This window comes from Euleptes europaea, chromosome 1 (assembly GCF_029931775.1).
Source record: "Euleptes europaea isolate rEulEur1 chromosome 1, rEulEur1.hap1, whole genome shotgun sequence".
Lineage (NCBI taxonomy): Eukaryota > Metazoa > Chordata > Lepidosauria > Squamata > Sphaerodactylidae > Euleptes > Euleptes europaea.
In genome coordinates this window covers 18932937-19077115 of record NC_079312.1, presented here as the reverse complement: position 1 = coordinate 19077115, position 144179 = coordinate 18932937, and the positions used below count along the sequence as shown (strand labels likewise).

At 45.6% G+C, this 144179-nt stretch overlaps 2 protein-coding genes and 2 pseudogenes across 2 annotated transcripts; 2 read left to right on the top strand and 2 right to left on the bottom strand.

Annotated features, from left to right (window-relative positions):
- Positions 1-74100: 74100 nt before the first annotated feature.
- LOC130472974 (tripartite motif-containing protein 12A-like) lies at positions 74101-80841 on the top strand. Its single transcript, XM_056844483.1, has 6 exons — positions 74101-74484; positions 75639-75734; positions 76835-77065; positions 77787-77809; positions 78927-79045; positions 80759-80841. Exons 1-6 carry the CDS (start codon positions 74101-74103, stop codon positions 80839-80841), a joined length of 936 nt encoding a protein of 311 aa, XP_056700461.1.
- Positions 80842-83962: 3121 nt separating this feature from the next.
- Positions 83963-95165, top strand: LOC130472963 (tripartite motif-containing protein 12A-like; annotated as a pseudogene).
- Positions 95166-95180: 15 nt separating this feature from the next.
- Positions 95181-106873, bottom strand: LOC130474294 (E3 ubiquitin-protein ligase TRIM7-like). The gene is made up of 7 exons (XM_056845848.1): positions 106457-106873; positions 104573-104668; positions 103834-104064; positions 102704-102726; positions 101794-101912; positions 98841-98873; positions 95181-95698 (listed from the first exon to the last, which is right to left on the bottom strand). Exons 1-7 carry the CDS (start codon positions 106871-106873, stop codon positions 95181-95183), a joined length of 1437 nt encoding a protein of 478 aa, XP_056701826.1.
- Positions 106874-117446: 10573 nt separating this feature from the next.
- LOC130472952 (gastrula zinc finger protein XlCGF7.1-like) lies at positions 117447-124733 on the bottom strand (annotated as a pseudogene).
- Positions 124734-144179: the final 19446 nt, after the last annotated feature.

The window sequence follows — 144179 nt, the reverse complement described above, 5'->3', positions numbered from 1 at the left end:
ACTGGCTTCATCATGCAGATCTTTGAAAAAGCCCCCAGCTGCCACGGCTGCCTCAAAATAAGGAAGACAAAATAAAAGTTGGGTTTTGTTTTCTCTCATTTCAGAAAGCAGCTGGGTGTGTCTCTTACTGGAAATGACTCAACTCTGCTGAGGTTAAATCAACAGGATATCACTTGTTAACAAAGTACTGGAACCGCCTCTAGAGAATGAAAACTTTTAAAAACATGTTTTAAAAAAGAATGTTTACAGGTCTTGTTTTTACTGCATTTTGGACCAGGGACCAGCATATGCCCCCTTGAAGGGCAGAGCCCTGTGCATGTGAGGGTGCATGATGTGTGGTGGTACGAGCCTTATTTTGGGAGTTAGATTGTTTAAATTGTCATTGATATTTGTGGTTGGATTCTGGAACTAGGAAATGCAAATAAGGAACTGGGAACCCACTGGGAACTAGCAACCAACTTCAGCCACACTGAGATTCCTGTGTTTTATGCTGGGGAATGGGCAAGTAGCATGGAGTTATTTTTTGAGAGGATCCTGGAAAGTATTTTGGGAAGCAGCTTCCATTTAATATAGTTTTACAACCCTCTGGTTGTGTTAGGCTGTCAGCCCTTGGCCCACAGAACCAGAAATCACCACAAAGTCATATAGAGTCCAAACAAATGGCTTTTACTGGTCAAATAGGCATACAGTGCAAACGAATAAAATGACAGCTATGAGAGACTCACTAGCTGGGAGATATTATAAGGCAGGAAAGGCGGGAGATTACACGCATAGGCTGAATACAGTTTCCCAGGAGCTGAGTTCCCAGGCCTAGGTATGCGACCTTGGGGGGCAGACAATACAGCGCAGAGACAGAGGCAATAACGAAACCGAGATAGCAGCCTGACATTCTGCTCCCCTTAAGGCCCCCTCCCAGTTCGCAAGGGGGCTGGCCTATCCGGGTAAGCAATGTGAAAGGCGTCGACGAGGTCGGGGGCGGAGACATCCCGTGCGCGCACCCATTCGTCATAGGCAGGGGGGAAATGTTTCCAACGGACTAAATATTGCAGGTTGCCATGGTGAACACGGGAGTCAAGGATCTTGGAGACTTCGAAGTGTTCCTCCCCCCCCACCATGATGGGTTGCGCAGGAGGTGGGTCCGGATGCCACTGTGGAGAAGCAACATGGGGTTTGAGGAGGCTAATGTGGAAGACAGGATGCACACGCCTCAAGGATTTGGGGAGAGCCAGTTCCACCGTGACAGGGTTTATGACCCGGGTGATGGGGAAAGGGCCAATGAATTTAGCACTGAGCTTATGGCACGGTTGGGTGGAACGGAGATTTTTGGTGGAAAGGTAAACCAAAGCACCCACTTGCAGATCACCCCCGGGGGAGCGATGTTTGTCAGCTTGCGCTTTGTATTTACGTTTGGCCCGGTCGAGGTTGCTAACGAGCCAGGGCCAAGTGGTACGGAGGGCGTGTGCCCAGGAGGCAATGTCGGGGTTCCCCTCCCCCTCCACATCATCTGCAGGAGCGATGGGACTGAAATCTTGCCCATACACAGCAAAGAATGGGCTAAAACCTGTGGATTGATGCATGGCATTATTGTAGGCATATTCTGCTAAAGGTAACAGTTCCACCCAGTTATCCTGGTGGTAGTTAACATAACAGCGTAAATAACATTCAAGTACAGCATTGACACGTTCAGTTTGACCATCAGTTTGAGGATGGTATGCACTAGACAACCCTTGTTCCACTCCCACCAACTTGAGGAAAGCTTTCCAAAACTTAGAAACGAAACCACTTCCGCGGTCACAAATTATCTTACGCGGAAACGAATGTAAACGAAAGATATGCGTCACGAAGAGGCAGGCCAGTTTCTGAGCAGAGGGGATCCCTGCGCATGGAATCAAATGTATTTGCTTAGAAAACAAATCAGTAACAACCCACAACACAGTTTTACCCCCACTGAGAGGGAGATCAGTCATGAAGTCCATAGCAATCACTTCCCAAGGTTTGCTGGGCGTTTCAAGAGGTTGTAGCAGTCCCGGGGGTTTGCCCTGCGATCGTTTCGCAGCGGCACAAACGGGACAGCTGCGGATGAAGGAGTCAATGTCGGAACGCATTCCCCCCCACCAGAACTGTCTGCGCAATAAGTGAAGGGTTTTCAGAAACCCAAAGTGCCCAGCTGTTTTGGCTCCATGGGCTAAATGTAAAACGTCCTTCCGGAGAGCCTTGGGGACATACAATTTCGAGTCCTTGTACCAGGATCCTCCTTGTTCCAAAACACCAGGAGGTAGGGTATGAGCGGAACGTTCTAAAAGGCACTGGTCCCGAAGGACAGTTAAAAAGGACTCGGAGATGGGGATTTTGGAGGGGGCCCCCCCGTCGGCCGTGGAGCTCTTAGAAACAGTTATGGGGCTAGTGCTTACGTGCGGCGGCGCGCAGACTGCAGGCGGCTGGGCGGTCGGAGGGGTAGGAAGGGCGGGAACTCCGGTTTGTTGCGGTGGCGGCTGGGCAGCCGGTTGGGCTGGCGGAGCTTGTAAGTTGGGTAAGGTGTGCTGATGCTGGGATCGAGTTTGCACAGCCAGCATAGGTAGGGCCCCACGTTGCATAGGGGTGAACAGAGAGTTGGTGGGTCTCTCGAGTTTTACCGGATATTGTGGTAAACGGGAGAGGGCATCCGCGAGAACGTTCTGCTTCCCAGGGACGTGCTTTAGGGTGAAACGGAACTGAGCAAAGAACTCCGCCCACCGTTGTTGTTTCGCCGATAGCTTATGGGACCCCGTGAGGGCAGCTAGATTTTTGTGATCGGTCCAAACCTCAAAGGGGACTTTAGACCCTTCCAAGAATTGTCGCCATAGAGTCAGTGCATGATGAACTGCTGAGGCCTCTTTCTCCCAGATGGGCCAGTTTAATTGAGCGTGCGCAAATTTTTTTGAAAAGTAAGCGCAAGGGTGAAGAAGACCATCCGGTCCTTGCTGGAGGAGAGCCCCTCCCATGGCTACATCGGAAGCATCGACTTGCACAATGAACATTTGATTTGGGTCTGGGTGCTGTAGCACCGGCTCCGAAGTGAAGAGGCGTTTGAGGGCCAGAAAGGCGGCTTGGCATTGCTCAGTCCATAGGATTTTTGCGGAGGGCAAGGCAGCCGAGCTTACTTTTCCCTTAGTTTTCAGTAGGTCCGTAATGGGTAGAGCCACCTGGGCGAAGTTAGGGATGAATCCTCGATAGAAGTTTGCAAATCCCAGAAATTGCTGTACTTGCTTACGGTTGGTGGGGGGAGTCCAATCGAGGACGGCTTGGACTTTGGCGGGGTCCATGCGAAGACCTTGGTGGGAGATGATGTATCCCAAAAACGTGAGTTTGCTTTGGTGAAATTCGCACTTAGCTAGTTTTGCGAAAAGTTGATGGTTACGCAGGCGTTGCAGAACTTCCCTGACCAGAGCCACATGCTCGTCCATAGTTTTCGAATAAATGAGAATGTCATCTAAGTAGACCACCACCCCACGATATAGAAGGTCATGTAGGATTTCATTGATGAGTTGCATGAAGACCCCCGGGGCCCCTTTTAATCCGAACGGCATCACAAGGAATTCATACATTCCGAAACAGCTAGAGAAGGCAGTGAGGTGCTCATCCCCTTCGCGGATACGGACTCGGTAGTAAGCTTCCACCAAGTCTAATTTAGAGAACACACGGCCTTCCTGTAATTGTCCCAAAATATCTGATATTAATGGGATAGGATAGGCGTTGGTCTGGGTAACCGCATTGAGCTTTCTGAAGTCAATGCACAGGCGAAGGTCGCCCTCTTTTTTCCGGACGAAAAACGCGGGGGCCGAGTTTGGGGCATTCGAAGGGCGAATGAACCCTCTGGCAAGGTTTTTGTCCAAAAAGTCCCGGAGGACAGTGCGCTCGGAAGCGCTCATAGGGTAAATCTTACTCTTGGTCAATGTGCAGTCCTTTACCACTTCAATCGCACAGTCTGAGGCCCGGTGGGGGGGTAAGGCATCACATTCCCTAAGGTCGAAGACATCTCCAAAGTCCCGGTATACAGCGGGTAGAGCCGGTGGTGTTGGGGCGGTAGAGGTTAATGCTGGAACGGGCGGATATAGCAGAGCAAAGTTTTGCCGATGCTGGTCGCAGGTGGGACTAGCGAAGGAGATAGTGTTTGTTTCCCAATCAATACTGGGACTATGTCCTTTAATCCAGTTAATTCCCAAGACCACTTCAAATCGGATAGGGGCTATAGTGAAGTCTATTTGTTCCCAGTGGGAACCAATTCCCATTGCCACCCCTATGGTGCGGTGATCAACTGGACCCCCCTGGAAATGGCTTCCGTCCATTTGGGCAAATTGGACGGGGGCGGGTAAAGCCTCAGAGTCGGCTCTGAGTGCAGCAAAAGTGGCTTCGCTTATGAGAGTGCGACAGCAACCGGAGTCAATTAGTGCTTTGACGGGGATTTGTGGGCCACCGTTAAGTTGTTGTAAAACTGCATCCACGTAGACGGTGGAGTCCACTTCTTTGATTTTGGTAGGAGCATTCGGTTTGGTAGGAAGATCCTGAGAGGTCTGTGGAGACGCTCCATTCACCACAGACCGGAGCCGTTTTTTGACAAGTCGAGGGGAGATTCCAGGTTTAAGGCTGGAGAAATCCAAGGATTTTCCTCATCCGAAGAGGGAAAGTTGTCCCCCAATGGGGCACTTGTAATCCGAGACCCGGCGGGGTCGTTGGTAGTAGGCAGGGAGGCTGGGTCCCCGGCATGGAGTGCAGAGGGTGTGGGTCTTCCCGGAGCTGCGCTGCGGGTGGCCGCGGTGCCTCTGCGTGGTGGACGACCTCGGGCGCGGGTTGTCGTGCTGGGACGAAATAATTCCTGGCGGCGCGGGCAAACGGCTGCAAAGTGGCCCATTTCTCCGCAAGTAAGACAGGCACCCCTCTGAAATCGGGCTTCACGTTCCTGGGGCGGACGTGGGGGATTTCGTGGGATGAGCAGTGGTGCCTTGGGTTGAGGCTTTTGGGTGCCTTTTTCCTTGTGCTTTTGACGGACGAGAGAAATAAAGCGTCGGCGGCTTTCCACTTCCTCGGCTAATAGGATCCAGTCTTCGAGGGTATCGGGATCGCCCCGCATGTAAGACCAGTTCAGAATGTCAGGATGCAAGGCTTCCCTGAAATGATGGATCAGGGTGGTCTCGGGCCAACCTACAATTTTACTTGCCAGTCGTTGAAATTCATCGGCAAATTCTCGTACTGTAGAAGACCCTTGTTTTAATTGTAAGAGTTCCGTTTTGGCTCTTTCTCCCAGGAAGGGGTCCTCAAACCTTCTTCTCAGGGCAGTCATGAAGTTGTTGAGGGAACGAATAGCACGAGAGCGGGTGTCAAACTGGAGGACCATCCAGTCAGCCGCTTTACCTGTCAGAAGGGAAGCTACGTAACGCACCCGGCTATCTTCCGTGGGGAAAAGTTGTCCTTGTTCTCGCATATAACTGTCCACTTGATGCAAAAAACAAGGCAAAGTCTCGAGAGATCCGTCATACGTAGTCCTCAATTTGAGTTGCTTCCAAGGGCCGGGCGCAGGTTGACCCGGTTGCACGGGTGGTCCGGGCGGAGGGACAACAGGAGCTCCAGGAGGCAAGGGTGGAGCAGGCACATTAGCGGGTGGTTGCACGGGTGGTCCGGGCGGAGGAGCAACAGGAGCTCCAGGAGGCAAGGGTGGAGCAGGCACATTAGCGGGTGGCTGTACGGGTACCCCCTGACCCGGTATCGGAACGGGCTGTCTCTGAGCTATCAGGGTTTGTTGTAATTGCCTGTTCTCCTGAAGCATACGTTCCATTACTTCCTGGAGTTGATCAACACGGTCGGAGAGCTCCCGATTCTGGGCTCGTAAGAGATGAACCTCCTCACTTGGGCCACCAGTAAGATGAGGCTTACTGGTCCGGAAGCTTGTGGCCCATTGAGAGCTATCCCCATATAAATCCTCGTCTTCAGACTCTCCTGAGTCTCGACGTCGGTCAGCCAAACGGCGTGCGCGTTGGGTCGCGCGCGACGGGACAAACGCCGGGGAAAAGGACAGACCTGATAGCCCTAGTACATTGCCCTTAGGGCGCGTGTCCACGTTCGCCTGATTCCTAATCCTTGCTGCAGCCGCCCTGGCTGCTTCCGCAGCCTCTCTCTCTCTTGCGACCTTAGCCGCTTCGGCGGCTTGCTGATCCGCAAGAACTTTGGCGTTCTCAAGTCTCAGGGCAGTCTCTGCCGTAATGCGCGGCAAAAGTTCTGTCTCCAGGAGTGAGAGTATGGGGTCGGGTTCCCCGCCCAGCAGAGGTTGTACTCGAACCGCCAGTGCGGGTGCCTCGGCTCCAAAGGTCGAGGTCAAAACTTGAGCCAAGGTGGCTACCGGGGTGTCCTTTGTACATTCCACAAGGAGAAGAGCGGTGCTAATAGCGACTCGCTTGGCCTCAGCCTGACAGCTGGCTGCATCCGGGATCAGGGAAAAACCCTCCGGTGGGGCTCCCGCCATGGTAGAAAGAGTTTCTCGAGAAATAAGATTATCCAAAAGTCCAGTTAATATTTGTAAATCCTCAGTCGCCAATCGGGCATCGTCCAGTAATTGATCCAAGTCCTGAAGATCTAAACGAGCATCAGTATCCTCCGACGTTAACATCCAGAGACGTCCTGCAAGAGATTGCCACTGTTCCTGTACCAGTCCCCTCAAGCGGCAAACCTCTCGGGTCGTCCGGAAAAGTTCAGCGATTACGTCTTGTAACAGAGTAGGATCCTCAGAGAAGGGCTCCAGGGTAGTAGATCACCTGGAGAGCTGCACAGCTCCCATCCAAGTGGCAGGCGAACCCCCCTGGGCTCCAGCCTGGCTAGTAGAATGGTGAAGAGAGTTAGCTGTCATAATGTCAGCCCTTGGCCCACAGAACCAGAAATCACCACAAAGTCATATAGAGTCCAAACAAATGGCTTTTACTGGTCAAATAGGCATACAGTGCAAACGAATAAAATGACAGCTATGAGAGACTCACTAGCTGGGAGATATTATAAGGCAGGAAAGGCGGGAGATTACACGCATAGGCTGAATACAGTTTCCCAGGAGCTGAGTTCCCAGGCCTAGGTATGCGACCTTGGGGGGCAGACAATACAGCGCAGAGACAGAGGCAATAACGAAACCGAGATAGCAGCCTGACATAGGCCATGGAAATGTATTACCACTCGGTGGTATGTTTTAGCATGGTAACCTGTGAGATTACCCAGTATGTTCTGATGACGGCCCCTGGTTCTTTAGGACAGGGATGAGTGCTCCCGCCAGTGGAATTAATGGTCCCTAGAAACAGAATGTGTTCTGAGACTGGAATGGCTCCCAAGAACCATCATTCCACTCTGGGGGCTGTCATTCTAGTTCTAAAGCACTCCTTCTATCCCCAAGGGCTGTCATTCCACTGTTGGGGTTGCCATTCCAGAGTCAGAGAGGCAAAAAAATAAAAAGGTATCTCCCCCATACAACTTCCTTATTTTCCAGAGATTAGGAAATTACTTTCATTGCCCTGCAGACTTTCTTGTTTCTCCCCATGTCTAGCAAACACATAATATATTATGCAAAGTAAGAGAAATAGGATGATCGGCATTATGTATATGAGTCATAGACTGCAAGTGTTCTTGGGGAAGAAGCTGACTCAAGGAGTCTGAAGTTGGTTCCCAGTTGGTTCCCAGTTCCTTATTCACATTTCCTAGTTCTTGAATGATATTGAGGACAATTTAACAGCTCTGCACCCCAAAAGACAGATTGGACCGCCACATATCATACAACCCCACATTCAGGGGACTGTGCCCTCTGATGGAGCACATGCTGGGACTTTTGTTGTCTTGTTAAAGAAATGAAACAAACCTGCATATGTAGCCAGTTTGGGATAAGTTATTTTTTAAAACACACACAGTAATCAAAGCGGTTGCAAAGTAGCAGTAGCCAGACTTATTCCTTCGTCTCTACCCTTTCTAAATCCCCAGCCATTCAGTAACTTTTGTAAGCTGGAAGAGCAAACCACATTATTTCAAATGGCTAATGTGGAAAGTTGGACAGCTAGCCTCAGCAGTATTTTTTCAGGGTACCTAGCAAGTACCAGAAAGTCCTTGGCACAAATCATTTGTAGTTTTGGGGGTTGGCTGTCATCAACACAATGATGATACTCAGCTTTATTTATCCGTATCCAAATCTGTTGATGTGGTAGAGGTCCTGAATCGCTGCCTGGCTACTGCGGTTAACTGGCTAAAAGTGAACAAATTCAAACTAAACCCTGAAAAGACAGAGGTAATGTTGGTTGGGATGGCAAAAGAAGTATATTGTGCTCTCCACTTTGGTTGGGAGTTTAGCTGACCACTGCTAACTCGGTTAAGAGCCATGGGGTTAACTGGACCCAACGTTATTGCTGGAGAAGCAAGTTAATGCAGCTACAAAAAGGCTTTCTAACAACTCACCCTAGCCTTTAAGATGGCTCCTTACCTTGATATGGCTGATCTGGTCACCTGGATCCACGCCACAGTAACTTTAAGACTAAATGACTGTAATGCACTGTGCATTGGTCTCCCCTCTAAATCAGTTCAGAAACTGGAATGCTGAAGCTCGGCTATTTTGGGGAGCTAGATGGAGCATTCATATTACTCCCATTCTCGTCACTCAACTGGTTGCCCATTTGTTACCGGGCCCAATTTAAGTTATTGGCTATCACATACAAAACCCTTCATGGTCCCTCTTATTTCCAAGACTGCCTCTCCCTCTATGTTCTACCACGGCTGCTTCACTCTTCTGTAGGTACCAAGCTGCAGATGGGCCAAATCAATAACTGCCCATGCACATGCTTTCTCTGTTGTGGCTCCCACCGTATGGAATGGCCTGCCCAAGAAGGTCAGGAAAGCTCTCATCTCCTGGCTTTCCACAAAGTATGCAAAACTGAATTATTCAAGAGAACTTTTCTGCACAGATAATAGGGTTGCACTGTACAAAATGGTTCACAAACTTACTTGGATAAATGACTAGGTGGGGACTGTGGTCCATACTGCTGGGTATAGCTTACTGTAAGTAGGATCCTGTTGTGTGTGATTTTTGCACTCCTTAATGTGCTGTGCTTAACTTCTATCTTCTAGGTATCTGGCTGGTTGCAGCCTTCTACAGTCCTGATCTCCCATTTTGTGAAGTATACTGACTATATGTATTCCACCTTGAAACCCTGTGAAAAAGGCAGACTATAAATAAATAATTGTTTTGAAAGTCCAAGTATACAATATCTACCCAGTCACCAGTATCTGAGGAAGGAAACATTGATACTTGAAAGCTTATTCCCCCCTCCCCAAACTCAAAGGTGCTTCTGCATTTGAATCTACAAGATCACTGTTATCTATAGGCTGGTTCACTTACACAACTAAACCCAAAACATTTCAGCTACTGTCGAAGGCTTTCACGGTCAGAGTTCATTGGTTCTTGTAGGTTATCCGGGCTGTGTGACCGTGGTCTTGGAATTTTCTTTCCTGACGTTTCGCCAGCAGCTGTGGCAGGCATCTTCAGAGAGAAGGCTTTCACGGTCAGAGTTCATTGGTTCTTGTAGGTTATCCGGGCTGTGTGACCGTGGTCTTGGTATTTTCTTTCCTGACGTTTCGCCAGCAGCTGTGGCCGGCATCTTCAGAGGAGTAACACTGAAGAACAGTGTCTCTGAAGATGCCTGCCACAGCTGCTGGCGAAACGTCAGGAAAGAAAATTCCAAGACCACGGTCACACAGCCCGGATAACCTACAAGAACCAATTTTAGCTACTGCTACCCAAATGGCTTACATGCGAGTGTCCCCAGACAGTAGGAGCACCCCCCTTTTGAGTGTCAAGCACGGTCACACACAAGTATCCTGGGCAATTTTTATTTGGATTCACTGCCAGGTGTATACCAGTGTCCTGGATGTGGACAGCACTTTGTATAAGGGGGAAAAACGCAAATAGACAGGAAAAGACTTTAAATGAATGTAATGGTTTATTGGAAGATAAAGATGACCAGGAATGGAAATGACCCTGTCCCGGGACGGGCCTACCGGCCGGCTCCCTACCCGTTGTCTCCCCGCCTCCGACCCCCCGGGCCCAGGGATACTCACGGGGTCGGCGGAAGGGGGGTAGGCGGAAGGGGGCTCGCCGGATCACCCCCCCCCCAGGGAGAATCGGGGGGCAACGACGCCGGCTCCCTTCTTCCCCCAGGCAGCCGGCTGGACGGGGCGCGGCCGCCCAGGGACAACGCAGCCAGGCCCGGAATGAGGCGGGGCCCGACGCAGCCGGAATGACGCGGGTCCCGGCCCGACGCAGCCGGAATGACGCGGCCCGCGGGGCTCCGCCCCCCTCCACAGCTGATGGTCGGGAGGGCGCGGGCGGGGCCAGGAGGGCCGGCGCAGCGGCCGGAGAGGCCGAGAGAGCCGCCACGCACGGGGAAGGGGGCGGGGCCTCTCTGGCCGGGGAGGGCTAAAAGGCGAGCCGAGGCCAGGGAGGAAGCCGGAAGGGGTTGCGTGCGGCCTAGTCGGTAACCTGGCAACGTCCGAGGGAGGAGAAAGTGCTGCCTCCCCCTCGGGCTGGTCTGAGGCCGAGGAGGCTCCCCCGCCCTCACCCCTCTCCAGGGCAGAGACCCCGGGGGTCGCCGACGTCCAGGCGCGGCGCGACAGACCCGCACACAAAACGTATCAAAATCTATTTAATACCTAAATGAACGCCTGAGGGAGTTGCTAGTGATACGGTAAACAAGGGTTCGTGAGGGGAGAGAGAGACCTGAGATCATTATTCAAGAAAACAGTTTATTTGCAGCTGCTGACTCAGAGGCCCTAATGGGCAGAAATCTCTGAGCCCCGATCGTACTGAGGAAGGGATATTTATCCAAATTCAAGCTATGACAACCCATCAACATTCAGGGTAGCGCTGATAACACTCCAGACATCGAGGCGGCAGTAGAGTAACAGTAGAATAACAGTTTCACCCAGTTCTTGTTATGGTTTACTCTAACCCTCCATGACTCTTGCCCCAATTCCTTAGCACACAGACATACAGAGATATTCTGCCCAGCAACAAGCTATTCCCTGGCTGCCCTAATACATTTTACAGAAAGGAAAAGAGATTATTACAAATTGCTAAATCAGTGGATCTTCCATAGTCAGGGGAAGTCTACATTGCCGTCGCACTAGAAAGGAGTGAGATAACATACAAGCCTGGTGTGACGGACCAAAGGGAGGCTTTAATTTTTCAGGGAAATTAGGTCTGTCAGAAATTTGATGGCACATGGAGGCTGGGGGTAAAAGTTCAAAACAACAGGGATTTATTTATAACAGAAAGGCAGACTGAGGGTTTAGGCAGGTAAACATGGATTTCAGAAAGCTATGGGGATATTCCAAAAACAAACAGAGTAGGCACTTCATAATAATATACATTTACACCAGAGAGGTTTGGTTCTTCTGGAGGGTATGGCTAAATTCACCTCTGGATGCTAGATCTTTGTTTTCACTGAGTGGCTTGTTTTTGTTTCACAGTGGGCAGCCGTGTTAGTCTGTCTGCAATAGTAGAAAAGGGCAAGAGTCCAGTAGCACCTTAAAGACTAACACGAATATTTTCTGGTAGGGTAGGAGCTTTCGTGAGCCACAGCTCGCTTCTTCAGATACCTTAAAGACTAACAAAATATTTTCTGGTAGGGTATGAGCTTTCGTGAGCCACAGCTCGCTTCTTCAGATACCTTAAAGACTAACAAAATATTTTCTGGTAGGGTAGGAGCTTTCATGAGCCACAGCTCACTTCTTCAGATACCTTAAAGACTAACAAAATATTTTCTGGTAGGGTAGGAGCTTTCGTGAGCCACAGCTTACTTCTTCAGATACCTTAAAGACTAACAAAAAAATTTCTGGTAGGGTATGAGCTTTCGTGAGCCACAGCTCACTTCTTCAGATACCTTAAAGACTAACAAAATATTTTCTGGTAGGGTAGGAGCTTTCGTGAGCCACAGCTCACTTCTTCAGATACCTTAAAGACTAACAAAATATTTTCTGGTAGGGTAGGAGCTTTTGTGAGCCACAGCTCACTTCTTCAGATACCTTAAAGACTAACAAAATATTTTCTGGTAGGGTAGGAGCTTTCGTGAGCCACAGCTCACTTCTTCAGATACCTTAAAGACTAACAAAATATTTTCTGGTAGGGTAGGAGCTTTCGTGAGCCACAGCTCACTTCTTCAGATACCTTAAAGACTAACAAAATATTTTCTGGTAGGGTAGGAGCTTTCATGAGCCACAGCTCACTTCTTCAGATACCTTAAAGACTAACAAAATATTTTCTGGTAGGGTAGGAGCTTTCGTGAGCCACAGCTCACTTCTTCAGATACCTGAAGAAGTGAGCTGTGGCTCACGAAAGCTCCTACCCTACCAGAAAATATTTTTGTTAGTCTTTAAGGTGCTACTGAACTCTTGTTTTTGTTTGTCAGTTTCGTGTTTAGATTTCACTTGAGCTGACTTTAAAACACACTCTGGTTTCAGTTTCTGGAGGAAGGAGCTACATGACACAGTTCACCAGTTTAACAGCTAAACTTGACTGGGATTATTCAGGACTCTAGAGACTAATTCTCCTTAGGGATCCCTCAGTACACCTGAGATGACTTCCCTCTCCCTGTTTTTTGAGAACTCTCTTTTTTCCTCAGAGCTAACTCCCAACGTCAAAACCCAGAAGTCCTCTATTAACAGAGTTAACATCCTTATGACCCAGTTGCTGATTCGGTATTAATCAAACAACTTAAAATCCATTTCTACTTAAAGTCTCTAAATTATTTTAAGTATAAAGCAGCTTTCATCCATTACCTATTGGAGGCTCTGGGATCAGGATAGCATGAAAGGACCTCCTGCATCCCAACATGTGACTAATCCTCCCTTAGGTAGTTTTTCGACCTTTCATTGTATCAGGATAGTTCTGCACCAGCAACCCACTCCTCAGGGCTGGGATGGAGCCATAGACACAATTTTCCCACCGGGTTTATTGATCTGTCTCCTAACAGGGCAAATTTTTTGTTCTAAGAATGTTTTCCATGTCTTCCAGAAAAAGTGTACCACATGTAGCACCCCTTATAACTTGGATCAATTCTTGGGACTGTTGACCCAAGGCTTGAACCTTGAAAAGATGCTGGGGTGGGGTGGGGTACGAAGATCACCACTCTTTGCAGCTTTTTTAAACAGTCCATGTTATCTCTAAAATGGTGTTGTCATCCATGAGTCCAACCCATGGATGTCATGATGTCTCATTTGGCAGTATGAGTGAGTTTTCTGACAGTCATGTTGGAGCTTGGCTTTCTTGCTAATGAAGGAGGGAGTGGTATGGTTACTTCTCCCTCAGAGCCTCCAGTGAAGAAGAAGAAGGAGGAGGAGGAGGAGGAGTTGGTTTTTATATGACGACTTTCTCTGCCACTTAAGGAAGAATCAAACTGGCTTACAATCACCTTCCCTTCCCCTCCCCATAACAGACACCCTGTGAGGTAGGTGAGGCTGAGAGAGCTGTGACTAGCCTAAGGTCACCCAGCTGGCTTTGTGTGTAGGAGTGGGGCAACAAATCCAGATTAGCCTCCACGCTCATGTGGAGGAGTGGGGAATCAAACCCGGTTCTCCAGATCAGACTTCACTGCTCCATACCACCATTCTTAACCACTGCACCATGCTGGAAGAATGTTAGAAGGAGGAAACTATCTGATGACCTAGAGACAAAGAGAGGAGTCAAGAGAAAATATATTATTCTTGATTCTGTTGCTAAGATATATTCCCCCCCTCTCAATGTCCCAAGGAGGTGCAGTTGCCTATTTTTCCAACACCTATTTCTTCTGGACAATGTGGTGGATGCGCTTGATGTGTGAGAGCAGTGCTGCAGTCCCCACAATGCCACAACCTCCTATTTTTCCAGTTTTCACATCCACTCCACAGAGGTTGCAAGTAGCGATGAACTTCGATGTGGAATGCTTTGTGAAATAGTGCCAGGCAATGAATGTCCGTCAACGTTTGGTGGAAGGTCTCGCTTCTGCTGGAGGTGATGAGGCAAGATGATGGCGAGTCACTGCACAGGTAGCGGGATAGCAGCTGACACATTTCTGCTGGGTCTCTCAATGGTGGAATCTTAGACACGGTGGATCTTAGACACGGCTGCAGACAATACAGATAGGGTCACCTTCCCCTGGGAGATCTCATGTTTGTGCTTAAGGTGTGAGAGCAAAGGTGCAGTCCTCACAATGCCAAAACCTCCTGTTCTGCCAGTTTTCACTTCCACTCCACAAAGCTTGCAAGTAGCAATGAACTTGGATGAGGGATGCTTTGTGAAATAGTGCCAGGCAATGGATCTCCGTCGACGTTTGGTGGGACGCCTCATTTTTGCCTGGGATGATGAATCAAGATGACTGAGAGTCACTGGAGAGGCAGTGGGACAAGTTGAAGCAACTGATTTGGTTCTGCTGGGTCTCTCAATGGTGGAAGGTTTTTCGGTATCACTGATCTTAGGCAGGGCTGCAGGCAATACAGATGGGGCCACCTTCTCCTGGGAGATCTCGTGTTTGCGCTTAAGGTGTGAGAGCAGAACTGCAGTCCCCACATTGCCACACCCTCCTATTTTTCCAGTTTGCACAACTACTCCACAGATGTTGCAGGTAGCAAAGAACTTGGATGTGGGATGTTCTGTGAAATAGTTCCAGGCGATGGATGTCCGTCGATGTTTGGCAGGAGGCCTCACTTCTGTGGAGGGTGAAGAGGCAAAACGATGGAGAGTCACTGTACAGGGAGTGGTACAGGCCAAAGCAGCTGATACATTCCTGCTGGGGGTCTCAACGATGGAAGGTCTTTCCGTATCACGGATCTTAGACACAGCTGCAGACAATACAGATGGAGCCACCTTCCCCTGGGAGATCTCATGTTTGCGCTTAAGGTGTGAGAGCAGCGCTGCAGTCCCCACAATGCCACAACCTCCTATTTTTCCAGTTTTCACATCCACTCTACAAAGGTTGCAAGTAGCTATGAACTTGGATGTGGGATGCTCTGTGAAATAACGCCATGCAATGGATGTCTGTCGACGTTTGGTAGGAGGCCTCATTTTTGCCTGGGACGATGCACCAAGATGACTGAGAGTCACTGGAGAGGCAGTGGTACAAGTTGAAGCAATTGATTTGGTTCTGCTGGGTCTCTCAGTGGTGGAAGGTTTTTCTGTATCACGGATTTTAGACACGGCTGCAGGCAATACAGATGGGGCCGCCTTCTCCTGGGAGATCTCATGTTTGCGCTTAAGGTGTGAGAGCAGAGCTGCAGTCCCCACAATGCCACAACCTCCTATTTTTCCAGTTTTCACATCCACTCTACAAAGGTTGCAAGTAGCTATGAACTTGGATGTGGGATGCTCTGTGAAATAACGCCATGCAATGGATGTCCGTCGACGTTTGGTAGGAGGCCTCCCTTCTGTGGAGGGTGATGAGGCAAGATGACCAAGAGGCCCAGCAGAGGTGGTGGTATGGGTTGAAGCACTGTTGCTGGATCTTGTGTTGGTGGGATGTTTTCTGGACAACTGTGTAGCTCTCACAGGTGCTTCCTTCTGCGCTGCAGCTGTGAGCTGAGCGGTCTGTGGAAGGGTGCTCGTCGCAGGTTGTGGCTCTGGCATATATGCTTGAGGTGATGCTCCCGAGAAAGTGTTCTTCTGCTGATCAGATTCCTTAGCCTCTGTTTGATCTTCTCCACTCTCAGAGAACCTCCCCTGAGACCATACAGCAGCAATTATTGGTAGGCCTGTCTCCTCTTTGCTTCTCAAAGACTGTGGTTCTGTCTCATATTCTGGAGCAATCAGAGGCGATGCTCTAGAGAAGGTTTCCTCCTGCTGATCAGATTGCTCAGCCTCTGTATGAGCTGTCTCACTCTCAGAGGTCCTCTCCTGGAACCACGCATCAGCCAGCATTTGGAGGGCCTTCTCCTCGGTCTCAAAGTACACCGGGGTGCTGGATGCAGTTCTGAACTCTTCTGATGCTGATGGAGTAGCTAGTTCAGTTGTTGCACCCCCAGTAGAGCTTGGTGAATGAGAAGCATCCAATAACATTTGACAACAGCTGAAGGAAGATGAAGACGCTGCAGGCGCTGCCCTGAGAACACACTGTGATGCTGATATAATTGAGTTCTGCAATGAAAATGATTTAGGGATTAATTAAAGATACACTGCAAGAAATCTGTAGCAAGAACCGGAAACAGTTGCAACAACAATCTATTTTTCTGTTTTTTCTAATTTGAAATTTGAAATCTATTTGAGATATTTTTCTTTTTATGAATACCAAAGGAACATCTTGTGAGAGAAAATGGAAGGGCCAGTGGGTAAGAATGCCCATCTAGAGCCAGTGTGGTGTAGTGGTTAAATGCGTGCAATGGTTTGGAGCAGTGGAGTCTGGTCTGGAGAACCGGGTTTGATTCCCCACTCCTCCACATGAGCAGCAGACACTAATCTGGTGAACTGGATTTGTTTCCCCACTCCTACATACGAAGCCAGCTGGGTGACCTTGGGCTAGTTACGCTCTCTCAGCCCCACCTAACTCACAGGGTGTCTGTTGTGGGGCGGGGAAGGGAAGGTGATTGTAAGCTGTTTTGATTGTGCCTTAAGTGGTAGAGAAAGTCAGCATATAAAAACCAACTCTTCTTCTTCTAGATGATGGTGGAAAGTGATGTCAAGTCACAGCTGATTTATGGAGACCCCTCATGTGGTTTACAAAGCCAGGAAATGAGAAGAGGCTGCAGAGCAACCCTGGACTTCCTTGGTGGTTTCTCATCCAAGTATTAATCAGGGCTGAGCCTGCTTAGCTTCCAAGATCCGATGAGATTGGGCTAGCCTAGGCCATCCAGTTCAGAGCACCCATCTAGATCGGTGACTGAAAAATAGCAAGGCAGCATAGACTATAGGGGAGGAGAGGGCAGAAAATAGTGGCAAACAAGTCAAAAGATGACATGGGCTCATGTTCAGATAGATGCACATTCAGACCAAGAGTTAAGATTGTTCATCTTTGTTCCTGCCTATAGATGGCAAGTCTTTCCTTAACTCCAAGGCCTAACGTTGCTTACATTCACATTTCCATTGGCAGCAAAGTAGTTGCTTTGTATTTTTTTAAAGTTTTTTAATCTCAGTCAGAAGGGACCACCAGGGTCATCTAGTCCAACCCTATACATTGCAGGAATGATAGGTATAATTTCCCCCCAAAATATGTATCCAGTAATTATTTATAATTCTTTATCCTCCAAGGACAAATGCGTTATTTTTAAGTCCCTGCTGAGGCTCATTCAGAGCCTTCTTGCCCTTTTGAAAGGTTCCAAGAAGACAGAACATACCCCGCTAAGTGGATTAAGTTCCAGTGACCGTTCTAACATGAAGTACAGATGCCTGTTAATTGCAAAGCAAGTGGTGTGCTAATCAGCAATATTAATTGCAAATCTGCCAATCTACCTATTAGCGACTTACACTTCTAGCTATTTCCTCTTTGACTCTGACAACTCTGATTTAAAGGATAACCTGGGCTTTGAAGAATTGTTTTTATTAACTGTAGGCTAAGGTCTACCAAAGTTTGTTTGTTATGCAGGGTTGTTGTGGGATTTAAGTGGCTGCCCATAATGGATAGGGCTATTCATGGCTACTAGTTAAAATGGCTACTAGTCATGATGTAGGCTGAATATATTAGGTGCTGTGGAACACAGGCAGGATAATGCTGCTGCAGTCGTCTTGTTTGTGGGCTTCCTGGAGGCACCTGGTTGGCCACTGTGTGAACAGACTGCCGCACTTGATGGGCCTTGGTCTGATCGAGCATGGCTTTTCTGGTGTACTTAAGCTACAGAGTGCTCAAAGCACACGGTACAGCGGAATTACCTAGCATGTGTGTGTGCTGCTGGGGAAATAAAGTTAACACGAGCCTCTTTATCTTAGCTAACTAGTATGAGCCCTCTGTCCTATTCCAGATAGGATGGAGTAGAGATAGGATTCTAATCTAGTGTAACTAGGATGGATGAAGATGCAGGAAGCATGTCCTACTTTTGTGGTTGCAAGATGAAGAAGAGAGAAAGGGAAGGTTCGAGCCTGAAGGAAGGGTGTTTCCCTAACAGTAACCATCGACAAATCAAAGGGATAGCAGCAGAGAAGTAGAAAGGAAGGATGCTCAGGTTCCTGGCCTAGCTATCTATAGTTCCGCTCTGAAGTCTGAGGCTCAAAGACAATACAAAGTCTTTCACTTTCAACACCCATCTAGCCTCAGCTGGTGGGGGCACTCAATTTAGGGCCCTTGAAGATGATCAGAGTGGATGGGTAAGTTCATATTGTAAAATGAACACGTTTGTGAAACATGTACACGTTTGGTAACGATTCTGTAACAATATGAGTTTGGGCTACGTTGACTAGCGATTCTCGAACCTTATCAACCTTGTGGACTTTGATGTTGATTTTTTTTTAAAAAAATTGTGGACTCCCCAACTCCCTCCTTACCCAGGATTATAAGCCGCATACCAGGCAGCCCCTGTTCTCATCCCATAGCTTAGTCCGTAGTCTTGATGGACTGCTTTGGTAGATCCTAGACCAGCTCGGGATGTTTTCTATATCTTTGGAAGCTTTAAAACTTTTTAAAAACATCGTACAATCCAGTTGGGAGAGAAGGCAGCCTGGTATAGCCCAGTCTCATCAGATCTCAGAAGCTAAGCAGGGTCATTGCTTGAAAGGAGACCACCAAGGAAGACTCTGCAGAGGAAGGCCATGGCAAACCACCTCTGCTTCTCGCTTGCCGTGAAAGCCCCTTGTTGAGGTCACCATACATCAGCTGAGTTTTGACAGAACTTTACACACACACATAATCAATCCAGTTCTTATTGCACTGTTTGTTGACTTTCACTATGTAATCTACCCTCAGTCTCAATGAGAAAGGCAGACTGTAAATGACATGAATAAATAAATAAGGATGTGCTGCACTGTTCCTGTTGCATTGTTCTTAATAGCATAATCTGCCTTGAGTGTCAGGGAGAAAAGGAGACTGTAAACTAAATAAATAAATAAAAATTAAATAGCATTGTTATTTTTACAGGCGCTTTGTATCCCCATTAGGGACAAAAACAGTATAAGCAATGCCCTAAATAAATAAATACTTCAGGGCAGTATAGTATTCTACTTAGAAGCTGTTCAAAGTAATTAACCATATTTTTTCCTTTCAGATTTCTCTGGCAGACCAACAAGTCTAAGACAGTATATCTCGTTCTCCTCATTGTCAGTTTTTTTGTATTGAGGGTTTAACAATCAGCATTTACTTACTTAGATACTTATTTCATTTATATCCCATTTTTCTCCACAGCAGGAACCCAAAAGGGCTTTTTACAACATTCTCCTCTCCTCCATTTTACTTTCACAGCAATCCTGTGAGGGAGTCTAGGCTGAGAATGGCCCACAGTCACCCAGCCAGCCTCCATGGCAGATTGGAAAGGCCAGCCGGGTCTCCCAGATCCTAGTTCTACACTCTGACCACTACACCACACTGGGTCACTCTGTCTTTGCATTTGACTTACTGTTTGTTGGGTTTCCCGAGCTCTGTCTTCCAAATAGGACAATCGGGATTCGACTGCACCAACCCACTGATGTATTTCGTTTATTGAGTCCATCTCAGAAAGGAGGTGATTTTGCCTGTCTTGGAGCTGTCTGATATCCTCTGATATGTCTCTTAAGAGCTGTAGAATCACTTCTGTGTCTGATGACTCTGTTCTTGGATTTCCTGGTGGTTGTTCTCCATGTATAGGTTCTTCAGGTACTTCAAGTGGAGGCTGTCTCGGACCCTGCAGGGTAGGAGATGATTGTGTGACCTCGGGGCTGGCAGACAGGCTTTCCTGGACTCTCTTCTTAAGCCATGACAACATGTCTGAATTGTAGTCAAAAGATGTCCTGTTTTTTTAAAGGTTTTTCTTTAGGTGTGTAGTCTTATTTGTTGATCGCTGGGCTGGACGGCAAGGGATTCCCTCTCAGGCCAACAGGAGTAGAGCAAAGTACAGCTGATTGTGGGGCTGGCTTTGCTGGATACTCAAGAACCTGTGCAGCAACAAAAGTTGGAAAGAAGGTTAGGACTGGTGAGTACCCGCTGCCAAGCCAACAACACCACATCCAAGAATCATTTCTATTGAGGGACCCTCAACCCAAGAGTCCCTTGGTGGTGGTGGGGGGGGGCAGGTGAAGCAAAAAAAACCCCAAATAGCTGAAGTACGCTTCAGATGTAGTGCTACCACCAGGCCCTTTTCTACCCAGCCAGCCAGAGACCAAGGGACAAAGCCTCTAGCCCTCCTGCAACTAAGATCAAGGAAATCACTCTTGCAAGGTAGGACGCTTTCAAGTTGAGCTTCAGAAAACAATAAATCTGGTAGCTGTAGCCAATAATGCCTCCTGAATTTAACCCCCCCACGCACAGAATATCATTAAAGTGATTTATTAAAACTGTGCAACAATGTTGAATAGAACAGTGAAGATAAAAATAATGAAGCTAAAAGTCTAAAGTAAGCATGTTGATAAGAATTAGTTCACTATCCAGATGTTACAAAAAAAACCCTGAAACCAATAAAATTTCAAAGTCCACGACAAGGGTGGCCAGCCAGTATGACCCACCCAAATCAAGAAGTGTCCACAGAGTCCAATTACCAAAGCGGCCATTTTCTCCAGGTGAAGTGATCTCTATCGGCTATAGATCACTGTTATAGCAGGAGATCTCCAGCTAGTACCTGGAGGCTGGCAACCCTAACAGAGGCAGGCAATGGCAAACCATCTCTGAACATTTCTTGCTTGGAAAACCTGCTGGGTTGCCATAAGTCAGCTGTAACTTGCTGGCACTTTACACACAAGTCCTCACTTGATGGGAGGGGAAATATTTCTGAGGGGTGGCGATAAACTCTGAGAACAGACATTATAGGAAAAGTCTGAAAAAAGTTTATACTTTGCAAGTCAAAATATAAAATATACAGCATTTCTGACCAAGCTATCAAACGCACATAAGTAGGGGCAAGTGAGTGAATCCAAGCTCTATGGTATGTATATCCACATTCAGGAAACAAGATGTAACAAACAGTTCCCATTGCTGTCACATACTTATATTAGGAAGTGAGAGGATGGAAGATAATCCACTCATGAACAATGACTGTCACACTACTAGAGAAGCTGCACCATCCCTCGCAGAGTCTGCAATCCTAGTAAACACACTTACTAGTGTGTAAGCCCCATTGAGCTCAGTTGGACTTCTGAGTCAGCAACATCCATAGGACAGCACGGCAAATCTCTCTACCTTTCCCCCATTAGACTGCCTGAGAGACTTTCTCTCCCCAACTCCACTCTTTCTATTTGCTTTTTAACATCTAGACTAGGGATGTGCATTTGGATTTAGAAATATTTGGAATTCACTGGATAATGCCATATTCGGATAGTTCCGAATGTATCTGAATCTGAATTTGATACTTCCGAATATCTGTTATCGTTCCTAGTAGTCAAGAGTCCCATTTACTCCTATAGATAGCAAAAGGCTAGGTTGCTGCTTGCTAGAAGAAGGAAGTGAAACATTTCTCAGGCTTCCTTGAGAAATGAAACTTAGATACTCTGGCACAAAGGAAGTGGGGGCAGAGAACTCAGTGTCCCCTGGTAGGTGTTGCCATGGGTTTCCCAAGGGAGGGGGGCTGGGATGACAGCAAAGCCTGTGAATGATGTCTGTCTGCACCAATGAAATCTGGAAGCAGGGAGACACCAGGAGGTATTTTCACATTGGTTCTTTTCAAGTGAAAGGTGGGCATAGCTACTTATAAATTTCCTGACCACTGGCTGTTGAGACATGCTCCGTCTGGTGCAAGCCTGCAGGAGTTTTCTCTCTCTGTGTGTGATTTTCATTGGGGTGGTCTGTGTTCTGCTGTAGCAGAATCAGATGCTGATCTTTTTTGGGGTAGAGTCTGCTGGCAGTGTGAACAGTGGGTGTGGCAGAAGAAGGCATTTGGCGAAGGCTTTTTTAGCTGAAGTACTGAGTGGGGGGGGAAGGGGAGGAGGATGGAGACAAGAGAGAAACACAGGGGGCAGAAAACCTCACACAGGGAAAGGGAAGGATGAGAAAGGAAGGAAACAGCAAGAAAAAAAAATTAAGTAATGGGTGGAAGGGAAGCAAGAAAGGGAATGCAAGGTAAGGGGGTGGGGAGTGCCAGGCAAGGAGAATGCAGACAATGGAGCAGCCACAAGGGAACACACAAACTGCACATTCACAAAAGGCAGCCCTGTAAACTACTTCATAGCCCACTGGGAAACATCACCCAAGTGCTTATAGAAAAAAATCTACAGCCAGCCAGCAAAAAGAGCTATTCCTCATCAAAGCACATTTGCTTATTTCCTACCTTGTCTTCTTGGAAAGCTTCCCCCAGAGAAATCACCTTTTGTGCTCCTTAGATCTTCCACAGTCCACACAGATGAGGTTTTAGTCCTCCTTGAAAAAGAGGAGATTCTTTCCTTTCCTTCCGCTCCCTTTGTTTCTGGTTCCTTTCCTCTCGGTTGACTGAATTTCTTGGCTATTTCTACATTTGCCAGCTGCCAATTTGGCCTGTGGTTCCTTGGCTGAGCTGTTTCTCAGCACTGAGGGAAAGAAGCTCTGGTGACTACCTTCTTCCAGCTTTGAAGCATGCTCGGCAGAAATTGTGCCCACACTCTGTGATGGTCACTGGATCCTTGAAATACTCCAGGCAGATGGGACAACTGGCTTCATCATGCAGATCTTTGACAAAGCCCCCAGCTGCCACTGGCTGCCTCAAAATAAGGAAGACAAAATAGAAGTTTGTTTTCTGTTCTCTTGTTTCAAGAAGCAGCTGGGTGTGTCCCTCTCTAGAAATGACTCAGCTCTGCTGAGGTTAAATCAACAGGATGTCAATTTTTAACAGAGTACTGGAACAGGCTCTAGAGAATGAAAACGTTTGAAAACTTGTTTAAAAGAAGAATGTTTACTGTTAAAGTTTACTTTGTGTACTATCTTGTTCTTACTGCATTTTGGACCAGGAACCAGCATATGTCCCCTTGGAGGGCAGAGTCTCCTGAATGTGAGGTTGCATGATGTGTGGTGGTAGGAGCCTTATTTTGGGGTTAGATCTTGTAAATTGTCCTTAATATTTGTGTTTGGATTGTGGAACTAGAAAATGCAAAACAAGAACCAACTGGGAACTAGAATCAACTTCCGCTTCAATGAAATTCCTGTGTTTTATGCTGGGGGGGGGGCAAGTATCATGGAGTTACTTCTCGAGAGGATCCTGGAAAGTATTTTGGGAAGTAACTCCTATTTAATACAGTTATATGACCCTCTGATTATGTTAGTCCATGGAAATATATCACTACTCAGTGGTATGTTTTAGCGTGGCAACTTGTGAGCCTACCCAGTATGTTCTGAATATGGTCCCTGGTTCTTTAGGACAGGGTTAGAGCTCCCCCACCCCACCCCCGTGGAATTAATCATCCCTAGAAACAGAAATGGTAAATGAGATTCAATGTGAGCAAGTGTAAAGTGATGCATGTTGGGGCAAAATATCCCAACTTCACATATACACTGATGGGATCTGTGCTGGCAGTGACAGACTGAGAAAGGGCTCTTGGGGTGGTAGTGGATAGCTCCATGAAGATGTCAACCCAGTGTGTGGCTGCTGTGAAAAACGGAAAATTCCATGCTGGCCATAATTAGGCAAGGAATAAAGAATAAAACTGCTGCTATCCTACTGCCCTTGTACAAATCTATGGTGAGACCACACTTGGAATACTGTGTACAGTTCTGTCAACACTAAAAAGGATATTGCAGAGCTTGAGAAGGTACAGAAAAGAGCAACTAAAATGATCAGGGGACTAGAGCAACTGTCCTATGAGGAGTGGTTAAAATGATTGGGACTGTTTAGCTTGGAAAGAAGGCGGTTAAGGGGAGACATGATAGAGCTCTATAAAATTATGCATGGTATGGTCTCGTCAGATCTCAGAAGCTAAGCAGGGTTGGCCCTGGTTAGTATTTGGATGGGAGACCACCAAGGAATACCAGGGTTGCTGTGCAGAGGAAGTCACTGGCAAACCACCTCTGTTAGTCTCTTGCCATGAAAACCCCAAAAAAGGGGTCACCATAAGTCGGCTGCGACTTGAAGGCACTCTACACACACACATGGAGAGAGTGGACAGGAAGAAGCTTTTCTCCCTCTCTCATAATACTAGAATACAGGGTCATCTGCTGAAGCTGGAGGGTGAGAGATTCAAAACAGATTAAAAGGAAGTATATTTTCACACAACTCATAGTTAAATTGTGGAATTCCCTGCCCCAGGATGTGGTGATGGCTGCCAACATGGAAGGCTTTAAGAGGGGAGTGGACATGGTCATGGAGTATAGGGCTATCCATGACTACTTTGGGGAGGGGCTGTGACTCAGCGTGGTGTAGCATGGTGTAGTGGTTAAGAGCGGTGGTTTGGAGTGGTGGACTCTGATCTGGAGAACCGGGTTTGATTCCCCACTCCTCCACATGAGCAGCAGAGGCTAATCTGGTATACTGGATTTGATTCCCCTCTCCTACACACGAAGCCAGCTGGGTGACCTTGGGCCAGCCACACTCTTTCAGCCTCACCTACCTCACAGGGTGTTGTGGGGAGGGGAAGGGAAGGTGATTGTGAGTCTCCCTTAAGTGGTAGAGAAAGTCAGCATATAAAAACCAACTCTTCTCCTCCTCCTCCAAACCTGGGGACACCAGTGAGGTCCTGAATCATTGCCTGGCTGCTGTGGTTAACTGGCTAAAAGTGAACAAATTCAAACTGGTCTGAAGATGAGTTGAATCTGGTGAACTGCTGAAGAAGCAGTTGTAAAAGAAAGGCACGGTCTCACACCCACTCAAAATCTCTGCGAGGATTCCTGTGTAGCATCACAGGGGCAATGGGTTGTGTGTATGTGGATCTGCTATGAGTTTCCCGTGGGATCAGGGCTATTCTTATACCATTTGATGCTGAATGTTCCCTCTTAGATCAGATTTAGGTTCGAGGAGGAAAATAAACTAAATTATATTGAAGCCGTTTGGTGTGATTACAAAAACAGAGGGGAAAAGAGGGAGAGGAATTTTAAAAATCTCATTCTAGTACACTGATGTGTTCACATCCCAGTGATAAATGTCAGGCAGATCAGGACAGGGATGGAGGCATGGACACAATTTCCCCACAGAACAATTTTGTGCTCTGAGAACATTTGCTGTGTCCTCCAGAAGAAGTGCACCCCATGTGGCACCCCTTATAACTTGGATCAGTTTCTGGGGACTGTTGTTGTTATGCCATGTCTGACTGTCTTGTTTCTCAGGGTTGCTTCGGCCATCTGGAGCTTTCTCTTGCAGGGCTCACCCTTCCCACAGCCTCCTATTTCCCCCATTCTCTCCTCCTGGACATAGCAGGGAGCTTGGATGTGGGATGCTTTGTGAAATGGATCTAGGCACTGGCATTTCTTCTGCAGGAGGTATGAAAATCAAGAGTCCCTGCAGAGGCAGGGCTACAGGTCGAAGAAGGTGACACAGTTCTGCTGGGTCTATCAATGGTGGATCATCTTTCAATATTGCTGACTGCAAATATGGCCTGTTGTAGGAACGTATATGTGGTTCGAGGCTTCGTTAGAGCCTGATCAGCCAAGCAATTTGCCCAGCGGCACATGCAGCTATTTCACAGCATTTGGCTTAAGGAAAAACAATTGGAGACAAGAGGCAGTGTAACAAGATTGCATTCTTATCCTTTTAAAGGTACTGTGACAATTTTGTGAGACTTGTTCTCTTTAGCTAAGTGGCCTCAGATACCCCATAAGATCTCTGACAAATAAAAGCCGCTGATAGGGGATTTATCTTTATAGTACAATAAAATGAAGGGTTTGAGCTTTTAAACCTTGTAGGGTCTGTCTAGGCCTATAAGGTATAGGGTATAGGGTTTTGGCCTAACTGGTTGCTGGCACACCACCCAGTACGTGACGTAGAAAACTACGTCGCCCAGGCCTTGAGGAGGCAGTCTGGGGCTTGGCTGGCACACCACCGCTCATAAAGGCTGCCTTTGTGTTAAGCTAGCAATTGATAGAGTTCCTTTGTCTTAAGCAAATGATACAGCAAAGGTTTCAGCTTCTTCAGTAGAAATGTATCAAACATACTATGCTTGAACTCTTGGCAAGGCTCATAGTGTTCTAGTGAACGATTCGCTTACTGTCTCTAACCTTTGATTAGGTTGCTGTGGTTACGCAGCTCTGTTGAGCTTTCACTCACTGCTCTGCTGATGCTAAGTGTTACATTCTTGCATCTGGTATAAAATAAACCACCGCTGCCCCCTGGGCAGGTCCGCTTCTGGGATTGAACTCTTGTCTCAAGTTTTTCCAACCCCCACAAAACCTTTTCCAGGAAACCAAGCAGAAGCTTGCACTGAGTTAATGGCCTTTATTGAAGTAAGACATAACTCTTTCTATTAGGCAAGAACTTGAAAGGCAAATCCACTGCTAGAAACTGCATGCAAGGAAAATAAAATCTGACATTTCTCAAACATAAATGAATACATGAGGTTTAAAGAACAAAAGGTTTCAGCGGGCAGTAACAGAATGTTTTACAAAGTTTTTGGAAGCCCCATAGGCAAATATAGAAATATCTCACCTAGACCTTCTTTGACAATCCCATCAAGAGAACCCTGATTGGACTCACCCATGGCACTTTTTATAGGAAAATTGACATTTACGAAGTAGGATGATTTTTTTCTAACTGTAACATGTGGTTGTCCTCCAGATAACGTGAGTGGTCCCTTAATGTGCAGGTGCCCCTTGGAATACATCTTGATAATGCTCATTAATTTCTCAAACAAGATTAAAAGGCTAAATTTTGACTATTTTTTTGCAACTGAAAGAGTAATGTGGTGCGAGAGCTAGCGTGGTATAGTGGTTAAGAGCAGTGGTCTGGAGCGGTGGACTCTGATCTGGGGAACAGAGTTTGATTCCCCACTCCTCCACATGAGCGATGGAGGCTAATCTGGTGAACTGGATTTGTTTCCTCGCTCCTACAAATGAAGCCAGCTGGGTGACCTTGGGCTAGTCACAGCTCTCTTAGAGGTCTCTCAGACCCACCTACCTCACAGGGTGTCTGTTGTAGGGAGGGGAAGAGAAGGTGATTGTAAGCCAGTTTGATTCTCCCTTAACAGGTAGAGAAAGTCAGCAAATAAAAACCAACTCTTCTTCTAATGTCTATCATTTCTTCAGCTACTTTAATTGTCAGGACAAAATAAATCCAATACTTTCCTCCTGATTGTTACAGTAGGAAGGGAGGAACAGTGTCTTTCCTTGCTGGGAAACTCCCTCAGACCAAGGGTTCCTGGAAAGCACTCTGGTAATCCACTGCCACCACTCAGGTTCTCCTGAGACCATTTAGAGTGACCCACTGAGAAGGTATCCTTCACGCGCAGTAGTGGAACAATAACAAAGTGACAGGGTAGAAACCCCAGAAAACAACTTATAACAAACCTTATAAGTGTAATACCCGTGCAGTCTAGCACATATGAAACAGATTAAGAGAGATATCCCAGAGAAATGAATTGTACTAAGTGAAGCAAAAAAAAAAAGGTCCATATAAAAAGGTTTATTATAAAAGAGAGAAAAAAAGGGGAAAGGGTTGTTGGATTAAAAAATGTGGTGGAGAAAGTGCAAAAACATGGATTATAAAATTTATGCCTCAATTTTATCATCTAGAATTAAAAATTGTATTATGGACCTTATACATGAAGATCAAGCAGGTTTCCTCCCAGGAAGACAAATTAAGGACAATGTGAGAGTACTCTTGGATGCCATGGAGTATTATGAACATAATATTCAAAATAAGGCAGCTTTTGTTTTCCTGGATGCAGAAAAAGCTTTTGATATGGTCTCTTGGGATTATATGAAAAAAACTTTGAAAGCAATGAACTTTGGGGGAAAGTTTAGGAGAGGTATAGATGCTATAGATACTATGCAACATGCAAAAATATTAGTAAATGAATCCATGTCGGGAGAATGTATTGTACAAAAGGGGACTAGGCAGGGCTGTCCTCTCTCCCCATTGCTTTTTATTTTGGTTTTAGAACCCCTATTCTGTAAGATTCGCGACTCGGAGGATGTATGTGGTTTGAATATAAGAAAACAGGAATTTAAATTGAGAGCATTTGCTGATGATTTGTTATTAATTTTGGATAATCCTGCCCAATCAGCAACCAAGCTGAGAGAGATATTGGACTTGTATAGTAAAGTTTCAGGATTTAAAATTAATCAAGAGAAAACACAGATTATTTTTAAAAATGTTACTGGTTTGGAACAACAATTTGTTATGAATGTGACAGGCTAGCAGAAAACTAAGAAAGTGAAATACTTGGGAATTTGGATTTCTTCTAAAAATGCGGAACTGGTTGTAAATAATTATGGTAAATTATGGGAAGAAATAAAAAAAGACATGATGGTTTGGAATACCAAGAATCTATCTTTACTAGGCCGCATTTCAACGACACAAATGAATATACTTCAGAGACTACTATTTTTGTATCAAAATTTATCTATTATTTCCCAAGTAAAGTACTTTGATACCTGGAGGACAGATTTATTGAACTTTGTTTGGCAAGGTAAAAAACCGAGAATTGCGTACAAATACTTGACAGACTTGAAAGAGAGGAGTAGACTTGCATTACCTAATTTTAAACTTTATGCTGAAGCAGCGGCTTTGGTATGGCTAAGAGATTGGATGGATTTAAAAAATACAAGACTGCTGGATCTTGAGGGTTATGACAACATAAGTGGATGGCACGGCTATTTGTGGTATGACAAAATTAAAACACATGCATCATTTCAGCAACACATGGTTAAATCTTCCCTTTTTAAGATATGGATCAGATATAAACACCTGCTGGAAATAAAAACTCCACTGTGGATTTCATCTCAAGAAATGTTAACTTTGTGCCCACTGAGACCAGATCAATGTATAACTTATCAACATCTTTTGAAATGGGATGGTATGAAATGTTCACTTAAAGAATATGAAGAAGTTAAAGACTTATCATCACAGTTTCAATATCTTCAAATTAACTCGGTTTATCTACAAGACTTGAAAACAGGTTTTTTAAAGATAAAATCAACTTTGCAAAAACTCTTGTTGGATACAAATGACCATTTAATATCTAAAATGTATAAACTATTGCTTGAACTTGATTGTGAACAAGACCGAATTAAACCTACTATGATCAGTTGGGCACAAATGTTGGGACATGATATAAACTTGCAAAATGGGAGAAATTGTGGACAAAAGACTTGAAACTGTTATCTTCACAACTATTAAGAGAAAACATATATAAAATGATGTACAAATGGTACCTAACACCTAAGAAATTAGCAATGTCATCTCCCACAATGTCACCAAACTGTTGGAAATGCAGAAAGGAAATTGGTTCGTTTTATCATGCTTGGTGGACTTGTGAAAAAGCTAAAAGATTTTGGGAAATGATATATAATGAAATAAGGGTGGTTTTACAACAGAATATACCTAAAACACCTGAAATGATGCTTCTTAGTATGGTGCCAGACCAAATCTTTACTTATAGAACATTTTTTATATATGCCACAACAGCGGCTAGACTGATATATGCAGCTAAATGGAAGACTGATGAGATACCAGAAAAAAAAGAATGGATAAGTAAAATGTTGGAAATTATGGAGATGGCTAAACTTACAGCTTTTATTAATGAAAGTGATAATGAACAATTTTGGGGGGAGTAGGAGGTGTGGAGAATATACTGTGAAAATTATTTCTCAATAGGTCAATTTAAAGGATATTCCTTAATATAATCCCTAATTTGAATTTCTTATTACAGATATTTTAGAATATTATATGAACTGGATTTGATAAAATAAGATAAATATAATGTAAATCTACAAATGAGGATTACATGTTAGCAAAAGTATATACAAATTAAATGCTAGACAGAATAGAGTGGAGGGGAAGTCTTTCTTTTTGTAATAGATAATTGTTTTTGTTATTCTATTCTGTTTTAATTTATAAGAATTATATGATGGAAACTGATTTAGTTTGTAATAAATGAGAAAATAATAAAAAAATTATTAAAAAAAGAGAAAGGGCAAAAACAAAACAAAAAAACAGGGAAAAGGCACAATGCTTAAAGCACAGAGATGTTCAAATAAAAAGCAATACAGATGAACTGACTAAGCTAAACCCATGTTACCTAAGCTTTAGTAGATTCCTCAAAGCATGAGAACACATGAACACACGAAGCTGCCTTATATTGAATCAGACTCTTGGTCCATCAAAGTCAGTATTGTCTCCTCAGACTGGCAGTGTCTCTCCAGCGTCTCAGGCAGAGGTCTTTCACATCACATACTTGCCTGGTCCCTTTAATTGGAGAGGCTGGGGATTGAACCTGAGACCTTCTGCATGCCAAGCAGTTGCTCTACCACTGAGCCACAGCCCCTGCCCAGATGTGCTTCTTACAAGAAACCTGTGGACTCAGTTTCCACTGAAGACTGAAAACTGAAGACGTGAACATTCCAAAGGTTTTGATATTTATTGTCACTAGAATTGGACCTATACCAGCCTCCTTTCTAAGAGTGATAAACTTTTTAAATATAATTTTTATTATTTTTCAAGAATTATTAATCACATAGTTTAACAATTGACATAGTTTAACATAGTTTAACAATTGACATAAAAAATAAAAAGTAAAAACAAATAGGAAACATTGTTAAAGATATTTGTGTATAATAAAAAATTTTTTAACTTCCCCTAAACCTCCCTCCATCTTGTGACAAATTAGTAATCTCTTTTGCATAAAATTCTAATCCTGATATTGTTGCTAATACTTATTAGTATTTAGTACTATCATATAAAAGAAAGAAAAAAGGGAAAATAAAATAAAAAGAAGGAAAATATAGTGAATCTCACTAATAATAAATGGATTAGTATAGTAAAAAACAGTTAATTACTTCCATTAAAAATTAATTATTTTGTAAGTCCTCCATTTCTCCCTAACACTCATTTAATACATTTTATATTTCTAGTAAATTAATATCATATATGGTTCTATTTCCATTATAGCCAATCCTTTTAACCGATTCCTTTTTAATCTCATCCAAAAGAGAAACTAGACTCTTTTAAATTAGTCCCTTTGTCCAGAATTTCCAGCGTTTCCTTCTTTTCGTCATTAACAGTAAACGTCGAAGAGCGTCCTTGGAAATTATTGGTAAAATCTCTTCTGCAGATAGATGATCTCCATGGTAAATCCACATTGCAATATCTTGCATCTCAAATTCAAAGAAAAGGATGCTGACGGCTCCAGTATTTCTACTCATTAAGTCCTCCAAGCAGATGTTGAAAAGTTCATCAGGCAGATTGAAGAGACAGAGGTCAAAGTCACTCACATTCAAATCCGTTGTTGTCAGCTGGGCTATTGCAGTTTGTTTATTGTAGTTCTCGATTTCCTTTGCAGGATTCTTCTGTTCTTCATCTTTCTTGTCAACTAGAGGGCCCTCTAGTATCACCTCTGACCTCATTGTGATAATTGGGGTTTTATGTTTTTTAAAATAATCTAAGATAATATTAGATAATATTAGATGGTGATAGGGGAGAGCGAAGCCTAATTCCAAAGAGACGTCTGCGGCGATTTACAACCTCTCAGCCAGGCGGGACTGCTACTGAATCTCTGAAGTCTTGAAACTCAGAGAATTCAGGAGTCAAACCGCTCTTCGTCGGCAGCAGGAGATTTCCTGACACCCGTTCCACTATTTAGGAATTGGGAGGGGCGCATTAGCACCCCTATTTAAGACATTTCTTGGTTCCTCACCGGGAGCCCCCGGGGAGATGCGTGCTTCACTCAGCAGTCCTAGCGGAAGTTCTCTAAGAGTGATAAACTGATGTAGTGAATGGCACACAAAGTCCCATCTCTGATGACAGAGTCTACTCTTCCTAATCAGAGCCCTACAAATTATAGTCTGGACCTCTGTCAAGCACCAGATAATGGCTTTGAACTTCCATGACAAATAGGTTGTCTGGTTCAAAAGGAATTAAGTCTGGCAGGATGGTCCAACGTAGAATGGAAATGAATGGGCCATTCTTATGTAAAGCCCAAGGGTCCAAGATCCTAGACAGTCTAGTTGAGCCCTAATGAAGTTTTAGGGTTTCTATCACACTGACCACCTGCGGAACTTATACTGAGGTCATAAAACTACATGAGAACACATATGATTGACCTGAGTATCTGTGGTTTAATCAGACATATGTGACAGCAGGATAAAGATAAAAAAGAAAACTTTACTTGATTGGGTAATATTCCATGTCCATCAGGGGAAAAATCTAGCTACATACTATTTGCTACAAATGGTTCCTAAAGCAGGCTATGAGTGTAGGCCAAACTAGATGTTATGGCAGCCACAGGTCCAGCCTGTATATGCTGTTTCTATTCTAGAGCATTTTTAAATACTGTGAGGGCCTCATCCTGATCTGACCCACAGCACAGCATGACTAGGCAATCTCACACACCCCATGCCTTTTTAAAGGCTGAAACTGTTCTGTCTGGGTGATTGAGCACTTGAAAAGATGCTGGGTTTGGGTGGGGGGAGAAGATCACCACACCTTGTGACATTTTTAAATGGGCCATGTTCATCTGTAAAATGGTGTTGTAATTCATGGGTCCAACCCATGGATGCCATAATGTCTAGTTTGGCTGTATGTGTGAGTTTTCTGGCAGGCATGTTGGAGCTTGCCTGTCCTGCTCATGAAGAAGAGAGAAGTACAGATGCTTCTCCCTCAGAGCCTCCAGAGAAGAAGGACAGAGACAGGAAGGAAGAATGTTAGAAGGAGGAAACTATCTGATGACCTAGACAATGAGAGGAGTTAAGAGAAAATATATTATTTCTGATTCTATTGCCAAGATAAACATATTTTCCCAGCTCAATGTACCAAGAAGGTGGAGTTGCCCCTTTTTCCAACACCTATTTCTTCAGGCCAGGGTGGAAGCGAGTAAAGTGTTGGATCAGAATTGCAGTGCCCAACCTGGTGCCTTCTTTCCCAATTTTCACAAGCTTTTTACAGTGGTTGCAAGTAGCACGGTACGGGAATGTGGGATCCTTTGTGAAATGCTTCCAGACAAAGGATGATAGCTTTTGATGTTTATTGGGAGGCCTCACGTTAGGGGTGGGTGATGAGACAGACCTAGCACAGGCAGTGGTATGGGTTGAAGACGGGCTGCCTGATATCTCGTTGGTGGGACATCTTCTGGACAACTGTGTAACTCCCACTGGTGCTTCCTCCTGCATTGCAGCTGGAGCTGTGAGCTGTGGGGTCTCTGGAAGGGTGCTCGTTGAAGGCTGTGGCTCTGTGCCATGCAGTAACGATAGCTATAATATCACCAACAAATAAATATCTGGTCATTAAACAAATAAATATCTGGTCATTAAACAAATAAACAATAAATATCTGGCTACCTGGACTCTTGCGCTTTTCTACTGCGATTGACAGACTAACACGGCTACCCAACGTGATCGCTCAGTATGAATCTGGGTTATGCTGATTAATGATTCTCAAGCCTTAGCAACTTTGTGGACCTTGAGGATGATTTAAAAAAAATTGTGGAACCCCAGCCCCCTCCTTACCAGGCACCATATGCCGCACACCAGACAGTTCCTTTTTTCGGCCCCTAGCTTACAGCCTGTAGTCTTGAACCTCGATCAGCTTCAGATGTTTCGTATATCTTCGGATGCTTTAAACGTGTTTTTTTAAACATTGTACAATCCAGTTGGAAGGGAAGGCAGCATAGTATAGCCCAATCTCGTCAGATCTCGGAAGCTGAGCAGGGTCAGGGCTTGGAAGGGAGGCCTCCAACTCTGCAGAGGAAGGCCATGGCAAACCACCTCTGTTTCTCGCTTGCCTTAAACGCCCCTTGCTCGGGTCACCATGTTAGCTGTGACTTCACAAGAACAAAGTGGCCTCAGCCAACTGGCCTCAGCACAAAGAAATGAATTGCCAAACAAAGGATGATAAAAAATGTTATTGTTGCCACTTTATTCTTATCATTTGTTGCTGTGTAACCCTTTTGCTGTTTAGCTGTGACTTGACAGCACTTTACACACACACAATACAGTTCTTATTGCACTGTTTGTTGACTTTCACTAAGTAATCTGCCTGCAGTCCCGATGAGAAGGCGGAATGTAAATGACACGAATAAATTAATAAAGATGTGCTGCACTGTTCATGTTGCAGTTCGTTCTTAATAGCGTAATCTGACTTGTGTGTCAGGGAGAAAAGTAGACTATAAGCTAAATAAATAGATAATGATTAAACAGCATTGTTTTTGTTTTTGTTTTACAGCTGCTTTGAGTCCGCACTAGGGGGGAAAAACAGTATAAGGAATGCCCTAAATAAATAAATAGTCCTCAGGGATGTTTAGTATTTTACTTAGAGGATGTTCTAAGAAATTAACCATATTTTTTCCTTTCAGATTTCTCTGGCAGACCAACAAATTTAAGACAGCATATTTCGTTCTCCTCACTGTCAATTCTTTTGTATTGAAGGTTTGACGATCTTTATTTACTTACTTAGATAGTTACTTCATTTATATCCCATCTTTCTCCACAACAAGGACCCAAAAGGGCTTACAATGTTCTCCTCTCCTCCATTTTACCTTCACAACAACCCTGTGAGATAGCCTCGGCTGAGAATGTGTGACTGGCCCACGGTCACCCAGCCAGTCTCCATGGCAGATTGGAGAATCCAACCCAGGTCTCCCAGATCCTAGCCCAATACTCTAACCACTACAACACACCATCTCACTCTGCATTTAACTTACCGTTTGTTGGGTTTCATGAGGTCTGTCTTCCAAAGAAGCTAGGAGCTGTCTGACATTCTGATGTATGTCTCTTAAGACCTGTGGAAGTTTTATGACTGTTCTTGGATTTCCTGGTGGTTGTTCTCTATGTATAGATTCTTCAGGTACTTCAAGTGGAGGCTGTCTAGGGCCCTGCATGGTTGGAGATGATTGTGTGACCTCCATGGAGAGGTCCAACCCGGGTCTCCCAGATCCTAGTTCTAAACTCTGACCAATACACCACACTGGGTCACTCTGCCTTTGCATTTGACTTTCAGTTTGTTGGGTTTCACGAGCTCTTTCTTCCAAACAGGACAATCGGGATTCAACTGCACCAGCCCACTGATGTATTTTGCTTATTGAGCCCATCTCAGAAAGGAGGTGATTTTGCCTGTCTCGGAGCTGTCTGATATCCTCTGATATGTCTCTTAAGAGCTGTAGGATCACTTCTGTGTATGATGACTCTGTTCTTGGATTTCCTGGTGGTTGTTCTCCATGTATAGGTTCTTCAGGTACTTCAAGTGGAGGCTGTCTAGGACCCTGCAGGGTAGGAGATGATTGTGTGACCTCGGGGCCGGCAGACCAGCTTTCCTGGACTCTATTATCTTCCTGGACTCTCTTCTTAAGCCATGACAACATGTCTGAATTGTAGTCAAAACATGTCCTGTTTTTTTTAAAGGTTTTTCTTTAGATGTGTAGTCTTATTTGTTGATCGCTGGCCTAGACGGCAAGGGATTCCCTCTCGGGCCAACAGGAGTAGAGCAAAGTACAGCTGTGGGGCTGGCTTTGCTGTATACTCAAGAACCTGCGCAGCAACAAAAGTTGGAAAGAAGGTTAAGACTGGTGACTACTCGCTGCCAAGCCAACAACACCACACCCAAGAATCATTTCTGTTGAGGGACCCTCAACCCAAGAGTCCCTTGGTGGTGGTGGGGGGGGGGGCAGGTGAAGCAAAACAAAACCCAAACAGCTGAAGTATGCTTCAGAAGTAGTGCTACCACCAGGTAGCACTACTTCTGAAGCATACTTCAGCTGTTTTCTACCCAGCCAGCCAGAGACCAAGGGACAAAGCCTTTAGCCCTCCTGCAACTAAGATCAAGGAAATCACTCTTGCAAGGTAGGACACTTTCAAGTTGAGCTTCAGAAAACAATAAATCTGGTAGCTGTAGCCAATAATGCCTCCTGAATTTAACCCCCCCACACACACAGAATATCATTAAAGCGATTTATTAAAATTGTGCAACAATGCTGAATAGAAGAACAGTGAAGATAAAAATAATGAAGCTGAAAGTCTAAACTAAGCATGTTGATAAGCAGTCTTATTTTTTGATCGCTGGGCTGGACAGCAAGGGATTCCCTCTCAGGCCAACAGGAGCCGAGCAAAGTACAGCTGATTGTGGGGCTGGCTTTGCTGTATACTCAAGAACCTGCACAGCAAAAAAAGATGAAAGAAGGTTAAGACTGGTGAATAATCGCTGCCAAGCCAACAACACCACACCCAAGAATCATTCCTGTTGAGGGACCCTCAACCCAAGAGTCCCTTGGTGGTGGGGGGGAAGGTCAAGCAAAACAAAACCAAAAAGGCTGAAGTGTGGGTCCTCACACTTCAGAAGTAGGATGCAGAAGGTGAGAGGGGGTGGAATGGAGTGCTTCACTGATTTTCTGCATTTGAGGTTTTAGCTCGTAGACTCTCTTCTACATGATAAAGAGTAAAAAGAGGAGTGAGAGAGGGGTGAGAGATAAGAATGCATAGTAGAACATCTTTATATGCTACAATGCAGATCAGGAGAATTCTGTGAAGGCAACAATTTGGTTTCAGTCAACCAAATAGACAATCATATACATGGGCATCACCAGACAGGCAACATACAAAGCACGGGGCCGCAATTTACTGGGGCTGCCTGTTGCGGCCAGCTGGGAGACACCCTGCTCTGAAAAGGAGCTCCCTGGAGGCGAGAATTGCCATTCTTGCCCCTCCCATGTAGCGGGGCATTCCTTCCTGCCCCTTGTGCCTAGCAGCCTATTGCTGCTCCATGGGGGTGGGCAGAAGAATGAGCAGGCATCAGAAGGTGATGACACAGGTGCTCCCTGCATTGCCCACCTCCTTCTTGTATTTAAAGAGGCGGCGCCCAACCACCTGGCCTGTTCTTTCCTGATGGTGGCAGATCCCACCCTCCCTTCCTCTGTTTTATGGTTTGTCCTTGTTTCTTTTGTCACAGCTTAGGCCCGTGTTGGCGAACCTATGGCACGCGTGCCCGACCTGGCACGCGTAGCCCTCTCTGCCGGCACACGGGTAAGTGGCTCGGGACGGGACCGAAAGTCCAGGCGGGCGAGGCAGCGACGGATGGAAGCGGTGGAGAGAGAGCCAGCCCGCTTCCCGAGGGACGGGGCGAGGAACCGGCAAGCCAGCAGCCAGGAAAAGACGGAGCGCAGAGACGCGGCGGCGCGCTGCCGCACCCCAGCTGTAGCCCCGCCGCCCGGTCGCGCCTGCGCCAGTCAGAGGACTTGGCTGGGGGCGTGGGGAGGAGGGCAGGATGTTTCAGCCCTAATAAGGTCTTGGGGGCGGGACATCCTGCCCTCCTCCCCACGCCCCCAGCCAAGTCCTCTGACTGGCGCAGGCGCGACCGGGCGGCGGGGCTACAGCTGGGGTGCGGCAGCGCGCTGCCACGTCTCTGCGCTCCGTCTTTTCCTGGCTGCTGGCTTGCCGGTTCCTCGCCCCGTCCCTCGGGAAGCGGGCTGGCTCTCTCTCCACCGCTTCCATCCGTCGCTGCCTCGCCCGCCTGGACTTTCGGTCCCGTCCCGAGCCACTTACCCGCATGCCGGCAGAGGAGGCTCCACCCCCACCAAAGGTCGACCACGAAGCCTCTCCTCACCGCCCCATTTCTGGTTTATTCCCCCCACACACACACACACAAGAGAGGTGGTGTGTGAGGTAAAGCGCCACCCTCCCCCTCCCCTCACAGCGCGGCCGGGTTTTGAATGCGCGCTCGAGGGCCGGCAGCGCCAAGGCGGGCGGCGAGGAGGAGGTCGGGGCTCGGGGTGGGGGGTGGGGAAAGCAATGTTTGATTCAAAACTCTGCATGGGGGGTTATTGGCCATTTATGAATGGGAGGTTTTGCATTGGATTTGCCATTCAGATGCACATTTTCCCCATCCAGATCCTCAGAACTCAACAATAAGCCCCCTTGCAGAGTTTTTTTTCAGACGGAACCCTCTGAATATAGAGCAGGTTTTGCTTCATATATTTGCCTTAGGGTTGCCAGGTGTCTCTCCCCCAATCATTTACCTCTTTCCCTGATGGTTCAGTTACAAATATCAAGTTTCACTTTGAAGAAGAGTTGGTTTTTATATGCCGACTTTCTCTACCACTTAAGGAAGAATCAAACCGGCTTTCAATCACCTTCCCCTCCCCACAACAGATACCCTGGCCATTTATGCATGGTCAGTTTTGATGTTCACTAAAAGCTCTTTTTTAAAATGCGAATTTAAAACTGCCTATTCACGGTCTCGAAGCAAAAGGAGAAATTCCACCCCTCCCACTCGCCTGCTCCTTTGTTCCTGTTTGCATAACCATTAGCATGTGCATAGCTAACCCGCCACTGTTATTTTGCATGGTTCCTTCAGGGGGATTCTTCAGGTTAAATTGCCGTGTTGGCACTTTGCGATATATAAGAGGGTTTGGGGTTGCAGTTTGGGCACTCAGTCTCTAAAAGGTTCGCCATCACTGGCTTAGGCAGTTTTTGGCACTGGGATGGATCCAGTTTGGGGAAGATGAACCTGTGTGCCTGCCTTCCCCCATTTGAGGACCCCCATAAGGGGTCTTAGGATGGAGTACATCATTGATGCCCAGCTTGGGGACTGTCACTAGCTCCACTCCCAGGTGGCATAGGATCCACTCAGAGATGTATGTCCTAGTGGAACCACCAATACTCCACTCTGGTTGCTACCCCAAAGAGTCGGGTTGGAGTTGTTCTATCAAACTATCGCTCTATTGGATGACAGAGTGGTCACCTGATGCCTGGATCTGTTTCTCCCTATGCCTTACCAATGCTCCATCTGTTGTAATCAATAAAACTGTGGCCTTTGTAATCCCAATAAATAATTGTTGTGTATATATTCTCCTTCTTTTTCCTGGCGGGGCCGCTTTTCCCCATGGGGACGCAAATCAAATAGATTACATAATTAGAAGCAGAAGTTGGAGAAGCTCTATTCTCTCTGCTAAAACAAGACCCAGAGCCAACTGTAGTACAGACCATGAATTATTAATATCAAAAATTAGAATAAAGTCAAAGAAAAACACCAGATTTTTCACAGTGCCGAAATACAATGTAAGCACTATTCCTGAAGAGTTTTTCAGACCATATAAAGAACAGATTTGCATTACTAAGTTCAAATGAGTGTAAACCAGAAGAACTATGGGTTGAAACTAGAAATATTATCAAAGAATTATGTGCAAAGACTATTCCTGTAGCCAAAAGGAACAAAAAGCCTCAATGGATGACTGAAGAAACTCTTAACATTGCTAAAGATAGTCAAGAAGCAAAAGAAAAAGGTGACAGAAAGAAAATTAACAGTCTAAATGCAGCATTCCAGCGATTCGCACACACAAAGAGAACTATTATAATGACCAGTGTAGAGAAACTGAAGAGAACAATAAAAAAGGAAGAACAAGAGATCCATTCCAAAAGATCCAAGCAATCAAGGGGAAATTTAAAGCCTGGTTAGGCATGCTGAAAGAGCAACATGAAGAAGGAGAAGGAGAAGAGTTGGTTTTTATATGCCAACTTTCTCTGCCACTTAAGGAAGAACCAAACCAACTTACAATCACCTTCCCTTCCCCTCCCCACAACAGACACCCTGTGAGGTAGCTGAGGCTGAGAGAGCATGACTTGCCCAAGGTCACTGTTAAGTCCGCGTGGGGAGGACACACGAGGTCGAGATGGAGTTCCAACAACAACGCTTTATTGTAGTACAGAACAGAACTGAAGAACTCAGGGCAAATGGCCCTGCTTATATGCTCCCTAGCCTGGCCCGCGCCACTCCCCCCCTGACCCGTGATAGGGGGAAACAACCCTGGGTTACCAATGGCGCGTGCTGGCTTAGGGCCAATGGCACGAGCCGGTTTGGACCAATGGCGCATGCAGGACTTAGGATCCTTCGTCCAGGGCTCAAGCTCCTAAGTTTCCCCCTGCATGTCGCCTAACTATGTACATACATTACACCCCTCCCCCCTAAGTCCGGACAATACGGAAACACACAACGTCCTTTAGGTGGCTCGGGGGTGCTTGGGAGCGCTGGGAATGGCACAGCACGGGAACGGGGGTTGCCGCTGAGGAAACCGGTACGGGGCCTGCCTCTGCAGCGGCAGGGGTATCCTTTGTTGGGTTGTTCGTGGTGATCGCGTCGCTGGGCCACCACCGATTCCCCGGCTGCTCGGGGTCAAGCATCGCTGCCGGCTCCTGAGCTGGGGTATCGGGACGCGTCGGCATTGCTGTGACAGGAACGACAGGCAGTCCGCCAGTCGGCAGAGGAGCTGGTCAATGTGCCGGCGCAGCAGTTGTCCCTCTGGGGTAGTGACCCGGTAAGACACTGGTCCCATTGACTCCTGTACGGTGGCTGGAATCCAGGTGGGCCCCGCCCCATAGTTGCGGGCGTAGACTGGAGCATCCTGTGCCACGACTCTCGGAGCGGCCACCGGGGACTTTCGAAGGGGGCACTCTGGCGCCAGGTAGGGGTGCAGGTGGTTTAGCGGCGTTTTTGGCCAGCGGCCCATAAGGAGTTCTGCAGGGCACCTCCCGATCGCGGAGTTGGATGTGGTGTGCTGGACGAGGAGGAATTCTGCTAGCCCCGGTCCCAACTGTGGCGCTCGATGCATCGGAGTGCCTCTTTAGTTGTCCAGACCATTCTTTCCGCCTGACCATTGGTGGCGGGGTGGAACGGGGCCGAGGTTGTGTGGCGGATTCCGTTTTTGGTCAGGAACTCCTTAAACTCCGAGGACGTAAATTGGGCCCCGTTGTCGGAGACCACGGTGTCTGGCAAGCCGGGGGTGGCAAAAACCTTGCGCAGCTCCCAGACGACAATGCGCGACGTCATGGATCCACTTCTAGCCACTTTGAGTAGGAGTCCACGATGATGAGGAAAGTCTTACCCTGAAAAAGCCCCCCGAAATCTATATGGATGTGGGACCAGGGTGTGCGCATGAACTCCCAGTGGTGGGTTGGAGCTCGCAGCATTTCTGGGTGCTCACCCACTCCTTGATGGCCACATCGATGCCCAGCCACCATACGTAGCTCCTTGATAGGGCCTTCATGCGCACGATTCCCGGGTGGCAGGCATGTAGAGCCTCCAGGACCTTTGTGCGCAGCTTCACCGGAACCACCACGCAGTTCCCCCAGAGCAAGCACCCCTTGTTGAGCGAAAGCTTGTGCTGGCACGTGGAGAATAGCTTGAACTCGCCATCCAGCCTGGCAGCCGGCCACCCCTTCCCCATCCAGTTGAGAATGTGGGCGAGGGTGCGGTCCTTAGCAGTGTAGGCGGCAATGTCCGAGGCATGGAGGGGCTGCTCTGGTAGGGTCTCCAGCAGCATGACGTCATAGGCCAGGGACGGGTCCGGATCGGTGTCCTCGAGTGTCAGGCGGCTGAGGGTGTCTGCGTTCTCGATGCTGGTCCCAGGGCGATGCAGCAGCCTGAACTCATAGGCGTTCAGGAAAATCAACCACCGGAGCATGCGGGGGGACAGGATCTGTGGCGTCTGGCGATCTGGCATGAACAGACCCAACAGCGGCTTGTGGTCCGTGACAGTGGTGAAGGGATGACCGTACAGGTGGTCATGGAACTTTTTCATGCCAGCCACGATGGCGAGGGCCTCCCGGTCAATCTGGGCGTAGTTGCGCTCCGCCGCAGAAAGGATCCGGCAGTAAAAGGCGATCGGGGCCTCCCGACCGCTTGGCAACAGGTGATTCAGGACAGCGCCGATGCCGTAGGGTGAGGCATTGCAAGTCAATACCACTGGCAGGCGCTCATTGAAGTGTATGAGGAGACTTGCGGAGGAGAGAAGACCCTTGGTGGCCTTGAACACCCATTGCTGCGTCGAGCCCCAGGACCACGGGGCGGCTTTGTCCAGCAGGCGGTGGAGCGGCTCCGCTACCGACGCCTTGTTGGGCAGGAAGGCGTGGTAGAAGTTGAGGAGTCCCAGGAATGACTGGACTTCCTGCTTGCAACGGGGTGGCAGGACGCAGTGATGGCCTTGACCTTGTCGGGCATGGGATGAATGCCGTCTGCGTCGATCAGGTAGCCCAGAAACTCCACCTGCGGCAGGCCCAGCTGGTACTTCTCCCGCTTGATCATCAGCCTGGCATCCCGGAAACAGCTGAGCACCCGGCAAACACGTTCCAGGAGCTCGTCTTCGGAGCCGGTGGTGACCAAGCTGTCATCAAAGTATGGGACAACACCTGGCAAGCCCTTGAGGAGGTCCTCCATAAGGTTCTGAAAGATGCCCAGGGTCGTGCTGGCCCCGAACTGCAGGCGAGTCACCCGGAAGGCACCCCGGTGGGTGACGATCGTCTGTGCCTCGGCCGACTCAGAGTCCACAGGCAGCTGCTCGTACGCTTGGGCCAGGTCGAGTTTTGTGAAGACCCGGCCCCCAGTAAAGGAAGCCAGGAGGTGACTGACCACTGGCACCGGGTACATATGGCTTTGGAGAGCCTTGTACACTGTGCATTTGTAATCCGCACAGATGCGGACATCGCCGTTCGCCTTCAACGGCATCTTTATCGGGGTCTCCCACTTGGTGTTGGGCACCGGCACCAAGACGCCCTGGGCGACGAGACGGTCGATCTCAGTGTCAATCCGGTCCTTGGGTGCGAAGGGGACCTGGTGTGGCTTGAGGCGGATGGGTGTGGTGGCGGGGTCGATGTGCAGGCGAACAGGCGGCCCCTTGTAGCAGCCGAGCGGACCATTCCAGATGTCCTCGAACTCAGACCAGACGGAGTCGAGGGTGGACTGGGAGATGTGGTGAATGCCCCCAATGTGGAGTCCAAGGGCCTGGAACCACTCAAGGCCCAGGAGGCTGGCGTGGGGCCCGTCGACCACGATGAGGTGGAGGCGGCTGGAGCAGTGCTTGAAGTGGACGTTCACGTAGGTGACGCCCTTGACCGGCACCCGACGACTCTGGTAGTCGGAGATCAGGACGCCGCTAGGTTGCAGCTTGGGCAAGGCAGTGTGGCGCCCCAGGGCGTGGAAAGTGTCCCAAGAAACCATGGAGAGGGCCAAGCCCAAGTTGACCTCCATGTCGCAGGGGGTGCCCTTGATCCTTACGGAGATCGAAACTTTCTCCATGCCGTGGATGCTGTGCACGTGGATGCTGTGCAGCTTGGAGTCGTGGCGGTAGTGGTAGGAGGCGGGAGACTCGTCATCAGCCATGTCGCGGATGGGCTGAGCGATGCCATCTTTCCTGGGCCTGCCCACCGGACGGCCCTTCTGCGTGGAGCAGCAGACCTTCGTGATGTGTCCAACCTGGCCGCAAGCCCGGCAGTTGGTGTTGTGAAAATGGCAGGAACGGTAGTCGTGCTGGTTGCCGCAGCTGGTGAACGAGTGAGCCACAGGGCCCTGCGACCAGTGCAGTCTGACGGACATCTTGTGCATCTCGTTTGCCGAGTCGGAGTCGCAGGTGTCCTCAAAATGGACGGGGGTAGCTTCGTGGAGCGGTTCAGTGGCACCATGGTCCCGGGGACGGCCGCTCCTGGCGGCGGAGTTGGCCGCCATGGCCTGCTTGACAACGGAGGTCAGGGTCAAGTCTTTCCTGGCGATGATGCGGCGGCGCACCTTCTCGTTCTGGAGGCTGAAGACGAACCTGTCGAGGAGGGCATCATTGAGGTTCGGGAACTCGCAGAAACGGGCCAGCTGTCGAAGGGCGGCGAGGTAGTCTGAGGTGGACTCACCTGGCTCCTGGTCACGGAGGTGGAACGGTAGGCGGCGAGCGAGGCGCATCGGCTGGGGCATGAAATGGTTCCCCAGTGTGGCCAGAATGTCCTTTAAGGGCGCCTCGGGCACCTTGATGGGGGCCATCAGGGACTGCGCGAGCTGGAAAGTCCGTGGCCCACACATGCTCAGGAAGATCGAGCACTGCTTGCGTCGTCGTCAATGTCATTGACATCCATGAAGCAGGCAACACGATCCGCGTAGCTCTCCCACTCGCTGGGGTTGGCAGAGTCGAACGGTTCCAGTGATCCACTGGCGGCCATAGCAGCGAAGTGTTGCGTCTCAGTGTGTCGAGGATTTCAGCAAGGCAAGCCAGACTGCCTACCTGGCACTGTGAGGTCGTGGAGAATCGCAGGCGATTTCAGCAAGAGTGATTTCGGTAGCAAGCAGGACTGCCTACCAGCCTTCATCGCCAATGTTAAGTCCGCGTGGGGAGGACACACGAGGTCGAGACGGAGTTCCAACAACAACGCTTTATTGTAGTACAGAACAGAACTGGAGAACTCAGGGCAAACGGCCGTGCTTATATGCTCCCTAGCCCGGCCCGCGCCACTCCCCCCCTGACCCGTGATAGGGGGGAAACAACCCCGGGTTACCAATGGCACGTGCTGGCTTAGGGCCAATGGCGCGAGCCGGTTTGGACCAATGTGTCAGGCATATCAGTGCTCTTCACTTTTTTCACATCCTGCCAACCAGACTCAAGGAATGTTATGCCTACTACTCTCTGTTTGAAGCTCTGGGAACCTACTTTGTTTTCGATATGTAATCTCTCGCCCTTCCTGTGCATCTATATTACCAAGTTTCAGCCAGACAGCCCCATAGCTGTCACCCTTTCCTCTATGCTCTGTTATTCTATTTGACCAGTAAAGACCAGCTTCTTTGGACCTAATTGTCTATGTCGTGGTTTCTGGTTCATTTGGACCAAGGGCTTACATTGTGACAGCTATCTGCCATCTACTTTCCTCCATCAGGCTGGAGCCCAGGAGGGTTCGCCTGCCACTCGGATGGGAGTGAGGAGAGCGCTCTCCGAGTGATTCCACAGGGGCCGGTGCCCCGTGCGGTTCGTCTCAAACCAGCCGGTTGTGATCCCCGGACTACGGGTGTCTGGACCAACCCTGGAAGGTGACGACCCCAATCTCTTACGGGACGTTGTAGCTGAGCTGAGCAGGACTAGCACGGAAGTTAGTCGCCTTAATGGATTACTACAGTCCCAATGGCGTTCTCTAGTGACTTTTCCTTGGATGTCTGATGTTGAGGATACCAACACCTGTTTAGACCTCCAAGTCCTTGATCGGTTGGTAGATGATGCCCAACTAGCAGCGGAGGATTTACAAATACTAACCGGTTTGTTGGATAAACTTATTGCTCGTGAAACTCACTCAACAGGAGCCATGGCAGGAGCCACACCGGCAAGTTTTTCTTTGGTGCCGAATGCAGCCGACTGTCAGGCAGAGGCGAGACGGATCGCTATCCAAACAGCGCTTCTATTTGTGGATCTCACCAAGGATACTACGGTAGCCACTCTATCACAATTGTTGTCCCCAACTTTCGGGGCTGATGCACCTGCGCTCGCGGTCCAGATTCAACCGCTGTTGGGTGGGGAGTCCGAACAGCTCCTCGCCCTCTTGGAGAAGGAACTTTTACCGCTTGTGACCGCTGATGTTGCCTTGAAACTCGATGCCGCTCAAGCTCTCGCGGACAGAGAAGCAGTGGTGGCGGTGGAGGCGATGGCCAAAGCTCAAGCCACAACAGTTGGCTGCGGAACGAGCACGGGCGAGTGTGCGCCCCAAGGATCCCGGTCAAACTGGCCCTTTGTGGGGACCAACGTTTTCCCCGACTTTTGCCCCGTCCCGCACCACCCAACGCGCACGCGCCTCGCAGAACGGCTTCGGGGATCCGACAATTCTGACGAGGAGGACTTGTATGGAGACAGCTCCCACTGGGCCACGGGCTTCCGGGCCAGCCGGGCGCACCGTACGGGGGGACCTGAAGATGAGGTGCACTTGTTGCGGGCGCAGAACCGAGAGTTATATGATCGTGTAGACCGTCTCCAGGATCAAATGGAATGTTTGTTCCAGGAAAATGAACGATTACAGCGGGCGCAGGTAACTCCGGCGCAGCCCATTCTTCCCGGGCCCGTCGCACCAGTTCACCCACCAGTTCAGCCGGTGGTGCCAGCTCAACCACCAGCTAACCTCCCCGTTCAACCACTGGTCCCCGGAGCGCCAGTTGCCCCAGCTCCTGGGGCACCCGTACAGCCAGGACAACCCATACCCGGTCCATGGAAGCAACCCCGATTGAAAACGACCTATGATGGCTCGCTCGAGACTCTACCCTGTTTCCTACATCAAGTGGACAGTTATATGCGGGAACAAGGGCACTTCTTTCCCACAGAGGTCCGTTTTGTAGCTTCTCTATTGACGGGGAAAGCAGCTGATTGGATGGTCCTCCAATTTGACACTCGGTCTCAGTCTATCCGCTCCCTCAACAATTTCATGATTGACTTGCGGAGACGGTTTGAAGACCCCTTTATGGGAGAACGAGCCAAGGCAGAACTTCTACAACTCAGGCAGGGCTCTTCTCCAGTCCGAGAATTTGCAGATGAATTCCAGAGACTAGCCAGTAGAATAGTAGACTGGCCGGAGGCCACCCTAATCCACTACTTCAGGGAAGCCTTACACCCTGACATTTTGAACTGGTCATATATGCGAGGCGATCCTAACACCCTCGAAGATTGGATTTTACTGGCGGAAGAAGTTGAAAGCCGCCGGCGTTTCATATCCCTGGTCCAACAACGACACAAGGATAAGAGCGCCCAGAAAGCCCCATCAAGAGCACTGCTCCCCAGCCTGCGGAAACCAACGCGACCACCTCAGGATAGCGAAACAAGGTTCAAGAGGGGGGCTTGCCTCGTGTGTGGGGAATTGGGCCACTTTGCAGCGACTTGTCCTCAAAGACCGGAGACCACCCGCCCCAGCGTGCCACTCCAAGCTCGAGGAAGACCTCAACACAGAGGCACCGCGGCCACCCGCAGCGCAGCGCCGGGACGACCCACACCCTCTGCACTTCACGTTGAGGAATCGGCTAACCTTTCTGCACCAAGCGACCCCGCAGGGTCTCGGATTATAAGTGCCCCAATGGGGGACAACTCTCCTTCTTCTGACGAGGATCAATGGAATGCTCCAGCTCTAAACCTGGAAACCCCTCTTGATCTGTCAAAAAACGGATTCGGTCTGTGGTGAGTGGAGCGTCCCCACAGACCCCTGCAGAATCTCCTGCTAAACCCAAAGCTCCCGTCAAGGTGAGTGAAGTGGAAACCACTGTTTATGTGGACGCAGTGTTGCAACACTATAAGGGGGGCCCCCAACTGCCTTTACAAGGCACTTATTGACTCTGGCTGCGGTCGCACTTTAATTAGTGAAGCCACATTTGCAGCCCTCAAAGTCAAGTCCGAGGTGTTACCCGCTCCCGTCCAATTTGCCCAGATGGATGGAAGCCCTTTTAAGGGGGGACCAGTCGATCATCGCACACAGGGAGTAGCGATGGGTATAGGTTCCCATTGGGAACAAATAGACTTTACCATAGCCCCCATTCGACCTAATTGTCTATGTCGTGGTTTCTGGTTCATTTGGACCAAGGGCTTACACAATGGCACATGCAGGACTTAGGATCCTTTGTCCAGGTCTCAGGCTCCTAAGTTTCCCCCTGCATGTCGCCTAACTATTTACATACATTACAGTCACCCAGCTGGCTTCGTGTGTAGGAGCGGGGAAACAAATCCAGTTCACCAGATTAGCCTCCGCAGCTCATGTGGAGGAGTGGGGAATCAAACCCAGTTCTCCAGTTGGTTCTTGTAGGTTATCCGGGCTGTGTGACCGAGGTCTTGGTATTTTCTTTCCTGACGTTTCGCCAGCAGCTGTGGCAGGCATCTTCAGAGGAGTAACACTGAAGGACAGTGTCTCTCAGTGTCAAGTGTGTAGGAAGAGTAATATATAGTCAGAAAGGGGCTGGGTTTGAGCTGAATCATTGTCCTGCAAATCATTGTCCAGTTCTCCAGATCAGACTTCACCGCTCCAAACCACTGCTCTTAACCACTACACCATGCTGGTGAACTGAACAGGACAAAATACAGAAAAGGTGGGAACAATACACTGAAGAACTATGCAGGAGAGAAGAAAGGATGACAGATTCCTTCCAAGACTGGAAATGGTCGATTTACATTCCAATTCAAAGATTGCAGCAACTATTGGACCATTGTATTAATTTCTCACGCGAGTAAAGTGATGCTCAAAATCTTACAACAAAGACTGTTACCGTATATGGAATGAGAAATGCCTGGTGTTCAAGCTGCATTCAGAAAAGGAAGAGGCACTAGAGATCATATTGCAAAGTTACATAGGTTACTGAAGCATATGAGAGAATTTCAGAAGAAAATCAGTTTGTGTTTCATAGATTACAGCCAAGCTTTTAACTGTGTGGATCAGGAAAAGCTATGGCAGGTTTTAAAGGAAATGGATGTGCCACAGCATCTGATAGTTAGGCAAGGATGTATTTTAGCTTCCTATCTCTTCAATCTATATGCAGAACATATCATAAAAAAGCTAGACTGGATTTAGATGAGGGTAGAGTGAAAATTGGGGAGAGGAACATTAACAATTTGAGATATGCCAATGATATTACATTACCGGGAGGAAAACAGCAAAGACTTGAAATGACTACTGCTGAAAGTTAAAGGAGAAAGTGCCAAAGTAGGACTAGAGCTGAACATCAAGAAGACAAAAGTAATGAGTACTGGAGAATTACTCAACTTTAAGGTGGACAATGAGGAAATTGAAATTGTTCAAGACTTTCTATTCCTTGGTTCCATCATCAACCAAAAGGGAGACTGCAGCCAAGAAATCAGAAGGAGATTGAGACTGGGAAGGGCAGGCATGAAGAGCGAGAAAAGATTCTTAGGTGTAAGAATGGGCCACTGGCGACCAAGATCAAGTTAATTCATGCCACAGTGTTCCCTATTACTATGTGTGGGTGTGAAAATTGGGCAATGAAGAAAGCTGACAGGAAGATAGTAGATTGCTTTGAAATGTGGTGTTGGAAGAAAGTGTTATGGATACTGTGGACTGCCAAAAAAACAAATCAGTGGGTTTTAGATCAAATCATGCCTGAACTGCCCTTAGAAGCTAAAATGACTAAAAACAGAGTTGCACTTACCTGTAACTGTTGTTCATCAAGTGGTCTTCTGTGCAGGCACACATGGGACTGTGCATGCACAGGGTGGCCACAGAAAAGACTTTTCTATCTTCTAGAAGCATCAGCTCTACAGAGGGCTCCCCTCCCACTAGTCCAGTGCTGTACTTTTCCTGCCCAAACAGTCACATGACCAGGAGGAAGAGAGCGCTCTTCCCTCAGTTCTCCCACCTGATGCTGTGGGGACAACTTCTAATAACATCATCACACAGCAGGGTAGGAGGAAGGGATGTTTGCCTGCAGAGAATACTACTAGATGAATAACAGTTACAGATAAGTACAATTCTGTTTTTCTTCGTTGTGTCGTCTGTGCAGTCCCACATGTGAGAGTCGCAAACTTGCTTACCGAAGAGGTGGGAGTAGGACCCCTCAGTGAAAAATTGACTGTAGCACTGTTCTTCCCCAGCAGCATCCCTTCTGGAATCCACATTCACTGAAAAGTGTTTGATAAACATAGACGGAGTGGATCACGTCACTGCCCTGCAGATGTCCTGGAGGTTGATCCTAGAATGAGAGGTAGCGGAAGCAGCTTGAGCCCTGGTTGAATGGGCTTTAACTTGAAGAGGACAGTCCACCTTTGCCTTATTGTATGACAACCTGATGGTGGACACGATCCATCTGACTGAGAGGAGACACCCCTACACTTATGAGGGCCTCTAAAACACACAAATAGATTATTTTGTAATCTGAAATATGCAGTCCTACTTAAATAAAACAACTGTGGTCTTCTAATTTCCAACGTGTGTAATGCTTTCTTCGTTGTGTTGTCTGTGCAGTCCCACATGTGAGAGTCGCAAACTTGCTTACCGAGGAGGTGGGAGTAGGACCCCTCAGTGTGGAACTCCCTGCCCCAGGATGTGGTGATGGCTGCCAGCTTGGAGGGCTTTAAGAGGGGAGTGGACATATTCATGGAGGAGAGGGGTATTCATGGCTGTTAGTTAGAATGGATATTAGTCATGCTGCATACCTATTCTCTCTAGTATTAGAGGAGCATGCCTATTATTTTGGGTGCGGTGGAACACAGGCAAAATGGTGCTGCTGCACTCGTCTTGTTAGTGGCTTCCTAGAGGCACCTGGTTGGCCACTGTGTGAACAGACTGCTGGACTTGATGGGTGTTGGTCTGATCCAGCAGGGCCTTTCTTATGTTCTTACCGGTATGTTCTTTTTCTGCATCAGTTCATGGGCAAGGAAAGAACACTGGGCGCACAATGTCTTGCAACAGGTGGAAGGACGACACCACCTTGGGCAAAAAAGCTATGCTAGGATGCAGGAGTCGGACCATTTTATCTGTGTGGAACTTAGTGAAGGGAGGGTCGAATCTGAGTGCAGAGATGTCGCTGACTCTCCTAGCTGATGTTATCGCTAACAAAAAGGCAATCTTATAGGAGAGGTAGGATAGATCACAAACGGCCATAGGCTCAAATGGGGAACTCATTAGCTGGGCAAGTACTAAGAATAGACTCTGTTGTGGTATTGGGGCAGAGATGGGGGAAAAGCATTGTTGAGTCCTGTTAGAAATCTTTTACAGTACATGTTAGAAAAAAGCGATTTAGAGTCAATGCCTATGTGGAATGGTAATATCGCTGCTAAATATACTTTAATCGAAGAATTAGTCAAACCCAAGTCTTTTAAATACAACAGAAACTCGAACACTTTAGACAATGAACAGATTCAGGAATGGCACCCTTGGAACAAGCCCATTTGGAAACTCTGTGTCACTTGGCGGTGTAAGATTTTCTAGTTAATGGTTTGCGGGGAGACAGCAAGATATCAGCTACCCTGTCGGGCCACTGTGTCATGGATGGATTCTCCAGGGCGCTAAATGCAAAGCTACCATGCCATGGTTCCTGAGGGATTCCCTGATCAGTAGATCTTTGTAAGGGGGGGGGGATTACGACATTCCCCCTGGCCAGGGCTGCCACTGTAGTGAACCAAGGCCGCCTCAGCCAAAATGAGGCAATCAAAATGCCGTCGGTCCTGTCTGCCCTGATTTTGGTGACGACCCTGTTCAACAGGGGGAATGGCAGGAACATGTAAAAAAGAGTTCCGTTCCATGTGAGTTGAACACATCTCCTAGAGACTCATGTCCTACTGCTGCCCTGGAGCAAAAGCTCGGGCACACTGCGTTGTCCAAAATGGTGAATAGATCTACTGTGGGTGTGCCCCATTCTTTGAAGAGAGGGGCAAGGTACACAGGATTTAGTTAACTCATCATACCCAAAGAGTGCTAGTTAATGGTTCCTCATCCACTTGGAGAGAAGTGACTAGTGGAGTTCCTCAGGGATCTGTGCTGGGCCCTGTGTTGTTCAACATCTTTATAAATGATTTGGATGAAGAAATAGAAGGGATGCTTATTAAATGTGCAGATGATACTAAATTGGGAGGGGTAGCAAATACAGTAGAAGACAGAGCCAAGATGCAGGATGATCTTGACAGGCTGGAGAAGTGGGCTAGAAGTAATAAAATGCACTTCAACAAAGACAAATGTAAAGTTCTACATTTAGGTAGGAAAAATCAAATGCATAATTATAGGATGGGGGAGACTTGTTTGAGCAGTAGTGTGTGTGAAAAGGATCTTGGGGTCTTAGTAGACCAAACACTGAACATGAGTCAGCAGTGTGATATGCGGTAACTAAAAAGGCAAATGCAGTCTTGGGCTGCATCAACAAAAGTATAGTGTCCAGATCACACGAAGTGATGGTATCGCTTTACTCTGCTCTGGTTAGACCTCAGCTAGAGTACTGTGTTCAGTTTTGGGCACCACAATTTAAGAAGTAGACAAGCTGGAACATGTCCAGAGGAGGGGTCTGGAGACCAAGTCCTATGAGGAAAGGTTGAAGGAGCTGGGTATGTTTAGCCTGAAGAGAAGAAGACTGAGAAGGGATATGAACCGTGTTCAAGTATTTGAGGGGCTGTCATATAGAGGATGGTGCTGAGTTGTTTTCTGTTGCCCAAGAAGGCCGGACCAGAACCAACAGGTTGAAATTAAATCAAAAGAGTTTCCGTCTAGACATTAGGAAGAATTTTCTAACAGTTAGAGCAGTTCCTCAGTGGAACAGGCTTCCTCAGGAGGTGGTAAGCTCTCCTTCCATGGAGGCTTTTAAGCAGAGGTTAGATGGCCATCTGTCAGCAATGCTGATTCTGTGACCTTAGGCTGATGATGAGAGGGAGGGCATCTTGGCCAGCTTCTGGTCACTAGGGGTGTGGGGGGGGGGAGGTAGTTGTGAATTTCCTGCATTGTGCAGGGGGTTGGACTTGATGACCCTGGTGGTCCCTTCCAACTCTATGATTCTTTGATTCTATTCTATGATTCTAAATCATTTGTAGTTTTGGGGGTTGGTTGTCATCAATATGCTGATGATACTCAGCTACTCAGCTCTATATATCCTTATCCAGATCTGGTGATGTGAATGAAGTCCTGAATCACTGCCTGGCTGCTGTGGTTAACTGGCCAAAAGTGAACAAATTCAAACTGGTCTGAACACTTGAAAGGGCTACAATAATCGTTCATGAAGTACTTCTCAAAACCTGGAGAACAACTGGATTGTGAATCCCTTTGAAGAAGAATACTTCCAAGCTGCCAGATTATCAATCAAGGAAAAAGAGAAGTTGATCGAACTTTTGACTGAAACTACTTTAAAAGCTGAATTCAAAGAAAAATCCCTTATTAACTTTTGGACAGACATCAGCTGAAAATATGAACAGCTTTCTGAGAAGGTGCTTAAGTTTCTGTTGCCATTTACAAATACGGAGCTGATGGAGAGTGCTTCTTCTTATTCCTTTATTCCTCTCTGCAGTAGTGGGCATCCTATCATAGTCTTTCTGAAGGGGTTGCTTTCTCATGCCCAACACCCGAGGTGTACTTTACCACGGATGCCTCCTTTCAGGTTGGGGGGCTTTTTGCGAGGGTCATTCGGCCAGGGGTCGATGGTGAAACCATGAGTTTAAAATGCATGTTAATTTATTAGAATTAAGGGCAATTGGATACGTTCTAATTTCTTTTTCAGGTCTGGTGGTGGGATGTGTTGTGCAAGTGGTGATGGACAATATGGTGGCCAAGTTTTATATAGTGAAACAAGGGGGCACTGGGTCCATTGCTTTCTGTGCAGAGGCCATGAAGTTGTGGTGATGGGCTGTTCAACACAACACCTAACAATAATAGGATCTAACCCACATTTTCCCAATTTGTCAACTAGAATACTATGTGGAACCTTATCAAAAGCCTTACTGAAATCTAGATAAACTATGTCTACAGCATTCCCCTGATCCAGCAAGGTAGTAACTTTCTCAAAAAAGGAGATAAGATTAGTCTGACATGACTTATTCTTGATGATTTGTTTGAAAACTTTTCCTGGTATAGAAGTCAAGCTGATAGGTCAGTAGTTACCCGGATCCTCCTTTTCCTCCTTCTTGAAGATGGGGACAACATTTGCCCCCCTCCAGTCTTCTGGCACCTCACCTGTTTGCCAAGACTATTCAAAAATAATGGACAGAGGCTCAGAAATTACATCTGCAAGTTCTTTGAGTACCCTTGGATGCAATTCATCTGGCCCAGGCCTTTCTTGTACTTAGACGTTTCTGCCAAGGGCTTTCTAGTACTTAGAAGTTATCCCTAAAAATACTACTGTGGATAGCTGTTCAACTTTCCCCTATAGCCATTTAAAATAATGCAGTTTGCTGTTCCTGATTACAAAAAGTTGCTGAAGGGCTGGAGATTTGGAAATGGAAAGAAATTTCCTAATCTCTGGAAGTCGTTTGACCCAAGTCTCTGACTGTAGAGATTTCAGCAGATATTGTCCATATATTTGTATTTATGCATCTCTGCAGACATAAGTGCAAGAACCTTTTTTTAAAAAAATATAAGAAAGCTAAGTAAGTTGTATGGGGGGGGGGTTCATTCAGCAAAAAATTATGTTCAGGATACACTGGACACCACAGTGACCCTTTAGCAAAGGACTGAATAAAGTGTCTAATTGTTGGTGTTGTAACATAAAGGACACATCCCTTAAACTTATGTTTTGGGCATTTTTTGGGCATGTCTGTCCAGTCATTCTTTTTTTGGGGAAGAAGTTATTACTCATATCAATTTGGTATTAGACTGTTCACTTATTTTTGAGGATGCTTATGTACTTTAAAACTATATACCCATCTCTTGGATGCTAACCAACAGTCAACAACAATGGACCATCCATGCCCTTACTACTGCTAAAATATTCGGAATTTACCAGATAATGCCATCTTTGAATAGTTCCGAATGTATCTGAATCCAAATTCGATAATTTCGAATATCTGTAACAATTCCTAATATTCAGAGTCCCATTTACTCCTTAGAAAGCAAAAGGCTAGGTTGCTGCTTGCTAGAGGAAGAAAGTGAGACCTTTGGTTCTTGTAGGTTATCCGGGCTGTGTGCCGGGCTGTGTGACCGTGGTCTTGGTATTTTCTTTCCTGACGTTTCCTGACCTTTCGCCAGCAGCTGTGGCAGGCATCTTCAGAGGAGCAACACTGAAGGACAGTGTCTCTCAGTGTCAAGTGTGTCAAGTGTGTAGGAAGAGTAATATATAGTCAGAAAGTGGTTGGGTTTGAGCTGAATCATTGCCTGCAAAAAGTATCAAAGGTACTAATTATTGTCCTGTAAGTATCAAGATAATGTGCTAATGAGGGTGTGGTATGTTAATATGGAACCATTGTATCCTGAAGTGATCTGTTAATGTGTGAAATCCAAAGCTAATCTGCATGGCTATTGTGGACTGTGAGACCTATTTCTCAAGCATCCTGGTGTGATTTCTTGAGAAGTGAAACTTAAAATTCCTCAGACACTCTGGCACTAAGGGTAGTGGGGGCAGAGAACTCAGTGTCCCCTGATTGGTGTTGTTGTGGGTTTCCCAAGGGAGGGGGGCTGGGTTGAGAGCAAAGCCTGTGAATGATATCTGTTTGCACCAATGAAATCTGGAGCAGGCACAGACACTAGAAGGTATTTTCACATTGGTTCTTTCCAACTGAAAGGTGGGCATGTGTGTGTGTGTTAAGTCATGTCAAGTCGCTTCTGACTTATGCCAACCCTATGAATCAATGTCCTTCAAAATTTCCTACCATTAAAAGACTTCCTCAGCGCTTGCAAACTGTGGGCCGTAGCTTCCTTGATTGAGTCCATCCATCTCATGTTGGGTTTTCCTCTTTTCCTGCTGCCTTCAACTTCTCCTAAAATTATTGTCCTTTCCAGTGACTCTTGTCTTCTCATAATGTGACCAAAGTACAATAGCTTCAGTTTAGTCATTTTAGCTTCTAGGAATAATTCAGGCTTGATTTGATCTTGAACCCACTTATTTGTTTTAAGTAACTGTTCTTCCAACACCGTTTTTCAAAGGAATCTACTTTCTTCCTGTCAGCTGTCTTCATTGTCCAGCTTTCATACCCATACATAGTAATAGGGAATACTACGGCATGAATTAACCTGACCTTGGTTGTCAGTGACACATCCTTACACCTAAGAATCTTTTCTAGCTCCTTCATGGCTTCCCTTCCCAGTCTCAATCTCCTTCTGATGTCTTGGTTGCAGTCTCCCTTTTGGTTGTTGACGGAGCCAAGAAATAGAAAGTCTTGAACAATTTCAATTTCCTCATTGTCCACCTTAAAGTTGAGTAATTCTCCAGTACTCATTACTTTTGTCTTCTTGATGTTCAGCTCTAGTCCTGCTTTCGCACTTTCTCCTTTAACTTTCAGCAGTAGTCGTTTCAAGTCTTCGCTTTTTTCTTCCAGTAATGTAGTATCATCAGCATAACTCAAATTGTTAAAGTTCCTCCCCCCAGTTTTCCCTCTACCTCCATCTAAAAATCCAGTCCAGCTTTCCTTATGATATGTTCTGCAGACAGATTGAAGTGATAGGGAGATAAAGTATATTCTTGTCTAACAACTTTTCCAATTGGAAACCATTCTGTTTCTCTACGTTCTGTCCCAACAGAAGCCTCTTGTCCAGAGTACGAGTTGCGAATCAAGACAACCAGATGCTGTAGCAAACTCATTTCCTTTAAAACCAGCTTTTCATGATCCACACAGTCAAAACCTTGGCTGTAATCTATGAAACACAAGCTGATTTTCTTCTGAAATTCTCTCCTATGCTCCAGTAACCAACGTAAATTTGCAATAGGATCTCTAGTGCCTCTTCCTTTTCTGAATTCAGCTTGAACATCTGGCATTTCTTACTCCATATATGGTAACCTTCCTTGTTGTATGATTTTGAGAATCACTTTACTTGAGTGATAAATTAATTCGATGGCCCGATAGTTGTTGCAGTCTCTGAAATCTCCTTTTTTCAGAATTGGAATGTAAATCGACAGTTTCCAGTCTGTGGGGCATTGTCCCCCCCTCCCCCCAATCTTTCTTGGCACATTCTTGTCAAGATTTTGATGGACTCTGTTTCTGTGGTTTGGAATGGCTGTATTAATATCCCATCAGCTCCTGGTGATTTGTTTCTCCCGATTACTCTCAGTGTAGCTTTCACTTCACTTTTAAAATTGTAGGTTCTTCTTCAAAAGATTCTTCTTGGAAGGAATATGTCATCATTTCATCTCTTCTGTATAGTTCTTCAGTGTATTGTTCACACCTTTTCTTCATTTTGTCCTGTTCAGTTAATGTATTTCCATGTTGATCATTCAGCATGCCTAACTGTGCTTTAAATTTCCCCTTGATCTCTTGTTCTTCCTTTTTGTTGTTCTCTGCTATTTGTTTACACTGGTTATTATAATAGTTCTCTTTGGCTTTGTGTGTGAGTCACTGGAACACTGCATTTAGACTTTTGATTCTCTTTCTGTCACCTTTTACTTTTGCTTCTTGTCTATCTTTGGCAAATGTTATGAGTTTCCTCAGGCATCCATTGAGTCATTTCATTTCTTTTGGCTACAGGAATAGTCTTTGCTCATTCTTCCTTGATAATCTCTATAATCTGTAGTTTCAGCCCATACTTCTTCTGATTTACATTCACTTGAACTTAGTAATGCAAATCTGAAAAGAGGGCATAGCTGCTTATAAATCCCCTGAGCACTTGCTGTTGGGATATACTCTGTCTGGTGCAAGCCTGCAGCAGTTTTCTCTGTGTCCTTTTCTGAACACCTCAACTTACATTACATTATTTACATCTCATTGTACATTATTTATTGAATATAGTTAGGAATAAGATTTGGATTATCAGATACATAGATTAATACATTATAAATTAATAGGGAATTTTAGTATTAGGTTTAGGCCCTTCTGGGCCATCCAGGCAGGGGAATAAGATGTTCTTATATATAGACAGATAGATTAAAATTACCTGACCTGGATGGCCCAGGCTAGCCTGATCTCATCAGATCTCAGAAGCTAAGTAGGGTCAGCCCTGGTTAGTATTTGGATGGGAGACCACCAAGGAATACAAGGGTTGCTGTGCAGAAGAAGGGACTGGCAAACCACCTGTTAGTCTCTTGCCATGAAAACCCCCAAAAGGGGTCGCCATAAGTCAGCTGTGACTTGAAGGCACTTTACACACATACACACAGATTAAAATTAGGTTTAGTTATATCTCTTTGCTACTTTTGTAATGGTTCTTTAGAGGAGAGAGCATAGGACACCTGCCACTTACACCACTGTAAAGCTCCATCATTGTCATGGCTTTCTTAGCTGAAGCACATGATCTCTCATATGAGGAAATCTACAGACAACCAGCAAGAAGAGCTATTCCTCTTCAAAGAACATTGTCTTGTTTCTTACCTTATCCCCTTGGAAAGCTTCTTCCAGAGAAATCACCTCCCGGCTTTTGTGCTCCTTAGATCTGTCACAGTCCACACAGATGTAGTTTTAGTCCTCCTTGAAGAAGAGTTTCAGGAACTCTGGGTGTTTTTGCAGATTTTTTCCTTTCCTTCTGCTCCCTTTGTTTCTGGTTCTTTCCCCCTCCGATGACTGTATTTCTTGGCTATTTCTACAACATTTGCCAGCTGCCAATTTGGTCTGTGGTTCCTTGGCTGAGCTGTTTCTCAACACTGAGGGAAGGGAGTTCTGGTGACTACCTTCTTCCAGGTCTGAAGCAGGCTCGGCAGAAATTGTGCCCTCACTCTGTGATGGTCACTGGATCCTTGAAATACTCCAGGCAGATGGGACAACTGGCTTCATCATACAGGTCTTTGACAAAGCTCCCAGCTGCCACGGGTGCCTCAAAAGAAAGACAAAATAAAAGTTCACTTTCTGTTCTCTCATTTCAAGAAGCAGCTGGGTGTGTCCCTTTCTGGAAATGACTCAACTCTGCTGAGGTTAAATCAACAGGATGTCACTTTTTTTTTTAATATATTTTTTATTGCATTGGAGGTCATTTTACATCTCCATACCTTTATAATTACAATTTACACTTTCCTTCTTCCAATACAATTTTCCCTCTTTCCCCCCCCTTTCCCTCCCCCCACGGACCAATCCATAATATCATATTTTCATATTTTCAGCCATGAGCATAGCCTTTTTAGTTTTACTAAAGTCTCTTCGTTGGCTTCTCCTCTTTTCACCCAATTAATGTATGGGTTCCACTTAGTCTTCAGTTCCATTTCTTCTGTTTCTCCCATCGTCTGTTGTTTTAAGTATCCCAATACATCTGTTTGCACGTATTCGAACACATAATTATTCCACCTGTCCATAGTCCACTTTGTTTTATCTTTCCATCCAAAAGCTATAACTGCGTGAGCCGCTAATATCATCGCTTTAAACATCTCTTGTTCACTCTTTTCTACCTTCTCACAACCCATTATTCCCATAAACATCAGGTCTACAGTTACTTGAAGTCTAATCTTAAACAATTCTCTAATTTTACTAAGTATTTTGTTCCAAAATTCTATTACCCTTGGGCACTCCCACCACAAATGTGAGAACCACCCCTCTTTTGCATTACAATGCCAACAATTCGGTCTCATTCCTTTAATCATATGTGCTATTTGGGCCGGTGTTCTGTACCACTTCAGCATTATTTTCCTTTCCAACTCTTTATATCTATCCATCTTCAACATTTTAATACCCTTCATCATTTTATTCACCATTTGTGTTGATATTATGGTTTCTTTTGCCCATTTTGCCTGTATTATTCTAATCATAAATTCTTTATCTCTTATCATCATTCTGTATATTTTCCCTGCTAATCCTTTTCTAATATATGCTTCACTCTTTATTAACTCTTCCAATTCATTGTCCTCTCTTTTCATACATTCTCCCCATCTTCCTTGTTTTACTGCTTCATATAGTCCCCTCAGTCCCAGCCAATGTCTTTGGCCCACTTCATCCAATACTCTCTGAAAAGGTTTCAAATTTCCTTGGTGATCTAATATGTCCTTCACTCTATAATAACCCTTATTTTTCATTTTCAACCCTAAGTTACCATCTATGACACTTTCTTTCACACAGACTATTGGGGTCCATCTTGATTGTTTGTTCATCCACTTCATTTTCCATTTCTTCCAAACACTCAATACTGCCCGTCTGGGTGTGTCCCATTCTGGAAATGACTCAACTCTGCTGAGGTTGAATCAACAGGATGTCACTTGTCACTTGTTAACACAGTTCTGAAAAACCCTCTAGAGAATGAAACTGTTTCAAAACTTGTTTTAAATAGAATGTTTACACTTAAAAGTTTACTGTGTGTACTATCTTGTTTTTACTGCATTTTGGACCAGGAACCAGCATATGTCCCCTGAATATTAGTTTGTATGATATGTGGTGGTATGAGCCTTATATTGGGGTTTAGCTCTTTTAAATTGCCCTCAGTGTTTGTGGTTCGATTCTGGAACTGGGAAATGCAAATAAGGAACTGGGAACCAGCTGGGAACTAGGAATCAACTTCAGCCTCGTTGATATTCCTGTGTTTTATGCTGGGGAGTGGGCAAGTAGCATGGAGTTACTTTTCGAGAGGATCCAGGAAAGTATTTTGGGAAGCAGCTTCCATTTAATATAGTTTTATGACCCTTTGGTTGTGTTAATCCATGGAAATATATTACCACTCAGTGGTATGTTGTAGCGTGGCAGCCCATGAGCTTACCCAGTATGTTCTGACGACGGCCCCTGGTTCTTTAGGACAGGGATGAGAGTTCCCCCCAGTGGAATTAATGGTCCCTAGAAACAGACTGGAATGGCTCCCAGGAACCATGATTCCCCTCTGGGGGCTGTCATTCCAGTTCTAAAGCATTCATTCTATCCCCAAGGCCGTCATTACACTCTTGGGGTTGCAGTTGGTCTCAGGAGGGAGCTTATGAAAGTGGCAACGTTTTGCGAGAAAGAACACCTGATAATCAACTAAGATACAACAAAAGTCATGGCCTTTGGTAGATGTCCTAAATATAGGAGGTGGAGCATTAATGGCCACAGGCTGGAACAGGTCACCCAATATAAATATCTCGGAACGACAATCCAGGCATCTGGATCCAAGTTGGCCCATAATACTCATGTAGCCAGTTTGGGGAAAAGGTCAGCCCGTTTGATAATCAATTTCCTCCGGACCAAAGGGGCACATTACATTCCAGCAGCACTCAAACTTTATCCGGCGAAAACCCTAGCACAAATGCTATATGGAACACAACTCGACTCTTCACCCTCTAGTCTTACTCCCATTGAACGTGTGCAATCTAAGTTCCTTAGAGCTGCCCTGGAATTGCCAAGATGTGTTCCAAATGCTCTGATACATTTAGAAACTGGCATGATGAAGGTGGAGGCAAGGATTGTCCTGTCCTCGATCTCTCTCTGGCTGAAAATTAACTTCAACCCTAATGGTCTTCTCCCACTGATCCTATGTGACTCCTTTAGATCCAGATGGGTGACAGCCATAGAAGTCAAATTAAACAACTTGGGTTTTACACCCCTAGCTTTACTTCAGTTAGGGTGGGAACAAGCTAAGTTAATTATATCCCAAAGGATCAAAGACATCGAGAGACAAACAGATCTAGCAAGGGCGCCTCTATTCACTGCACCCCTCCATACTAAATACATCCTAGCACCAGCAGCCTATCTCCACTATTTAGAGATAAATAATTATAGAAGGGCCTTTACCCTGGCCAGATGTGCAGCCTTACCATCTGCTTTGCTTGAGGGGAAATATAAGAAGACACCATGGGAAGAGAGATTCTGCCCCTGCAAATCAGAGGACTTAGAAACTGTTGAGCATGCCCTCCTGAACTGCAAGTTCAAAGTATATTGAGTCCCTCTTATCAAGATTGAGACCTGACAGGGCAGGTGAAAGGTTTGAGATGCTCCTACAAGGGGGTAATCCTTCAACCACTCTTCAGGTAGCAAAATTTTGTTTAGCAGCAATGAAAATTCGTCGCCTTAGAACAGCGCAATTGACAGATGTGTCCAAGCTGTAATTCCTTTTTTAAATGTTTTAAAAATGTTTTAAGACTTGGACTGTAATTCTTTGCTTTCCGTTTTATCACGTTATGACTGGCTAAGTGCCGCAAATAAATTATCTGTCTGTCTGTCTGTCTGTCTATCTCTTGGGGTTGCCATTCCAGAGTCAGAGAGACAAAAAAAAAATGCATCCCCCCCACATACAACTTCCATAGCTTACTTATATTTTTTAAAGGTTTTAGCACTTATGACTGCAGAGATGCATGAATGGGAATACATTGACAATATCTGCTGAAATCTCTAAAGTCAGAGACTTGGGAAGGAGCAGAAGGAGAAAGAGAAGCAGCAGCAACAGCAGACCAGCTTACAATCATCTTCCCTTCCTCTCCCCACAACAGACACCCTGTGAGGTAGGTGGGGCTGAGTGTGTGTGACTAGCCCAAGGTCACCCAGCTGGCTTCATGTGTAGGAGCGGGAAAACAAATCCAGTTCACCAGATTAGTGTCTGCCACTCATGTGGAGTAGTGGGGAATCAAACCCAGTTCTCCAGATCAGAGTCCACCACTCTAAACCTCCTCTCTTAACCACTACACCACACTGGCTCCCGGAGTTTAGGACATTTCTTTTGGACTTCCAGAGATTAGGAAATTTTGTTCATTGGCCTGCATAGTTTCTGATTTCTTCCCATGGCTAACAAACTTATAATGCATTGTGCATACGGTTGCCAGGTCCCTCTTTGCCACTGGCAGGAGGTTTTTTGGGAGGAGCCTGAGGAGGGCAGGGTTTGGGAGGGGAGGGACTTCAATGCCATAGAGTCCAATGACCAAAGTGGCCATTTTCTCCAGGGGAACTGATCTCTATCGGCTGGAGATCAGTTATAATAGCAGGAGATCTCCAGCTAGTACCTGGAGGTTGGCAACCCTAATTGTGCAAGACAAGAAAAATATAATGACTGTCATTATGTAGATAAGTCATAGAAAGCAGGCGTTCTTGGTGAAGAAGGTGGCTCATCTATTTTGAAACCACAAAACAAAATGGCAGAGCAGTATGTTATTTTTTTAAACCTGCAGAGTAATCAAATCAGTTGCAAAGTAGCAGTAGCCAGCCTCATTCCTTAATCTCCACCCTTTCGAAATCACCAATCATTCAGCAACCTTTTATAGACCGGATCAGCAAACTGCATTATTCTAAATGGCTATAGTGGAAAGTTGGACACCTAGCCACAGCAGTATTTTCAGGGGTAACTAGTAAGTACAAAAGAGTCCTTGGGAGAATGTAGCACTTCAGGTAGCTTTTTAGGACATTTGTTCTGTTTCCATAAGCATCCTAATTTGTAAATTAAAATTTTAAAGACACAGCCACCTATGAAGTTAGAAAGCTAGCAAGGGGGAAGGAACTAGGGGTGTTAAAAGGATAATTTCATGTTTTTTCAAGTTTGTGTTACTTCAGCTGTTGTGGCTTCTTGTGTGTTAAGTGCTGTCAAGTCGCTTCTGACTCATAGGATCCTATGCAAATTGAGGGCTGTGGCTTCCTTTATTGAGTCAATCCATCTCTCGTTGGGTCTTCCTCTTTTCCTATTGTGGCTTCTTAACAGGGTGCAAATGCTCTTTTAAAGATCCCTACACAACTCCCCCAATATACCTCTTACCAAACTGTGATGTTTACAGTTTCTGAGAAGACTATGGGGTATTCCCGGGAAGCACTGCTGCATAAACAGCAAGTTCTGGCAGCAAACTGCGAGACTAATATTCATACCTATCCACCACTGGCTGCATACTTAGGGCTAAGTATCAACTGTGGAGGTAGTATTACATTTGAAACACTTGGGGAACAAGCCTATGCAGGTCCGCTCAGAAGTAAGACCCATGTTTGTTTGCATGTTCAAAATATTTCTGCTTTAGAAAACTTAACTTTATTCAGTTTCTAGCATATCTAGTGGGTTTCTCAGATTTTTAATTTCTTTTAACGGAGCTTTATTATGGTGTTTTAATGTTATTCTTCCAAGCTCTTTATTTTTTCCATTACTTTTTAATTTGGTTTTGTTTTTCTTTCTTTCTTTTTTGGCAGCTATTGCTACTAGATTCCCTCTCATGTATACTTTACTGGCATCCCAAATCATTGCACTGGAGGCATCACGTGTACTATTTAGACTAAAAAAAGTCTTCTAAGTCTTTTCTACATTTTATGACTATGTATTCTTATAATAGGAAATTATCATTTAATCTTCATCTTACCCTTTTTTTCTCTTCTTGACATGATATCTCTAGGGGAATGTGATCCACAAAGGACTTTGGTAAGATTTTTGCACTGTTTAGATTAACAATTATAGTTTAGATATCCAGCACATATCAGTCCTTGAGTATGTTTGATGTCTATTGGAAAAGAAAGTGTAGTCTCTGATATTTGGATTTTTAATCATAGAGAATCATAGAGTAGGAAGTGACCACCAGGGTCATCTAGTCCAACCCCACAATGCAGGCATTTCACAACTACCTCCCACACACACACCCAGTGACCCCTACTCCATGCCCAGAAGATGGCCAAGATGCCCTCCCTCTTATGAACTGCCTAAGGTCATAGAATCAGCATTGCTGACAAATGGCCATCTAGCCTCTGCTTAAAAACCTCCAGGGAAGGAGCGCTTACCACCTCCCAAGGAAGCCTGTTACATCAAGGAACCGCTCTAACTGTTAGAAAATTCTTCCTAATGTCTTGATGGAAACTCTTTTGATTTAAGTTTAACCCGTTGGTTGGAGAATTATCTTGTGGTGATAATTCTCCAAGCATCTTGTAGTTGTAAGATTTCCAAATAATTAAACACATTCCTTGAAAGCTGCCACCTTTGGATTTCTTTTATCAATCTTTTTCAGATCTATAACCCCTTTCATATCTCCAAAAATCCTTATCTCTCCTTGAAAGTCCAATGTTAATTGGAAAAGGTTTGCATAATTTTTTTCTCTTGCGTTGCTTGGCATAGATGATTGCTAATGTGTTGGTCTTGCCCTCAGGAGCACTGATTTTCAAAATAATGTATCTTCCTTCCTGATCTATTAATGTTTCTATAACGTTTTGTTGAGGATTGCTGAGACAGACAGCAGGCAACTCCTTTTTTCTTATAATCTGCTGAAGATGCAAATACTTTGGCAAATTTCTTATTATTTAAAATATGTTCATGTTTTTTCTTGCTGTGGGTTTCCTGAATACCTGCATTTTCTGCATTTAGTTATTTTAATGATGAGTGAAATGTTTTCATCGTTTAGAGGGAGAGTTAAACCATTGATGTTTATTGAAACAATCTTCATTTTGTTCATCTTTTTATAGTGCTGCTGCTTGGTCTGGTTTTTCTTCTTTATCTGACTGGTTTAAGAACTTTTTTTCAGTTCTCACTTTTGAGGAGGTTTCTTTTGAATTAGTGGGATAGTTTCTTTCAGAGTCTTTCTTTGATTTTTCAGCCTTATCTTGTGGAGATAATTCTTTTGCTAGTTGATCTGCTTGCTTAGCTGTAGTGATTGTTATCCTTCCTTTGGGTAAAGTTACTTCTAATGCAAAAGCGACTAGCCAATGGTACCTTATTTCTTTCTGTTGTAAAATTTATCTTTCGAAGTCGAAGTCTCTTCTTTTTCTCAGCAAGTTTGCAGGCAAATCTTGGAAAATCTGGATTTTTTTTCCTTGGAGTGTGAGAGGGAATTCTCTTAGGTGTTTTAATATCACGTCTCTTGTTTTCTTATGTGAAAATGTGAGCTGTTCTACTTGGGTCCTGGCTGGGTGGGACGCAGAAGGAAGCATCCCTCTGGGGAGGGAGAAGGAGAAACAGAAGAAATCCTCCTTACATTGTGAAATGCCTTCTCTTTGAGGCTATGTCTCACAATACCTAACAAAACAAGCCTTATCTATAACTAACAACAAACACATCTATAACTACAGAACAACAAACAAATCTATATCTACAAGGAAGTTGTATGGGGGGGATACATTTTTTTTTTGCCTTTCTGACTCTGGAATGGCAACCCCAAGAGTGGAATGATAGCCATTGGGAGAATGAGAGGAGGAGGAGGAGAGGAGGAGGAGGAGGAGGAGTTCGTTTTATATGGTGACTTTCTCTACCACTTAGAATCAAACCTGGTTCTCCAGATTAGAGTCTGCTGCTCTTAACCACTACAGCACACTGGCACTCATCTGTGCTCATGTTTACTTTCCCTTCCTCCATGTTTATGGCAGAGACAATGTGGGAAAGTGGTTAGAGTGTCAGATTAGGATCTGTGAGACCCAGGTTTGAATCCCTTCTCTGCCGTGGAAGCTCACTGGGTAATTCTGGAACAGTCACTGTCTCTTAGCCTGATCTACCTCACTGGATCATTGTAAGGACAAAATGGAGGAGGGGGCCAACAATGGTGTCAGTGGCTTTTGGTCTCCAGTCAGGAGAAAAGAGAGGTATTGGATTTAAAAACCAATAAACGGGCAGAGGCTGATTTCACCTGCTGGTTGGAAGAGTGCCATTGCCACACTGGAGAAGAAGAGTTGGTTTTTATATGCTGACTTTCTCTACCACTTAAGGGAGACTCAAACCGGTTTACAACTACCTTCCCTTCCCCTCCCCACAACAGACAACCCTGTGAGGTAGGTGGGGCTGAGAGAGCTTTAACAGAGCTATGACTTTCCCAAGGTCACCCAGCAGGCTTCATGTGTAGGAGTGGGGGAACCGAACCCAGTTCACCAGATTAGCCTCTGCTTGCTCATATAGAGGAGTGGGGAATCAAACCCGGTTCTCCAGATCAGACTCCACCACTCCAAAGCACCAATCTTAACCACTACACCACGCTGATGCTGATCAAAGGATCAGCTTGGATCCCAATTGACAGATCCAATCCATTGACAGGAAGTCCATCCTTGGAGTGCCTCTGTTCTGCCTCCCTCCTCCAACTACATCCCTCAAGCTCACCCTCCCAAATGTTGCTCCAGGGGATGGGAGACTCTCCCCAGAAGAGAATGGGAGGGCAGAAATGTAAAAATCACCCTTCTCTTCCCAGAGGAAATGATTAACTGCACACAGTACTCTGGGTGTGGCCTGACCAATGTGGTATACAGCAGGACTATGTCATCTTGGCATTTGGATGTTATGCCACTATTGATACACCCCAAGACTGCATTAGCCTTTTTTGCCACTGCATCGCACTGACTGCTCATATTCAGTTTATAGTTCACCTGAACCCCTCAATCTCATTCACACACAGTGCCCCCAAGAAGTGTATGTGTGCTTCTCATTTTTCTTACCCAGATGCAGAAGGCTGCACTTCTCCTTGTTGAATTGCATCCTGTTCACATCTGCCCACTTTGCCAGTGGGCTCAGATTACATTGAATTCTATCTCTGTCTTCTGGGGTGTTTGTAACTACTCCCAATTTGGCATCATCAGCAAATTTAATAATAAGTAATCCCTCTGTTACCCAAATTAGATGAGATTTCAGGATGCAAGAGAATGCCTGGGGCATTCTCCCGAATACTGAGTGATTGCCCTGGAAGGTGCAGATAGTATAATTAATGGTCTGCTTGGAGCTACTTGAACTGATTGAATCGCCTTAGGGTGAGGCAATGGAGATTAGCTAGACCCAGCCAGGCACTCCCTGGTTCGTGGGAAAAGTACGGCCTTTCCAGGCCGAAACGCGTCTGGTCCTTTTTGGATCTCATATTGGTTAAAGTAAGATTGTACATCGCAGTTGTTTATGTTTGTATAAACTGAATGTGTAAGTTTTTGCCTTTACTAGGAGTTTTATGCTATTAATCTACATGTGCACCTTATTAAAATTTATATATTTGTAATTTTAGCATCTTTCAGCTCAACCTCTTTGGTTTGCAAAAAGTACAGCTGCCAACTGCCTTCCTGCATGAGTCAAGCACACAAGAGGCATCCATTTTGTGTGGAGCAGTGTCTTGCTCTCAAGCCAGTCTTTGGTCCATGTGCCTTTAATGGCACCCTTTAATGGAGGAAGGGTCTGACTGCTCACACCTCCACCCCCTCATCCAGATTGTTTATAAAAAATTTGAAAAGTCAAGAGACTAACAGAGGTGGTTTGCCATTCCCTTCCTCTGCATAACAATCCTAGCATTCTTTAGTGGTCTCCTATCCAAGTCCTAACCAGGGCTGACCAAACCTGCTTAGCTTCTGAGATCTGATGAGATCAGGCTCGCCTACACCATCTAGGTCAGGACAGAACCCTAAATAGCCCAATAATATTTAAACCTCCATGGCTCCAATTTTGCTTTCAGTTCCTCTTTTTGTTCTCGCCTCCACTCCCTTCAGTAGCAGTGAAGACACAGATACCAAAAGATGTTCCTGCATCAAGCCAAATTAAGACCAGATGCTCAAGCATTGGTAATAAGATCTCTTTTTAGCTCACTACATCTGTACTGAGAAAATGGGGTAGGGCTACCAACTCTAAGTTGGGAAATTCCTGGAGATTTTAGGATGGAGGCTGGGGGTGGGGCAGAGTTAGGGGAGGGAAAGCCTTCATAGATGTATAACACCATAGAGTCCACCCTCCAAAGCAGCCATCTGATCCAGGGGAACTGATCTCCCTGATCTGGAGATCAGTTGTAATTCTGGGAGCTCCCCATGCCCCAAGTGGAGGTTGGCAACCCTATGATGGTATCATATCATACACTGATTTTTGATGTGCATGTGTATTAAACGTTTGTTTCTTTAGTATTTCTCTCTATTTAAGCTCAGAAACACACCATAACCACATAGCTGTTTGTCCTATTTATTCATAATGTTTTATCAGGAACTCAAGCAGAGACACATGAGTGTTATCCCATTATTCACACAATGAACCTATGAAATAAGTCAGGTCCAGGGTCACCTATTGAACTTCATGGGTAAGAAGCAGGGTTGCCAGATTCACCCTGACCACTGGCAAGGGATGGGGGAGGTAGAGTTGCCAGATCCAGGCTGGGAAACCCTTGGAGATTCTGGGATGGATACTGGGGAGGACAGGACCCTCAGTGGGGTACAATGCCATAGGGTTCACCCACCGAAGTATCTATTTTCTCCAGGGGAACTAATCTCTGTAGTCGGGAGATGAAGTATAGTTCCAGGGGATCCCCAGGTCCAACCTGGAGGCTGGCCTCCCTAGTGAGGAATGATTTGAACTCAGGCCTCATTAATCCAATCTTATACACTAGGCCAGGGGTGGGGAACATCAGGCCCGGGGGCTGTTTAAGGCCCACGAAATCATTTGGTCTGGTCCTTCGTGGGTCCTGGCAGACCTCTAGCTCAGAAGGATTTAAGAATGGTGATCCGCCCCCTCCCGCGGCCAGGAATAGCCTCTATTTAAGGCAGATATGAGTTTGTTTTGCTGAGAAAAGGAACCTTCTTTCCCCCTTGCAGTAGAGTTATTAGCTATGGAGCTGCTAGGACCACTCAAGAAATTGTGTTAACCCTTTTTCACCCGGGCCATGGAGAAACGTATTCCCTCTGTATTACAAGAGGGCTGGGGGTGGAAGTGGTGACAATGGAGGGGTTAAAGGGGCAGGACCAGAATATGCAGGGGGGAGTTCTTAGCCAGTGTGTCCTCATTTCATCCCTGCAGGGAGAGGTAGTAGGAGCCGACTATAGAATCTGGCTCCGACCATGTGGAGCAGGAGCAACTCCAGCGTGTGGCTGGACTGCTACGCCCAGCTGGTGCAACAGACCATCCTGTGACACCAGGTGGGCAAGTGCACCACCGGTTGGATGCCTGCCTGCTTGCCCACATGAGGGGTCATCTGAGGCAGCTGCCTGCTTGGGGCTTGGTCGGCTAATTGTTAAGTTGATAATTTTGTATGGCCCGTGAATGATGTTATAAATATCCAAATGGCCCTTGGCGGAAAAAAGATCCCCCATCCCTGCATTAGGCACTACACCAAGTTGACAGTATCATGCTTGACTGTGTTATGTAGCACACTGGCTTTTGTTTTCCCACGCACTCCTTTATGCCATCTGATGCAGACACAGGTATCAGCTTGCTGTTTTGTTTCTCTTTGATGGAAGAAAGATTCCACATGCCCTGCAGTTGTTTGTTTGTTTGTTTTTTAAAGACAGTTGGGCCATCCCCTAAGAAAGCAAGACTATCCATCTTCTATCATCTGGAATGTCTGGAGTCCACATGAGCATCAATCTGCTTTACCGGAGCTGCAGCAGTGCACACCAATCCTTAGCAGGGTGTCCATCTTGCCAAAGCCCTGCATTCACCTTCCCCAGGAGCAGGCCTAGTCCGACTGCTCAACAAAAGGATCTACCACCAAGTGGCAACAAACAGGAGTATTACATGTCATCATCTACCGTCCGCTTTTTCTCCAAGGAGCTGAGATTGGCATATATTTTTATTTTAGTTTTATTTATTGAAACATTTTTAATCTCAACGTCCACTCTAGAAAGGGCTTATCTAACATTGTTACCCAGAACCCACTGGGTAACACTGTGGCAATTAGAAAACATTCCAGTGAATATGGCTGGTAAAACTGGTAAAGAGGAAGTTGAAAGGAACAGTTAGGAGGGTTAAATCTCTGGAAAAGGCTTGGGGGTAACTCAAGTCCACATTACTAGAGGCTCAGCTAGATTGTATACCACAGGTCAGGAAAGGTAGTAATAAATCCAAGAGGTCACCACCATGGCTAACAGGTGTGAAGGAAGCAATTAGAGAAAAAAAGTCTTCCTTCAGAGACTGGAAGGTTTGCCCAAACGAGGCAAACAGGAGCAAACACAAACTTGTACAAAGGAAATGCAAGCAGATAATTAGAGATGCAAAAAAAAGATTTTAAGGGGCATATTGCTAAACACATCAAAACAAACAATAAGAAATTCTTTAAGTATATTAAGAGTAGGAAACCAGCTAGGGAAGCGGTTGGACCATTGGATGACAATGGGAGTAAAGGAAGGATAAAGTGATTGCTGAAAAACTAAATGAATTCTTCTCATCTGTCTTCACTGTTGAAGATACAGGGCAGATTCCTTCTCCTGAACAGAGATTTTGGAGAGGGGAAAATGAGGAACTGAGGCAAATAGTGGTAACAAGGCAGGAAGTCCTAGAACGTAGACAAACTGCAAACTAACAAGTCACAGGGACCAGACGGTATTCATCCTAGAGTTCTTCAAGAACTCAAATGGGAAATTGCTGAACTTCTAACAAAGATAGGTAATATGTCCCTTCGATCAGCCTCTGTACCAGAGGACTGGAGAATGGCCAATGTAACACCCATTTATAAAAAAGGTTCCAGGGGGGACCCAGGAAATTACAGGCTAGTTAGCTTAATGTCTGTTCCGGGTAAATTGGTGGAAAGCATTATTAAAGATAGAATTGTCAAGCGTATAGAAGGGCAGGGTCTGCTGAGCAAAACCCAACATGGCTTCTGTAAAGGTAGGTCCTGTCTCACTAACCTATTAGAATTTTTTGAAAGCGTCAATAAGCATGTGTAAAGGATGAGCCTGTGGACATTGTGTAAGTCCTCTTATGGATTGAGAGCTGGCTGAAAAATAGGAAGCAGAGAGTAGGAATCAATGGTCAGTTCTCACAATGGCGGGATGTGAGCAGTGGGGTCCCTCAGGGATCTGTGTTGGGACCGGTGCTTTTCAACCTGTTCATCAATGACCTGGAGTTGGGGTTAAACAGTGAAGTAGCCAAGTTTGCAGATGACACCAAATTATTTAGGGTGGTTAAAACAAAATCGGACTGTGAAGAGTTCCAGAAGGATCTCTACATCCTGGAAGAATGGGCATTAAAATGGCAAATGAGATTCAATGTGAGCAAGTGTAAAGTGATGCATATTGGGGCAAAAATGGGATGTACGGATGGGATCTGTACTGGCAGCGACAGATCAAGAAAGGGATCTTGGGGTGATAGTGGATACCTCAATGAAGATGTCAACCCAGTGTGCGGCTGCTGTAAAAAAGGCAAATTCCATGCTGGCCATAATTAGACGAGGAATAGAGAATAAAATTGCTGATATCATACTGCCCTTGTACAAATCTATGGTGAGACCACACTTGGAATAGTGTGTACAGTTCTGGTCACCGCACCTAAAAAAGGATATTACAGAGCTTGAGAAGGTGCAGAAAAGAGCAACCAAAATGATTAGGGGACTGGAGCAACTGTCCTATGGGGAGCGGTTAAGACGCTTAGGGCTGTTTAGCTTGGAAAGAAGGCGGCTAAGGGGTGACATGATAGAGGTCTATAAAAGTAAGCATGGTTTGGAGAGAGTGGACAGGGAGAGGTTTTTCTCCCTCAAAGCTGGAGGGTGACAGATTCAAAACTGATAAAAGTTGGTGATGGCTGCCAACTTGGAAGGCTTTAAGAGGGGAGTGGACATATTCATGGAGGAAGGGTATTCATGGCTATTAGTTAAAATGGATACTATTCATGCTGCATACCTATTCTCTCTAATATCACAGGAGCATGCCTATTATATTAGGAGCTGTGGAACACAGGCAGGATGGTGCTGCTGCAGTCATCTTGTTGTGGCTTCCTAGAGGCACCTGGTTGGCCACTGTGTGAACAGACTGCTGGACTTGATGGGCCTTGGTCTGATCCCATAGGGTTTTTCTTGTGTTCTTATGGCTAAAACATGTTCAGTTTTATTCAGAGGGTGAAATATACTTTTATTCAGAGGGTGAAATATACTTTAATCAATCAGCCACTGTAGGCTGATTGATTAAAGGATCATGAAAAAGGACCTAAATGGTTTAGTAACACCTGTGTTTGGAAATTCAATAATCCATGCTAAAAGATGAACAAACATTTAGGGATCTTGAAGTGGAAATATTATGCCTTTAGGGCAGTTTTCAGGGGCTTGTTCACAAAGCAAAGGGGGAAAATGAAGGAAGAACTCTTAATAGATCTAAAAAGGCATGAATGGGAGCATAAAGAGAATAGTCCTGGAGTTACTTAGAGATAGGACAAAATCTGAAGCAACAAGTACATTATTTTTACTTAACAGACTCTGTCTGAATATGCAAATAAATCAGGAAGAAATCTAGCTTGTCTGCTATCTCAAAGATCCAACCAAATTAAAATAAGTGCAATTAAAGGTAGAGCAGGTCTACTGCTGGACACAGGAGGAGCTATCAGACACCAAAAATAGCTGAAAATTTTAAATTACTTCTTGGCAACATTGTACCCATCAGCTAACACTGCTGAGTCTGGAGTAAATTATTTTCTTCAAATAGTTAAGATTCCAAGATTGAAGGAACCCATACAGCATTCTTAGACCAATCTATTTCATTGGGAGGAAATCCAAACTACTGTTAAATCCTTAAAAATGAATAAACCCCAGCTGAATTTTATGTCAGGCCAGGCTGTTCCGATTCCCTTCCTCTCGGGCATTGCAACTCCCACCTGAAGTCAGGGTCCAATGCTATTTTCTTATTATTTATGTTGTTTATTGTCCACCTTTCTCACTGGGACTCAAGGTGGATTACACAGAAGGGCAGATCACAATGGAGAGCTGTGTTAGTCTGACTGTAGCAATCAACAGGATGGGACATTCAATAAAGGTTGAAATAGGATTCAGGTTGTAGAACCAACCAGAAATCTAAAAACAGAATTGACACAAAGAGCATATAAGTGCTAACACGACATGTTAAATCATGCAAAATCACACAACAGGTTTCAACCCACAGCAAAACTATATACAGTGCTACTTGTGAAAGATTTTGTACACTGCTGCCGTATTTTCAAAAACCTAGCTTTCTCTTTTGATGACTTGTGCCTGCCACGGAGTAACTTGCTTTCCATTGCAAAACAGGGGGAGGGGTGTTCAGGAGTGAATTCGATCCAGGTTTCCTTTTAAGTTTTTTACTCTGCAACTTGAATTTTCCAGAGTCACTGGAAAAGACAATTCACAGTGGGTAGCCGTGTTAGTCTGTCTGCAGTAGTAGAAAAGAGCAGGAGTCCAGTAGCACCTTAAAGACTAACAAAAATATTTTCTGGCAGGGTTTGAGCTTTCGTGAGCCACAGCTATCACAGGTATCTGAAGAAGTGAGCTGTGGCTCATGAAAGCTCATACCCTACCAGAAAATATTTTTGTTAGTCTTTAAGGTGCTACTGGACTCTTGCCCTTTTTGCCTACTGGAAAAGACAGTCATGCTAGGAAAAGTTGAGGGCAGCAGGAAAAGAGGAAGACCCAACAAGAGATGGATGGACTCAATAAAGGAAGCCACAGCCTTCAATTTGCAAGATCTGAGCAAGGCTGTCAAAGATAGGTCATTTTGGAGGACTTTCATTCATAGGGTCGCCATGAGTCGGAAGCGACTTGACGGCACTTAACACACAACTTGAATGAGCTGGCCTCTCCTCCAGCCCCTCCCAAGGGGCCCGTATTTGCATCTCTGTAGCTCCATTCTTGCGCCATCCGAATGCATTCAAGGTCTTTATCTCGTCTACGCGCGTCATCCTAATGCAATCAGGATTGTACCGCTGAAAACCAGCTCCAACCCACCCACCCTCCACCAGTCCCAAAGGCTCTCCCTTGCAGCCCCGTCTGTGGGGGTCGTTCCGGAGGGCCCTCGCCTTTCCCCAGCACCCAACCCTCCCGCCTTTGAAGGTCTAGGGCAGCAGACCGTCGGCTCTGCCGATCTCCAGCCACCCGAGGAGAAAACCGAGTTTCTTCGACCTCTGTCCCCTGCAAGCCATGGCCCCTGCTCGCAAGAAGCCTTTGAAGAAGAGGATCCGGGCGGAAGCCTTGTGCTACGCTTGCGAGTGCGCTTACACCGACCCGGTGGTCCTCGACTGCGGGCACAGTTATTGCCGGGCTTGCGTGGAGGGGATGCTTTTCTCGCGCTGCCTGATCTGCTTCAAGGAGTTTGACCGCAGCCGCCTGACCCCCAACCGGAGCCTGTCCGGCCTGGTGGAGATCACGCAACAGCTGCTGGAGGCGGAAGGCGAGGAGAGGCTCCCCAAGAAGGCTTACTTCTGCAAGGAGGAGAAGGCCATCATCTGCCAGACGTGCTGCGCCTCCGAGGAGCACCGAGACAAGGACCTGACCCTTGCGGATGTGGCTGCGCGAGAGTACAAGGTGATTTCGGGTGGGGGGAGGCTCCCCCATATTATTTCCTGGGTGAATAATCGAGCCGAGGGAGTGGGGTAGTTAATGCTGGGGAGGGCGACTGGGGCCCAGTAGCTTCACCTTGGTGTTGTGTAATGCCCTGGAGTCCAAGCTCCCAACGCAGTCATTTTTCTCCAGGGGAGCTGATCTCTGTGGTCAGGAGTCCCCTTGTAAATCTGGGAGATCTCCGCCCCACCACCACCACCACCTGGAGGTTCACAACCTTATGCTTTTCACTCTCCAGTTCGGGACATTCCTGGAGATTTGGAGAGGGGGGTACCTGGGGAGGATAGAAATTGGGAAGGGGCTCAGTGGGGTTGTAGACTAAATTTGCCCTGCCTGGATGACCTCTTCGCCTCTGTGGTGTTGCCGTGGCGTTATTCTCTAATGACTTGACTCCCTAAACGTTTTGGGGAATGGTTTGGTTCGGCTCCAGAATGAAATAACAAACGACGTTGTGGCAATGTGCAGATTTCTAAATGCAACATGACTCCAGTGATATCGGAACCTTGTTTGTTGGCTTCCTAGAGGCACCTGATTGGCCACTGTGTGAGCAGACTGCTGGACTTGGTGGGCCTTGGTCTGATCCAGCAGGGCCTTTTTTTTATGTTCTTATGAATACTAGTCATGATGCATGCCTATTCTCTCTAGGATCAGAGGAGCATGCCTATTATCTTAGGTGCTGTGGAGCATAGGCAGGATGGTGCTGCTGCAGTCGTCTTGTTTGTCGGCTTCCTAGAGGCACCTGGTTGGCCGCTGTGTGAACAGACTGCTGGGCTTGATGGGCCTTGGTTTGATCCAGCAGGGCTTCTCTTATGTTCTTATACCATAGAATCCATCCTCCAAAGCTTGCATCTCCTCCAGAAGAGATGTTCTCTAGCTTGGAGGCCAGCTGTAAGCCGGAAAGAATACTGGGCCCCACTTGGAGTTTGCTGACTGTATTTTCACCCCAATCAGGACCCGAGATGGTTTATTACAGGGAGACAGTAAAACCCCTGAAGGGCACTGATATGTGGGGTGAGATGCAGACATGTCCTTCAAACAACCCCTCTTAAGGGAATTCGCTGGTGTATGTAGTAAACCTGTGAAAAGCAACTTAAGCTAACCTTTTGTTTCCTCTTCAGATTTATATGGAGGAATGCCAGGAGAATCTGGTGAAGGAGGAAAAAGACGTTAAGGCTAACAAAGCAGCTCTTGAGTCAGAGACTCTGTACTATTTCGTAAGTGTGACTGTTTCTGGGAAGTGAACAAATTTGGGATCCAGTTTTGGGGGGGTTGCAAATGTAGACTGCTGCAAGGCTCACAAGCCAAGAGGCAACCCTGCTTCTCAGAAGCATCGTTTGGAATGGCCTTCCGCCCCTTAGAAAATGTTGTTCTACAGGCCAGCCCTTGCGAAGAGTCCTGAGGAGACTCTTCTCCACCCCCAGTGTCATCTCTGTGAAAAGTTAGAAATGCCCTTTCTGTGGCATTCAGAAGACTGACGTGTTGATGCTGCGTTGGATTCATTATGCCCCTGGCCCTGGTTAGCATCAGGAGTATGTGGTCAGCATGCTGGGATGGGCCTCAGTGACCCCTGACCCACAACTGTCCTGTTGGTTTGGGCTAAAGGGGACAGAGATTGCCTCAATCAGGAACAGTGCCGCCTGTCTGCTCTGTCCCTCATTCTCTGGGTACCCTGTGCCCAGTGTCCATCAATGGCCAGAGTCAGAGCAGGGGTGGACAAGGCTCCTCCCCATCCTCTGGGCAGCTTGCTGAAGGGAGAGGGCAGGTAAGAAATATGGCTGCCTCTCCTTACTGGCCTGTTGCTCTGACTAAAGAATCCACACTGCCACCCAGAGAAAGAAAGCGGTAAATTTCTGTTCCTCCTCACCTGATCATATACCTGACTGGGGGGGGGGGGGGGGTTGAAACAAAAGCCCCTTCCTTGTGAGCAGACAGTGAGAAGGAGGCCTGCCAACAGGGACATCTGGAGAAAGCCAGTGTGGTCTGACTAGGATCAGGAAGACCTGGGTTAAAATTTTCTCTCAGCCATTAAGTTCAGTGGGTGACTTTGTGGCAGGTGTTCCCAGTTTAGGTCACCTCATTGAGTTGTTTGAGAGGGAAATAGAAAGGGGGGGTTATATATGTTGCCTCAAGCTCCCTAAAGGAAGGGTGGGATCAAAATGCCCAGGAAACTGGTAGACATCTTGGCCCTCCTGCTGAAAACCAGAGCAGGCCTGTTTCCCTGAGATCACGGAGCACTTCAGAGAGTACCAACAAATCACAGTGGTAATGGACTGACACAGCTTTCATTCCCCATCTTTTAATCTCCTTGTTTCAGACGCGAACAACAGCAGCGTGGAAAAAGACAAGGACAGAGTTCAAAAAGATGAAGGAGTTTCTGGAAGTTCAAGAGAGACAAATGCTGGCTCAGGTGATGGAGGTTTATGAAGAGATTAAAAGGGACAAGAAAAAGCAGCTCTCTGCTCTTTCCAAGAAACGGTCCTTTCTGCAAGATCTCAACTGTGACATGGATGAGGCTGACTGCCTGCCACCAAGTGAATTTCTGGAGGTAAGACGCTGGCAGATGTATCCCAGCCTCTGTTATGTACCAGGACATCTGAGAGAAATAGGACCACCTTGGTGGGAAATATTCCAAATGAAAGGGTTGTTGTTGTTGTTTTGTTTTACTGGAAGAGAATCAGCTTTTAAATCCACCATTCTGCTAAATGAATTTTCCCTTACATTTCTCCCAGTTATTTGAGTTTCTTTCAAGGTGCTTTTCCACACCCCTTTCTATTACATATAGCCTTCAAGGCAGCTTACAAAATCTGTCAAAATATAACGGACTTATTTTTATTTCATTTCTCTCCCCCCCCCATTATTCTCCCAGCTGGGCACCCCAAAGCACCTTACATCATTCAGTCCTCTATTTTATCTTCACAACAGCCCTGCAAGGACTGTTGTGAAGTGTCTCCCCTGCCTGCAATGGCCCCAGTGATGGCAGTTGGGAGATGGAGGAAGGGAGTCCACAGCCACCTGTATATTATGGGGTGGGGGGTTGAGGGAGTTAGAGCCCTCACTCACTTTGTCCCAGATGAATGGCAGAGGTTCATAGGGGTTTTGGCCTCTGTTTCTTTTTTAAAAAAACTTAAGTTGATGGCCTGGCCCTAGGGCTTTGCCTGGTAGGGGTGCATGAGGGGTGGCCGCTGGGTGAAACATCTAAACAAGAGTGCACTTCAGGAAAGCAGAATGATAAATGCTGCATTCCCTCTTTTTCTCTCTCTCTCTAGGTTATTGGAGACCTCTTGCAGATGTAAGTGAACTCTGTGAGCAGAGGGGGGCTATCAGTGGCACCCAGTCATTTTTCCTTCGTGCTTTGTGATAATAACCTCATGTGAGAGTTGATAGCAAATCAGGCTCCTGGGAAGAGAAAACGGGACCCCGTAGGCTCCAGCATTTCACAGGTGGAAATGGGGACATTCTTTGGTATTTCTGATAACCCCTATGAAGGAGCACGGCAGGCTAAGCATGAAAATACTATATGCAATTCAATGATTAACAATGCACTTTAAAATTATAATACATTTGGAAAAGATTGGCTTTTCCAAGGGAAGGGACTTTGCATCCCATTTTCTTTTCAAAGTGTTTGTATGGTAGCCCTAAGTTCTTGTTCCCAGGACCCTGTTTTTAATTTATCTTCATCAAATTCATGTGTTGGGTATCTCCAATGTTTCTTTCATATATTACTTCTGTATGTTAAGGGAGAAGGGTGTGTTTTCTCCTGACATGACTTGCACTGTGAGTCTTTTCAATATACCGGTATATATTATATATAAATACTTTTAACTCTTTGCTCAATGGCTGGAATATTCCATAAGCCGTTACCTGGCTGGCCCAGGCTAGCCTGATCATGTTAGATCTCAAAAGCTAAGTGGAGTCGGCCCTGGATAGTACTTGGATGGGAGACCACCAAGGAAGTCCGTGGTTGCTACACAGAGGCAGGCAATGGCAAACTACCTCTTGCCTTGAAAGCCCCTTGAGGGGTCGTGGCAAGTCAACAGCTGCTTGACAGCACTTTCTATACCCAACTTCTGTAAGCAGAAGGACTTGCTTTTCCTTCCCAAATAAAGCTGCCTTATACTGATTCAGACCATTTGTATTTCATGGTCAGTATTGCCTACTGGCACACGCTCTGTTCCAGAGTCTCCAGAAGAGATCTTTCACATTACCTGCTGTCCTGCTGAAGATCTGAATGCCAAGTGGTTGTTGTTTTTTTCTTGTTTCTTTCTCCCAAAGTACTTCTGTCTTTCGCTGCTTCTCTGGACTTGCTTGTTTTTTGGGCTTTCTGGTGTTATCTTCCTTTCTTTTCTTCACTAGTAATTGTGGATACTGAGTTAACAGGGTGTTTTGTGTGTGTATTTATCTTTCAGATATGACGAGCGGGAGAAGGTTCAGCCTCTGGGGTCTCTTTCTCCTGAGCTGCAGAGCAAAATCTTGAGTGTTGCTGATATCAACACGTTTCTGCTGGGTGCCATGAAGTGTTTCAGAGGTAAAATAGACTGGTTCCAAGGTTTTTTACTCTGGGTATTGCTTTGGTCTAAAAGTGAGGTTGGCTTGGAATGTCTTGGAATGTCAGCCAAACTGGGGAAATGTGGGATTAGATCTCCAGTCAAAATGGTTTGTGCAACCTTAAGGCAGAATTGCATTCTACAGAATTTTGTTGTTGTTGTTTTAAATCTGTCACTCTTGTCTACCTGTTGGTACTTCACAGTCAAGCATTGTAGTACCCTATTATGGGCTTAGAAAACCTGGCAAAGTGTAGTTCCTAGGAATCTTTGTGTTGGGAACCTCCTGTTTGTTAGGCTTTGGGAGCTAGTGAAACCCTTTCCATGTTTTCATAAAATCAAGGATTCATTCTGTTACATTTATTGTTCTTTCTACCTACCCACCCACCCACCTTGGTCCTTTGGTAAAATGGATATGCATCCATTTCTGAAGTGAAACCTGTAAGCCCATTATGTACCTGACTGGGAGCCCAGCTGGGGGAGGGGGTCATGTTTGCTGCCCTCTTTGGTGGAAGGGAAGGAGACAGACATAGCAAGTAATTCACCTCTAGTAACAACACTTGTGCCAGTGATTCTTGGGTTAAATTTGAATTAAGGGCAGGCTGAGAATATTAACTAGCATTTGTTAACTGTGGCAAAGGCCTGTGAATGACATGAGCAGAAATTACTTCCTTCTCACCTTTCTATAATTCTACTAGAACACAGGTTGATTTTCCTTCTTCCCTTCCCCTTTGTCCTTCTCACCATACTACTAATTTAGACTAATTAATATCCTATTGAATCAGTGGTAGAATTTGCTTTTGATCAGTATCTCTTGATTACAACCTGAAATATCAGCTTTCCACTCTGATGTCGGGTCCCCCCCCACCCAAAACCCAGAATGAAGTATCTGTAGCTTCATGTTTTGAAAGTATTCACATTAGAAGACAGCTATCAGTATTTGTTGGGGAATCAAAGTCAGGGTGGGGGGAGAATAACCCCCATCCGTTCTTCCAGCTTTTATTTAATCATACACATAGAATAAGGGGGGAGGGAGATAATATCAACTGATCCTTTTTTTGTGACAACCATTGCTACAAGAATTATAATGTTGTGTCTCATCTCCTGTTACCTTTGCTTCTCCAGAAAACGTGTCAACTGGACTTCTTCGGCACAGAGGTAAATTTGGGGGACCGATGAAGGATCAAATTCACAGTAGGGAGTGTTGTATTTCAATTCACATTGAACAGTTCAGTCCTGGGGACTTAGGAACGATAAAGGGGACTTAGGAACCATAAATGGGAAAACTACGAGCAGGGGGAAAGAAGAATGAGGGAGTGTTTTTATGCCTCTCTAGATTTTGGTATAGTGCGTTTAAATAAGACCATAGTCAAGGGTTGGAACTCCCATGTTGGGGGGAGTTGGGGGAAACAAACTTCCAGTTAGCCTAGATGACTGCATTCTGACAGCGTGGTGAACCGGGAGCTGGCCTCGAGGCATTTGGTGATGCTCGGCAAAGGGTGAGAAAGGAGGGAAGCAGGGCAAACATAAGAGTCTGCCTACAAGCTGGGTTTGTGCCTGTCAAGAGCAAATGTCAGGTTATCAGTAACATCTGAATGCAACCAGTGCAAATTCCAGGTGGGCTAGGGGGGTTCGACTGTGGAAGCAAATCCCTCTACCGCTTTTGCTTAACTTAACTCTCCTCAACATTCTAATAGGAGTGACAACTCCGGATACAAACGGAAGTCATCCCTCCATCGACACGTCCGAGGAACCTCAATCTGTGAGCAACTTGGACTAAATTCAGCCCACCAATCCCTGGCATTGTTGCGTGTTTGCACTCCACTTTTATTTATTTTATCTTATTAAACTTATATCCTGCCCTCCCCGGCAAAAGCCGGGCTCAGGGCAGCTCACTTTGAAGGTGCCTGTGCCCCAAAGTGGTCTTAAAACGTTTCAAGAAATAAATGACAAAGGTAGGGGGTATGAGGTGCTCAACAAACGACATCTCAATGCCCCCCTTCCCCTGAGAGGGGAGACCAAGAGGATCCAAGAGAGTCTGAACTGTGCTAGGGGCAGGGGGGGCTGTTTTCAGCAATTGAACACCCCCCACACACAAAATACAAATACACTTGTTTGCTCTGACTGTTTCCTTATGATGTCGTAGTCCTCACATCTCCTGTGATACAAATTTTGTAAAACATTTTCAATAAAATACTTTTGAATTACAATATTTTTTCTTGTTAATTCACACAACTTAAAAAAAAAACTAGAACTCTGACTAGTCCAAACCATAGATCCCTGATACTGTAGTCCATTCCCTTCCAGATGCCATGGCTGCCTAAACTGCTTTGCATTGGGCTGGAAATTTAGGGGCTTGGGAACTGAGACTTGGGAATGTTCAGTCTGGAGAAGAGGAGGTTGGGGGGGCATGATTGCTGTCAAGTATTTGAAAGGCTGTCACTTAGAGGAGGCTTGGGAGCTTTTCCTGTTGGCAGCAAAGGATAGGACTCACAATAATGGGTTTAAATTGCGGGTGGAAAAGTACTAACTGGATATTAGGAAAAAAAATTTAATGGTAAGTTAACAGTGGAATTGGCTGCCTAGGGAGGTGGTGAGCTCCCCCCTCACTGGCAGTCTTTAAGCAGAGGCTGGACAAGCACTTGTCAGAGATGCTCTAGGCGGATCCTACATTCAGCAGCGGGTTGAACTAGATGGCCTGTATGGTCATCTGCTGAAGCTGGAGGGTGAGAGATTCAAAATAGATTGAAAAGAATTATTTCTTCACACAATGCATTGTCAAATGGTGGAACTCCCTGCCCCAGGATGTGGTGATGGCTGCCAACTTAGAAGGATTTAAGAGGGGGAGTGGACATGTTCATGGAGGATAGGGCTATCTAGGGCTACTAGTCAAAATGAATACTAGTCGTGATGCATACCTATTCTCTGTAGTATCAGAGGAGCAAGCCTATTAGGTGCTGTGGAACACAGGCAGGATGATACTGCAGTTGTCTTGTTTGAGGGCTTCATAGAGGCACCAGGTTGGCCACTGTGTGAACAGACTGCTGCACTTGATGGGCCTTGGTCTGATCCAGCATGGCTTTTCTTATGCTCTTATGCCATGCAAGTCACTCTCTCCAGAGAGATTCTCCTTTTTGGCTTCAAAACAAAGCCAATTCTTTTATAATTATGATGAAATGATCCAGGGCTCTGAAGATGACCCGAGTGGTTGAGCAAGGTGGTGTTACAAATCTCAGGCTCAGAAAAGGCTGCAACATTTTTAGCAGAAGGATTTCAAAGGAATTTTTTAAAGAAACTTCTGAGTTGGAATTGGTATGCAGATTTTATACAATCAGTCTTGGACTGAAGAAGGACTGAGAATTGTTAGCTCACTACAAAGAGTGTTTGTCCTTTAAAATTTAGGCACACCTAAATTCCTCAAGCTTTGTTAACTCTAAACTGAGTTACGCAGCAGCTGAGAGTAGTTCACACCTACTGACTCAATTTGATCTAACCTGCCCCACCCTGGGAAAGTGGGCCTTCGGGTTTTCCTCCCCCCATCCTTTCTTTGTCTGTTGGTAGCTTTGTGCATGTATATCTTTGTCATCTTTATTTCCCCATACATTTGGGTGCCTTTAAAGTTCCATAAGACTTTGTTATCTTTAAATCCTCAATTTTCTAACATTTTATTTCCTTTTATATCCTGCCTTTCTTCCATTGAAGTCAAGTGGAGTTCCTTTTTATTTTATTTAAAAAATTATTCTAAAAAATAAAAAGAGCCTTGCTGAATCAGACCAATGTCCCATCTATTCCAGGATCCTGTTTAATAAAATGTCCATCCAGTTACCCTGGAGGGCCAAAACAAAACAAATAGCATAGGGCCCAAACAGGGGGGGTTACCGGACTTGTATTCCCAGCGATGTATTGAGTTTGAAAACGTTATAAAAAACACTGTTCGCACTTTGTTTGGCCCCTTTAGCTGTGAAGACGTCTTCCAACCATTTACAAGCCGTGGTATCAAAAAACCCTTTTAAAGCAATGTTTTTTATAACATTTTCAAACTCTTAATACTTCGCTGGGAATACAAAGTGCGGTAACCCCGAGGGTTGTCACCTTTTAATGTGGCCCCTCTGGCTGTCCCTGTGTTAACATGATATGATAAATCATGCAAAATTACATAACAGGATCTAACCCACAGCAAAAGTATACACAGTGGCCATTTATGCATGGGAGGTTTTGCTTTTGATTGGCCACTGTCTGGATGCACATTTCCCCCATCCCAATTCTCAAAACTCATCAATAAGCCCCCATGTAGAGTTCTGAGAATTCGGATGGGGGAAATGCGCATCTAGAGAGCAGCAAAACCAAGGCCAAAAAATTCCACGCATAAATGGCCAGTGCGACTTGTGAAGCGTTTTGTGCAGTGCTCCCCTAGTTTCAAAAACCATATTTCTCTCTGGATGACTTGTGCCTGCCACGGAGCAACTTGCTCGCCATTGCAAAACAGGGGGAGGGGGTGCTCGGGAGTGGATTCGATCCAGGTTTCCTTTTTGGTTTTTCCACCCTGCAACTTGAATGAGCTGGCCTCTCCTCCAGCCCCTCCCAAGGGGCCCGTATTTGCATCTCTGTAGCCCCTTTCCCGAGCCATCCGAATGCATTCAAAGTCTATCTGTCTCGTCTACTCGCGCCATCCCAACGCAATTGTACCGCTGAAAAGGCGCTCCAACCACCCACCGTCCACCAGTCCCAAAGGCTCTCCCTTGCAGCCCCGTCTGTGGGAGTCGTTTCGGAGGGCCCTCGCCTTTCCCTAGCACCCAACCCTCCCGCCTTTGAAGGTCTAGGGCAGCAGACCGTCGGCTCTGCCGATCTCCAGCCACCCGAGGAGAAAACCGAGTTTCTTCGACCTCTGTCCCCTGCAAGCCATGGCCCCTGCTCGCAAGAAGCCTTTGAAGAAGAGGATCCGGGCGGAAGCCTTGTGCTACGCTTGCACGTGCGCTTACACCGACCCGGTGGTCCTCGACTGCGGGCACAGTTATTGCCGGGCTTGCGTGGAGGGGATGCTTTTCTCGCGCTGCCTGATCTGCTTCAAGCCCTGGTTCCCAACCGGGGGTCCATGGACCCCCAGGGGTCCACGAGAACTAAATTAAGGTCCGCAAAACAAAGTTCTAAACCCATAATAAATTAATATTTTCAATTAAAAGTTCTCTATTATTAAAATGTATATATTCAAATATTATTCTAAGTTTAATGTTTAACTAACAGTTATGATTAAAGTTTATTTTCAAATTCTCGGAATTTTTATTTTGAACCTTGGGGTCCCTGCACCGAACAAAAAAGTGGTCCCTGGTCAAAAAAAGGTTGGGAACCACTGGCTTCAAGGAATTGGACCGCAGCCGCCTGACCCCCAACCGGAGCCTGTCCGGCCTGGTGGAGGTCGCCCAGCAGCTGCTGGAGGCCGAAGGCGGGGTGGGAGACGAGGAGGAGCGCCCCGAGGGGGCTCACATCTGCCAGGCGTGCGGCGCCTCCGAGGAGCACGAAGACCTGGCCCTTGAGGACTTCGTTGCGCGACAGTACAAAGTGATTTTTGGGGGGGGGTGCGGGGGGAGGCTCCCCCATATTATTTCCTGGGTGAATAATCGAGGAGTGGGGCAGTTAATGCTGGGGAGGGCGACCGGGGCCCATTTAGCTTCACCATCTAACCGGAAGCCCCGATCCATACATTTTAGTTCATTTCATTTCATTAACCTTTATTGGCATGCCAAAAGACAGAGACAAAACAACAATATACCTCCAAAGGGCAATACATATAAGTTACAAGTCGGGTTAATAAGACTTTTCTTGTTCTTTAAGAGCTCCTGTAAGAAATTCAGCCACGGTAGCCATAATTTTAGGATCATGATCACTCAAGAGAAATTTGCATTTCACTTCATTACTCCTGTATCTTTTGTACTGGAGCAAAGTAAATAGCAGTTTATCCCGCAGAGTCACATAGAAGGGGCAGTCTAAAAGGATGTGGTCTATTGTATCCAACAAATTTAAACCGCATGTGCATAAGCGTTCATGTCTAGGGATCTGAAGGTAGAGCATCCTAGATGGGAATGCGTTAACCCTAGCTAATAGAAAAGCGCGGCGTTGAGAAGGAATCTCTCAAGGATAGACATTGGGAAGGGGCTCAGTGGGGTTGAGATACCATGGAATCCATCCCCAAAGCTTGCATTTCCTCCAGGAGAGGTGTTCTCTGTAGTTTGGAGGCCAGGTGTAACCCCGAAAGAATTCTTGCCCCCACTTGGAGGTTGTTGTATTTTCACCCCAATCGGGACCCGAAATGGTTTATTGCATTGTTTTTCCTAACTCCAACTGATCCTCACAACAACCGTGGGAGGTGTAGGTTAGGTAAAGAGAGAATGACTGACCTAAGGTGGGCATATGAACCCTCGGCTTCCCAGATTTTAGTATGGTCCAGCTTTGGGTACAGATCTCTCTGCCGGGTGAATATGAGGTTGAAAAAAGTGTGGCTTGGCTCATGAAAAAACACTCTTTAGAAGCCGTTCACCTGAAGTGTGGTTTGTACACTGGGGGGGTGGAGGGAATGGGGAATGTTCTTCCCCAGACCCTCGAGACCATTTTCCAATTGATATAGTCCAGTTTGATATAGTCCAGCCTTTGTAGACTCAATTCTCCCCACTTGGCTATGAAGCACACTGAGCCCCCCCATAGCCCCCCACTTTCTCTCAGCTAAACCTGGCTGACAGGGTTATTATTGTGAGAATAAAATGGAGGGGGGAGAACAACTTACGCTGTCTTGACCCTTGGAAGAAGGGTAGTTTAATAAAGCATCGTAATAAATAAAATCAGCTAAGATGGGATACAGTAAAAACCCTGAAGGGCACTGGTATGTGGGGCGAGGAGTAGACATGTCCTTCAAACGACCTCTCTGAAGGGAATTCACTGGTGTATGTCGTAAACCTGTGAAAAGCAACTTAAGCTAACCTTTTGTTTCCACTTCAGATATTTATGCGGAAATACCAGAAGAATCTGCTGAAGGAGAAGAAAGATGTTCAGGCTAACAAAACAACTTTTGAATCAGAGTCTCTGTACTATTTTGTAAGTGTGACTGTTTCTGGGAAGTGAACAAAGTTGGGATCCAGTATATGGGGCGGGGGGATGCAAATGTAGACTGCTGCAAGGGTCGCAAGCCAAGAGGCAACCCTGCTTCTCAGAAGCATTGTTTGGAGTGGCCTCCCGCCCCTTAGAAAATGTTGTTCTACAGGCCAGCCCTTGGGAAGAGTCCTGAGGAGACTCTTCTCCACTCTCAGTGTCATCTCTGTGAAAAGTTAGAAATGCCCTTTCTGTGGCATTCAGAAGACTGACGTGTTGATGCTGCGTGGGTTCATTATACCCCTGGCCCTGGTTAGCATCAGGAGTATGTGGTCAGCATGCTGGGATGGGCCTCAGTGACCCACAACTGTCCTGTTGGTTTGGGTTAAAGGGGACAGAGACTACTTCAGTCAGGAACAGTGCCACCTGTCTGCTCTGTCCCTCATTCTCTGGGTACCCTATGCCCAATGGCCAGAGTCAGAGCAGGGGTGGGCAAGGCTCATCCTTCTAGGCAGCTGGCTGAAGGGAGAGGGCAGGTAGGAAATATGGCTGCCTCTCCTTACTGGCCTGTTGCTCTGATCGTAAAGAATCCAAAATGCCACCCAGAGAAAGAAAGCGGTACATTTCTGTTCCTCCTCACCTGATCGCATACCTGACTTGGGTGTGTGTGTGTGTGTTTGAAACAAAAGCCCCTTCCTTGTGAGCAGACAGGAGGAGTGTTGGGAAATAGACAGCGAGTTTTGTCTATGTCAGGACAACAAAAAAATAGTTAACTGTTTATATTGGTTTGCATGGTATTGGGGAACAGTACTGGCCGCTTAGCCAATGTTAATTGGTCAGTTAAGCTGGTTTTGGTCATGGGACGTTCAGTCACATTTCAAGAAGCAGGAGTCAAACTGCCCTTTTGTAGTTAAGAGAGACTTGCTATGATGAAACACTTCTTCCTCAAGTTATGAGCCACGTGTCAGCAAGAGTTAAAGAGAAAGGAACAGTAGTTAGGATCTGTTATTTTATATCCCAAGTTTACCCTCCCTTTAATATAGTAAACATTTGTTTTGTAAAAGAAAGCAACGTGTTTAGAGTTTTTGTCTGTGTTTGTGATCCATAATCCACAAGATCACAATCTTTTCGCATTTAATCTCAACAAGGAGGCCTGCCAAAGGGGACATTTGGAGAAAGCCAGTGTGGTCTGACTAGGATCAGGAAAATAAGTTCAGTGGGTGACTTTATGGCAGATGTTCCCAGTTTAGTTCACCTCATAGAGTTGTTTGAGAGGGAAATAGAAAGGGGGGTTATGTATGTTGCCTCAAGCTCCCTGAAGGAAGGGATCAAAATGCAGGAAACTGGTAGACATCTTGGCCCTCCTGCTGAAAACTGGAGCAGACCTGTTTCCCTGAGATCACGGAGCACTTCAGAGAGTACCAACAAATCACAGTGGTAATGGACAGCTTTCTCTCCCCATCTTTTCATCTCCTTGTTTCAGACGCGAACAACAGCAGCGTGGAAAAAGACAAGGACAGAGTTCAAAAAGATGAAGGAGTTTCTGGAAGTTCAAGAGAGACAAATGCTGGCTCAGGTGACAGAGGTTTATAAGGAGATTAAAAGGAACAAGAAAAAGCAGCTCTCTGCTCTTTCCAAGAAACAGTCCTTTCTGCAAGATCTCAACTATGACATGGATGAGGCGAGCTACCTGCCACCAAGTAAATTTCTGGAGGTAAGACGCTGGCAGGAGTATCCCAGCCTCTGTTATGTACCAGGGCATCTGAGAGAAATAGGACCACCTTGGTGGGAAATATTCCAAGGCAGAAAGGGTTGTTGTTGTTGTTTTGTTTTACTGGAAGAGAATCAGCTTTTAAATTCACCATTCTGCTAAATGAATTTTCTCTTACATTTCTCCCAGTTATCTGAGTATCTTTCAAGGTGCTTTTCCACTCCAATTTCTATTACATATAGCCTTCAAGGCAGCTTACAAAATCTGTCAAAATATGACTGACTTATTTTTATTTCATTTCTCTCTCTCCCCCTGCCCCATTATTCTCCCAACTGGGCACCCCAAAGCACTTTACGTCATTCGGTCTTCTATTTTATCTTCACAACAGCCCTGCAAGGACTGTTGTGAAGTGTCTCCCCTGCCTGCAATGGCCCCAGGGATGGCAATTGGGAGATGGAGGAAGGGAGTCCACAGCCACCTGTATATTATGCAGTGGGGGATTGAGGGAGTTAGAGCCCTCACTCACTTTGTCCCAAATGAATGGCTGAGGTTCATAGGGGTTTAGTCTCTATTTCTTTAAAAAAAAAAATAAAGTTGATGGGCTGGCCCTAGGGCTTTGCCTGGCAGGGGTGCATGAGGGGTGGCCGCTGGGTGAAACAACTAAACAAGAGTGCACTTCAGGAAGGCAGAATGATAAATGCTGCATTCCCTCTCTCTCTCTCTCTCTCTCTAGGTTATTGGAGAACTCTTGCAGACGTAAGTGAACTCTGAGCAGAGGGGGGCTATCAGTGGCACCCAGTCATTTTTCCTTCGTACTTTCTGATACTAACCTCATGTGAGAGTTGATAGCAAATCAGGCTCCTGGGAAGAGAAAACGGGACCCCATAGGCTCCAGCATTTCACAGGTGGAAACGGGGACATTCTTTGGTGTGTTTTCTTCTTACATGACTTCCACTGTTAGATCTCAAAAGCTAAGTGGAGTCGGCCCTGGATAGTACTTGGATGGGAGACCACCAAGGAAGTCCGGGGTTGCTACACAGAGGCAGGCAATGGCAAATTACCTCTTGCCTTGAAAGCCCCTTGAGGGGTCGTGGCAAGTCAGCAGCGCCTTGACAGCACTTTCTATACCCAACTTCTGTAAACAGAAGGACTTGCTTTTCCTTCCCAAATAAAGCTGCTTATACTGATTCAGACTGTTCGTATTTCAAGGTCAGTATTGCCTACTGGCACATGCTCTGTTCCAAAGTCTCCAGAAGAGATCTTTCACATTATCTGCTGTCCTGCTGGAGATCTGAATGCCAAGTGGCTGCTCTATCACTGAGCCACAGCACTTCCCCAAACCAGTCTTCTGAATGCTTTTCTATCATGCTGAGAGTTTTGTTTGTTTGTTTGTTTCTTCCTCCCAAAGTATTTTGGTCTTTCTCTGCTTCTCTGGACGTGCTTGTTTTTTTGGGCTTTCTGATGTTATCTTCCTTTTTCTTCACTAGGAATTGTGGATACTAAGTTAACAGGGTGCTGTGTGTCTGTGTGTGTATTTATCTTCCAGGTATGAAGAGCGGGAGAAGGTTCAGCCTCTGGGATCTCTTTCTCCTGAGCTGCAGAGCAAAATCCAGAGTGTTGCTGATATCAGCACATTTCTGCTGGGTGCCATGAACTATTTCAGAGGTAAAGAAGACTGGCTCCAAGGTTTTTTTATTTTGGTCTAAAAGTGAGGTTTGCTTGGAATGTCAGCCGAACTGGGGAAATGTGGGATTAGATCTCCAGTCAAAATGGTTTGTGCAACCTTAAGGCAGAATTGCATTCTACGGATTTTTGTTGTTGTTTTAAATCTGTCACTCTTGTCTACCTGTTGGTACTTCAAAGTCCAGCATTGTAGAGGGGAAAGGCGTGCTCTTTAATGAAAACCTCATTCCCAATCTGTTTTAGCTCTCTTTGTATTGGCCTTGCTGTTTGCGTGATCAAAATAGATATGTCAAAAGCGCCTGTTTGGTCAGTATAAATAACTCTTCTCGGAGGATGGCGGTTGTGAGTATGGCCCCTTAACTAGTGCAGCTAACAGTCCTTCAATCTGCAGCAATTAGCAGTAGAGACTGGCACCCCCCCCCATACACACACACACACACACACTTATTTTTCTGAACTTTTAAAAAGGGCTTATGGAACTCAGGCTTTTTAATGTATGAAGCCTCTGAAATCTTAGGCAACCTCCAACCATTAAACATCAGGGGGAGACCAATGTCCCTTTCCTTGACAAAGACTGGAGGCCTTCCCATCCAACCTCTTTCCCCATCATTCTTCCCTTTTCTTTCCTCATATTTACTGTCTGGCAAAAATGACAGGGGAGGACCCTATTATGGGCTTAGAAAACCTGGCAAAAATGTAGTTCCTAGCAATCTTTGTGTTGGGAACCTCCTGTTTCTTAGGTTTTGGGAGCTAGTGAAACCCTTGCCTTGATGTGGAAACACTCATCTTGTTTTAATAAAATCAAGGATTCATTCTGTTACATTTATTGTTCTTTATTTATTGTTCTTTCTTTCTATCTACCTACCCACCCACCTTGGTCCTTTGGTAAAATGAATTTCTGAAGTGAAACCTGTAGGCCCATTATGTACCTGACTGGGAGCGGGGGTGTCATGTTTGCTGCCCTCTTTGGTGGAAGGGAAGGAGACAAAAAAAGCAAGTAATTCACCTCTACTAACAACAATTGTGCCAGTGATTCTTGGGTTAAATTTTAATTAAGGGCAGGCTGAGAATATTAATTAGCAGTTGTTAACTGTGGCAAAGGCCTGTGAATGACATGAGCAGAAATTACTTCCTTCTTGCCTTTCTATAATTCTACCAGGTTGATTTTCCTTCCTTCCTTCCCCTTTGTCCTTCTCACCATACTACTAATTTAGACTAATAGATATCTTATTGAATCAATGGTAGAAATTTCTTTTGATCAGTAGCTCTTGATTACATCCTGATGTGTTAGCTTTCTACTCTGATGTGTCCCCCCAACCCGGAATGAATGATCTGTATTCACATTAGCAGAAGACAGCTATCAGTATTTGTTGGGGGATCAAAGTCAGGGTGGGGGGAGAATAACCCCAGCTTTTATTTAATCATACACAGAGTAAGGGGGAGGAAGATAATATCTACCGATACATTTTTTTTGTTAACAACCATTGCTACAAGAATTATAATGTTGTGTCTCATCTCCTGTTACCTTTGCTTCTCCAGAAAACGTGTCAACTGGACTTCGTCGGCACAGAGGTAAATTTGGGGGACCGATGAAGGATCAAATTTACAGTAGGGAGTGTTGTATTTCAATTCACATTGAACAGTGCAGTCCTGGGGACTTAGGAACGATAAATGGGAAAACTACGAGCAGAGGGAAAGAAGAACGAGGGAGTGTTTTTATGCCTCTCTCTAGATTTCATTATAGTGCTTTTAAATAAGACCACAGTCAAGGGTTGGCACTCCCATGATGGGGGGAGTTGGGGGAAACAAACTTCCAGTTAGCCTAGATGACTGCATTCTGACAGCATGGTTAACCGGGAGCTGGCCTCGAGGCATTTGGTGATGCTTGGCACAGGGTGAGAAAGGAGGGAAGCAGGGCAAACACAAGAGTCTTCCAACAAGCTGAGTTTGTGCCTGTGGTTATGTCAGGTTATCTGTCACATCTGAATGCAGCCAGTGCAAATTCCAGGTGGGCTGGGGGGGTTCGACTGTAGAAGTAAATCTCTCTACCACTTTTGCTTATCTTAACTCTCCTCAACATTCCAATAGGAGTGACAACCCCGGATACAAATGGAAGTCAACCCTCCATTGACACGTCCGAGGAACCTCAATCCGTGAGCAACTTGGACTAAGTTCAGCCCACCAATCCCTGGAGTTCTGACCTTGCCTGGATGATGTGCAGTTGTGTATTTCATCGGTCGCTCCTGGCATTTTCATGTGTTTGCACTCCACTTTCATTTATTTTATCTTATTAAACTTATATCCTGCCCTCCCCGGCAAAAGCCGGGCTCAGGACAGTTAACTTTGGAGGTGCCTGTGCCCCAAAGTGGTCTTAAAATGTTTCAAGAAATAAATGACAAAGGTGGGGGGTACGAGGTGCTCAACCAATGACATCTCAATGCCCCCCCTTTCCCTAAGAGGGGAGACCCAAGAGGATCCAAGTGTGTCTGAACTGTGCTGGGGGCAGGGGGGGCTGAACACCCCCCCCCACACACAATACAAATACACTTGGAACAGCATTGCTCTCTTCATTCTTGGCAGCCTTTTATCTCTTCTTTTGACTGCAAGAAACTGTCAGTCTTATTCTGTGCCCCAGTGGCAGTAAAGTCTACCTCAAAGGGCTCTAGTTAGTCCATCATTCCTGCTTCCAAGTCCCCCTTTCTTTCCCCACTTTCCACCCAGGCCCACACCAGCTATGCAGATGCAGACACTTATACTCCTGCATCTAATTAAGTGGGCACCAGCCCTTGCAAGCAAAATTTCTCCAGAAAACGTGGTAAGCACTATGCAAATCTTTGCTGCTTTTGCAACAAGATTAATACAGCCACTGCTCCTGCCCTTTGTCATTCCTTGCTGCTACTCAGGGCGTCTAGGCAAAACCTCTATGTTCAAAGAGGCCATTTTGCTTTTTGCATAACCTGTCAACAAATGATTTGAGCTCAGCTAGCCCCCCCCCCAAAAGTACACTTGTTTTCATACTTATTGTACAAAGAGATCCATCTTTAGAAGTTAAGCAATTCCTGGTGCCAGTGTCTAAAAGAAAATGTAGCTGGTAAAATTCCACCTTTCTGGCTTGTTTGCCCTGAACATTTCCTTATGATGTCATAGTCCTTTACATGTCCTGTAATGTGATAACTGAATTTTGTAAAACATTTTAAATAAAATGCTTTTGTACTAAAATATTGTTTTCTTGTTTATGCATGACTTTAAAAAAAAACTGCCATCAAGAGGAAGTAAGTTCGGTCACAGCTTGCCTGCTTTAGCTCAGGAAGGAAGTGGCTCTTTTTCCCTTTGCGTCCCCTTTTCACTCCTGACAAGCTAAACTGCAGGAAACAGAGAAGCAGCAGAAATTTAGGGGCTATTGACTAGGGAAACAAGCTGGTGGGGGGGTGAGGAAGAGGAGAAAGACTTTGTGCCCCTTAATCTGTTGTTTCTTCCCCACATCAGTATTGTCTATTCCATTTTTATCCTCCCCTTCTCCCCAGGAGTTTAGAGTTGTTACACATGGTTCTCATCCCAAAGTCTTCACAACAACCCAGTGAGGTAGGTTAGGGTGAAAGAATAACAGGCCCAAGGTCACCCATGAGCTTCATAGCTGAATGGGGATTTTTCTCCTCCCCAGAATATTGACCACTACACACTAGAGCTCAAGCCAGTAATGGCTGTCTCAGTTCCACAAATTACGCTTAAGCATGACATCCACATGTCAGCTATAGTACTTCCTTGCCCTATGAAAATTGAGAATTTACACCGTGAAATAAGCTTTGGACTACTCCAAACCGTAGATCCCGGATACTGGCAGACTGTTCCCTTCCAGATGCCATGGCTGCCTCAATTGCTTCGCATTTGGCTAGAAATTTGGGGACTTGGGAGCTGAGGGACTTGGGAATGTTCAGTCTGGAGAAGGTTGAGGGGGGCATGATTGCTCTCTTTAAGTATTTGAAAGGCAGTCACTTAGAGGTTTGGCAGCTGTTCTTGTTGGCAGCAGAGGATAGGACTCACAATAATGGGTTTAACTTGCGGGCGGAAAAGCACTGGCTAGATATTAGGATTTTTTTTTTGTACGATAGGTTAACAGTGGAATCGGCTACCTAGGGAGGTGGTGAGCTTCCCCTCACTGACAGTCTTTAAACAGAGGCTAGACAAACACTTGTCAGGGATGCTCTAGGCTGATCCTGCATTAAGCAGGGGGTTAGACTAGATGGCCTGTATGGCCCCTTCCAACTCTATGATTCTAAGAGAGAAGGGCCACATGAATTCCACCATACTATGAAGGTGGCATGGTATTGCCACTATAATTCCCATGGATGCCCACTCTGTGGTCTCTGGAAGGACCGAATGCAAATAGGATAAACAAACTGGACTGCTGAGGGACAGCTGCCTGGATATTATTTCATGTATACCCCACTTTCTCCCCAATGGGGACCCCAAGCGGCTTACATCCTCCTCAACCATTTTATCCTCACTACAACCCTGTGAGGTGCGCTAGGCTTGAGAGAGAATGACTGGTTCAAGGTCACGCAGCAAACCTCTATGCAGGGTGGAGCTCCGAACCAGGGTCTCTGAATTGTAGTCCGGCTCTGTAGCCAGTACACCACACTGCCTTCTTGATATAAGGTCCTAGTGTGTTTCCGAGCCAGGATTGAGACACGGTAAGAGCAACGGGAAGCCAAATCTTTAATTCAGCTATATATCTCAACACATTAATAACATTCTCAAACATCTCTATACACATCACACAACCCCTAACCCCCACCCAAAAACAAACTTGCATATACAGGAGAATGAGGTGTGCAATGAGGGGCAAAGTCCCGAGGTAAAAGAATGGACTGCACCACTTGAGATTGCAGGGAGTGGATTTCTGTTTGTGGGGAGATGTTTAGTCCTCCATTCTAACAGAAAACGAGCCCAGCAAGAAAGGAAGATTCTGCCTCCTTTCTTTGTTTTGGGAAGGTTTTTTCACTTTTCAGAATATTTCACTTTAGGGGAGTATTCCAAAATGGCCCGCACTGAAGAATAGTCCATCCTGTCACCTCAGTCCTCTGCCCACCTCATTCCCCTGCATGTGTGAACCAGAACTGAAAGTTTCTTCCTAAAAGGGGGTGACTGTGTCTCTCGCGTCTCATTTTGGAATAACTGCCCCTGCCTATACATCAGGTTTCCCTTCTCTTCTTCGAACTGCATACCAGACTCCTTCTGCGCTGTGGGTCAAACTGTTCTCCATTTTAGATCTGGACTGAAGCTGAGATTTTGCCTGGAACGTCACATCAGCTTTCCTGAATAGTAACCACAAATTAAGTTTTGATTGCTCACATCTCTCCTCAGCTGAAGAAGAGATGGTGAGGCAGGGGAAAAAGAAAAGGAGACTGCAACCAGGACTGGAAGTCATAAAGGCTAGAACCTGAATGGCCAATGGGATACTTATTTAATAATTTGTGTATGGTTGTTAATGTTAAGAAAAGAAGACTCAATTTTAGTTAGTTTTGGTGGAAGCCTGCAAAGGCTTTTGCAGACCTGTTGGAGGTCTGATCAATAAATGTTGTTTTTAGGTTAATAACCTCTATCTGAAGATTAACACCAGCAAAGGCCTGTGAGTGAGGCTAACTGGCTTAAGGAGAAAAACTGAGGCAGCCTTTATCATACACCCAAAAAAGGGGCTGGAGGGTCTCTCCAGAAAAGGAGATTTCTGAGAATACAAAGAGAGGGGTTGCTGTGTTGGCATCGAAGAAAGCCACCCGCCCCCCAGCACAGTTCAGAGAGACTCGGATCCTCCTGAGCACCCCACTGAAAGATAGAGGAGAGGAAAGAGAAGGGATGGATGCCTTGTACGCCCCTTTCCACGTCCTAATGGCCCAGATCCCTACCTCAGGACTAGCGGTGAACTTGCCTTTTCTCTTCACAGATGTCCTAGCAACCCCCATGGCCCAGCCTTCCTCAATCCCTACAGTCACTTCCCAGCAATGCCTGCCCATGGAGAATCTCTCACAACCTAGCACCACCCAATGCTTGTCAAATCTCTCCGGATTGTCAGGCATATCTTGATATTTGTCACCCCGGCATACGCTTTTCCGATCCTCAGACAGGGCAAGGTGTGGATGGGCTGTGTCTGGATCCAGAGTCACATTTGCTGCCGGGGAAGAAGAGGAAGCGGTGTTAAGCAAAATCAGCTGGAGGACTGATGCACTTCTTGAACCTCAGTGTGACACGACAGGGTAGGTTCTACCTACCCTGACAGCGATGGTTGAAAAAAGCCATCATTTCAGTTCAGGAAGAGAGAAGCGGGAGGCAGAAGAGTTGCTTAAGACTGAGTGAGAAAAGGTCAACTTATATATATATTTTCAACCAAACTAACAACTTCCTCAGACTTTTCCTCCACACCTTTCTCTCATCTCCCTTTCTCGGACTCTATGGGGGTTACGGCACTAGGTATTCCCAGCGATGTATTAAGAGTTTGAAAATGTTATAAAAAACATCACTTTAAAAGGGTTTTGGATGCAACGGCTAAAAAATGGTTGGAAGACGTCTTCACAGCTGAAGGGGCCAAACAAAGTGCGAACAGTATTTTTTATAACAGTTTCGAACTCTTAATTAGGGCTGTCAATTCGGTTCGGCCCGAACTGAAAATCAGCCGAATTTCCCTTGATTCGGCGGTTTTTAGTTCGGACGGATCCGAACTCAAAACTGGCGGGCAACCGGGGGGGGGCGAATTCAGCGAGTTCGGGAGTTCGGCGAATAAATTCGGCCAATTCGGCCGTCAGTAAGCAGCATAACCGTCAGTAAGCAGCATTCTCCTCCCCCGGCCAATCGGTGGCCAAGCTGGGTCTTCTTCTGGCCAATCAGTCAGGATTGAGTGCTGGAGGAATCAGCTGATGTGCGGCCGGCCGGGGAAAGAGAGAGAGAGAGGGAAATCCTCATGTGTGTGTGAGGGGGTGCTTATGCACATTCACTCCTTTCCGTGGCTGCAGGGGGCGCATTTTTTGGGGTACCGACCCCAAACTTTCAGGGGATATTCAGACAGGTTTTTTTAAGAGACCACCCAAGTTTTGTAAACATTGGGTCAGGGGGTCCCGAGATATGGGCTCCCCCCCTTTTTTCTTTCCATGGCTGCAGAGGGCGCATTTTTGGGTGTGCCGACCCCAAACTTTCAGCGGAGCATCAGACTAGGCTTCTTAAGATACCCCCCAAGTTTTGTAAACATTGGGTCAGGGCCCCCCGAGATATGGGCTCCACCCCTTTTTCCTCTCCCCCCTTTTCCATTTTCGTGGCTGCAGGGGGCGCTTTTTTGGGGGTTCAGCCCCCAAACTTTTGTCATAGCTTCAGAGAATCCCTCTTAAGAGACCACCCAAGTTTTGTAAAGATGGGTTCAGTGGGGGCTGAAATATTGGCTCCCCCCCCTTTTCTCTTTCCATGGCTGCAGGGGGCGCATTTTTGGGTGTGCCGATCCCAGACTTTCGGCGGAGCTTCAGTCAAGGCTTTTTAAGAGACCACCCAAGTTTTGTAAACATTGGGTCAGGGCCCCCCGAGATATGGGCTTTCCCCTTTCCCCTATTGGGATGAATGGATCACCCTCGAGAGATGCATACATATGGATCTTATATTGGATACAAATGGAATCATATTGGATTACCCAGCCTCCCAGCCCCTCCTGCTGGAACAGAAGACAGCCACAGTAAGACCCCTTTGGGGGCTTTAATCTATATTTTTTCTTTTCTGTGTGTGTGTGGGGGGGAAAGCAGAGTCTGTGTGTGTGTGTGGGGAGGGAGCAGTTTCTGTGGGTGGGTGGGGGGGAAGCCAAAGGGGGCTTTTGCCGGTTCTGCCTGGGGTGTGTGTTCCCCCTCCAGTCTCTCTCTCCCTGGTTTGAGGGGGGGCTTCATTTTTATTCTTCAGGTTTTTCCTCATTCATAAAATCAGTTAGGTTATTGATGCTTGCTCAAAACTGGTTTTCAAATGGTGACTTAAAGAATGCATCTGCCTGGTCCCAAGTCCAATGCAAAAGGAGACATTCCACCCCCTCCTGCTCATTATGCATAGCTAGCTGCCTCTGTCCCTTTCCATGGTATGCAAACTCCCAGGTGTCAGGTGTTGCTATGCACTGTTGCAAAGGTTTTGCATTGCGTGCTTGTGTTGCTTTGCAGTTGTATTGTTTTGCAAAATCCTTCACACCTGCCCCGCCCTTTGCATATTTGCAAAGGGGTTGCTCTGCAGTTGTGTTGCTTTGCAAAGTTCTTAGCACCTGCCCCGCCCTTGCTCTCATCAGCTGTTTGTCGGGCCGGGAGCTTTGTGCGTGGGCGGCAAGCTCTGCGGAGAGATCCACATTAAGGGTGGGGGGGACCCCTTTCAGGGCCCATATCTCAGCCCCCCCCTGACCCAATCTTTACAAAACTTGGGGAGTCTTTCAATATACGTCCTTTGAAGCTCTGCTGAAAGTTTGGGACCTCTAAGCCCAAAAATGCCCCCCCCAGAGCCGCGGAAAGGCGCGGTTGTGTTTTTAATGGCTTTATTCGGCCGAATTTTTTTCCCGAACTTTGAATTCCCGCCGAATTGAACGGATCCGAAGTGGGGGAGTTCGGACTTCGGCACGTACCGAACCCACAAGGGCCAAATTCGGCCGAATCCGAACTGTACCGAATTTTTTTTTTTTTGACAGCCCTACTCTTAATACATCGGTGGGAATACATAGAAAGTGCAAACAGTATTTTTTATAACATTTTCAAACTCTTAATACATCGCTGGGAAAACATTAACACCCACTATCTCAACCTCTTCCTTCAACAACAGCCTCTCTACTCCCCTTATTTTCTTCATCCAATCAGCAGTTTCTATCTACAACTATTCAGTATGCACCTTGCCACCTCCCATCTCTCCATTCCCCCCACTTCTTACCTCTAGAACAACAACTTTAGGAATATAACCAACATACACTTAACTTACAAAAAACACTGAATTATTAGTTAATGAACATTTCAAAAGTCAACAATCTTTACACAGTGTCTATTGCTAAATGGAACCTCCATTTTCAGACGCAATATACCTTTGAGTATCCTTTCCACAAAAGTTATGAGCCCACAAAATTATTTTACTAGCCATTACACCCTTAAATATCTCGGTTGGTGAGCACCTTCATTTTTCTTTCTCTCTATCTGTAGCACATTTATGCTTTCCAAGCAACTAGGACAAAATGGCTGAATTTGAATGAAACACAGCCAGACAGCTTTCAGACAAGACTTCACTTTCCTGTGAATTTGATCATCAAAAATCCTGAAATTTACCTTCTTGTTGCTGAACTCCAGATTCCAGAGCGTCTGGGAAAGCAAAGGGAAGAAAATTAAGCACCACACAGCAAGCCTTGTAACAACAACTTTATGTCATAAATTTGTTTCAAAAAATAGATGCCGAGAGAAATCTGAACAAAGGGTGTCGCCTCTCAATTCTTTGCAAATATATTACCGTTATCATCCCATTGTGTTTGCCCTCCACCATCATTACCAGTTAGGGTTGCCAAACCCAGGGAGGGAAGTTCCTGGAGATTTGGGGGTGAAGCTTGGGGAAGGGAGGGACTTCAGCCAGGATGGCCTGGGGCCCACATATTTGCAGAACTATCTTCCCTTCCCATGCATCAACTTAGTTTTGCCTTCTAAGGCATGTTTGGCAGCAATCTGGAAGGAATTATCCAGCCCCTAGCCTCTGGACTAGCCACCTAGAAAAAGCCAAGGGAGCCCCTGCCTTTCCTGGTTAGGCTGCAAGGCAGAGCAATTGCAATGAGATTTGGGGGCAGCCTGCGCTTGGCCTAATGGGGAATATCCTCCTGGGCTTTTATTTCTCTTGCTTTAATGTTTATCGACTTGTTTTTCTGTGGTTTTTCACTGCGGTTACCTACTTGGATCCTGAGATGTTCAGGAAAAAAGGGGGACACAAATATTTTAAATGATAAATAAATAAATAGGTAGATTGCACCCTTAATTAGGTGTGAGGTGAGGAGGGCAAAGGAGACTGCAGTGTGGCAATCTCTAGGCCCAGTTACTGTGAAGCAAGAACAGTTGTTTATTTGGGCCAAATGGACAGATTTTAATAGATCCATTTTATAAGGCTGCCAGCCTTCCAGTGGGGACTGGCAACCTCCTGGAATTATAACTGAGCTTCAGAGATTGGCTCCCCTGGACAAAACGGCTGCGTTGGAGGGCAGACTCTATGGCAGGGGTGTCTAACTCAATTGTTACGAGGTCTGGATATGACATAAATGTCCCTTGGTTGGGCCAGGTCATGCCTCGCCAGCCCTGACAAGAGCGAGGGGGAGAAGGGTGGCTGCCTTGGCTGGCTTGCGAGCTGGATAAGAGCTCTCACTGGGCCCTTGGGCCTTATGTTTGACACCCCTGCTCTATGGCATTTTACCCAGCTGAGGACTTGCCCCTTCCCAAACCCCACCCTTCCCAGGCCCCACCCACCCCAAATCTCCAGGAATTTCCCAACAGAGTTGGCAACCCTACTGTTCAGCCACAGTCGCATGGCACTTAAGTAGAGAGAGCTGAAAGGGATTACAAATGTGTTTCCACTTATGGGCAGTGCCCTGCAGAATCAGATTTAGGTGGGTGCAATACCCTTCCCCTATCTACTCAAATTCTGGTTGGAGCACATTAGTTTTCATGGGACCGCTTTAAATTCTCATGTAACAGCGTGATGCATGCATGTTCTTGTCAGAGAATCAAGTTGGTTGTAATAATCTGACAGTAACAGCTGTGTGATAGCTGTCAGATCTAGGAGATCTGGGAGGTCAAGCAGAAGCAATAGCCTTGCTGGTACCAAAGGGAACTGCAGGAATCCGGATCTGGGCAGTTTGCTGATGCAATACTTTGGGCAGATCCACAGGTGGCCTAATACAGATCAGGTGCAGTGGGTGTATATAAGGCTATGTAACTGTGATTCTGTAACCAAAAACCTAACCTAACCTATTTGGAAGAAGCCTGGAAGTAGTAGTGGAGTAGTGTACGGGATGGTATGTTCTATCTGTGCACTGTAAATAAAAGACACTGTTTCTTATAAAGCAAGACTTCTGGTGGTTATGTCCTGGAGGAACTCCTAATCCACTTGCTTCCTCGTCAGTTCTCCCAATGCACTTGGGGACTGTAGTGCAGGGCCTGAGAGGCCACAGCAGGTTGCCTTAGCAACTTACTTTGCTTCATTTTCTGACTAGATCCCACATAATGATATTGCAGCCCCTGACTTGGCACAGGAAGTGGCTCACTTCGTTTTGGAGGACTGTGTTTATTCGAATTCTCATTCAAAATCTCTTTCCTACTCAACTCTTATGCATTTGCTTTTATAAACGTCACAATTTGCATGTGGCCTGTCCCACTCCTGGAGCATTGATCTCTAGTGTGGCACCCACAGGGATCATGGTGCACACCAATGTGTTCCTGGAACCTCTCAACATGTGATTTGCCCTGGCCATGGGGCTAGGGTTGCCTGTTCTTGGTTGGGAAGTACCTGGTGATTTTGGGGGGGGGGGGGTTTGAAGCCTGGGACAGGGGTTGGGGAGGTCAGGAGCCCAGCAGATTACAATGCCATAGAGTCCACCCTCCAAATTAGGCATTGGTGAACTCTTCTATGCCATCTGTAATTCTGGGAGATCTCCAGCCACAACCTGGAGGTCGGCAACCTTGTGCCGTTTTGCGGCAGCGTCCACTAACAATCCTCAAAATTCAAAAAGAATCCATAGGCTCAATAAGATGGGAGACCCCCATTCCCAGGGAGTATACAACTTTATTGGGCTCCCATGAAGATTTCTGGGCTGCTGAAGTGCTGAGGGAAGGAACCAAACCAATGTTCTGTCAATTCAAACCATTAAAAAAACCAAAAACTCCTCAGGTCTATTTCTGCTTTCACACATCCTGAATAATGCACTTTCAGTCCATTTTCAATGCACTTTAAGGATCATTCACAAGTGGATTTTGCCATTTCACACAGTAAAATGCAGCTGCAACGTACATTGAAAGTGCATTGCTCAGGATGTGTGAAAGTGCCCAATATGTCAAGGTAAAAAATGAAGGACAACTTGCAAAAATCCTTCACTTCTCAGCTAAAGCAGTCAGAGCAAGTTTGACCAGAACCCTTTGACTGTGCACTAAAATTACCCTCTCAACTGGCATTGCTGATTGACGGGGAGCCTGCCACACACCCTTTTGGGCCCAGGTGATGTGCAAAATCCCTGCACCTCTTCTTTGTTACCTTTGAATTGCTTCATGACACCTTCTAAAAAGAAGTTGAGGTCACAGAAGTCCCAGATCCTCCACTTCAGCTCAGGGGGGAAAGCCACTGGATTCTCAAATTTCTCCTTCTCCTCACATCTGGAGAGAAACAAAGTTAAACTGCCCCCCTTCCAACCCAGAATTCCAAAGTGGAAACAAGGGGAACAGACAAGTGGGAAAATGGGAGGGGGGATGCAGGTGAAAAGAGACAGAGAGAGGGATGGAAATGTTTTGGGAAGCTGTCTCCAAAGACCCCAAAGTGAAGCAGCTTGACTGGCAAAAGAGAATGGGGCAGAGCAAGTGATCTCTTCCTGTGATAAAGGGAACATTACAAGTATGAAAGAATGTTCTTGTTTTCATTGCAAAATATTGGAGTGTATGGCATTCTTAATTCTTTCTCTGGGATTTCAGAGGTTATAAAAAATAAAACAAATGTTCCCATGGCATCTTAAAGACTAACAACATTTATTTTGTGTCACAGCTCAGTTCTTCATATACGTGGAGGGAGATCATATTGGGTGTAGTGGTTGAGAGCAGTGGACTCTAATCTGGAAAACTGGGTTTGATTCCCCACTTCTCCACGAGTCCTGCTGGGCGATTTTGGGCTAGTCACAGTTCTCTCTGAACTCTCTCAGCCCCACCTACCTCACAAGGTGCCTGTTGTAGGAAGGGGAGGGGGACTGTAAACCAGTTTGACTCCTTGAGAAAATTGGGGTATAAAAACCGCCTCCTACTCTTCTGATTACAAGGGGTGGGGCGGAGTGAGATGAAGGCTTGGTGTGAATTAATTGTAAGTCTTTTAAGTGTAAATTCTCAATGTAAGGGAAGGTGTGAATCTTTCACCTTCCAGCACCATGAAATTGAAGCAGAAACGTGTGGGATCTACTTACCTCTGCAAGGTACTTCTAACATCCTAGAATAAAAAGAGAGAAAGAAGAAGAAACACAGCACTAGCTTCATGTAGGGTTATCAGCTCCAGCTTGGGAAATTCCTAGAGATTTGGGGGAGGTCCTTGGGGAGGACAGAGTTAACATATGGAGCATGAAGAGGAAATTAAAATAAGTAAGGTTTAGGGAAGCAGAATCAAGTTAGAATGGAAAATTATATGTGACCTAGCTATAAGCAATTCTTGACATTCATACAACTGCAAAAGAGAAGGCACTAGCTTGCTTTCATATTTGCACAGTAGCTAATCAGTATACGAGAATAGTATTTTGGCTTTTAGTAAATACTGTGAAATCATCTGTTTAAATAATGGAAAACCCAGAGTTCCAGAATAGGTTTTTCTGTCTCTGCATCTGTTTTGGTGGGCCACCTGCTCCACGAACTGAGGGACAAAGGGCCTAATTTCCCTACAAGCTCACCAAGGGATATGAGTCCACAGAGTCCACCCAAAGCTGCTATTTCCTCCAAGGGAACATTTCTGTACTCTGGAGATCAGGTGTAATTCTGGGAGAACTCCAAGCCCATTCCCCCCCCCCCATGGTTGGCAACACTAGATCCACACCAAGCCTTCTCAAATTCTGAAGATACCTCCTCCGTGACCTTTTGGCTACTGTGTGGGAGAGGGGCTGTTGCTTAGTGAAAGAGAATACATCCTGCATGCAGAAGGGCTCACGTTCAATCATAAGAGTTGGAAGGGGCCATACAAGCCATCTAGTTTGACCCCCTGTTCATTGCTGAGGTGCTCTACATGGGCCTCTCTTTAGTTGCATGTGTTTCCAAAACTTTGTGTGTGTGCGTGTGTGTGCTTAAGCTCTCAGAACATTTCAGAGATTCAGGCCAAATCAGTCCAAGGCTAAAGGAAGACAGCTCTTTAAAATCAAGGGAGGGGGATGATGACAGACTCCCCTCCCAGTTTAAATCAAAGCATCTTCATCCAATTCAGAGCATCCAAATCACAGTGAATACCCTGCCCTTGGATGCTCCTATACACAACGGAGCTACAAAACTAAGCTTTTTGTGAAGGTGGCTTGGAGTCCGCCTTATCCTTCCCTGGCTGTTTTTGATCCAGTTTTACCTTCAGGAAGTCTCTTTCAGGCTTCTGAAGCATCTCCTCCATCTCTTGGATGATATTTTCAAGAGAGGAGAGTTCCACAGACAGTTTGGCCAGCTGCTCGTCCCTTTCTCTTGCAATCTCCTTCTCCACCTCCTCCATCTGGGCCAGCAGAAGTTGCTCCTGTTCCTCCAAAAACTGGTGCTTCTTCCTGAACTCAGCCAGGGTTTTTTCCCTCTCTGATTTGGTTATTTTCTGCGAGAAGCAAATGGAAAGATGAGGAAAAGTTGCCCACCAGAAATACAATCAGTCTTGGCACCCCTAAAATATGTAGTGAAAATTCTATCAGAGAGCATAGCAACGTCCTACAGCGAAAATGTTTCCGAAGGGCTTACAAGAACATTTTATAGTGGAGAGCAGGCCATTCCCAGTGGTGGGGCCATGGCTCAGTGGTAGAGCATCTGCTTGGCATACAGAAAGCTCCCCGGTTCAACCCTCGACATCTCCAGTTGAAAACACCAAGTAGTAGGTGATGTGAAAGACCTCTGCCTGAGACCCTGGAGAGCTGCTGTTGGTCAGAGTGGACAATATTGACCTTGATGGACCAATGTTCTGATTCAGTATAAGGCAGGGTCATGTGTGTATTCTGAAACTATTTTGAGGAGCAGGAATGCCTCATGGCTTTTGACCCATCTATAACAGATGTTTTTTCTAGAGTGCTGAGGAGAAAGTAAGCATGGGAACCAGTAACAGTGATACCTACAAGCAGGTCTTGGCTTTCTTGTTCTGCATCTCTTGTACATGCCAGGATTTTTTCTCTTTCTTTCCTCAGAATGTCAAGGCAGCTACAAAAATCTTCCTGAAGAGAAAACAAAAGGTCAGGAATGGCTTCACTGTATAGATATGAATCCAAGTTGAAGGGGACAGCAGTTGAACAGATATCTTGTAGTTCTTATGATAGCCCCAGAAGGAATGCCAAGGCTATTTTGCCTATACTGAAAGGGGGGACATTTGATTGATTTGTCTAAGGCCTTCTAGTGAATTTATGGCAGGTTTCAAACAGCAAGTGCAAAAAAAGGTATCACTGATGAAGGGAGTGGAATGGATCCTCAGACTTCAAACTATGGCTCAGAAGGAGGAGGAGTAGTAGTTGGTTTTTATATGCTAACTTTCTCTACCTTTTTAAGGAGAATCAAACCGGTTCACAATCTCCTTCCCTTCCTTTCCCTATGACAGACACCTTGTGAGGCAGGTGAGGCTGAGAGAGCACTAAGAGAACTGTGACTAGCCCAAGGCCACCCAGCTGGCTTCATGTGGAGAAGTGGGGAAACCAACCCGGTTCACCAGATTAGAGTCCACCACTCCTAACCACTACACCACGGTGGCTCCAACTAGGGGTTAAATGAGAGCCTAGATTTTTTACAACTGGTGTGACTATACGTTTCGCTGTATGCTGGTCATCTGTTCTATAGCTTCTTATGGTGGGAACACTGTGGGAAATAGTTTTACAAATTGGTGACATTCTTAATCAGTTTAAATTAGGGAATCCTGTTTAAATCTGAAAGTTATGAAGTATGTGCAACTGATTTAGTCGGTATGTATGTGGGCCAGTTATGGGGAAGAGCCTCAACTATTTCATCTCTGTATGGGTCAGAGCACAGTATAGCTCCTGTAAAATAGTTTTGCCATGCTCTCTTTGAACTGATTTAGCTGCCTTCCGTTTTTAATTCTCTGTAGTTGTATGGTCAGAGCATTAAAAACGGAAGACAGATAATTCAGTATGATCAGAGCATGGCAAAACCTTTTAAGAAAGGAAGCCAGGGCCCTCAGTTTGCAAGGCCTGAGCAAGGCTGTTAATAATAGGATGTTTTGGAGGACTTTCATTCATAGGGTCACCACAGGTCAGAAGCAACTTGACAGTACTTAACACACACACACACACACACATTTATACTTTGGACACATTATGAGAAGACAAGAGTCACTGGAAAAGACAATCATGCTAGGAAAAGCTGAAGGCAGCAGGAAAAGAGGAAGACCCAACAAGAGATGGATGGACTCAATAAAGGAAGCCACAGCCCTCAAAATATTGTCGAAGGCTTTCCTGGTCAGAGTTCATTGGTTCTTGTAGGTTATCCGTGCTGTGTAACCGCGGTCTTGGTATTTTCTTTCCTGACGTTTTGCCAGCAGCTGTGGCAGGCATCTTCAGAAAAGTAACACTGAAGGCCAGTGTCTCTCAGTGTCAAGTGTGTAGGAAGAGTAATATATTCAGAAAGGGGTTGGGTTTGAGCTGAATCATTGTCCTGCAAAAAGTATCAAAGGTAATGTGCTAATCACTGTCCACAGCCCTCAGTTTGCAAGACCCGAGCAAGGCTGTTAAAGATAGGACGTTTTGGAGGACTTTCATTCACAGTAGAAAAGGGCAAGAGTCCAGTAGCACCTTAAAGACTAACAAAAATATTGTCTGGTAGGGTAGGAGCTTTCTTGCCCTTTCCTACTACTGCAGACAGACTAACACGGCTACCCACTGTGAATTATTTTCATTCATAGGGTCGCCATGAGTCGGAAGCGACTTGACAGCACTTAGCACACACACACCGCACTTCAGTCTAAATGCTGCCCCCTTTACTCCCGGGGGAGTCCCGACCTTGTACTCTTGGGCCGCCTCCTCCAGGGGAACCACCGCATGGTCGCGGTGCTCCTTGGACCGGTCGCAGACCACGCAGATGGGGGCTCCGTCGTCCTTGCAGAAGAGCTTCAGGGGCTCCCGGTGCTTCCCGCAGACGCCCCCCTCTCCCGGCCCCGCTTTCCCCTCCTGCTCGCCGAGCAGCCTGGCGATCTCCGCGAAGCGGCCCAGCTGCAGGTTGGGCTCCCAGCGCAGCTCGACCCTCTCCCGGCACTGGGGACAGACCGCGGCCGCCGGCGATGCCCCCCAGCGCTGGGCGATGCAGGCTTGGCAGAAGTGATGCCCGCAGCCCAGGGTCACCGGCGCCGTGAAAAAGCCCAGGCACACGGAGCAGGTCGCCTCCTCCTGAAGCCTCTCGCTGGGGCTCTTGGCAGCCATGGCTCAGCCTTTCCCAGGCGATGGGCAGAGTTTCGGTTTCCTTTCCCCTCTCCGAGACAGCGGCAGCAGTCAGATGATGATTCCCACTGGGTCGCCGTGTTAGTCTGTCTGCAGTAGTAGAAAAGGGCAAGAGTCCAGTAGCACCTTAAAGACTAACAAAAAATATTTGCTGGTAGGGTAGGAGCTTTCGTGAGCCACAGCTCACTTCTTCAGATACCTTAAAGACTAACAAAATATTTTCTGGTAGGATATGAGCTTTCGTGAGCCACAGCTCGCTTCTTCAGATACAGCTAGAATGTGTATCCCATCTGTCTTTACTTAAAGATGGATTCACATTCTAGCTACAGCAATCAGATAAGTCACAGTGGGTAGCCATGTTAGTCTGTCTGCAGTAGTAGAAAAGGGCAAGAGTCCAGTAGCACCTTAAAGACTAACAAAAATATTTTCCTGGTAGGGTATGAGCTTTCGTGAGCCACAGCTCACTTCTTCAGATACAGCTAGAATGTGTATCCCATCTGTCTTTACTTAAAGATGGATTCACATTCTAGCTACAGCAGTCAGATGATAAGTCACAGTGGGTAGCCGTGTTAGTCTGTCTGCAGTAGTAGAAAAGGGCAAGAGTCCAGTAGCACCTTAAAGACTAACAAAAAATATTTGCTGGTAGGGTAGGAGCTTTCGTGAGCCACAGCTCACTTCTTCAGATACCTTAAAGACTAACAAAATATTTTCTGGTAGGATATGAGCTTTCGTGAGCCACAGCTCGCTTCTTCAGATACAGCTAGAATGTGTATCCCATCTGTCTTTACTTAAAGATGGATTCACATTCTAGCTACAGCAATCAGATAAGTCACAGTGGGTAGCCATGTTAGTCTGTCTGCAGTAGTAGAAAAGGGCAAGAGTCCAGTAGCACCTTAAAGACTAACAAAAATATTTTCCTGGTAGGGTATGAGCTTTCGTGAGCCACAGCTCACTTCTTCAGATACAGCTAGAATGTGTATCCCATCTGTCTTTACTTAAAGATGGATTCACATTCTAGCTACAGCAGTCAGATGATAAGTCACAGTGGGTAGCCGTGTTAGTCTGTCTGCAGTAGTAGAAAAGGGCAAGAGTCCAGTAGCACCTTAAAGACTAACAAAAAATATTTGCTGGTAGGGTAGGAGCTTTCGTGAGCCACAGCTCACTTCTTCAGATACCTTAAAGACTAACAAAATATTTTCTGGTAGGATATGAGCTTTCGTGAGCCACAGCTCGCTTCTTCAGATACAGCTAGAATGTGTATCCCATCTGTCTTTACTTAAAGATGGATTCACATTCTAGCTACAGCAATCAGATAAGTCACAGTGGGTAGCCATGTTAGTCTGTCTGCAGTAGTAGAAAAGGGCAAGAGTCCAGTAGCACCTTAAAGACTAACAAAAATATTTTCCTGGTAGGGTATGAGCTTTCGTGAGCCACAGCTCACTTCTTCAGATACAGCTAGAATGTGTATCCCATCTGTCTTTACTTAAAGATGGATTCACATTCTAGCTACAGCAGTCAGATGATAAGTCACAGTGGGTAGCCGTGTTAGTCTGTCTGCAGTAGTAGAAAAGGGCAAGAGTCCAGTAGCACCTTAAAGACTAACAAAAATATTTTCCTGGTAGGGTATGAGCTTTCGTGAGCCACAGCTCACTTCTTCAGATACAGCTAGAATGTGTATCCCATCTGTCTTTACTTAAAGATGGATTCACATTCTAGCTACAGCAGTCAGATGATAAGTCACAGTGGGTAGCCGTGTTAGTCTGTCTGCAGTAGTAGAAAAGGGCAAGAGTCCAGTAGCACCTTAAAGACTAACAAAAAATATTTGCTGGTAGGGTATCAGCTTTCGTGAGCCACAGCTCCCTTCTTCAGATACAGCTAGAATGTGTATCCCATCTGTCTTTACTTAAAGATGGATTCACATTCTAGCTACAGCAGTCAGATGATAAGTCACAGTGGGTAGCCATGTTAGTCTGTCTGCAGTAGTAGAAAAGGGCAAGAGTCCAGTAGCACCTTAAAGACTAACAAAAATATTTTCCTGGTAGGGTATGAGCTTTCATGAGCCACAGCTCACTTCTTCAGATACCTTAAAGACTAACAAAATATTTTCTGGTAGGATATGAGCTTTCGTGAGCCACAGCTCGCTTCTTCAGATACAGCTAGAATGTGAATCCATCTGTCTTTACTTAAAGATGGATTCACATTCTAACTGAAGAAGTGAGCTGTGGCTCACAAAAACTCATACCCTACCAGAAAATATTTTTAGAAAAGGGCAGGAGTCCAGTAGCACCTTAAAGACTAACAAAAATATTTTTCTGGCAGGGTATCAGCTTTCGTGAGCCACAGCTCACTTCTTCAGATACAGCTAGCTGTATCTTTTTTTCTACTACCTTTTCTACTACAGCAGTCAGATGAGACAGGGCTGGGCAAGAAGTTGGTGGCAAAACGGGAAGGGTGGGGTGTCGGAATCAGCGTTTCCCTGCAAAAGTCACGCGTCTTCACGAGTTCAGGAGGGGCAGAGACAGGAGACAAATGAGGAATAGAAGAGGAGTTGGTTTTTATATGCCGACTTTCTCTGCCACTTAAGGGAGAATCAAACCGGCTTACGATCACCTTCCCTTCCCCACAACAGACGCCTTGTGAGGCAGGTGAGGCTGAGAGAGCTCTAACAGAGCTGTGACTTGCCCAAGGTCACCCAGCTGGCTTCGTGTGGAGGAGTGGGGAAACCAACCCGGTTCTCCAGATGAGACTTCACCGCTCCAACCACTGCTCTTAACCACTACACCATGCTGGTTATCCTTACCCCTGGTCTATTCTAGGTTTAAATATATGTATTCTGGCCAAGTGTGCGCTCTGCATATGCCCAGGAGTATTCTCTATTCTCACTTTCAACTGAGATTTTGGGACTGCTTCACATTAACCCGAGTGATGCCTCAGTCTACCTACCTGGAAGTGTCTTCCTTTCCCTTCCCAATTCCTAAAGATTTGGGAGACGGAGTCTTGGAAGGACATGGTTTGGGAAGGGAAGGGCCTTCAGTGAGGAATATGCCACAGAGTCCACTCTCCAAAATTTTAAATTTATCGTTATCGCCCTAAAAATGGTGTTACTACCAAAACCGATCTGCCTGTTTCAAAGTATTCCAGTATCGATGTCTGAAGGGGGGAAAACCCCTAATGGAATGGCAGAACTTATTTAATGCTTTTATTTGGCAAAAGAACTCCAAGATTGGCACAGAGTGAAGCTCAGAGGAAGCAGAAGGAAGGTGGTTTGGCGGTTTTCAGATATTTCTTTATAAAATGCGGGAAGTACTAAAACTAAGAACGCTTGCCCATAGACAATACATTTCTGCCCATAGAGAATACATGCTTGAGACCATGCTAGCCAATAGGGAATACTGAAACGAAGCTTGCCGATAGGGAACAGTGAGACCATGCTTGCCAATATGGAACAATGGAACCACGCTTGGCAATAGGGAATAATGAGACCACTATTGGCAAGCATGCTGCCATTGTTCCCTATTGGCAAGCGTGGTTTTATTGTTCCCTATTGGCAAGCGAGGTTTCAGTATTCCCTATTGGCAAGTGTGGTTTCCACTATTCCCAGTGGGCAAGCATGCATTCTCTAGGGGCAGTCATGTATTGTCTATGGGCAAGCGCTGTTCCTAGTTTTATTACATCCCTGAAAAAAGAAAGGGTGTTAAAGAAGGTGTTTTTTTTTAAAAAAAATCTCTCTGCCATGAGAAGCTTCAGCTGTCCATTTCCACACATGAAGCCTCCCCTGAAGAAGCAATACTTTTTTCTCTCTCCATGTGGTTGGTAACTCTCAAATGGGGCTGGTTCTCTTGGGACAAAAGTCCTCCAAAGTTATTTCAGCCTGGGAACCCCCCCCCCCCCCAGTTTCCATGATTTGCAGTTCAATAAAGTCTGGGTTGGGCCACCACTTTGCCTCTGGCTGTTTGGTGACAACTGCATGATAGGGAACACCATGCCTGTCTCTGCCCCACTCCCTGCCCACCCCAGCTGTGATCTGCCCTTAGGGCTGCCTACTGACAGGTAGGTCTTTGACTCAGGGATGCCCAGGCTTGGATGGCTGTGTTTGGTTGTTCAGGTGCCACTGATCCCCAGTTGTGGTCCTCTTCCAAGCACAGCAGGGGTACAGCAACACCTCCAAGGCTGCCCCCCCCACTCACCTTGCTGGTTCCTGTGTGAAGGGGGCCACTGATCCCCAGTTGTGGTCCTCTGCCAAGCACAGCAGGGGTACAGCAACACCTCCAAGGCTGCCCCCCACTCACCTTGCTGGCTCCTGTGTGAAGGGAGGATCAGCCAGTGAGTGGACCAGGTGAATGTGTCCCTGCTCTAAGAAGGGGGGGTACTGTCACCCAGGGTGCAGACATCTGGATGGGGAGATTAATGTGGGGGTAAGGGGGACACGCCCTGACCTGGATGGCCCAGGCTAGCCTGATCTCGTCAGATCTCAGAAGCTAAGCAGGGTCAGCCCTGGTTAGTATTTGGATGGGAGACCACCAAGGAATACCAGGGTTGCTGTGCAGAGGAAGGCACTGGCAAACCACCTCTGTTAGTCTCTTGCCACCAAAACCCCCCCAAAAGGGGTCGCCATAAGTCAGCTGCAACTTGACGGCACTTTATACACACACAAAGGGGAACACAGGGACAAAGCTAGCCCTTGGCCCCCAAAATGGCCCAGTGGCCTGGGTGTCAGGGCATCAATTCCACTATACATGTTCCCGTACTTGTGTTCAGTGTTGCCCTTACATCTTGCCCCACTACTGCTTCCTCCTGCTGCCCATTGCCCTGCTCCCCAGTCCAGGGGCCCTCTGACACCTCCCCGACAGGGCCACCAGCAGTCCTTAAAGGGTGGCCATGTTGTGGAGTGTGGCACAGATTGCAAAGAGCTTGGCAACTGCCAGGGGCTGCACAGCCCTCTGGCCTCCTGTGTGATGGAGGCAATGGAGCTGCATCTTCAGCTGGCCAAATGCCTACTCAATGACTGTACGTGTCCAATGGTGGGCTTAGTTGTGGGCACCATGGTCTGGTGGCTCATCTCTGGGATACAGCATCAGCAGGTAGAGAGGAGGGGGTATCTACGCCAATCTGCCCAAGCACGCATTTAATTTAATTTAATTATTTCACTTCATTTATACCTCACTTTTTTGCCAAATTTGAGTCCAATATCATCTTAGAGACCAACAAGATTTCTGGGATAGAAGTTTTCAAGCGTCAAAGCTCCCTTGTTTATGTATCTGGCTAATTTTGCCCACAGTCAATCAACAGAGTCGAAGGAAGTGATTAGATCTACAAATATTGAGTTGGTGGGAACCTTAATACTCCATTGAGCCAACTCATAAAGAGTCAAGCAATGGTATCTAACCCTTTCCTGAACCTTGTTTGTTCAAGATGGATGACATTACTGGAGACCGCCCAAATCTCCAATGTGCACAGCAAAAACTGGCTGTACAATTTGGAGGCCGTGTCCAACAAACTAATTAGACAATAGTTCTAGGGAAACAATTGGCAACCAGTTTTACATACAGGTGCAACAACACTGCCCTGACCTAGCCAGATCTCATCAGATCTCAGAAGCTAAGTAGAGTCAGCCTTGGTCAGTATTTGGATGGGAGACCACTGAGGTATACCAGGGTCACAATGCGGAGGCAGGCAACGGCAAACCACCTCTGAACATCTCTTGCCTTGAAAACCCCACCAAGGGTTGCCTTAAGTCAGCTGCGACTTGATGCCCAAACAAACAAACAAAACTCTATTTCCAACCCCCCCCCCCCAAAAAATTGCTTGTAGAACTAATCTGGGTAAACAGGTGGCCAAAACAGCCAATCACCAATCAGATAAATGCCTATACATCTCTGGGAGAACCAGATGGTCACCTAGGGTATTGACAAAAGAAACAGAACCAATAAGACCACCAATCTGAGACTGAAATGGGGGAAGAAGCCATGTTAAAGAGTGGAAACTGAGCCAAAGGATACCAAATTCCTGGCCATATTGCGCATGCCAGTCTTGCTGAATACAGTGCAATTTATGATGTTAACTGGTAAAGACAACTTTTGACCTAACATCACATGACTACAGTTCATTGTATAGCAATGAGAATAGTAACATCTCAATAGCTTGAACTAATGTTCTTTACTGTGTTGTAAGCCTTTTGAATATTAGCTTTCTTGTTTTATTCTCCCTCACTGAGTCTGTTATTTTGAAGTATCCTTGCACAATTTTAATAAATCACTTTAAGCATATTCTTGTGGTGTTTCTGTCTTCAGGTTGGCTTCAATCTAATTCCAGTTCCTAGGCCTTGTGGTTACACCTACCAATTGTTTTGTGTGAAACTCATGCTGCAGGTGGTCTACCTTGCAGGAGTGACTTTCCTAGCTGTAATCCCAGGAATGTTGGAAGCTTGCCCCTTAGCTTCTAGCTGATTGGGTAGTGCAAAGGGGCTGGTGGCAGTTATGCTACTGAGATGTGAGGACTCATGCCCCAGCTGTTTTGGTAACTATATTCTGCCATATCCTAACAAGAACCCTTTGGACTGGAGCTTCTTGAACCCTTTGGACTGGAGCTTATTGAACAGCTAAGGAGAACACTATCAACACAGGCTGCATTGCATTTCAAACATTACATTTCTCTTCAATGAAACCTCCATATTGCCTGAAGGAAAATACAACCTTTTCAGTCCTCATCCAACCAAATGTGGACTTCAGATCTGATCAGTGCAAAATGAGAGAGAAGAAGAGTTGGTTTTTATATGCCGACTTTTTCTACTTAAGGGAGACTCAAACTGGCTTACAATCACCTTCCCTTCCCCTCCCCACAACAGACACCCTGTGAGGTGAGGCTGAGAGAGAGTGACTTGCCCAAGGTCACCCAGCTAGCTTCGTGTGTAGGAGTGGGGAAACAAATCCAGTTCACCCGATTAGTGTCTGCCGGTCATGTGGAGGAGTGGGGAATCAAACCCAGTTCTCCAGATCAGACTCCACTGCTCCAAACCACCGCTCTTAACCACTACACCATGCTGGCAGGAGATGGATGGGCCACACATAAACTGATGACACTGTACGCAAAGCTTCTTGACAACTGAACACAATGGTTCCACAAACATGTTATGCATCATAGGTGACAACATTAAAAGCCAAGGAAAGGTCAGCCATCTTCTAAGATCATCTGCTGATTCCAGCTCTCCAAGAACAAACGGAACAGCCGTAACATTGAACTAGGGCTTTTCTGCATTCTCTTTTTCCTTGCCTTGAATTTCTTGTTTCTTCAGTGTTTTTTAAAGTCCTGCACCTGTTTTGCTCCCTCTAGTGATTGATTTGATATCATACCAGTTTTTATGAAGAGTAAAAAGATGCTGCTTAAATCAGCAGGGAAACAAACTAGATTTAATCTTCTGCTATATCGAATCTACCACTAGAGGGAGTAAATACATGCCCATTGAAGAAACAGGAACTTCGAGATGAGGAAAACGAGAAAGCCCCTATATACTCCTTAAATGGAAATATAGTGTAAGAGAAGAAGAGTTGGTTTTTATATGCTGACTTTCTCTACCACTTAAGGGAGAACCAAACTGGCTTACAATCACCTTCCCTTCCCCCACAACAGACACCCTGGGAGGTAGGTGGGGCTGAGAGAGTACGACTAGCCTAAAATTACCCAGCTAGCTTCATGTTTAGGAGTGGGGAAACAAATCTGGTTCACCAGATTAGGCTTTGCTGTTCATGTGGAGGAGTAGGGAATCAAACCCGGTTCTCCAGATCAGAGTCCACCACTCCAAACCACCTGCTCTTAACCACTACACCATGCTGGCTCTCTTTAATAAGAGAGTTACTACTTACTAAAAGCTCCATGGCAAACAGTCCCTCCATTATCTGACCAATCTCATTACACTCAAGAAGCCAGGGGATAAACAGACTGGAAGTCACTTAAAGCTTGAAATCATCTGTAATACTTATGTGGCCTCTCCTTAAGGGGAGAAGCCAAAAACCTTAGTGACCTTCCGAAGTACAGAAAACCAGATATTGCCATAAACATCAAAGTCAGAAAAGGGACAAAAGTTGGCACAATACACCTTCCATAAATGCTGAAGGAAAATCCCCTCCTTCAAAGAGGCATTTGTAGATCACACACATTCTAGCTGTATCTGAAGAAGTGAGCTGTGGCTCATGAAAGCTCATACCCTACCAGAAAATATTTCTGTTAGTCTTTAAGGTGCTACTGGACTCTTGCCCTTTTCTACTACAGTAGATCACACAGTGTGAGCATTGATATGGTTTCTACCGTTTGGATTATTTTATGGGAAGCAAGGCTTGATCTTTCACTGAACCTCTTCCCACACTCTGAGCATTGATATGGTTTCTCCCCTTCGTGGATTCTTTATGGGTAGCAAAGGTTGATCTGTCACTGAAGCCTTTTCCACACTCTGAGCATGGATATGGTTCTTCTCCTTCGTGGATTCTTTTTTTTTTAAATAATTTTTTTATTTTCCATAATATTTTATTCCATCATTCCACCAATAGAAAAAAAATTATTTGATATTTTAAACAGACAAATAATATTGTTGATAATACATTATACTTTAAATTAAACAACTATTGACCTCCCCTTCACCCCCTTCCATCTAATATTAAAGCGTGTACTCTTTTGCATAACGATTCTAATCCCGATATTATATTATACCGTAAATTATTACCACTTCATAGACTTATATACCATACTTATATTTCATTAAAGTATATATTTCGTTATTAAAAAATTACCTATATATGATAATAAAAAGATTATAAAAAAGGATTAGATCAACGAATAACCTTTAAACATTCCCATTTGAAATTCATTTTCACTATAAATTCTCCATGCCTCCCATTCCCCAAAAAACTGTGCATTGTCTTTTTGATTTATCAGTGCTGTAAATTTCGCCATTTCTATCAGTTCCAGTATCTTTTGCTTTTTTGTCTGGTATTTCCACCATCTTCCATTTAGCTGCATATATCATTCTTGCTATCAAAAATGTTCTTTGAGTAAATATATTGTCCGGTACTATACTTAATAGCATCATCTCAGGTGTTTTAGGCACATTATACTGTAAAATCAACCTTATTTCATTATATATCATATCCCAAAATTTCTTAGCTTTTTCACAAGTCCACCACATATGATGAAATGAGCCTCTTTATTGCATTTCCAACATTTCGGTGACATTGATTTGTAAGACACTGCAAGTTTTTTCGGTGTTAAGTACCATCGATACATCATTTTATAAATATTTTCTCTTAATGATTGAGAGAGAATGGATTTCATGTCTCGTGACCAGAGTCTTTCCCATGTGTGTATGTGTGTGTAAAGTGCCGTCAAGTCGCAGCTGACTTATGGCGACCCCTTTTTGGGGTTTTCATGGCAAGAGACTATCAGAGGTGGTTTGCCAGTGCCTTCCTCTGCACAGCAACCCTGGTATTCCTTGGTGGTCTCCCATCCAAATACTAACCAGGGCTGACCCTGCTTAGCTTCTGAGATCTGACGAGATCAGGCTAACCGGGGTCATCCAGGTCAGGGCTCTTTCCCATGTATGTAACATTATATCGTGACCTAGCATCTGTGCCCAGCTTATCATAGTAGGTTTTATTCTCTCTTGCTCACGGTAAAGTTCTAACAATAGTTTGTACATCTTGGATATTAAGTGATCATTTGTATCCAATATAAGTTTTTGAAAAGTTGATTTACTTTTGGAAAATCCTGTTTTCAAGTCTTGAAGAAAAACAGTTTATTTGATGGTACTGAAACCAGGTTAGGAGATCCTTAACTTCATCATATTCTTTTAGTGAGCATTTTGTACCTTCCCATTTTAAAAGATCTTGATAAGTGATAAATTGGGCTGGTCTTAATGGGCGTAATGTTAACATTTCCTGCAATGAAATCCATAATGGAGTCTTCAATTCCAATAGGTGTTTATATCTGGTCCATATTCTATATCCGTGTTGGCGAACCTATGGCATGTGTGCCACTTCCGCCATGTGTTGCCCTCTCTGCCAGCACGCACGGTTCCTCCCAGCCGCTGGTCTTTCCGGCTCTGCCCCGCCCCGGATGGGGGAGGCTGTAGCCTAGCGGTTTCCGGTTCCCAGCATGCCTCGCGGTTCCCAGTGGTTTTTCTGTCCGAGGCAGGAGCTGCCTGCCTGCCTGCTGCCCCCGGAGGCCCTCCCTTGCCCGGCAGCGGCATCTCGGCGCTGCTCCATTGAAAATCCAGGGGCGTGGGAGGCGACTCCGTGCCAGCGGCTCCGGCACCAAGGCGCGCAAAGGGAGAGGAGGAGGAGGAGAAGGGGGGAGCGGGCTGAGCCAGCCCAGTAAGTTTGCCTCCTTCTTTCCCCGAGAGCCGGGGAAACTTTCTTGGGTGGGGCCGTGGCTCAGGGATCGACACGGACACATTTCTCCTTGCTCTGTGTCCCGGGTTGCCCACTTGTCCAGGCTCCCGGGATGTCCAGCCCTCCCTAGGCCCCAATGGCGGACCCCGAGGGAGGGGGGGAAGCCCGCAAACCCCCACTCACCGGGGAAGACGTCCGGAGAGGTGGCAAGCGGTCGCCTGCTGGAGTCGCCATCCCGTGCACAGGCGGATGAGCCGGGGGCCCCCACAGCTGCGGACAAGCCCACACATCAGCTGACGAGCGGGGAAAATGGCCTGGATGGACCACGCCCTGTAAGCCAGGTGCAGCAGCGGCCGCAGCGACCCGAGGTCCCCGAGATGGCCAGAAAGCCGGGGACCCCGAGGAACGCCGGCGAGCCCGCCTATCAGCTGGCTGGGGGGAGAGGGAGCATGGCAGAGGGGAAGGGCCCCAGGGCAACTACCGGGGCAACAAGGAGCCTGGCACTACCGCCGCAGGGAAATAGGCGGGGGACTGGGGAAGAGAACAGGCATGGGGAAGGAACGCCTGACGGAGGGAAGGCTCGCCCCAAGCAGGAAAAGCTCAGGGCGGGTGGGAGAGCGCGGAGAGGGCAAGGACGAGGGCCCTGCCCTCTGGGAAAAATCTCCAGACAAGGAGAGGAAGAGGGTAACTGGTGGCTATATGAGCAAGGTGCCAACTCAGGGCAAGTGAAGGGGTATGGGACTTGCTGGCACTCCACTTTAAAGGCATAATGAAGGGGGGGGCTTCTTCAAAGCTTCCCCTCATAAAACTGCTTGCAGACCAAGCTCGGTGTTGCTCAGAATGCTTGTGTGCGCAATTTGTCTTGGCTCTAGATATGGCCTTAGCAGAACATTGTCATCAATTAACATTGAAAATCCATTTCTCCCAAAAGAATGCATGGTGTGTGTGTGTGTGTGTGTGTGTGTGTTTACAAGACAGCTGGCTGCAAGCAGGCATCAAGCTGGCCTCCATACCTGGTAACTTTCTGGTGTCAAATCCGTCCCTCACTCTTTCTAAGACTGTCTCAGAAGAAGAAATGGAACTCCTGCCCCTTGCCACCTTTCAAGGGTCTGATTCAGTATAAGGCAGCTTCAGACTAACAGATGACCTGAGTGCTACATGTGTTGCTCTCAAACTTACAAAGTATGAGCCAAGGGTAGACAAATTATCAGCATCCACACAACAACAAAAATCACATTAATTGTTCAAAAGCATGCCAAATGCAAACTTTTACCTTTCAATAAAAAGTTGTTTGTATCATTGAAAGCTCTGTTATTGTGTTTTTCCTTTAAGGCAAAAGATGTTAACGTAGGAGTTGTTTTTTCTAAACTAAAACCTCAGTATTCAGGTTAAATTGCTGCATTGGCACTCAGCGATAAATAAGTGGGTTTTGGGTTGCGGTTTGAGCACTCGGTCTCTAAAAGGTTCGCCATCACTGTTCTATATAAAGATGATTTAACCCTATGTTGCTGAAATGATAAATAATTTTATCGTACCACAAATATCCATGCCAACCACTTATCAAACCCCTCCAAGTCCAGCAAACGCGTGTTAGTCAGTTCTATCCACTCTTTCAGCCATACTAAAGCAGCCGCTTCAGCATATAATTTAAAGTTAGGAAGTGCAAAACCACCCCTATCTTTTGAATCCACCAAGTATTTATAAGCAATTCTTGGTTTTTTTCCCTTGCCAGATGAAATTCAATAAGTCTTTCTTCCAAACAAGAATAATAGTCTCGGTAATATATTCATTTGTATTGTCGAAATATGACCAAGCAAAGAGAGTTTTTTATTTGTCCACGTCAACGTATCTTTCTTTATTTCTTCCCATAATTTAATATAATTGTTAGTGATAAAATCTGTATTCTTGGTAGAAATCCAAATTCCCAAGTATTTCACTTTACTCGTTTTCTCCCAACCTGTCTTATCTATAAAATCTTGTTGCTCTGCTCCAGAAAGATTTTTAAATATTGTTTGCGTTTTCTCTTGGTTGATATTAAATCCTGAAACGCCGCCATACAAATCCAATATTTCCTTCAGTTTGTTTGCAGATTGGTTGGGGTCATCCAGGATCAGCAAAAGGTCATCTGCAAATGCTCTCAATTTAAATTCATGTTTATTTTTAAACCATGAATGTCCCCAGATTCACGGATTTTACAACACAGGGTTTCCAAGACCAAAATAAAAAGTAAAGGAGAAAGTGGACATCCTTGTCTTGTCCCTTTTTGTATGCTGCAATCTTCTGACATTGATTCATTAACCAATATTTTCGCTTGTTGCTTCGTGTATATTGCATTTATGCCTCTTCTAAATTTTTCACCAAAATTCATTTTCTCCAAGATTTTTTTCATGAAGTCTCAAGAAACCATATCAAAAGCTTTCTCAGCATCAAGAAAAACAAAAGCTGCTTTATGTTGAATATTATGTTCATAATACTCGAGGGCATCTAAAAGTACCCTAAGATTGTCCTTAATTTGTCTTCCCGGAACAAAGCCCGCTTGGTCTTCATGGATTAAGTCTTTAATTAGTTTTTTAATTCTAGATGATAAGACAGAGGCATATATTTTGTAATCCACATTCAGCAACAAAATAGGCCTATAATTAGTTACTTTTTCAGGGTCTCTTCCAGTCTTATGAATCAGTGAAATAAAAGCATGTGTCCATGTTTCAGGAGATAAACCTGTATCCAATATTGTATTACAAATCATCAAAAATGGATTCATAAGTTGCGATTTGAATGTTTGATAAAACAGAGCTGTTATTCCATCTGGACCCGGGGTTTTATCTGTTTTTTGTTTGACAAAAGCTTCCTCTAGCTCTTCTGGAGATATTGGCACATCTATAGATTCTTGTTGGGCTAATGATAATTTTTTAATATTTTTAGAATGTAAATTTTTTTCCATCTTCTTATTTGATATATCATCCTTTTGATATAACTTAGTATAAAAATATACAAATTCTTTCTGTATATCTGTTGTAGTATAGACTGGTCCTTTTGAAGTTTGTATTTTGGCTATAATTCTTTTTTCAAAAGAGTCTCTATGTTGACTTGCCAAAAATTTACCTGGTTGATTTTCATGTTCAAAATATCTTTGCTTTGCATATTTCAAGTTTCTATTAATCTCTTCTGAAACCACCATATTTAACTGATGCTTAAGAGCATTTATTTTCCATAAAATAGTAGTTCTCTGGCTCTCTTGTGATTCCAAAGTAAGATCTTGTTCCAATTTTTGTAAATCCCAAACTATATTGTTAGTCAACTGTAATGGTTGTTTCTTCCGTGCCGTGTTTTTCTGGATCATAAAGCCCCTAATCACTGCTTTAAAGGCATCCCAAATTATATTTAAGGTGGTTTCTCCATTCATGTTTATTTCAAAAAAGTCCTTAATTAAGGTAGATAACTGTTTGGATTTTCTCATTTTTCAAAAGTCTATCGTTTAATTTCCATCTAAATGCTTGTCTATTGTTTCATTCAAAAGAGACCGGATTGTGATCGGAAAAAGTTCTTGGTACTATATGTACTTTACGCAACTGTGTAAAAATTGATTTACTTGCCCAAATCATGTCAATTCTGGAGTGTGAGTCGTGTCTTGCTGAATAAAAGGTAAATTCCTTAGCTGTTGTATTCATTGTTCTCCAAATGTCTCCATCATTTCCAATTCCACCATCATTTGAAAGAAGGTTTTTGGAAGGCTTCCTTCTTTATCATCTTTGGCTTTAGTTCTTTTATCCAAGGCTGGAAAAGTAACTCCATTAAAATCTCCCATCAAGAGGATCTGTTCCTCAGCTACTGAAGTAATCATGCAATTGTTTATAAAACGTAGCTTTTCCTTCATTTGGTGCATAGATCCCGACTACCAATGTTTTTGACCCAATATTTTTACTCTAATTATCACAATTCTGCCTTCCTCATCTTTGTAAACAAGTTCAGGATTCAAATTAGGTTGTGCATATAAAGCCACTCCTTTAGTTTTAGACGTTGAAATGAACACTTGCCCCAACATTTTTCTTTCCAGATATTTTTTTCGAGATGTGAGTTTCTTGTAAGCAAATTAATGTATTTTTTTTACAAAAGTTTGAAGATCCTTTCTCTTTTAATTTTTTCATTAAGTTCTTTTACATTCCATGAAATTACTTTAGCCATGGTGATTGTTTTTTAAGTAAATAGTCTTATAATGTAAGTCCTCCAGCTGCTTCCTGTAAAGATAGATCATCTTCTTCTTGTTGTCCTTGTTCCTGCTCCTCAGGAGAAAGATCCACTAGTTCTTTTCTGTACCTTCTCAGAAATTTTCCAACATCTGCTAGAGAGGTGATGGTAGTTCTAACCCCTTTATATATAAAAGTAAGTCCTTGTGGTAATATTCATCGATATTTTATTCCATTCTTCCTTAGCGTCGCAGTGAAATCTTTGTAGATGTTTCTCTTTGACATTAGATGTCGGGGAATATCTTTAAGAATTATTAGGCGGGTTTCTCCTACCGACATTGGAGTATCATAGTGAAGCTGCATGATGGTGTCCTTCATTCTAATGTCATAAAAGGTAATCATGATGTCTCTTGGCTTAGATTTCCTTAGTCTTGCTGGTAGAGGAATCCTGTAGATCCTATTTATTGCATGGTCCAAGCCTTGTTTATCTATTTGGGTTAGTTCAGCCAGTGTCTTTATAATAGTCTCTCTAGTATCACCAAGTTCTTCAGGCAGGTTACGTAGGTGAAGATTGGTCTCTCTGACTCTCAAATCCATCATGGCAAGTTGGTCCTTTACTGTATCCTCCTGGGAGTGTATTGAATCTGTCTCTCATGGCTTTCCACCTTCTTCTTTACATCCTTCTGTTCTTCTATCACCTTTTTCACTGACGTATCCATTGTCTTCATATCAGCTTTGATAGTAGTAATCTGAGTCTTCGCATCTTTAATCTCTTCTGTTACTGTATCTAATTTTTGATTAACAGATTGAGTGAAAGTGTTCAACATAGTAGTCAATTGGTCCATCTGCTTTGAAAAGTGCTCTTGTTGTTTAGACATCTGGTCAAATTGCTTTGCATTTGCTTCATTTTGTTTGGCAAACATATCTTGGATTTTCTTATCCATGGTTGTATTTTATGAGGGTTCTTTGGATTTCGATAATGCAGGGGAGACACTGTGCATAGATCCAGATCTTTGGCGGGGTGCAGACATTTACTACAAAGACCGCGTTTTTGGACTATTTTGAAAGGTGCTAAAAACTTTAATCTTGTAATGTGGGTAGTTCAGATCAATCTGTTTTACACATTTGCCAAAGAAAGCAGGTTTAAATACCTTAAATCAGCATAAAAACAGGGTTTTTAAGTTTAGAGTACCATCAAGTATATTGGACGCTCTAGGTCGGCGATGAAACCAGAAACAGGAAATTCACTGGAAATTGTAGGGTCACGGACCTTCCATCATCTCCTCTCTATGGTCCTGAGGAACTATTTAACTGCTGCACTAGGGAGACACACTTCTGGTCCTACGATGTATCCATCTCTTCCTGTCTCACCGTTCCTGATGTTGCGTGATTGGTTGCCACGAAGAGCAGTAAGTTTGTTTCCTAGAGATCTTCCGGTACCCAAGTCAGATCTCTCCAGTAAAAACGTGGCTGGGGGACCTGCTTGAGCTGGAGAATTGTCGTAGCCAGGGGGCGGGAGGAATCTATTTCTCCTTCCCCCTCCAACGTCGCTGCATCTAATTGGTAGATGTAATGTCTTTCAAAAGTCCCGTTTGTTTAGTCTACCCACGGATCAAATTGATAGAGTCCCTGCCAGTTTATCCGATGGGGGTTTTTTTGATTAAAAAGTTGCTTATAAGATGGACAGGGAGACGCAGATTTCTAAGGCGGCTTTATCAATCTTTCAAAGCTTCTATTTCAAGTTAAGATCAAAGGGTTCTTGTCACTTAGATTTTGGAGGGTGAGGTATTCTTCCCATTAATATAGTTCATTAGTTAGTAATAGGTAGAGGAGATCAGAGCCTGATGCCAAAGAAGTGCTCGCAACGATGCTTTCTCCCCTCGATGCCCACGGGACAGTGTCCAAACCTCCAGGGGACTTAAATAAGCTCCCTCAGAGGGTATGGGAGTCACACCGCTCTTCTCAGGCTGCAGGAGTTTTCCTGCTCCCCAGTCCACTGTTTAGAACTGGGTTGGAGTGTTTGAAGCACCCCAATTTAAAAGCGTTTCTTGGATTCCCTCGGGAGGACCCCGAGGAACATGGCGCTGAGACCAGCTCTCTACCGGAAGTCCGCCTTCGTGGATTCTTTTATGGGAAGCTGGGAACCTTGATTGAAGCATTTTCCACACTCTGAGCACTGATATGGCTTCTCCCCTGTGTGGAGTCTCTGGCTGGAAGAAAGGTGAGAACTTTGATAAAAGCACTTTCCACGCTCTAAGCATTGATACGGTTTCTCCCCAGTGTGGATTCTTTTATGGGAAGCAAGGCCTGATAGGTCACTGAAGCTCTTCCCACACTCTAAGCATTGATATGGTTTCTCACCAGTGTGGATTCTTTGATGGGAAGCAAGGCTTGATCTTTCACTGAAGGTTTTTCCACAATCTGAGCATTGATACAGTTTCTACCCAGTGTGGATTTTTTATGGGAAGCAAGGCCTGATCTGTTCCTGAAGCTTTTTCCACACTCTGAGCATTGATATGGTTTCTCCCCAGTGTGGATTCTTTTATGGGAAGGAAGCTGGCAACTTTGACTGAAGCATTTTCCACACTCTGAGCATTGATACGGTTTCTCCCCTGTGTGCTTTCGTTTATGGACAGCAAGGTTTGATCTGTCACCGAAGGTTTTTCCACACTCTGAGCATTGATATGGTTTCTCCCCTGTGTGGATTCTTTGATGGGAATAAAGGCGGTGACTTCGACTGAAGCACTTTCCACACTCTGAGCATTGATATGGTTTCTCCCCAGTGTGGATTTTTTTATGGGAAGCAAGGCCTGATCTGTTACTGAAGCTCTTCCCACACTCTAAGCATTGATATGGTTTCTCCCCAGTGTGGATTATTTTATGGACAGCAAGGTTTGATCTGCTACCAAAGGTTTTTCCACACACTGAGCATTGATATGGTTTCTCCCCTGTGTGGATTCTTTGATGGGAAGCAAAGGCCGAACTGTTACTAAAGGTTTTTCCACACTCTGAGCATTGATATGGTTTCTCCCCAGTGTGGATTCTTTCATGGGAAGAAAGGTGGTGACTGTGACTGAAGCACTTTCCACACTCTAAGCATTGATATGGTTTCTCCCCAGTGTGGATTCTTTTATGGGAAGCAAGTCTTGATCTGTCACTGAAGCTCTTCCCACATTCTAAGCACTGATGCGGTTTCTCCCCAGTGTGGATTCTTTTATGGGAAGCAAGGCCTGATTTGTCACTGAAGCTTTTCCCACACTCTAAGCATTGATATGGCTTCTCACCAGTGTGGATTCTTTGATGGGAAGAAAGGTGGTGACTTTGACTGAAGCACTTTCCACACACTAAGCACTGATATGGTTTCTCACCAGTGTGGACTCTTTTATGGGAAGCAAGGGCTGATCTGTCTCTGAAGCTCTTCCCACATTCTAAGCATTGATGCAGTTTCTCCCCAGTATGGATTCTCTGATGGGAATAAAGGTGGGAACTTTGATTCGAGCACTTTCCATGCGTTGAGCATTGATATGGTTTCTCCCCAGTGTGTATTCTTTGATGGGAAGCAAGGATAGAATTCGTTCTGAAGATCTTTCCACACTCTGCGCATTTGTGTGGCTTTTCATCTGTGCCCAGTCTTCCGGGTAAAACAAGGTTGTTGCTAATACTACAGGTCTTCCTATGCTTTGACAATTTCAGCACTTTCTCCTCCTTTCTTTTTTTTTGATGGGCACCAATGCTTGATTTACCAACTGAGAATTTTGTATATTCAAGGAAATTTTTCCCTTTGCCCCCTTTGTGACTTCCTTTTGCATTTGGAATTCCAGACAAATGGGAAACTTCAGAAGGTATGGATTTCTTTCTCCTTTGCATTCTAGCTTTCGTTTTTCTTCTGAGTCGTTTTCCTCTCTTCTGTCTCTCCTCCTCTGTTGGAATAAAGAGAAAAACCAAATGAGGCAGAAATTCACTTTTCCATTACTGAACAAATCCTTTTGGCCTCACAACAGAAAGCCAACCATTATCCCTTCTTTCAGACAGAGTCTCTCAACAAGCAATTAATAGTATGGCTGTATTTCATTACGGTATGGCTATACTTCAGGGCCATAAGAATGCCCATGTCTTAAGGATTCAAGTAGTGGGGCAGGAAAAGGCCCTTCCTGCTTGAGAAGATCACTGTAGAAAATGGGGTCTTAGGAGCATCACTGGCAGATCAATATGCTGATATGACTTTTCACAAAAAAGGCTTTGCAAAACCACAGTTCCCTCCTCCTCAGCCCTGAAACCCCATCTGGCTAAGAGCTGAGAAGTCTGATGTTCTTGGGACTCTTCTTTTGGATAGTCTGCTACCTGCAACAAAACATTTTAAGGGATCAGTTGATATTTCCTTTTGCAGCTTCAGTCAATGGCTCCCAGATAAAGGTGCTTTGTCTCTGTGAAAAAAACCCCACAATCCTGCTCACCAAGAAGAGACAGAGTCTCACCGGAGGGTGGGGAAGCACAGGGAAGCCACACTTCAGCGTTTGTAGTGGTGTTTATGAGTGCCTCAGTCTTATCAATTGAGTTTTAGCTACGCTGCCTTTGTCGCTCCAGTATGAAAAGCTATACATAAACTTTACAGCCGAACAAAAAATGTCTAAGGAACATGGATGTGTTGTGTCTGTCCTCAATGAAATCCCTCCAGTGCATCAACAATAGCAGGGATTTCAGCTTTCCACACTGTCAAGAGTTAAAAGCAAAATGGGAGCCATACCCAGAGAGGCCAGATTCCTGCAGTTCTCTGCCATGACTTCCCTGTGCAGAGCCTTTTGGTCCAAATCCAGCAAAGCCCACTCCTCTTCTGAGAAATACACAGCCACGTCTTCGAATGTTACTGGATCCTGGAAAAATGAGGAAACGGTTTCTTCTCATAGAAACTGAATGAAAGACTAATTAGAAAGGGAAGGTGAGGATGTTCAAAGATCCCTTCTAGGAAATCTCAAAAATCTTGAGGGGGTGTTCACAGTTTTTCTGGAGGACATGTTGGACTCAAGCAAAAGGAAAGATTCCTCCAGCTGCAGGGCATAGTGCAAGAGACAGGAACAATGGGGTGTTCCAACACCGTCTCCCTAAAAATCCCTTCCATACCTCATCTGGGTGCACCAACGAAGCTTCTGCTTCACCATGAAGACAGGGAGGCCCAGAACAAGCAGGCAAGATCCTTCCACTGCCTGGGAGGGAGAGAAGAGAGGTTGGAAGATACTGTTGCTGATAACTGCCTGGGTGAATTTCAGGGGTTGGTCCTTTCCTCTAGAGGAGACCTCTCAGTTTCTTCCACTTTCACTTCCACATTTATTAAGGTCATACACATTCCCTCCCAAGAAGAAAACCTCTCTCTCTCTCTCTCTCTCTCCTGTAAGACACTTCCACAGTTTATTTCATTCTGAAGGTGTGTTTTTATTCTTTAGGTCTTTAAAGATCTCAGCCTTTCAAAAAAATTGTTTCCCGACAACCTTTCTAACAACAATTCCAAAGAAATAAAAACAAACAGTTTAAATCAGGGGTGTCAAACATGCGGTGCGCGGGCCGAATCCGGCCTCTGCAGGCCTCTTCTCCGGCCCGGGAGCCGAGGCAGCTAGCCCCCACTGTCCCCTCCTGTCCTTTCTGGCCCAAGTGGCTCCATGCACCACCCACCCACCCCGTCTCACCTTTCGCAGCTGCAGTGAGAGCCGAGCGCCCCAGTGCCCCTCCCCATTTCAAGCGCGCGCAGAGAGGGCTGAGCGGCCCCTTTCAAGCGCAGGTGGCAAGGGCCGAGTGGAGCGGCTACCCTCTCCACACCGCCTCCCCTTTCGCACCTGCAGCGAGGGCCAAGCGGACCGGCCCGCCTCCCCACCCCACCTCCCCTTTCAAGCGGCGTGGCCACCCTCTCCACCCCTTTCATGGCTGCAACGAGGGCCTAGTGGCCCAGCATGCCTCCCCTCCCCACTCCCCCTTTAAGCGTGCGTGGCGAGGGCTGAGCCACCCCGCCTCCCCTTTCGCGGTTGCAGCGAGGCCCAAGTGGCCCAGCACACCTACCCTCTTCACCCCGCCTCCCCTTTCAAGAGCACGTGGCAAGGGCCGAGCAGCGTGGCCACCTTCCCCACCCCGCCTCACCTAGAGACGAGTGACCCAGCATGGCCACCCTCCCCACCCCGCCTTCCCTTTCGCGCCTGGTTCCCTCGTTCGCTCGCTGTCTTCGGGCTTTCCCGGGTCACAACAGCCCGGGAGTCCAGCAGGATCCTCCCCCACTCTTCCTCGTCTCCCCTCTATCTCTCTGGGCTTTCCTGGGCCAGAGCAGCCCGGTAGCCCAGCAGGATCATCCCCCGCTCTCTTCCTTGTCCCCCCGCCATCTCTCTGGGCTTTCCCGGGCCAGAGCAGCCCGGTAGCCAAGCAGGATCCTCCCCCAGCTTTGCTCTCTTCCTCGTTTACTCCCCGCTCTGTATTTATGCACAGGAGGTTTTGCCTTGGATTTGCCGCTCTCTAGATGCACATTTTCACCATCCCGATTCTCAGAACTCAGCAATAAGCCCCCATGCAAAGTTTTGAGAATTCAGTTGGGGAAAATGTGCATCTAGAGAAGGCAAAACCTCCCATGCATAAATGGCCTCTCTGTCTCTCAGCTTTCCCGGGCCACAGCAGCCTGGGAGCCCAGCAGGATCCTCCCCCGCTTACAAATTCACTTGTGTGTGTTATGTGTCGTCAAGTCGCTTCCGACTCATGGCAACCCTATGAATGAAAGTCCTCCAAAATGTCCTATCTTTGACAGCCTTGCTCAGATCTTGCAAATTGAAGGCTGTGGCTTCCTTTATTGAGTCCATCCATCTCTTGTTGGGTCTTCCTCTTTTCCTGCTGCCCTCAACTTTTCCTAGCATGACTGTCTTTTCCAGTGACTCTTGTCGTCTCATGACGTGACCAAATTCACTTACAACGGGGTTTTAAGAAAGACAGCTGAATTACAATAATGAAGCTCTAAACAATGCATCTTCCTGGATTGAATAGAGACCTGGGATTCCTCTCTCATTGCCAATGCTAATTTCTCAATGCCCACTACCCCTCTGCATATCACACCGAATGCAATCACGCCTGCTAATGTCATTTACTTTTCTTTCCTGACGTTTCGCCAGCAGCTGTGGCAGGCATCTTCAGAGGAGTATATATTACTCTTCCAACACATTTTGACACTGAGAGACACTGTCCTTCAGTGTTACTCCTCTGAAGATGCCTGCCACAGCTGCTGGTGAAATGTCAGGAAAGAAAATACCAAGACCACGGTCACACAGCCCGGATAACCTACAAGAAACAAAATACTATATATTCCTTATTAACACATACTCATTAAAGTGTCATGCCAAACATGTACATAAATATTACAATCAGAAATAATCAGCAGGTAAATAGTGTCCATCTGATGACTGAGCAATGAAAAGCCAAATTCCAGTCTCTTATAAGAACAAAGGTTTTTCTCAATGGTCTCACATGGTCATACACTGACCATGTACGCATAATCCAAAATATTTTATGAAGACGGGAATGGTATTTCTGGAATTACACCATTTCATATGAAATATACTTCATCAGCCTGAGGAACAATTATTACCACTGGAAAGAATAATAGTATAAAGGAAACATGATCTTCACAATTCATCTGAACACCATTACCCTATAGAAATTCACATGAGTAGCGTTACCTTACAAAAAATACATACGTCATAAATTGGAGACCATCCTGCTATAGGTCTTCGCTACCAGCATATACAACAAGGTATCACATTCAAAATAGAGGTGTATTGTGTGTGTGTGTGTGTAAAGTGCCGTCAAGTCGCAGCCAACTTATGGCGACCCCCTTTTGGGGGTTTCATGGCAAGAGACTAACAGAGGTGGTTTGCCAGTGCCTTCCTCTGCACAGCAACCCTGGTATTCCTTGGTGGTCTCCCATCCAAATACTAACCAGGGCTGATCCTGCTTAGCTTCTGAGATCTGACGAGATCAGGCTAGCCTGGGCCATCCAGGTCAGGGTTAGAGGTGTGTTACCAAGCATCATTTAACCATGCCAAATCAGTTCCAGTTGTTACAAAAGGAACAATCCCTTAAAGGAGAAGATTCATATAGGTTTGCAAAAAGCATATCCATTACACTTCCGCATTCAAATCAACTGAAAATACAAACCCCGATATCACTACAAGTTATCATAACACAATTACAAAAAGCACATCCAATGCACTTCCATGTTCAAACAATTAGGAAATACAGTTTTTAACAGAACAATAAATTTTTCTTCCTTCTGGGCCAGCACTTGTTCCACATTTGTGCAATTGTAATCTTGTTGCTTCATGTGCCATATAACAAAAAATTGCAAATCGCGATCAGTGTGCTTTTTCTCATAAAAATGCCTTACAAGGGAAGCCTCCAGGATGCCTGATCTTATCCTATATCTGTGCTCCACAATCCTGGGACGGATGGCTCTGCTGTTCATTCCAATGTAAAACAGATCACAAGGGCATCGGTTGACATACATCACCCTTTTGGTGGAACAGTTAGTAAAAAAAAAAAAATCAGGGTAAATATGAAGCCTGTCTTTTCATAAACAAACTCCTTAACAAGTAAGGAGAATGGGCAGACTGTGCAACCTCCACATTTGTAAGGCCCCATAGGATGGGTATACTCAGATGTAAAAGTGCTAACAGAATGAACCAGCTTATCTCTCAGTGAGCCTGTTTTTTTTTTGCTTTTTAAGTTTTTTATTTCATAAATGTGAAAGAACAAAATATAACATAAAAACCCATCACCCCTCTCCAACCTCCTTTATATACCCCAGTGCATGACTTCTGTTAGAGTATTACCCAAATCTAAATTTTACATTACTTCCCCTATTATAGTACTCAAATATTATAATCTTTTCACAACAGTTCTAAAATCCACCTTCGCATATTTAGCTAAATACACAAATGCCAAGTTCCATTTCTTCCTAAATTCTTCCATATCCTTTCCCTGTAGTCCATTTGTTAGCTTAGCCATCTGTATAAACTCTATTAAATTTTCTCTCCAATCTTTTGTAATAATTATTCTTGCTGCTGCAAAACAATATTGACAGATTGTTTTATCTTCCACATCCATTCCCTCTTTAAATAAAACTAGTAAACACGCTTCTGGAGATATTTTTTTTTACACTCCCCTTTATCAGCTTATTAGATTGTATTATTATAGCTCTCCAAAACTTTTTCAACTTCTTGCGGGACCACCAAACATGGAAAAAAGTACCTCTGCATTCTTTACATCTCCAACATTTATCACTGGCATCCTTATCCATTTTTGCTACCATTACCGGCGTCAGTGAGACTGTTCTGCACAAGCCGAATGTCTGAGGAATTTGGCAACCCAGAATCGTTTGTACCAAATGCCAGTATTTTCTTATAATCCGCTTGAACTGATCCATAAGGTTGTTAAATTCTAGGGAATTAGCAAGGACTGTCCAAATCTGTGTCTCTTTGTTACATAATAGAGATGCCCTATCAGAATGTAATGATTTAAGTCTGGCCTTCTGTATAACCTCAGGGGGGTACCCTCTATTAACTAAAGCTCTAGACAGTTGATTATCTGATTTCACAAAATCAGAGTCGAAAGATGACTCTAGGGGCGATTTCCTTTTTAAATGAGATGGATGCTTTTGACATTTACATTGCCATTGTGTGTCTAATTTACTCTTCTCTACTTAAGGATAGATGAACACACATCCTAGGTGTATCTGAAGAAGTGAGCTGTGGCTCACCAAAGCTCGCGTGAGTGTGTGTGTGTTAAGTGCCATCAAGTCGCTTCCGACTCATGGCGACCCTATGAATGAAAGTCCTCCAAAATGTCCTATCTTTGACAGCCTTGCTCAGATCTTGCAAATTGAGGGCTGTGGCTTCCTTTATTGAGTTCATCCATCTTTTGTTGGGGCTTCCTCTTTTTCTGCTGCCCTCAACTTTTCCTAGCGTGACTGTCTTTTCCAGTGACTCTTGTCATCTCATAATGTGACCAAAATACGACAGCCTCAGTTTAGTCAGTTTAGCTTCTAGGGTCAGTTCAGGCTTGATTGGATCTATAACCCACTGGTTTGTTTTTTTTGGCAGTCCACGATATCCGTGACTCTCTCCTCCAACACCCCATTTCAAAGAAATCTATTTTCTTCCTATCAGCTTTCTTCAATGTCCAGCTTTCACACCCATACATAGTAATAGGGAATATGATGGCATGAATTAATCTAATCTTGGTGGCCAGTGACACATCCTTATACTTCAAAATCTTTTCTAGCTCTTTCATGGCTGCCCTTCCCAGTCTCAATCTCCTTCTGATTTCTTGGCTGCAGTCTCCATTTTGGTTGATGGTGGAACCAAGGAATAGAAAGTCTTGAACAATTTCAATTTCCTCATTGTCAATCTACAGCTCATACCCTGCCTTTAATGTGCTAATGGACTCTTGTTCTTTTTTACTGTAAGAGACCATCAGTTCCTCGTTCATTTTACTAAACAGAAGGAGTTTAACACACACACAGAGCAAAAGATGCTTGCGGTCTCTGCCACATTTGCTCTGTCATGGTTTCTATGTTGCAGAATTGCTTTCAGGTGCACCCACATGAAGTTGACCTCTATTCATTCCATTTCCTTGTTTTATCAGTAACAGCAGAAGAAAACATTGCCAGTCTACTCATTCCCAGCTTCAACTTCTTGAAAAATTAAGTGTCTAGCCCTTACCATTGCCGAGTTATAGCAGGGAATGTTGAGCTTGCACCTTTCACATTGTAACTCTGTCTCAAAAACTATTAAGTTACCACAAAGCACTCTAGAAGGGGCTGCCCTTGAAGAGTGTCCGGAAACTCTGATTAGTACAAAATGCAGCAGTGTTTCATATTGCCCCAGAAGGTCGGACTAGAACTAACAGGTTGAAATTAAATCAAGAGAGTTTTTGGCTAAACATTAGGAAGAACTTTCTGACAGTTAGAGCGATTCCTCAGTGGAACAGGCTTCCTCAGGAGGTGATGAGCTCTCTTTCTTTGGAGGTTTTTAAGCAGAGGCTAGATGGCTAGCTGTCAGCAATGCTGACTCTGAACTTAGGCAGATCCTGAGAGGGAGGGCAGGAAGGGTTGCTTCAGTGCTTGGCTCTCGTGACCCTTTCTTACTTGCCCAGGGTAATGCTGACTGCCACTTTGGGGTCAGGAAGCAATTTTCCTCCAAGCCAGATTGGCCAGGAATCCTGGAGATTTTTATTTGTTTTTGTTTTTTGCCATCTTCTGGGCATGGAATAGGGGTCACTGGAGTTGTTGTGGGAGAGGAAGTTGTGAACTTCCTGCAATGTGCAGGGGGGGTGACCCTGGAGTTCCCTTCCAACTCTATGATTCTACAATAATGCTCACTGGAATGGGTAGTACAGGCTGTTATCACTAAAAGTCTTGGTCAATCTACACTGCCGTCTAATCTGCTTCTGGAGACAATTAAAGGTGCTGTAATTCAAATTCCTAAACAGTTTGAGAACTGTATATGTTACACATCACTAGTTCCCATATGAATCTACCTGAACAAAAAGGTCATCTTTTGGGGCCATGCTTTAGGAGCCCATAACCTGAGGTTAGATGGGTGCCAACCTGAGAAAGGGCACCAAACCTGTGGAACTCCCTCCCCAAGGAGATCCATCTGTCCTCTACTGTCATTTTCTGCCAGTGGGTAAAGACTTGGTTTCACCTAGCATTCACTTGAGGATACTAACTGGGTGGAAGGCCAGCATAGTAATGGTAGCAAACCATGCTTACACCATTCCTGCACTATACTGATCAGTAAGGTGTGTATATTTTTCAAAAGCCATCCAAGTAGCACTGAGGTGGGTGGTTGGGTAAGTGCAGAAATGGGTGCCACAGGGGTATGAGGCAAGGAAAGTGAGAAAACCCAAAATTTAGATCACCAATTACCAACACCTCTGTGACGAGAACCATAACATGAACCATCACTGCTGTGTGAAAGCACCTCAGCCTTACTTCAAAGAGACCAAACTGAAACCGGACCTCTTAGTCCTTACCCAGAGGGGTGGCAACTCCATTACCCTCCAATGGAATCGCCCTGAAGGGTGACCCCCTCCCAAGCTCTGATGGATCCTTCTCAGCTTCTGGAATATCAGCAATCCCTTCTGACGGCCCCTAGAACAGCACAGAATGGGGAAAAGAGATGAGACAAAGAAGAGTGTCGCCTAAAGCTGGAAAGGGGGGGTCAGATTGAGCATTTGAAAAAGTGGGGATTTTTAGTATACACGCTTTGGAAGTTTCCAAACGAAACACATGCTCACCTTCCCTTCCTGCTGCTTGGCCTCCGCCTGGCTCAAGAGAAACCCTTCTGCCAGGGCCACCGCCTGGGAGCTGGTCTCTGGCCTGCATTCTCTCACCCAGCTCTGCATCTCTGGGGGCAGGATGCTCAGGAACTGCTCCAGGATCACCAGGTCCAGCATCTGCTGCTTGCCATGCCTTTCCGGCTTCAGCCACCGACGGCAAAGATGGTGGAGTCGGCTGCAAACCTCTCGGGGCCCTTCAGCCTCCAGGTAGGTAAAGCACCTGAAGCGCTGGCACCCTGCATCTGAGCTGAATGTATCCTCATCGTTCTGGATCTTGGCTGCAGATCTCACCCAGAATGCCTCCCTCTTCACAGCCCAGAGAGCAGGAGATCCTTCTCCTGATTTAGGGACAGAAAATTCCTGCTCTTCCATGTTATCAAGGCAGCTTCCAACCAGGCTGATGGAATGCCTTGCTCTGCCACAGTTTTTTCTGTTAAGTCTAGGACTGGTGAACTGGGCAGGGCTCCTCAGTCCTGCAAAGGAAACCAGGTCTTTTGTGAGCAAACTGTGACCCTCCTTAGGCAAGAGAGCATAGAGGCTCCTTTTTGCCACCACAACCTGTTGTCCATCAATCTGTCTAGCCCCCCCCCCCTAAAACTATCTAAGCTATTGGCCCCCACCCCTTCCCCAGAGAACGAACCCCACAAGCATAGAGAGGGATGTTTCTGTTTCATCTACTGCTTATCAACTGCATCGCATGAGGGACCTCAATTATTATTGGAGAGAGAGAGAGAGGAAGGTTTAGCCCTTCCCCACATCCTGCACACTTTACTGTATCTCTGTCCATCGCATTCTTCTTTTCCTTGCTGTATTCTAAGTGAGGCAGCCCTGTGTGCTACAGCCTTTTTTCCTAGGAAAAATGCTACGACCCCTTGAGCCTTTGGGGTGCCCTTCTTGGTACCTTTTCCCAGGTATACTATGACTTCCTTTCCGAGACAGGCCAAGAAGAAACATACACTATATCTGAAGATAATTCAAAGTGGGTAGCTGCGTTAGTCTGTCTGCAGTAGTAGAAAAGGGCAAGAGTCCAGTAGCACCTTAGAGACTAACAAAAATATTTTCTGGCAGGGTATGAGCTTTCTCAAGAAGTATCTGAAGAAGTGAGCTGTGGCTCACGAAAGCTCATATCCTACCAGAAAATATTTTTGTTAGTCTTTAAGGTGCTACTGGACTCTTGCCCTTTTCTACTACATCTGAAGTTCAGCTGCACTAACGTATAAGAAATTATGCTGCTAGAAGTTGCTTCATTTTTCCTGACAGTCCCTCGAACAGAACCTGTCATTTTTTTCATGGCGTCTCTGCACTGTTCTCACCGAATTAGCCACCTGACCTCAAGATCCCTTTCTCGGGCAGTCCCCACCTCCTCAGGTCCCGGCAGTGGATTCAAGAAGAAAGAACCAGTTAAGTGCAAATAACGAACTGGGAACCAACCAGCCTCGCTTCCACGGCGCCGCTTTTGAAGCCGATTTCTCAGGGATTCCTCCCCAGGGAAAAGTGGGCATCCTTTCCTCCGCCTCCTGCTCTGTAGCCGCTTTAACCAATACGCGCCCTTGCCCCTAGTAAACCCCCGGGGTTTATCCAACTTCAAGCTATGACAACCCATCAACATTCAGGGTAAAGCTGATAAGCCCTACAGACATAGAGGCGGCAGTAAAGTAACAGTTTCACCCAGTTCTTGTTATGGTTCGCTGTAACCCTCCGTGACACCTGCCCCAATTACTACAGACACACTGAGATACCCTGCCCAGCAACAAGCTATTCCCTTGCTGTCCTAATACATTTCAATACATTTACAGAAAGGAAAAGAGATTATTACCAATTGCTAAATCAGTGGATCTTCCACAGTCAGGGGAAGTCTACCTTGCTGACTCAATACAATCTAGCATGGAGACCACCCCCCCTCCCTAAGTCTGGCCATAGTGGGCAGCCCTCTCGCCGCTCGTCCAGTCTGTGTCTAGAGGTCCCCCCACCGCCTTGCAAACTTCCCAGGCCTACAGACATCCCCTTCTCTCTAATCAATGCATCAAACTCACAAGCGCTGTAAAGGACGCAGCAGCAGCTGCTCCTAGGCGCTGGGAAAAAGAGATATCCGGATTCCTAGAAGGGGAGGAACTGGAAGCGACTCCGGAGTCTTCCATGCGGCCTCTCTAGGAACCCGCACTCTCTCCCTTTAACCCTTCCTCCCCTGCAGGTCATCGCCGCCCCCAGATACCCAAGAGCCGCGCAGGTTCCGAGTCTACAGAGAGAGGAACTCTGCGGTGGTCGGGAAGAGACTTGGCTGCTCCTGGTGGGGACGCGCCTCCCACATGCAATGCAATGCAATATGCAATGCAATATGCAATGCAATATGCAATATGGAATATGCAATGCAATATGCAATATGGAATATGCAATGCAATATGCAATGCAATATGCAATATGGAATATGCAATATGGAATATGCAATGTAATATGCAATGCAATATGCAATGCAATATGCAATGCAATATGCAATATGGAATATGCAATATGGAATATGCAATATGGAATATGCAATGCAATATGCAATGCAATATGCAATGCAGAGAGAGGGAGGGAGGGAGGGTGTTGTTATGATGGTTATTGCAAGCTCTGAAGGACTGAGCTGGGACTCACGGAAGTTTCCACACCTTAAGCCTCCCCTGACGAAGCGAGCCTTTCTCTCTCACGTGGCTGGCAACGCTCAAATGGGGCTGGTTCTCCTTGTTAAGAATGAAAAAGGTTGTGAGCAACAATGGTGTTTGACAGGAGGCTAGATCTGATAGCTAGCCGGGGCATGACGAGGCTAGCCTTGCTTGGACAGGTGACTCAAACCGGTTCTAGCCAGGGGATGCAACTCAGCTGCAACAGTGACTCAGCTGATTGGCTGAGCATAATATAAATGTGGTGAGCTGATAGAGCTCTCTCTCTCTCTTCGCGGAAAACCAATTGCCAGCCAGACCTTTTGACAGATTGCTAATACTAAACTAAGGACTGTGTAACTGGACTGACTTTGTATTTACGACTTTGATTTGGTGACTATATCTTACTCTGTAAGTAGACTGCATATAGCTTGCACTAACAATATACTGATTTGCACTAACGTGCTTACTGACTTCTGTGTGGTTTGTTTGCTAAGTGTGTCTCCAACCCATACCTAAACGCAACACTCCTGGGACAAAACCAAGCCTCCTAAAGCTATTTAAGCCTGGGAACATTTTCCCCCTCCCCAATTTCCATGCTTTACAGTTCAATAAAGTCTGGGTTGAGCCCCCGCTTTGTCTCTGCTTGATGGTGACAACCCCATAATGGGTAGGGTTGCCAGCTCCAAGCTGAGAAATACCTGGAGATTTTGGGGGTGGTGCCTGAGGAGGGCGGGGTTTGGAGAGGGGAGGGACTTCGATGCCATAGAACCCAATGGACAAAGCGGCCATTTTCTCCAGGGGAACCGATCTCTCGTTGTCATAGCAGATCTCCAGCCACCACCTGGAGGTTGGCAACCCTACTGATGGGAACACCATGCCCGTCTATGCCCCACTCCCTGCCCACCCCAGCTGTGAGCTGCCCTTAGGGCTGCCCAATTGCATGTCCAAGAGGTAAGTCTTTGACCCAGGGATGCCCAGGCTTGGATGGCTGTGGCTGGCTGTGCAGGAGCCACTGGTCCAGTCATAATCTGCCAAGGCAGGATGAGTGTTGGTTATTATACATTACAGCTAGCAGAGTAAATAATAACAGATGCTAGTGTTAGCTTAAACATAAAGATTTATTCCTTAGCTAACAAACCAGAAATAATTCCTACACTATGGAAAAGCTAAAACAACCGAACCTGGATATAACACAATGTAAGTTAAACTGCCCTTTTCTACTCAGCTGCTTTACTGGACACCCTGTTGGCTACATGCAAATCTAGCAGTTTACTAATAAAGAAGCAGTTAACTATCTCATGATTGTGGATGCTGAGACTTGGATATCCCAACAATGAGCCAATGGGTGGACCGGGTGAATGTGTTCCTGCGGTTAGAATGAGGGGGCTCTGTCACCCGGGGGCAGACATCTGGATGGGGGTATTAATGTGAGGGCAGGGGGACCAGTCTAGCCCTTGGCCCCCAAATGGCCCGGTGGGCTGGGTGGCAGGGCGGCCCTTCCACCATACATGTTCCCATACTCGGGTTCAGTGTTGCCCTGACATCTTGCCCCACTACTGCTTCCTCCTGCTGCCCATTGCCCTGCTCCCCAGTCCAGGGGCCTTTTGACAACTCCCCTACAGGGCCCACCACCAGCTGTTAATGGGTGGCCACGTTGTGGAGTGTGGCACAGATAGCAAAGAGCTTGGCAACTACCAGGCGCTGCACAGCCCTGTGGCCTCCTGTATGGTGAAGGCAACAGACCCCCCCCCCATGCGTCCCTGAAAACCCATTCCAGCAGGAGGATCCCTCCCCCCTTGCTCCCCCACCCAAGTATCAGATATTGGAGAGATGATGGGGAAAAAAACCCAGGTAAATGGAGGAGTCAGGTGGCCAGTGGCAAGTATTAGGGCTTGGAAGGTCCGGGCACGGATGGTAAACAGTTCATGGGGCAGGCGACAGCAGCTTGGCTGGTGCTGCTGTGAGGGTTTCTCCAGGCCGGAGATTGGCAAGCAGTCAACCCACCATGACACTGAATTGATAGTCCCAAGCCTGGGGACCTGTGTGCATGTAGAAAACAAAAGCTGAGGGAGGTTGGCAGCAAGGCATGTGCTCGGTAAGGGCTGCACATCTTGGAAGAGGCTTTGGCGCCTATGGGTCCTTGGATTTTATTGTTATAGGCTATGCATTTCGAGATGGTTGCAGTGATCAAAAGCAAAGTCGCTACACAGGGTGACCCTTTTCTTTGAGGCTGGCTGACTTAGAAGGGGGGGGGGCTGTTGAGGTCAGTAATGAGCTAATGGCAGTCAGACAGGTTCTTGTGGCAAAGTCTCTGGATCTGTACAGAATCCTTGCCAGAAGATTGGTCTTTCCAGCTCTTTCCAAAAGGCAAAAGCCACTTGTGACCCAATCTCCCACGATGTCTCTGGGTCTAGGTTGACTCTGTCTAGGTTGACTCTGACTACACACTTCTACATCAGAAGGGCTCCAAAACTAAAGTACTGGGAAGGGCCCTGTCCCTTCCCAAACAAAACTGTCAAAGGATAGAAAAGGAAAAAGGTCTCTGTCCCGCCCCCCCTCCTATCTGGGGAGACAGATAGTGGGCAGTAATACTGGGAAGGTACAGTAATTAACCATTTTCAAAAACAATTGGAAGGGCGAAATGGAGGATAAGACCAACAGGAAAAAAAAAACTTTGGCTAAAGCCATGGGGTTTGTCCCCACCTATTGGGAATAAGACAAGTAAAGACACTAACTCAGTCAGAAAAATATTCAAAAAGCAGTATGCAGTAATGCAATAGAACACTAGCACGTTGATAAAGGATTAATGTTAAAAGGAGCAAATAAATTCAATTCCTAAAAGCAGTTGAGAAAACTCTATGTAAAGCGGTGATTCAAAAGCAAAAAAGGCAACTGCTAACCAATAATGATTTTAAAAATAACACCATTCATATTCATGGAAACAGAGGTCTTAAAATAAGCATACTAAAATCGGAGTAGACCAAAAGCTTTGAGAGGAAATGGGGTCTGGTTTCAAAATTAAATTGGGATGAGGTTCAGAACATTTTCCAGTGAGTTTGAGAGAATGGATCAAGAGAGGGAAAAACCCAATTAGGATAATGTCCCTGCCCAAACAAAACAGTAAAAAAAAAAAAAAAGAACAGAAAAGGGGGGGAAAGGCATCTCCCGCCCCCTTGTTTCCTTGCTTGCCAGAGATCAGAGGAAACAAAAAGTGGAAAAAGAAAGAACCCCCCCACGCACAGAGAGAGGCAATAATCAAACAGTTTCAACCAAACAGAGATTCAAAAAGCTTTTTAGAGAAAACAGGGATGTTCTCAAGCAAATACAATAGCATTTTTCTAATACCATAAACCTGAGAAAAACTACACAAGACCATATTTTTTTAAGAAACCATGGTGCCCCAAGGATCAACAAGACTTGAATAAAAAGCTGGGGGCGGGGGGGAGAGAGACTTGAATAAAAAGCAAACTCGAGCTACATACATAAAACATTTCAACTTTTTCAGACAAAGAATCTGGTGTACATGCCCTCTGTATGTACCCAATCCTGTGCCAAAAGTTTTTTCTCTTTGCCAATTTTACGCAAAATGTGTTTGTTTGTTTGTTTATTTGGTCTAGTGGTATGAATGACTTTGTGGTCTGGCAACAGCAACCACTCCTTGTTCCAAATTAGCAGGCTAAAAGAGCACAGACACACATATTTTTCCACCACAAAAAAGACACTATATTAAGTGCTTTGTTTCCAAGGCAAATTCTTCTAGTATCAAATGCCCACGGTAGCAAAACAGGAATTTGTCCCAGAGCATTCCCAGGTGTGACAAACATCACTGTAAAAGGGGGCATGTTAAGCAACATGTCCTGGACCCAGATATACTTCTCCAGGTCAGGGAGGCTCTACCCTCAATAACATGAAATTACAACACCTTGCAAGTTGCAGATAGACTTCCTCAGCTGAGGAAGCTCTATTCTCTGGCAACAATGGAACTAAACATCTCTCTCCAGACAGACTTCCTCAATCTGAGGAGGCTCTACTATTTAACACATTACAGCTTAAAATAAGATTTCCTAAGCATACTTCCTCTAACTGAGGAGGATCTACTTTTAACAACATTAAACCAAAGATGATCACTAACAAAGTATCTGAATATAAGGATATCTGCAGATTAGACCAGAAAAGGAAACAAGTCAAGAGAACTCACTCACACTGCCACTTATTCAAGAAAAGAAACACAAAACAAGAGAAACCAAATATCTGTTCCAACAAGCTGTTTGGAATGGCTCTCTATATAGAATTTGCTGCAAATTAAAGTCTTTTAAAAGAAAACATTTCTGCCTTTAATAACAACTTAGAACAAATTTAAAACCTTAAAACCAAACTGAAAAGATAGAAGCAAAGATTATCATACGGAGTATAAACTTTTTCTTTATATCTATATAAGGACAATCAAAATAACGGCATCAGAACTGTATTTTTTAATGAGGAGGTACACCTGTTTGCATACACAGAGTTCCCTTTAGAAGTCAGGCTGAGGGGCCTGTGTATATAATCAAGTAAATCCTGTAAAAGAAGGGTTAAGCATTGTACAAAAGCACAGAAAGACCCTGCTAAAAAAAAGGTTAGCTTATTTAATGAGAACATTTCAGTTAAAGGTGATACTCAGGCCTAAGAGACCTAGACCCTAAATAAAGTTTCAGACCCTTAAGTTTTCATTAGGCTCAAACGCGTATGGCCAAAGGTCCGACGGAGGCATAACTTAGGTGTGTCTAGCATTCACAGCTTTGGTGGGGAATAATAGATAACAGGAACAGCTGGAATTCCATAAACACTACTAAGACCACAAGAAGCTCTGGTCAACCTTGTACAAAGTGACCAGTGTTTACTTACTAGGGCACTTTCACACATGCCAAATAATGCACTTTCAATGCACTTTAATGATTGTTTGCAAGTGGATCTTTGCCATTTCACACAGTAAAATCCAGCTTCATTCATGGCCCGGCCCCACCAAGGGACATTCATATCGTATCTGACCCTCCTAACAAATGTGTGCAACACCCCTAGTTTACATTATAAGACAGGTCTCCCTGTACTGATACTTGAATCCACTAGATGTCAGTCTTGAGTTAAACGTTCCATCTGGCTTACTTCTTGGCTCTACATAGACTTATGATCACACCACCATCTATCAACTTCCAGGTTTTACTATAGCAACACTTCTAAACACTCCAAAATCCTGCCAAAAAACCCTTTTCCAGTTCGAATCAGTATAGACTTGTGGGGTGTGTGTGGAAGCACCCAAAACCTACTGAGATCTCAAAACCCCTCCTCTTCTCACTTTGCTTTAAGTAAAGTGGTTTATGAGTCTTGCTAGTTGGTTTCGCTTGCCCAGCAGGACTCCACCGACGCATATAAGGGGGGGGGGCTTCTCTTTTCCCGTTTTCTCTCTTTAAGGGAATTAATTCCTCCTGCTTTTCCTTTGCCCCCCTCTAGAGCCCAGTGTGGATTCTTTGATGGGAAACAAGATGCCAGCTGTAAGTAAAGCCCTTTCCACACTCTGTGCATTTATATGGTTTCTCCCCAGTGTGGATTCTCTGATGACAAGAAAGGTTGTAACTTCGATTGAAGCACTTTCCACACTCTAAGCATTGATATGGTTTCTCCCCAGTGTGGATTCTTTTATGGGAAGCAAGGCCTGAGCTGTCACTGAAGCTCTTCCCACACTCTAAGCATTGATATGGTTTCTCACCAGTGTGGATTCTTTTATGGGAAGAAAGTTGGGAACTTTGACTGAAGCATTTTCCACACTCTAAGCATTGATATGGTTTCTCACCAGTGTGGATTCTTTTATGGCAAGCAAGGCCTGATCTGTCCCTGAAGCTTTTTCCACACTCTGAGCATTGATATGGTTTCTCCCCAGTGTGGATTCTTTTATGGATAGCAAAGGCTGATCTGTAACTGAAGCTTTTTCCACACTCTGAGCATTGATATGGTTTCTCCCCAGTGTGGATTCTTTTATGGGAAGAAACCTGGGAACTTTGACTGAAGCATTTTCCACACTCTGAGCATTGATACGGTTTCTCCCCAGTGTGGATTCTTTTATGGGAAGCAAGGGCTGATCTGTCTCTGAAGCTCTTCCCACATTCTAAGCATTCATGCGGTTTCTCCCCAGTGTGGATTCTCTGATGGGAATAAAGGTGGGAACTTTGATTCGAGCACTTTCCATGCTTTGAGCATTGATATGGTTTCTCGCCAGTGTGGATTCTTTTATGGGAAGAAAGGATAGAACTCGTTCTGAAGATCTTTCCACACTCTGCGCATTTGTGTGGCTTTTCATCTGTGCCCAGTCTATTGGATAAAACAAGGTTGTTCCTAAGACTATAGGTCTTCCTATGCTCTGAAAATTGCAGCACTTTCTCCTCCTTTCTTATTTTTTGATGGGCACCAATGCTTGACTTACCAACTGAGAATTTTGTATATACAAGGAATTTATTCCCTTTGCCCCCTTTGTGACTTCCTTTTGCATTTGGAAATCCAGACAAATGGGAAACTTCAGAAGGAATGGATTTCTTTCTCCTTTGCATTCTAGCTTTCGTTTTTCTTCTGAGTCGTTTTCCTCTCTTCTGTCTCTCCTCCTCTGTTGGAACAAAGAGAAAAACCAAATGAGGCAGAAATTCACCTTTCCACCACTGAACAAATCCTTTAGGCCTCACAACAAAAAGCCAACCATTATCCCTTCTTTCAGACAGAGTCTCTCAACAAGTCATTAATAGTATGGCTGTATTTCATTACAGTATAGCTATACTTCAGGGCCAGATGAATGCCCATGTCTTAAGGATTCAATTAGTAGGGCAGGAAAAGACCCTTCCTGCTTGAGAAGATCACTGTAGAAAATGGGGTCTTAGGAGCGTCACTGGCAGATCAATATGCTGATATGACTTTTTACAAAAAAGGCGTTGCAAAACCACAGTTCCCTCCTCCTCAGCCCTGAACCCCCATCTGGCTAAGAGCTGAGAAGTCTGATGTTCTTGGGACTCTTCTTTTGGATAGTCTGCTACCTGCAACAAAACTTTTTAAGGGATCAGTTGATGTTTCCTGTTGCAGCTTCAGTCAAGGACTCCCAGATAAAGGTGCTTTGTCCCTGTGGGGAAAAAAACACAATCCTCCTCAGGAAGATCCTGGAGGGGCTAACATTACACTTTATGAGTGCCTCAGTCTTATCAATTGAGTTTTAGCTACTCTGCCTTTGTCGCTCCAGTATGAAAAGCTACACATAAACTTTACAGCTGAACAAAGAATGTTCAAGGAACATGGGAGTGTTGTGTCTGTCCTCAATGACATCCCTCCAGTGCATCAACACCAGCAGAATTTCAGCTTTCCACACTGTCAGAGATAAAAGCAAAGTGGGAGCCATACCCAGAGAGGCCAGATTCCTGCAGTTCTCTGCCATGACTTCCCTGTGCAGAGCCTTTTGGTCCAAATCAAGCAAAGCCCACTCCTCCACTGAGAAATACACAGCTATGTCTTCAAATGTTACCGGACCCTGGAAAGAGGAGGAAATGTTTTCTTCTCAGAGACAGTGAATGCAAGTCTAAACTAACCTGTTTAATTAAATAACGACCTTTGGAAGACTTCTGGAACAAGTGGCAACCTTTCTACGATAAACTCGGATAGAGAGATAATTTGTAGTCAATATAATATTGTATAATATAATATTGTAGCTTGTGCTACA

Bases quoted from the DNA above. Each gene is read 5' to 3' on its own strand.
- LOC130472974 (XM_056844483.1), top strand. From the start codon at position 74,101: ATGGCCCCTGCTCGCAAGAAGCCTTTGAAGAAGAGGATCCGGGCGGAA. The intron at 75,735-76,834 runs GTAAGTGTGACT...TCCTTGTTTCAG, and splicing joins CAGAGACTCTGTACTATTTC to ACGCGAACAACAGCAGCGTG. The intron at 77,066-77,786 runs GTAAGACGCTGG...CTCTCTCTCTAG, and splicing joins CACCAAGTGAATTTCTGGAG to GTTATTGGAGACCTCTTGCA.
- LOC130474294 (XM_056845848.1), bottom strand. From the start codon at position 106,873: ATGGCTGCCAAGAGCCCCAGCGAGAGGCTTCAGGAGGAGGCGACCTGC. The intron at 98,874-101,793 runs GTAACAAAGAAG...TTGCTTTCCCAG, and splicing joins TGTCATGAAGCAATTCAAAG to ACGCTCTGGAATCTGGAGTT. The intron at 95,699-98,840 runs GTAAATTTCAGG...CTTCCCCGGCAG, and splicing joins TGGAGTTCAGCAACAAGAAG to CAAATGTGACTCTGGATCCA.